Source organism: Zingiber officinale, chromosome 2B, assembly GCF_018446385.1.
Source record: "Zingiber officinale cultivar Zhangliang chromosome 2B, Zo_v1.1, whole genome shotgun sequence".
In the NCBI taxonomy this organism is placed as follows: Eukaryota; Viridiplantae; Streptophyta; class Magnoliopsida; order Zingiberales; family Zingiberaceae; genus Zingiber; species Zingiber officinale.
In genome coordinates this window covers 85,934,322-86,078,500 of record NC_055989.1, presented here as the reverse complement: position 1 = coordinate 86,078,500, position 144,179 = coordinate 85,934,322, and the positions used below count along the sequence as shown (strand labels likewise).

The window sequence follows — 144,179 nt, the reverse complement described above, 5'->3', positions numbered from 1 at the left end:
TCTCTTTTCCTTGGTGGTGGTGGTGGCCGGATTTTAGAGGAAGAGGAAGAAAGCTTTTGGGTGATGTTCATCTTAGAGGATCGTCGCTCTCACGACGTCCAAGGCGAGGCGAGGAATACGACAGAAGATCTCAAAGTTATTAGCACACAAAGAGAAGGTATAATTAGTCATTGTTTTCCGCATCATGCTAGTTATTTTTCTTTGTATGAATTCCAAACACAAGAGGCATTAGATCTAGTTTTTCGAATTTATTTTTCGAGTTTGTGTTTTCTTTATTTTTCAAATTTGTGATTCGATTGTTATTTTTGGTTAACCTAGAGTTATTTAAGGAAATTAAATATTAGCTTTCCTTAAAAGGCTTTGTCTAGGCGGTGGTGGTTTCTCCTATATCCAAGAAGGCCATGTGCCTCGCCATGCAGTCCTGGAAGCTAACTTTGGAAATTAATATTTAATGGAATTAATAACATAGGTGGATTTGGATCAATAGTGTTAAGTTCCGCTTGCGATCCAAATCTAAACCATCAAGAACAGATAAGTTCAATTTGGAATCAATGATGTTAAGTTCTGTCTGCGATTCCTAATTTAACTTCTAAAGAACACAATAGGTTATTTAAGGAAAGGTTCGACACTTGTACAAAATTTTTGTACAGTGGAACCGGTACGTTTTTCCAAGGACTAACCAACAATTAGCATCAGTGCTAGGGTTTGCTTCTGTGTGTTTTGGTTTTCAAATTAATTTGCACATGTCATACATAATTTAGGCAGGATAATAGTAGGATGTGCTAACTTTGTGGTTGCAGGCTCCAACTATTATGACATTTAGATATTGTGTGTGATTGGACCCTTGGACATGTCAAGGGCAATATTTTGTGTGCATGATTGTATGTATCAAATACAGCAGGAGCTGTATTATTTTTAGAATTTTATTTTTTTGTTCGATCTAGAATACATGTACATTTCTTTATGGAATATAGGATCAATATATGTAAAATTCTATATTTGTCGCAGATCGTATCTTTGCGAGGTGTGGTGCTATTGGAGGACCAGAGGCGCAGCGGAATAAGAAGCAAGATAGATGCGACAACTCAACCCGATGGTGGTGGCTAAAGATGGCAGCAGCTAGGGTTGGAGCATATACTAAAGACAGTGTTGGAAAAGGCCATAATAGTTGGAAAATTAATTTCCAAATTTATTACTTTTATTTACTGTGATGTTTATGTGCATGTGATGTATGCTAGCATAGGTTAAAATCCTCATTTTAAATAACTAAGTGGGAGAGGGATTTTAATAAATTCCACGGTCTCCATTACTGATTTGTAAGTGATGCAACAAGCTTACGTGTTGGCTCTGAGTGCCTCCCTCCACAACGGATGAGTTTGTTGCGGATCACTAGATCAAACTTCTTTTATGGATGGTTATAGGAAATTATTTAGGAGCGTGTGATCTTCTCCAACTGAAGGGGCACATATTTAATGGACTAAGTATCAAGTAATGATATACACTTAGACACATTCAATAGTATCCTCCCCAACAGAGTCACTGTTATTGTTTTGTGTAACCAAAGGAAAACCAACTATTAATTTTATTTGTCATAAAGTTAGGATGACAAGATAATAAAATTAATGGGTTACACCCTCCTCTTACAAATGTTGAATTTGTATACGTCCACACTAACGTGGCATGCAATATTCACTGTGTTTTGAGGTGTTGGTTAATTTAAAATAGTATTGTTTGAGGAATCAATATTATTCTAAATTTAGAGTCCTGACCAAAGTTTATTTTGTGATTCTTAGGATGACTTTTAACCCACTGTACATTATTCTGAAAGAGAATAGACTTACTGGTCCCAACTATATAGATTGGAAAAGGAACCTGGACATTGTTCTTACTGCTGAGAGCTATAAGTTTGTACTGACTGAGGCTTGCCCTGATGCACCTAACAGTGACTCTACCCCAGAGGAGATTAAGTATCATAAGAAATGGATAAAAGCATATGAGATGGTGCAGTGTTACATTTTGGCTTCAATGTCAAATGTATTGCAACATCAACATCAAGATTTACCAACAGCTTATGATATAATGAACAATCTCAAAGAACTCTTTGGGCACCAGAGTCGGACTGCTAGGCAAGAGGCAATGAGAAAGTTAATGACAGCCACCATGTCTGAGGGGACACCCGTAAGGGATCATATCCTCAAAATGATGGCTTATCTGAATGAAATACAAGTCCTTGGAGGAGAAATCGATGGGGAAACCCAGGTCGATATAATTCTCCAAACGCTACCCAAGTTTTACTTCGCCCAAACTATAACATGAACAAAAGAGAGTATAGTTGGCGGAACTTCTGACAGAGAAGGAATATTTTGTCACAGTTCTCAGATTCACTATGCTGAAAATGGTTCTACTTCTAAGTCGAAAGGCAAGAAGAAGAAGAAACAGGTCTTTTCAGCAAAGAAGGTGAATAAACCTCAGGGTACAGGACAAAAAGCTGGAATAAAGAAGTCGAAGGGCAAGTGCTTCATCTACAAGCAGTTAGGACATTGGAAGACGGACTGTCCTCGTAGGAATCAGAACAATAAAGGTATATCTCATGCTTTAGTAGTTGAAATATGTTTAGCGGTGTTATCTACCAACACTTGGTGTGTAGATACAGGAGCCACTGATCATGTCTGCAATTCTTTGCAGGGGTTCCAGGAAACCCGACGACTATTTGAAGGAGAGATAACCCTATACATGGGCAATGCTACTAAGGTGGCGGTTGTTGCAGTGGGAGACGTCTACTTATCTTTTGATAGGAATAGAAGTTTGATTTTAAGAAATTGTCTTTATGTACCCAGTTTTAGAAAGAATTTAATTTCAGTTTCTAAACTGTATTTGGATGGATATTCTGTTTCCTTTAGTAACAATGTCGTTATAAAGAGAAATAAGGTGATTATCTGTTCTGGTGCATTGGTTGACAATTTATATACTTTAAATCCAATTTCTTCCACAAAGCAAAATATGAAAATTAATAACACATCTTCTAACTCTAATAAGAGAAAAGAACCTTCAGAAATGAACCAAACATATCTTTGACATCTAAGGCTTGGTCATATTAACTTAAGTAGGATTCAAAGGCTTGTAGCTGATGAAATCTTGGGTTCATTAGAGTTGGAAAACTTTCCAACCTATGAATCTTTCTTGGAAGGTAAAGTGACCAAGAGAACTTTTAAGGCCAAGGGGTATAGTGTAACGACCACCCTTCTTACAACTACTACTCTCTAAGGATGACCGTTATTTAATTACTAACTCTACTTAACCGGTGTGATTAAAAATCACATGGAAACCCTTACCGAAAAATTCCGGCAGAGTCTTCCCTGTACCGGTGACCATATTTAACAGTACATGCAATATATACTCAGCCACAAGCGGCTGGAACACATATCAATCAACCAAAAGGAATAACATCACCACGCAGTTTAATGAAATCAAAAATGAATAGCAGAAACAAAATAAAAATATACAATTAACTAACAGCGGAAGACTAAATGACTCATCTAATACATTCTTAATAAATGACAATCTTAATAAATTCTTAAACTAAGTCCCAAGGCTTCCATAGTCCTAGCATCACACACCATCCGCGCCACCTTGTCGCCTTCCTTGCTAAATCTTTTCTTTTCCTTTATCTGCGGTAAGAGGAAGTGTAGTCTATAAGCAAAATTTGCTTAGTAAGCGCTATCTAACTCACAAAATCACGAATGTGCATGTATACGAAAAGAACTGGAAACTATATGCTCTAAAAAGAAATAAAGCATAAACATAACTGCTCATGTCAAACTAATAGCAAAGAAAGGCTAAGGAATCTACTCATGTAATTCTAATGGCCAATCATGCTACTCATCTAATAGGTAAACATGAAATCTACTCATCTACTAGATAAACATGGTAGAATAAAGAACTAAACTTACTGAATTCTAAACACTTTCTGAATCTTATTTCACTTGTTTAAAGACTTATTCTTTAATACTTTATACTTATGTAAAAACTTGCTTTACTTGTTCAGAAACTTATACTTATAATACTTCAAAATAATAATCAACTTCTTCTTGGGCCCAGGCGTAGTACCATCTTATGCGCGTTCCCTAATAGGTTGGGGTAGCGAGCCACCAATCCTAAAAGAGCATACCTCGGTCTACCAGGGCCAAGACCTCGGAATTGGACACCTGGATTTGTTTAACGACAAGCTCTTGGATGTCGGGTACTAGCCTCTTCTTAAAAGTAAAATATTTATAATCTTATTTACTTCTTCTTTAAATGCTTTGGCATTTTAATAGGCACCTTGTGTGCCAAAAATCCCTAAAGTCTCGACTTTGGGATCTACTTAAGGCCTCGGCCTTTTCTTTTCTTTTCTTTATCTCTTTTTACTCTTATCTTTTGGTACTTTAGTAGGGAACCACAACTAAAGCCGAAATAAATCTGTCCATGCTAAATGAGGTAGTAATGAAACAACAAGATCTACTAACTGGAACTTAAACTTGCTGAAATTGAAGTGTAACACAAAACTAGACTTGCTGAACTTAACATAAACTGTTCATGCTCGTAATTTGAGTTCACATGCTTCAATTAAGGAATTAACAAGGAGAAACCAACCTTAAACTGAACATGTGCATAGAATTAGCAAGGAAAAACTAACCTACAATGACAAATTCTGCATACATAACCAATACAAAAGAAACCAGAAACTGATTACTTTAAAGGAATGTCACTCATGCACATTTAATTACATAAGGAACTAGAACTCTAAATCTACTCATGCTCAAACCTATAGCCACGAAATAGAAAATGAAATCTGATCACGCATATTCAATAGCAAATGGGAAAGCCCAAACAGCATGCTAGAATAAACCAAAAAACTCTGCAATGCTAATCTACAATGCTAACCATTTAAAATCTGCTATGCTAGACAATCAAATATCTGCAATGCAAGCTCTAAAGCTAGGATAGGTTTAATGGGCTGTTCTTGTTCATCTTATAGCACAAAAGGAATGGGCTGTTCTTCACAATTTCATAAAGATAGGACTGCAATTCAAGTAATGCAGGGTTAACTTAACAAAGCATACTATTCTGCCGTGAGCTACAAAACAAACCTACCTTCCCAGCAAACCCCAAACAATCCGAATTGAATTCACAATAGTTAGCCTCAAGAACATACTTCTTACAGTATGCTTCGGAAGGACCTCATGAAGGAAACAAAATCCAAAACCTCATAGGAACACGAAACGAATCAAGATCATCACAGAATCCCTCAATCGAAAACAAGAACCTAACGGCACATTCACAAAACAAGAAAACTCTAATCAAAAGGCTCGAAGCTATCTTACCGCAGGTGAGTGAGCAACTTACCTATCCTTGGACTCAAACCGAGAAGAAAGGAAGGTTCTAGGGTTCGGGCAGCTCAAATTCCTGCTCTTCTTCGTGCTTACAGCTTCTCCTCGACGAGAAGTGGAGAAAACCCCTCGGAGAACTTTGGCCGGCCGCCGGAAAACAAAGCCTGGCTCAGCTGCGATTTCTCCCAAGCGGGAATCGCCCGCACAACGCCGTCGCGAGAGGAGAAGGAGAGAAAGGTTTCGGTCACGGGATAATTAATCCCTAACTTATCCCTCTTTTATAACCTAAAGTTTATGGCTTAAGACTATTTCGCTATTAATTTGTTCACGAAATAATCGTGGGACAGTTGGTTAGCCCGCTCCGCTTAAAGCTTCGGTTTGGCCGAAGTTGTGGGTTCGAAACTCGGCCGACTCCTATTTCCTCCTTCGTTTCTACTTATAACTTAAATAAATTTTTCATAAATTTAATTATGAAAACTTGTCTGGTATGTTGGTTAAGCGAATCTCTACTTAACCCGAGGTTCACAATTCGAATCTCGGCTTAATTTCTTATTCTTTTGCAACTTGTTCCTTTTGGTAAAAATACCAAACGAAATCTAAAAATTACATAAAAATACTCTATAAATTCCTAAAAATCTCTAGAATTTTTCTAAAATATTTCTAGATTTTAATAAGATCTTTTAGGACTCCAAATCATGAAATTTGGGGTGTTACAATTCTCCCTCCCTTATAAAAAGTTCGTCCTCGAACTTAGAATAATTCTAGACATTTCTATCTCATACTGTCCTCATGCTTCTAAGTAACTTCCTCATGCTTCTGGTTCTAAATGACTTCTACTAATGATACTCTTTTGTTCCTTAGTCTCGTAACTTCTCGGTCTTATATTATTCATATCGCATCGTACCCATTAGTGGTCCTTGGAAGGCTTGATATCTTCTCTATACTTTCTAAGCATACTTACGTATATGAATATAAGAGAAACAAAACTAAAATTGTCTCTATTCTTTCTAGGCATATGTATCAAAACATTAAAACATGAATTTTCTTCTTTCCTAAGCACATATAAGCAAATACTCTATACTACAAATAATAAAGAAAGCATAAAAGAAAATTAAATACTTTCTTACTTGAAGACGGCAAGGATGGTGCGGATGTGTGATGCTGGAGAATGGGAACTGCTCTGATACCAACTGTAACGACCACCCTTCTTACAACTACTACTCTCTAAGGATGACCGTTATTTAACTACTAACTCTACTTAACCGGTGTGATTAAAAATCACATGGAAACCCTTACCGAAAAATTCCGGCAGAGTCTTCCCTGTACCGGTGACCATATTTAACAGTACATGCAATATATACTCAGCCACAAGCGGCTGGAACACATATCAATCAACCAAAAGGAATAACATCACCACGCAGTTTAATGAAATCAAAAATGAATAGCAGAAACAAAATAAAAATATACAATTAACTAACAGCGGAAGACTAAATGACTCATCTAATACATTCTTAATAAATGGCAATCTTAATAAATTCTTAAACTAAGTCCCAAGGCTTCCATAGTCCTAGCATCACACACCATCCGCGCCACCTTGTCGCCTTCCTTGCTAAATCTTTTCTTTTCCTTTATCTGCAGTAAGAGGAAGTGTAGTCTATAAGCAAAATTTGCTTAGTAAGCGCTATCTAACTCACAAAATCACGAATGTGCATGTATACGAAAAGAACTGGAAACTATATGCTCTAAAAAGAAATAAAGCATAAACATAACTGCTCATGTCAAACTAATAGCAAAGAAAGGCTAAGGAATCTACTCATGTAATTCTAATGGCCAATCATGCTACTCATCTAATAGGTAAACATGAAATCTACTCATCTACTAGATAAATATGGTAGAATAAAGAACTAAACTTACTGAATTCTAAACACTTTCTGAATCTTATTTCACTTGTTTAAAGACTTATTCTTTAATACTTTATACTTATGTAAAAACTTGCTTTACTTGTTCAGAAACTTATACTTATAATACTTCAAAATAATAATCAACTTCTTCTTGGGCCCAGGCGTAGTACCATCTTATGCGCGTTCCCTAATAGGTTGGGGTAGCGAGCCACCAATCCTAAAAGAGCATACCTCGGTCTACCAGGGCCAAGACCTCGGAATTGGACACCTGGATTTGTTTAACGACAAGCTCTTGGATGTTGGGTACTAGCCTCTTCTTAAAAGTAAAATATTTATAATCTTATTTACTTCTTCTTTAAATGCTTTGGCATTTTAATAGGCACCTTGTGTGCCAAAAATCCCTAAAGTCTCGACTTTGGGATCTACTTAAGGCCTCGGCCTTTTCTTTTCTTTTCTTTATCTCTTTTTACTCTTATCTTTTGGTACTTTAGTAGGGAACCACAACTAAAGCCGAAATAAATCTGTCCATGCTAAATGAGGTAGTAATGAAACAACAAGATCTACTAACTGGAATTTAAACTTGCTGAAATTGAAGTGTAACACAAAACTAGACTTGCTGAACTTAACATAAACTGTTCATGCTCGTAATTTGAGTTCACATGCTTCAATTAAGGAATTAACAAGGAGAAACCAACCTTAAACTGAACATGTGCATAGAATTAGCAAGGAAAAACTAACCTACAATGACAAATTCTGCATACATAACCAATACAAAAGAAACCAGAAACTGATTACTTTAAAGGAATGTCACTCATGCACATTTAATTACATAAGGAACTAGAACTCTAAATCTACTCATGCTCAAACCTATAGCCACGAAATAGAAAATGAAATCTGATCATGCATATTCAATAGCAAATGGGAAAGCCCAAACAGCATGCTAGAATAAACCAAAAAACTCTGCAATGCTAATCTACAATGCTAACCATTTAAAATCTGCTATGCTAGACAATCAAATATCTGCAATGCAAGCTCTAAAGCTAGGATAGGTTTAATGGGCTGTTCTTGTTCATCTTATAGCACAAAAGGAATGGGCTGTTCTTCACAATTTCATAAAGATAGGACTGCAATTCAAGTAATGCAGGGTTAACTTAACAAAGCATACTATTCTGCCGTGAGCTACAAAACAAACCTACCTTCCCAGCAAACCCCAAACAATCCGAATTGAATTCACAATAGTTAGCCTCAAGAACATACTTCTTACAGTATGCTTCGGAAGGACCTCATGAAGGAAACAAAATCCAAAACCTCATAGGAACACGAAACGAATCAAGATCATCACAGAATCCCTCAATCGAAAACAAGAACCTCACGGCACATTCACAAAACAAGAAAACTCTAATCAAAAGGCTCGAAGCTATCTTACCGCAGGTGAGTGAGCAACTTACCTATCCTTGGACTCAAACCGAGAAGAAAGGAAGGTTCTAGGGTTCGGGCAGCTCAAATTCCTGCTCTTCTTCGTGCTTACAGCTTCTCCTCGACGAGAAGTGGAGAAAACCCCTCGGAGAACTTTGGCCGGCCGCCGGAAAACAAAGCCTGGCTCGGCTGCGATTTCGCCCAAGCAGGAATCGCCCGCACAGCGCCGTCGCGAGAGGAGAAGGAGAGAAAGGTTTCGGTCACGGGATAATTAATCCCTAACTTATCCCTCTTTTATAACCTAAAGTTTATGGCTTAAGACTATTTCGCTATTAATTTGTTCACGAAATAATCGTGGGACAGTTGGTTAGCCCGCTCCGCTTAAAGCTTCGGTTTGGCCGAAGTTGTGGGTTCGAAACTCGGCCGACTCCTATTTCCTCCTTCGGTTCTACTTATAACTTAAATAAATTTTTCATAAATTTAATTATGAAAACTTGTCTGGTCTGTTGGTTAAGCGAATCTCTACTTAACCCGAGGTTCACAATTCGAATCTCGGCTTAATTTCTTATTCTTTTGCAACTTGTTCCTTTTGGTAAAAATACCAAACGAAATCAAAAAATTACATAAAAATACTCTATAAATTCCTAAAAATCTCTAGAATTTTTCTAAAATATTTCTAGATTTTAATAAGATCTTTTAGGACTCCAAATCATGAAATTTGGGGTGTTACATATAGAGCCAAAGATGCATTAGAACTGGTTCATTCTAATTTATGTGGTCCTATGTCTATCCAGGCAAGAGGTGGTTTTGAATACTTCGTCTCCTTTATAGACGATTATTCAAGATACGGATACATTTACCTGATGCGCCGCAAGTATGAATGTTTTGACAAGTTTAAAGAATATAGGGCTGATGTGGAGAAACGTCTTGGTAAAAGTATTAAGACACTACGGTCTGACCGTGGTGGCGAATACCTCTTTGGAGAGTTTAGGAATTACTTATCAGAAGCTGGGATCTAATCTCAATTGTCTGCACTTGGTACTCCCCAACAGAATGGTGTGGCATAACAAAGGAATAGGACTTTTATGGAAATGGTTAGATCGATGATGAGTTATTCAGAATTACCAAATTCATTTTGGGGATATGCTCTGGAAACAACAGTGTACATTCTAAATATGGTACCTTTCTAAAACAGTTCTTTCTACTCCCATGGAATTATGGAATTGGCGTAAGCCTAGTCTGAATCATATCCGTATATGGGATAGTCAAACACATGTGCTGAAGAGAGATACTGACAAGTTGGAATCACGTACAGAAGTTTGTCTGTTTGTGGGATATCCTAAGGGAACGAAAGGCGGTTTGTTTTATAATCCTAAAAATCAGAATATCATTGTTAGCACCAATGCTCGATTTTTAGAAGAAGATTATGTAATGAACCATAAGCCCATGAGTGAAATTGTTCTAGAAGAAATAAGAGAGGACACGTCTACTTTAGTACTAACAGTACAAGATGAAGTACCACAAGAAACTGCAACACGTGCTACACATGATACACAACTAGAGACAGTGCCTCGTCGTACTGGGAAGGTTGTAAGGCAACCTGAGAGATTCATATTTTTGAGAGAGTCTTCGAACTTGATCCCGGGTAAACATGAACCTGATTCCCGAACATATGACGAAGCACTCCAAGATATAGATGCAGTATCTTGGCAAAAGGCAATGAATTCTGAAATAGAGTCTATGTATTCTAATAAGGTCTGGGAGCTTGTAGAACCATCTGATAGTGTAAAAGTCATTGGATGTAAGTGGATCTATAAAAGGAAAAGAGGGACAGACGGGAAGGTAGAAACCTTCAAAGCAAGGCTTGTTGCGAAAGTGGGAATCGATTATGAGGAGACTTTTTCGCCGGTAGCTATGCTAAAGTCTATCCGGATACTTTTATCCATTGCTGCTCATATGGATTATGAGATTTGACAAATGGATGTCAAGACAGCTTTCCTTAACGGAAGTCTTCAAGAAAACATCCATATGAAGCAACCAGAAGGGTTCATTGAAAAAGGCAAAGAGCATCTAGTGTGCAAGCTCAATCAGTCAATTTATGGACTGAAGCAAGCTTCGATATCTTGGAACATCCGGTTTTATGAAGTAATCCAGTTGTATGGATTTATTCAATGTCCGGATGAATCTTGTGTATACAAGAAGTATAACGGAAACGTGGTGGTATTTCTTGTACTATACGTAGATGATATTTTGCTAATTGACAACAATGTCAAGGTATTATCGGACGTAAGGGTATGGTTGTCCAAACAATTTGATATGAAGGACTTAGGAGAATGTGCACACATTCTTGGAATCAAAGTTATAAGGGATCGCAAGAAAAGAATGTTATGTCTATCTCAAGCTTCATATATAGATACAATCCTTGCTCGTTTTAGCATGCAGAACTCCAAGAAAGGTTTTTTACCTTTTAGGTATAGAGTAGTCTTATCTAAAGAGATGTCTCCAAAGACATCAAAGGAGATAGAGGACATGAAGGCAGTTCCTTATGCTTCAACTGTAGGAAGCCTTATGTATGCAATGCTGTGTACGAGACCTGATATCTGTTTTACTGTGGGCATGGTTAGCAGATATCAGAGTAACCATGGACAAGGACATTGGACTGCTGTAAAACATATATTGAAGTACCTGAGAAGGACTAGAGATTATATGCTAGTTTACCAAGCAGACGATTTGCTCCCTGTGGGTTACACAGATTCGGATTTCCAATCAAATAGGGACAACAGTAAGTCTACATCAGGCTATGTGTTTACTTTAGGAGGTGTAGCCATTGCATGGAGGAGTGTTAAGCAGAAATGCGTTTCAGACTCAACCATGGAAGCTGAGTATGTGACAGCCTCTGAGGCAGCCAAAGAAGTTGTATGGCTCATGAACTTTCTAATGGACTTGGATGTGATTCCTGGTTGCCCAAAATCATCACAATTTATTGTGATAATAGCGGTGCAGTTGCAAACTCGAAGGAACCATGAGCTCACAAGACGAGTAAACATATAGAGCGCAAGTACCACCTGATACGAGACATCGTCAAGCGAGGAGAAGTTGTCGTCGCCAAGATTACATCAGCAGATAACTTGGCAGATCCTTTTACTAAGGCCCTTCCGGCGAAAGCTTTTGATCGGCATGTGGAGGGGATGAGAATTAGATGTATGGCAGCAGATATGGCAGCTTAGTCTTTTAGTATAAGTGGGAGATTGTTAGAGTGTATACTAAAAGCCTAGCTTTTGTAAACATTTATTTTTGAAATAAAAGAATCACATTGGTCAAATGTCTATATTTATTTGTTGAATATAGTTGTTCAATTATTTTATAAAGTAGATAACATGGTGTGTGGTGTCACACACAGAAGATCATGTTATCAACTCTTTATAAATTATAAATAGTTGCTCACGACTAAGATGAAAAGGAACAAACCATTGGTATAGTCGTAGTGTAATTAGGTATTAGTTTATCTTGACTAATAAATTACACTAGTACACTCTAAGTGTATTGAGTAGGACCATTTTAGGTAAGTTCTTTTTATACTGACTTAATAAAAGAACTAGACCTTAGTTATTATGGAAGTGTGTACTCTTAATCCTAATATAATAACACGCATATATATTTAGTATCTATTTCTTTAACTTATCAAAGATTGAAATTTAGCTTGATAAATCAATAGGCCCGATAAGTTGGGAAATGATATTACTTATAGTGTGTGTTGTTGATTATAGAAGCAAACTGTGTCCTAGTAATCTAGGTTGAGAATGTCCCCAAGAGGAGCTCATAAGGATTGTCATGTTAAACCCTGCAGGTGGACTTAGTCCGACATGACAATGAAGTTGAGTGGTACTACTCTTGGAGCTAGATATTAATTAAGTGAGTTGTTAGTAACTTACTTAATTAGTGGACATTTATTATCTTAAACACAGGGAGACTAACACACTCATGATAAGAAGGAGCCCATAAATGTAATTTGGGATTGGTGCGGTAGTGCAACAATAACTCTCTAGTGGAATGAGTTATTGTTGATGAATTTGAGTTGTGTGTTCGGGGCGAACACGGGATACTCAAGCTCATCGGAAGGCCAAAACCAATTTCTCCTCTAGGTCCCTGTCGTAGCCTCATTAAAGCCTCAAGTCCATCCAAATATAAGCCCATCTTGGTGTCTAAGAAGGGGGCCGGTCTAATACTTGGTGACCAAGCAAGGGTCGGCAACATCCTCTTCTATGGGGGCCGACCCTATTGCTTGGTGATCAAGCAAGTAGGGGCCGGTCACATTAATTCAAACAAGGAGGGGTGTTTTAAATTTTTAAAATCTTCTCTTTGTAGAAAACTATAAGTTTTAAAAGTGAGTTTTTAATTTTTAAAACTTTCCTTATTTGAATTAGGCCACATGTTTTAATAGAGAGTTTTAAAAGTTTTAAAATTTTCCTTTTTTAACCATCCTCATGGTTTTAGAAAAAAGGAAGAGAAGTTTTAAAATTAAAATTTTCTATTCATGTTAAAAAAGGAAATTTTTTGAAGAGAAGTTTTAAATTTTAAAATATGATTTTAATTTTTAAAAACTTTCCGTTTTTAACATCTACTTTTAGGAAGAGAGCTTGTAAAATTTTATAAGAGGTTTTCTTCTTCTATAAAATTTTATAAAAAGTATTTTCTTCCTCTTTAAGGGGGCTGGCCACCCTTTCTTGGTGCCCAAGCAAGGTGGCCGGCCAAATAAAAATAAAATCATCATCCAGTGATTTGGTGATTGATTCAATCAAGAGGAAAGAAAAGAAAAAATAAAAGGAAAAAGAAAAAACTAGAGGAAGATTTTAATTTTTGTAAACATTCTTCCCTTATTTGCCTTGGGCAAGTAATATAAAAGAAGGGGTGAGGAGACCTCATGAGATATCAATTTTTATTCTCTTGGTGGAGTCTCTCTTAGTGGCTGACCCTCCCTCTCCCTTCTCCTTCTTCTTTTCCCTTTGCTCTCTTCTCCTTAGTGGTGGTGGTGGCCGGATTTTAGAGGAAGAGAAAGAAAGCTTTTGGGTGATGTTCATCTTGGAGGATCGTCGCCCACCGACGTCCAAGGCGAGGCGAGGAATACGGCAAAAGATCTCGAGGTTATTAGCATACAAAGAGAAGGTATAATTAGCAATTGTTTTCCGCATCATGCTAGTTATTTTTCTTTGTATGAATTTCAAACACAAGAGGCATTAGATCTAGTTTTTCGAATTTATTTTTCGAGTTTGTATTTTCTTTATTTTTTGAATTTGTAATTCGATTGTTCTTTTTGGTTAACCTAGAGTTATTTAAGGAAATTAAATATTAGATTTCCTTAAAAGGCTTTATCTAAGCGATGGTGGTTGCTCTCATATCCAAGAAGGTCATGTGCCTCGCCATGTAGTCCTATAAGCCAATTTTGGAAATTAATATTTAATGGAATTAATAACATATGTGGATTTGGATCAATAGTGTTAAGTTCCGCTTGCGATCCAAATCTAAACCATCAAGAACAGATAAGTTAAATTTAGAATCAATGATATTAAGTTCTGTCTGTGATTCCTAATTTAACTTCTAAAAAACACAATAGGTTATTTAAGGAAAAGTTCGACACTTGTACAAAATTTTTGTACAATAAAACTGATACATTTTTTCTAGGACTAACCAACAGCCTTCACCATCGAAGTTACCTCGCTGCCACTGTACTCCAACTCCACGGAGTGTTGTTATGCTCGCTACTAGCATGCCACTAAGAAAGAAAGTGTGGTGGTCTCTTCTGCCTCCGATCACCAACCACTTGTCGATGCTGCCATGCACCGTTGCCGTCGTGTGCCGATGTCGTCATGTGCCACCGCAGGGGAAGAAGCTGCTGAACAAGAAGAATCGGTAACGATGTAAAACTAATTAGATTTTTTATTTAATGCTTGATTAGCAGATTTAATTAATTGATTGATTAGTTAATTAATAATCGGATGATAATATATATTATTGGAATGGATTAGTTGATTGATTGATGAGATTTATGAAATGATTAGTGGATTGAGTGACTAAGAGTGATTAATTCAGGTTTAAGGTAATTAGGAGTATTGTTCATACTACAACTAATTACCATATTAACTATCAATTGAATAGATGATTAATGTATAGTTGATTACTGGATTAATCAAATTAAATGGAAATCATGTAATGGTTGACTAGATTAAATCATAGCTCAATTTGGGGGTAAACATTATTAGATTGATGAAGTAGTTTACCATTAGATTGATTAATGAATTTGGGATGGATTAATTAATTAAATTCGATAGACTAAGTTAAGCTTTAATTGAAAATTTAGCTGGATTAATACAAAGTTTAATTGATTTAGCATTCATAATTAATTTGGATAAATTAATTAGATGATCAAGAGTTAGGTAGTAATAGATTAATATAATCGATAGGTTAATTAAATGATTTATTGATTCTTTGATTAGGTTCGTGTCATATATTTGTAGGATTCGAGCTCGATGTGACTTTCGAACGTGAAGATAGTCAACACGATTTACATTTGAGATAGGTAGTTCCTGCTTTGACCTCTTTAACTCTTTGATCTTAGTGCATGATTATTTATTATCGTTTATTGATTAGACAACACTTACTACTTACCTTGACTCCACTCTATTTGCTTCTTGAGTAGATACTTTATTGTTTATCCTTGCATTTAGTCTATTTGATATCCATACAGTCCTGCTGCTATCTATGTCATTTATTGCTATTTATACTTATGTCGTTATGTTTGTGATATCATAGTATAGCTTGTAGAGCTTTACCTTTGGATGTGATTATTTCAGTTGATTTAGTTATTATTGTATGTATACAATTACCTCTAGACTACACACTAGACTAGATAGTGGTAGTATGTATTATTGCCTGCAGTTTGTAGCTAGATAGCTACATGTCCTATCTGTCCACTAGGCCAGGTAGTGGTAGCGTGTATTTTTGCCCATAGACAAGAACATTTATGTGCTTTGACTACCCACTGGACCAGTTTATGGTAGCGTGTATTGTCGCCAGTAGTCAGTAGCTGGGGAGCTAGAGAGCTACCTCTTCCTATCTGCCCATTGGACTAGATGGTGGCAGCGTATATTGTCGTCCGCAGATAGTGAATACCCTGACTGTCAACGAGACCCATTCATGGTAGCATGTTGCTGTATGTAGTCAGGACTTGTTATATATTTGTTATTTTGATTGATCTGAGTTCGATATCGATTATTGCCTATATTGTCACTAGCGGTATCGTCCGGTTTGGCGGACAAGTATACCCTCGGAGCGTGATAATTTTATTGGTATCAGAGCATGGTTCAATTTTGAATGTAGGGTTTTGTGTTTTTGAAATTTCTATCTTGTTGTGATTTACAGTTTTTTAAGTTTGGGACGCAAGGCAAACCAAAGGATATCACTGAGCTATAGGAAAATAAAGTATATCTCTAGTGATTATCTTACATTTTGTGTTTACTACTTTGTGTAGGTTATTGTTAGATAAGTGGAATATCATAGAAATTGAGGTATAATTAGTTAGACTCTCTCTAATTTAGTTGGATTGTATAACTGTTTCTATACCTATCTATTAGGTACTCACTAATTTGTTTTAGCATGATGACACTTAGTGAATTAGCTCTATTCGCAATCATGGTTGGAGTCAACTATAGAAGCGACCAGCTGACACGTTAGGGACCTGAATCTGATATAGAGAATGTTGAGTCTTCTGTGGCACCAACCAATACCGAGTTGGAAAATAGAGGTCGGACCCATCAACAACCTATTGGAGATCAAGTAGCACAGTCTCAAGTGAAGGGTGTTGGGGACCTTGTAGTTCAAGGCTTGGTGTGTCAACAAGTGAAGGTAAAACATCAGAGCGGCGTAACAGAAGCATAGTGAGCCCATAACTACAAGGAGAGTCAGAGACAAATAGACTTACTTCAGAATATTTTTATACCTGAGTAGAAAGAGAATATGGTACAATAGACTTGGGAGGGTTCATGATGTAATTTGGGTGATCGTGGATCAATTAACCAAGTTCGTCCATTTCCTACTAACCCGCTAGACTGATTCTTTGGATCACTTGGCAGAGTTTCCAATAAGCTCTGTGTACATAACTTCATTGTTGTGCGAAATTTTAGATCGATAGATGGAGCACACCATTGACAAACTAAAGGATCCACTATGAACATGCGTAAAGGACTTCAGAGGCAGCTTGAAGATCATTTACACCTAGTGAATAGTACCCACACAAGTTAATTATTAGACAACAATGTGGATATAACGGAAGCACAGTGGGCTCGTAACCCACAAAATAGTAATTATCTACTTTAGAAGTAGATCATCATATAGTTTATGTGAAAATCATACTCCCTAACATTTAGGACCTCCCATGATAATAGAGCGGACTAGTATAAGGGTATACTGATTAGTTGTGCTGATTGATGAGAATATCTTAGTGTTACAATTTAAGTAGTAAATTTGGGGAATAAATTTTTATTAGTTAGGGAAAATGTTAAATACCAAAAATATATACAAGGGTTAAAATGATTAAATTAAGATATAATTAAATTATTTAGGGAAAAATAATAATACATTAAATGATAAATAATGGAGAAGCAAGGTTATATGAATTAATAGAAATTTCTTAAATTTTCCTAGGTTTTAAATAAGTTATTTTAGATTTTGTAGGGATAAAGGAGTAATATATAAAGTTTATTTGAGAATACTATATTTAAAGTGAGAGTTGATTGAATTAATTTATTTAAGTTATTTTTTAAAACTAAGTTCAATTTCTGCCGCATGTCTCCCCTCTCCCACGCGCATCACAGCAATATGCCGTCGCACACTCAACGCTGACGTCACCTGCGCGTCGTCCAGTGAGGTCTCCTGCGCGCCGATTGTCGAGGTCGCCGGCTCACCGATGCTAGCGCCAATCCACTGCCCACGCGGGCACAACGACTATCTCCTCCTCCTTCCTTTTTTTCCCCACCGCACGATGTCATGCCGCAAAATTTGCGGCTGCAATCTCACCGTCGCCCGGGGGGAGAGCTGCCGTCCGTCGAAGTTGCCTCGCCGCCGTTGTGCTCCAACTCCACGGAGCGTTGCTTTGCTCGCTGCCAGCATGCCGCCAAACAAGAAAGCGTTGTGGTCTCTAATGCCACCACTGCTGCTTCCACCTCCGGTCACCAACCACTACGCTGATGTCGCTGTGCACCACCGCAGGGGAAGAAACAGCAGGAGAAGAAGAACCGGTAACGATGTAAGGCTAAATAGAGTTTTTTATTTAATGCTTGATTAGCAGATTTAATTAATCGATTGATTAGTTAATTGATAATGGGAGGATAATATATTATTAGGATGGATTAGTTGATTGATTGATGAGATTTATGAAATGATTAGTGGATTGAGTGATTAAGAGTGATTAATTCAGGTTTAAGGTAATTAGGAGTATTGTTCATACTACAACTAATTACCAAATTAACTATCAATTGAATAGATGATTAATGTATAGTTGATTACTAGATTAATCAAATTAAATGGAAATCATGTAATTGTTGACTAGATTAAATCATAGCTCAATTTGGAGGTAATGATATTAATTAGTTCAATTACATTATATTATTATATTGATGAAGTAGTTTACCGTTAGATTGATTAATGAATTTGGGATGGATTAATTAATTAAATTCGATAGACTAAGTTAAGCTTTAATTGAAAATTTAGCTGGATTAATACAAAGTTTAATTGATTTAGCATTCATAATTAATTTGGATAAATTAATTAGATGATCAAGAGTTGGGTAGTAATAGATTAATATAATCGATAGGTTAATTAAATGATTTATTGATTCTTAGATTAGATTCGTGTCATATACTTATAGGATTCGAGCTCTATGTGACTTTTAGACGTGAAGACTGTCAGCACGATCTACATTTGATGTGGGTAATTCCTACTTTGACCTCTTTAGTTTTTTTTTATCTTAGTGCATCATTATTTATTATCATTTATTAAATAGACAACAGTTACTATTTACCTTAACTCCACTCTATTTATTTCTTGAGTAGATACTTTATTACTTGTCCTTACATTTAGTCTATTTGATATCCATGCAGTCTCGTTGCTATCCATGCCATTTATTGCTATTTATACTTATGTCGTTATGTTTGTGATAGCATAGTATAGCTTGTAGAGCTTTATCTTTGGATGTGATTATTTCAGTTGATTTGATTATTATTGTATGTATACAATTACCTCTGGATTATCCACTAGACCAGATAGTGGTAGTGTGTATTATCGCCTACAATTCATAGCTAGATAGCTACACGTCCTATCTGCCCACTAGACCAGATAGTGGTATAGCATATATTTTCACCCATAGACAGCAACATTTATGTGCTCTGAGTGCCCACTGGACCAGTTTGTGGTAGAGTGCATTGTTGTCGCCAGCAATCAGTAATTGGGGAGATAGATAGTTACCTCTTCCTATCTGTCCACTGGACCAGATGGTAGTAACGTATATTGTCGCCCAAAGATAATGAATACTCTAACTGCCCATGAGACCCTTTCGTGGTAATATATTGTTGCATGTAGTTAGGACTTGTTATATGTTTGTTATTTTGCTTGATTTGAGTTCAATATTGATTATTTTCTATATTGTCACTAGGAGGTATCGTCCGATTTGACAGACACGTATACCCTCGGGGTGTGATAAATTCAATCAAACCAGATTGAATCTAATTGGGCTGGATCTTTCCAGCTTTGATCAAATGTGCTAGATTTGTTCTAATAGGCCAAGTTTGATCAAATTGGGTAGATTATCCGATGGACCAAAATTGATCAAATGAGCCTTGATTTGATCAATAAGTCTGAGTTAGACTTACATGGGCTTAGGTTAAATAATAACAACTAAACATCCCAATTAGATCAGTCCTAATGAGGACAGGGAACTTATGATCTAGTTTCTCAATTGACCAGTCTAGTGTGTTAGTCAACTAGAGCTCTTCAAATAAAGAAAATTTATTTGTCTTATTTGCTTATGGATTTTGTGTATTGGTTCTATGCATATATGTGAATTGAAATGAATTAGTTTTATTACTAGTTTGTCAATTTTGTATTAACATTATTATTTTCAATTCCAGATGTCGAGGATGATATACACAATGATCTATCATGACATGTGACAGAATGAGCCGAGGGAGGCAATTGAGGGGATAGAGTATGATCCAGTTTATTGGGTTAGCAGACATATTAGATGACTCGATCAATTGTTTTGGAAACTTGAACAGAAACAGTTTCCAATCTTACATAATTAGAGGATCTGGATTTTGGTCTGATCGCTACCGATATACCTCAATGAAGTAGCACACCATTTATGGGGGCTCTCCAAAGGGCATATCTCATATGCACAGTTGTGTGTGGAGCTACTTCACCATGTTGGATCAAGAGGATCCTAAAGAGTGTGAGCAAGATCCACAAGAGGATCCGAATGTAGATCTAATAAAGAATCCTAAAGCTAGTCTACATGAGATTGCCCTAATCAAGTCCAGGATGAACGGGATAGTATTGACCGCTGCACTAGTGTTTGTACAAGTGACAGTGTTGTTAGCTTATCTAGCTTATTAGAGTGTTGTTGTTGTTACTATCTCTATGTACAAATAGTATTAGCCCAATAAGTTTAATAAAATCATGTAGTAGAAATTGTTGTTATGTACGAACAGTACTATTTTATGAAATGTTATGTTATGTGTTAATAAATTAGAAAAGGAATGTTATGTGTTAACAGTCTTAAAAAAATGATTAGTTCATTTCATGATTTGTTCATTTGATGGGATGTGTATAATAGAATTGATCAATGTTCGTTAGATTGGATTATACAAATGATGAGTAGAAAAGTAGTTGTCACTTGATTTTGTAAACCAACTTAAATTAACATTGAGTCAATCATAAATTATATACATGTAAAATACACTGAATTACTAAGTAATGTATTTATTTATGTTAGATCATTGCTACTAATAACATTATAGTTGAACTCAATAAGGGAGAGAAACTATATAGGGATAACTATAAAATAAGACACTTCAAGATATAATATGTTCTAGAGGAACAAGAAGTTCTAGAGACTATAAATCAGTTTATGGATGAATCTGCTAATGGTTTTATAGCACAGCATAGACGTGATCTTGATGCCTATAAGGTAGGGAAGAAAAAAGATTTTACTACTAAGGGGAAATTGATTAGTTCAATAGTATATGACTTAGTATTTGAATATGAGGCATTACCGTCAGCTGTCTAAGTAGCCCTTAGAGAGAAGTATAGTGAAGTAAGTCTAAGCAAGCTTTGTTAGCTAACAATCAAGTTTGACAGCTATAAAAAGCGCTTGAATGTTACCATGACCTAGCATTTGAGGGAAATGATAAATATGATTTGGGATCTAAAAGATGCTAGTCATAAGTTGACTAATGAACAACAAGTTCAGACAATTATCCATTCCCTTCCTAATTCTTGGGAAACGATGAAATAGAATCTGACTCATAATAAAAGTATCAAGACTTTCATTAATGTCTCATGCCATGTTGAACTAGAGGTGGAGAGAATAGAATCTGCAAGGATATATGGTCAAGCTTTTATAGTTGAAGGTTCTAGATCCAAGAATAAGAAAAGATATAGTTCAAGAAAGGAAAAGGAAGGAAAAAGAAGTTGGTGCTGCTACTGGACAAAGCCCAACCAAGAAGAAAGGAAAAAAGTATGGAAACAAACCTAAAAGCAAGCTGACTTGCTATAACTGTGGTAAGAAGGATCACTTTTCTTGGGAGTGCACTGAACTTAAAAAGGTAAATCTGTGTTTGTCTTCTTTTCATGAGCATTATGTTGTTAGTTCAATGTTGTTTGCTAATTCTTATCTTTTGTGGATTATAGATTCAGGAATAATGAACCATATGACCCTTGATCGAACTACATATGTGGTGTACCAAATGGTACCAGCTGGTAACAAATGGATATATATGGAAAATAATACAAGGATTGAAGTCAAAGGAATTAACATTGGCAAACTCAACCTATATGGTGGACATATCTTGTTTCTACATCATTTCCTATGTACTCCTAAGATTCGACGGAATCTAGTTTTCATTAATAGTCTTCTTGATTTGAGTTCTTGTATAAAATTTTACAGACGTTGTGTGGAACAAATATTAACTCTGTGTTAATAGGACATGATTATGTATCAAATGGTTTCATGGTTCTTGATGTACAACCAGATGATAATTATGGAAATAATGGTTATTTTTTAAACATTGCTCTTACTATTGATGCTGATGTAAATGATGTTTGACATGCTAAATTAGGACATATAGGACAAGAATGAATAGAATAGCTAAAGAGAGTATGCTTGGCACTCATGCTAAAGTTAACTTATCTATATGTGAGCATTGCCGTACTAGAAAAGCAACTAGGAAACCATTTGATAGGGCTATTAGGGTTGAATTATCATTGTAATTAATTCATTCAAATATTTATGATCCAATAAATGTGAAGGCTAGGCATGGAAGTTCTTATTTTATTATATTTATTGATGATTTTACACGTTTTGGTTATGTGTATTTGATTTCTTACTAATCTGAAGTATTAAATTGATTTAATCATTATTTGAATAAAGTTGAGAATCAATTGGAACGTAAGGTTAAAACCTTGCGCACTAATCATACAGGTGAATATTTATCTGAACAGTTCAAGACAATATGTAATGTGAAAGATATTATTCGACAACTGACTATCCCTAGGACTCCACAACAAAATGGAGTTATTGAAAGAAGAAATCAAACTCTTTTAGATATGGTTAGGTTAATGATGGATCAAACTAATTTACCAATTTCCAATTAGGGAGATATATTATTAGCTGCAACTTATATACTTAACTGAGAACCTTCTAAATCTGTTCCATCTATTTCATATGAACATTAGATAGGCAAAAAACTAGATTTGAGTAATCTGAGACTTTGGAGTCAACTACTTATGTTCATGATAAGATTCGGAAAGATGGAAAATTAGCACCCAGAGATAAAAAAAAGTGTATCTTTATAAGGTATTATGATACTTCTAAGGGTTATATCTTCATTGGTGAGTAACAAGATGGAATCGTCTCTGAAATAGAATCAAGAGATGCTACTTTTTTTGAAACTGAGTTCCCAACAAGAGGTGAATTTGATAAGATGATTCATTTATTTATGATAGAGGAGAAGGATAATGTTCCTTTATCAAAAAAAATCATATATCACAAGAGATGTCTGAATCTAGTCAACCAAGTGGGAGTTATTTGCAATGAATGAGTCAGTTTCTCAACAATCTAACCTACAAAGAATTAGTCATCAGATTATTCCTTGGAGAAGGTTTGACATTGAGAATGAGGCATTGATGATTCCCCCAATTGACGATGAGGAACCTTGAACGGTTAAGGAAGCTTTGAGATGCTTAGTTAGAGATGAATGGAAAATTACAATGGATGAGAAAATAGTCTATGAGAAAGAATTAAGTTTAGGCTTTAGCTGATCTTACTCTAGGTCAAAGGGCTAATGGGAATAAGTAGATTCTCAAAATTAAGAGGAAAGCAGATGGATTGATTAATCGATACAAAGCTCGATTAGTTGCAAAAGGATATACTCAAATGGAGGATATTGATTTTGAACAGACATTCCCCCAGCTGTGAAGTTTGTGTCAATACGTATCATCCTAGCTATAATAGCATATTTTGACATGGAATTACATCAAAAGGATGTAAAAACAGCTTTCATTAATGATAATCTTGATGAGAAAATCAATATGACATAGTCAGAGGGTTATATTGCTGAAGGCCAAGAGAATAGTGTAATACCCCGGTTTTGAGATTCTGGTTAAGTATGACTTAAAAGGTTAGATGGTACAATCCATATCACCAAGGTACACCTTCCTTTTCGGAAGCCCAAACTTAAGAACTCCAAAGTTAAGCGTGCTTGCCTTGGAGAAATCTGAAGATGAGTGACCTCCTCGGAAGTTTTCCAGGGTGCATGCGAGTGAGGACAAAGCACGCTGAAAGGACCTCCAGTGGTCTGTGGAGTTAGTCGTCAACTCGATGGGCAATTCTAGTGGGGTTCCAGGTTCGATCCGGGTGGAGCCCGCCCGGGCTGGGGCATTACAGATGGTATCAAAGCAACCTTGCGATTGTGAGTGTGCCTATGGCAGGAGCACCTAGGGCACCACCTAGCGAGGGAGATTCTGGGATTTGTCTGTGGTGCGATTCGTGGTTACACAACGAGGATGTGTCTTTAAGTGGGGGTGATTGTAATACCCCGGTTCTGAGATTCTGGTTAAGTATGGCTTAAAAGGTTAGATGGTACTATCCATATCACCAAGGTACACCTTCCCTTTCGGAAGCTCAAACTTAAGAACTCCAAAGTTAAGCGTGCTTAGCTTGGAGAAATTTGAGGATGAGTGACCTCCTCAGAAGTTTTCCAGGGTGCGTGCGAGTGAGGATAAAGCACGCTGAAAGGACCTCCGGTGGTCTATGGAGCTAGTCATCAACTCGATGGGCAATTATAGTGGCGTTCCCGGTTCGGTCCGGGTGGGGCCCACCCGGACCGGGGCATTACAGATGGTATCAAAGCAACCTTGTGATCGTGAGTGCACCTGTGGCAGGAGCACCCAGGGCACCACCAAGCGAGGGAGATTCTGGGATTTGTCTGTGGTGTGATTTGTGGTTACACAACAAGGACGTTGTGTCTTTAAGTGGGGGTGATTGTAATACCCCGGTTCTGAGATTCTGGTTAAGTATGGCTTAAAAGGTTAGATGGTTCTATTCATATCACCAAGGTGCACTTTCCTTTTCGGAAGCCCAAACTTTAGAACTCCAAAGTTAAGCGTGCTTAGCTTGGAGAAATATGAGGATGGGTGACCTCCTCAGAAGTTTTCCAGGGTGCATGCGAGTGAGGACAAAGCACGCTGAAAGGACCTCCGGTGGTCTGTGGAGCTAGTCGTCAACCTGATGGGTAATTCTGGTGTCGTTCCCGGTTCGATCCGGGTGGGGCCCGCCCGGGCCGAGGCGTTACAAATAGAGTATGAAGACTTAAAAAGTTTATATATGGATTAAAGCAAGCATCAAGATAATTAAACATAAGATTTAATTAAGTCATTTTGTATTATGGTTTAGAAATGTTCAATAAGGATCATTGTGCTTACATAAGAAAGGAAAAAAAAAAAGAAAATTTATTATCATATCATTATATATTGATGATATGCTAATAGATGGAAGTGACATAACGTGTGTAATAGAAGTCAAATCATATCTTTTATCATAATTTGACATAATAAATATGGGAGAAGCTAAGTACATCATAGGAGTGATTATAAGAGATCGATCAAAAAGGCTTTTGGGATTATTTCAAGATGTTTATATCACTAAAATTCTATAATATTTCAATATATTAGATTGCAACATTGAATAAATACCTACAATGAAAGGTATTGTTCTGATCCCAAGACTCTTGAAGAAATAGCTGAAATAAAGAAAAAATCATATGTCAACATCCTTGATAGTTTAATGTACACTATATTATGTACTCGTCCTTATATAGGTTATGATGTTAGTTTAGTTAGCCATTTCTAGTCAAATATAGGATCAAGACACTTAAAAGTGGTGAAAAGGATATTCAGATATCTCAAAGGGACAGTAGATTATTGTATATATTTCCAAGAATCTAAGATAAGCCTGAAGGATTATATAGATGCAAATTGGGCAAGAGACCTTGATGACAAAAAATCCATATTTCGTTATGCCTTCTTGCTGAATGGTGGCATTATCTCATGGAATAGCAAGAAGCGAGCTTGTGTAACCTATCGACAATAGAAGTTGAGTATGTGGCTTATGCAGTGGTTATACAATAAATTGTCTAGTTAAGAAGGTTCCTAAAATATCTAAAAATTACTGAGGATAGTGGAAGTCTTATTATAGTGTACTGTAATAGTCAAGCTACTATAATTTTTTCTAAGGATCCTAAATATCACAGCAAGGTAAAGCACATAGAAATTAAGTATAATTTTCTAAGGGATATTATGGATAAGAAAAAGATATTATTAGTGCAATCATCTTCCAGGGTTTGATGTTTGACAATGTAGCTAAGTCTGGTCAGTTTGACCAATGGTTGATCCAAACAGGACTTGATGTTTGGAAGAGAGTAGTCTAGTCAGGATTAGATGAATAGTAAGGAAAAGTCCTAACTAGAAGTTAGACAAGGAAAAATCCTAACTGGAGGTTAGGCAGATGGTGGAAGTCCTAGTAAGTGAAGTCAGATAGTGAAAGTCCTAGCGAGTGAAGCTAAGCCCTAGTGAGTGAAGCTAGGTGATGTCCTAGTGAGTGAAGCTAGACAGTGGAAAACTCTAAGGGGAGGTAACCCTAGGTTATGAGAAGTCTTGTAGGAACTCCAAGCATGAAGCCTAGTAGGTCGAGTTGACTTACAGGAATATAGCTTGATCTTAAGAGATTGACTCTTAGGTGGTAGACTTAGAGGAGAGACCTCTAAGCAAAAGATAAGCATAGTAAGTCAAGTAGACTTACAGAATTAAGACTTAGGTTGTTTGTTTGTTGTTGTATGTGTTGGTGCAATATTCTCTAGGTCAAGGTTGACTTGGTTGACTGAGCTTGAATTGGTTCGAGCTTGAGTCTTGATGTTTGGGTTTCGATGTTTGACAATACATTGAGACAATACATGAAGATTGCAGGGGCAATTGTTTCATGTGGGGAGATTGTGAAGGAGAGTCAAGTAGGTCAAGGTTGACTGGATACTTGACTGGAAAATCCTAGTGAGTGAAGCTAGGTGAAAGTCCAGGTGAGTGAAGCCAGACAGATGGGAAGTCCTAGTGAGTAAAGCTAGGCAGAAAGGGAAGTCCTGGTGAGTGAAGCCAGGCAGTTGGGAAATCCTAGTGAGTGAAGCTAGGTGAAAGTCCTGCTGAGTGAAGCTAGGCAGAAGGAAAGTCTTGGTGAGTGAAGCCAGGCAGAAGGAAAGTCCTGGTGAGTGAAGCCAGGCGGAAGGAAAGTCCTAGTGAGTGAAGCTAGGTTAAAGTCCTGGTGAGTGAAGCTAGGCAGAAGAAAAATCCTGGTGAGTGAAGTCAGGTGAAAGACCTAGTGAGTGAAGCTAGGCTGAAGGGAAGTCCTGGTGAGTGAAGTTAGGCATGGAAAATCCAGGTGGGTCAAGGTTGATTGGACACCTGGTATCGGTAAGTCCTAGTGGGTCAAGGTTGACCGGACACTTGGCACGAGGAGAAAGTCCAAGTGTGTCAAAGGGATTGATTGGACACTTGGTGAGAGAGTCCTAGCAGGTCAAGGGTGGTCGGATTCTAGGCATGATGTACCAACGGTTATGGTTGACCGGATGTTGATTTAGGGGACTTTGAACTTGGTTTTGGGCAAAAACCATTAGTTGGATCGATCAGCCAATCGATTGGCTCATGCCCAATCGATCGGCTGATCGATTGGGTGAGTCCCCGCGACAAGCCTCCTCCCAATCAATGGGGTGATCGATTGGGAGAAGCTCACGATCACAAAGAACAGCTCTGGAAGATCGGTCGATCGATCCAGAGCCTCCAATCGATCAAGGTGATCGATTGGGAGGTGCGATTTCGCGCGATAAGCCCTGGATCGATCGGTCGATTGATCCAGGCATTTCCTAAGAGCATAGAGGCGCTCTGGATCAATCGGTCAATTGATCCAAAGCCTCCCCAATCGATTGGGAGCAATTCAATCGATTGAGATTCGACCGTTGGCATTGTTTTTAACCGTTGGCGAGCGTCTCTCTAGGTAGAACTTCCACGGCTTCGATCTTTCTCTAGAGCGATCTTCACAACTGCTCCACAGAGTTCTCACCGCCAGATCTTGAAGGTTCTTGGAGGCATTTCCAAGTCAAGAGGCGGATCTACAGAAAGAAGAAGAAGCTAGGGTTAAGGTTTCTTGAGTAAACCGTGTAAGCTTTCCCTTGTATTTGCTTCTTTTTGTATCTTGTTGTATTGAGAGTGTTGTAAGGCTTCTCCGCCTTCGGTAGTTACCGTAAAAGAGTATTTTTATAGTGGAGGGTGCGTGAGTATGTGGTTCCTTGGACTAGTCACCTCTTCTTGAGGTGGATACTAAGTAAATCCCTAGAGCTAGCGTTGTTATTTGTGTTTCTTGTATTTCCACTGCACATCATCCCAAGAATCGAGCAACGATGAGCACGACGATCGTGCCGAGCTATTCACCCCTCTCTAGCTACATTTCGGTCCCAACAAGTGGTATTAGAGCAAGGTTGCTCTTCTCTGGAATAATCGCCGGAAGGGGCAAAAAGCTAGAGGGTGAAGAAGTTGGAGCAATTCTACAAGTCGAAGACTTCATTCAAGAAGCTCAACTTCAAATGGAATTCCAAGATTAACTTGGATTCGATACAAGGGTGCCTCCATCGTTCACAATGATGAGCTTCGATCTTTGGAAATCAAGGATCGAAAATTTCTTGATGGTGGAGATAGAGCAATGGTTTGCTCTCATGGAAGGCTTCGAAGCTCCAATAAGTTCAAAGGGCAAAATTCTCAAGAGGAGCAAGTGGAGCCAAGAACAAATTCAAAGGAGCGAGGCAAATGATAAAGTGACCAAGCTTTTGGTTAATCTATTGCCTAGCCACATTTTGGAGCAAGTTGAAAAATTCAAGGATGCCAAGGAGCTTTGGAAAAAATTGGCAACGATTCATGAGATCCCCTCCACTGTACCAGATCAAGAAGAATCCAAAGAGGGTGACTCATTGGATCAAAATCAAGAGGACTCCGAAGTTGAGAGATGCTCAATTTCTGAAGAAGAAGTCCAAGAAGCTTCATCTTCAAAGGAATGCAATGAAAAGGACAAAGAGGGAGCATACTCCTTGTTCTGTGTATAAGATGAAGATGAAGAAGTTTCCACCTTTAGGATTGAGGGGGAGCGACCCTTATTGACATCGGATCAAGAAGAAGGAGAAGCTTCTACATCCGGGTCAAATGGAGAAGAAGACAATGCATCCTCCAAAAATCAAGAAACATCAAAAGGAGGAGCAAGTGTCATCCCTACATATGAAGGTATAAGTATTTCAATTAAAAATAAAAATCATATCATATGTTTTGAGTGTAGGGAACACGGACACTATAAAAGCAAGCGCCCTAACTTGGTAAAGAAGAAAGGCCAAGTGACACTAAAGGGCAAGGAGAAGCCTAAGGAGACCGCCCCCGCTACAAATAAGAGCAAGGAGCACATTGTGTGCTTCTCTTGCAATCAAAAGGGACACTATCGGAGTCAATGTCCTAAGGGGAAGAAAGCGGTCAAAGCTAAAGGAGGAAGCATGGATCAATGGGGAGCTTCAAAGGTAAAACGCAAGGTATCATTTATTGAGCCTACCTCTTTAAATTATTGTACAAAGCATGCTAGTTCTAATTTTTATCATTTTAATGCTATTTACCATAAAAATAGAAAGCATGATAGCATTAAAGAAAAACATGTAGCTCTTCATGCTAAAACTACCACACCTAGGTCTAGGAAGGTAGATAAAAATTTAGGCAAGAATTCTAAGGATTTTAGTTACAAGCCTAAAAATAAAAATGCTCAAGGATTAAATGAAAAACCAAAAACTAAGGGTTTAATGAGAGAAAATCAAGTCTTGAGGTCAAAACTTGATAAATTAGAAAAGACCCTAAAAAGGATGAAAAATATCCTAAAAGGGCAAAATGAGCAGAATCTAGGTTTGGGAAAACAAGGGTCATCCAAGGGTCATAGAGGTTTGGGATACAAATCTAAAACCAAAAAGAATGTGCCTTCTTACCATAGAGTTTCATATAGTTATAGAACTAACTCTAGGCCTAGTGGTCAAGTTAAAAAAATAAGGGAATTTATCCCTAGAAGTATTTTTACAACAACAAACGTGACTAAGACTTCTAAGAAGTCTAATAAAGTCACTAGGAAGGTCACAAGGGAAGAAATTCTTAGAGTTGATCTAGAAAAAGTGACCAAGGCTTCTAAGAAGCCAAACTTCATTAGGAAGGTATCTAGGGAAGTTATCCCTAGTGAATACTGCTGGGGTTGCAAGGTTGTAAACATAGTCCTATATTGAAAACACATGGGAAAGATCATGGGTTTATAAGAGAAAAGATATCTCCATTGGAATGAGGCCTTTTGGGGAGAGCCCAAGAGCAAAACCATGAGGGTTTAGGCCCAAAGTTGATAATATCATACTATTGTGGAGATATCTAAATTCTTTTCGATCATACAATAGAGCCCAAGAGCAAAGCCATGAGGATCTAGGCCCAAAGTGGACAATATCATGCTATTGTGGAGATATCTAAATTCTTTTCGATCCTACAATTGGTATCAGAGCCCGGACTGTCAGAAGGTTTAACCGCCGACTGTGCACAAGAGCTATGGTCTGATTGAGCCATGTGGGTACAATATTGACCTCGAACAAAGAAAGTGGGAGCTCCTATGTTCGGATCAAGAGGACCAGACACCAGGCAGGAAGTCCTAGTTGCGACTAGGCAAGGAAGTCCTAGTAGGTCGGGTGGACCGAGGGGCAGGAAGACCTGGTGGGTCGAGGATCGGACGTGGGAAGCCTATGGTCCTTTGTTTGAGGGGGGATTGTTGGGGTTGCAAGGTTGCAAACATAGTCCCATATTGGAAACACATGGGAAAGATCATGGGTTTATAAGAGAAAAGATATCTCCATTGGAATGAGGCCTTTTGGGGAGATCCCAAGAGAAAAACCATGAGGGCTTAGGCCCAAAGTGGACAATATCATACTATTGTGGAGATATCTAAATTATTTTCGATCCAACAAATACCTAGAGCATCCAAGGAGCACCAATAGGTTTTGGGTTCCTAGGAGTATTTTCTCTACTCCTTAGATGGGTTAGAAGTGTTAACTCCGATTAGAAGGGTAATTAACCCAACTTTGATGAAGTTGACACTCGGAGAGCATTTTCAAGGTTATTGTTAACCTTTGAAAATAAAAAGGATTATGATTTACTCTTGAAATGAGTAAAATGTGCCAGAATTTGAGAAAATTAATTTTAAATTAAATTAGCATAAGTGGGAGAATCGTAAAGAAATGTTAAGTTGGGATTTTGGCATTTTATTGGGAAGTTAAAGGCAAATCTAAGCCTTATTTTAATTTGTTACTCTTTAAAAGAGTAATTTGTGCCAAAATTTGAGGAATATGCTTAATTTAAATTGGCACAATGTAGGAAAAGCAAAGGAAATGTCAAAATTGGGTTTTGCCATTTTCTTGGGAAATATTGGGCAATCTAGGTTTAAGCTTTAAGTTAACTAAGGTTTAAGGATACTTAGATAGGTAATCTAGGTATATTTTATTTATGCTAAAACTTACCATGATTGTTTGCCCATCATATGTCATGACATCATATTTATTTTTTCACTCATGCCTTATTATGAAAAGCACAAAAATACCATGTCATGTCATACATACATCATGTAGTCATAGGAGATTTTCTTTTGAAAATTATTTATCTTTGATGCATGTCATAACATATCATGCATTATGTTTAATTCATTGAAATTGAGGACAAATTGCATTTATTAACAAGTAACATCCTTAGTGGATGTTCATAATTCAAAATGCCTAGATAGATATGCATGATCCCTAGATTAGGGTAAAAACCAAAGTTTATATCTCACTAAAGAACTATAAGGTGACTTGTATGTGGTTTCATGCACATTAGATACAAGTGAGATGTTAGTATGATGAACAAAATTCAAGGTGTTGATTTAATGCATTCTTTTGAGTTTTAGGTTCATCAAAACACATAGTTATGTGTTTTCCAATCATTGGGAAAGCTAATGTACAAGTCATGTGCATTGAGCCCAAAGAACATGGTTGGATATTGGTTTTGAAAATGATTTTAAATATATTTTGGAAAACCTTGATGAAGGCTATCTTTTGATAGTAATCATCATTGAATAGTTAAACACAAACTTGAAGAAAACACTAAAATTTTTACAAGTTTTCAAGTTTGTGCCAATTCTTGAAAATAGGAAGTATTTTCATATAAAACTATTTTTACTTCCATAGAAAACTATTTTTCCATGATAATATATACCCTGAATAATGTCTACAATGATTTTCATGATTTTTGGAATTTTGTATAATTTTCTAGGGGTTTCTGAAGTTGACTGAAATGAAATTTCAGCAACTTCAGACCTTCAATCAATCACCCAATCGATTGAGATCCTTCAGGTGATCGTTTGAGAGTGAGCTTCTCGCGAACAGAAGCTCACTGGATCGATCCACCGATCGATCCACACTAGGTGAATTGATCAGTGGATCGATTCAAGCAAGTTCAATCGATTGGGACCCAACTCCAATCGATTGGGCTGCTGATTTTAGCTGGGAAAGCTTATTTTCAGCATTCTAAATCATTTTTAGTCTATATAACCACTCCTTACCCCTCAAAACACACTTGTATACATTTAGGGAGAGTTTTCATGATGAAAACAAGGATGGATTGGTTAAGAAAGACTAAGTAGAGGTTTAGGTTGAGGTTTGGTTTCTATATTGAATTTATGAACCTCAAAACTTCTAAATTTGGGTTTCTTATATGTTTAGGGATTCCAAGTTATTGTTGGTGCAATGACAGAAGTTACGTGCATGTTTTTAGGGGGAGTTACTCTTTAAGGACATGAAAATCTATTTTTCATACACCTTGGAAGGTGGTTAACCTTCTTTCGTGAAAATGATCAAGGTTGGGCATTTGAATATAATGGAGAGTGGATATCTTCATTGTTCAAGTGGTAATGCTCAAGGGTGAGCATTAAGGAAAATGAAAGGTATGGGATTTCATTATCGTGTTGTGAGCAACGAGTGAAGTTGTACACAACGTTGGATAACTCTTCAGGGGGAGAGTTTTTGATGTGTACCAATAGGGGGAGAATGTAGACTTTAAGTTAGGCCTTCATTACCTAAGAGGGAGTTTGCCCTCTAGGAAAGGAGGAGAATGAAGGAAACCCTCATTCATACATTGGCATGAAGAAAGTTGAGGCTATGGGATTAGCCTAACTTAAAGGTATTGTCAATCATCAAAAAGGGGGAGATTGTTGGTGCAATATAGTCAGGCACGGAAAATCCAGGTGGGTCAAGGCTGATCAGACACCTGGTATCGGTAAGTCCTAGTGGATCAAGGTTGACCGGACACTTGGCACGAGGAGAAAGTCCAAGTGGGTCAAAGGGATTGACCGGACACTTGGTGAGAGAGTCCTAGCAGGTCAAGGGTGGCCGGATTCTAGGCATGATGTACCAACGGTCATGGTTGACCGGATGTTGGTTTAGGGGACTTTGAATTTGGTTTTGGGCAAAAACCATGAACTGGATCGATCAGTCGATCGATTGGCTCATGCCCAATCGATCGGCTGATCGATTGGGTGAGTCCCCGCGACAAGCCTCCTCCTAATCGATTGGCTGATCGATTGGGGGAAATTGACGTTCGCACAAAACGTCTCCCAATCGATCGATTGGGAGCCTCCAATCGATCGGGTGATCGATTGGGAGATGCGATTTCGCGCGATAAGCCCTGGATCGATAGGTCGATCGATCTAGGAATTTCCTAAGAGCACAGAGGCACTCTGGATCGATCGGTCGATCGATCCAAAGCCTCCCCAATCTATTGGGAGCAATCCAATCGATTGGGAGCAATCCAATCGATTGGGATTCGACCGTTGGCGTTGTTTTTAACCGTTGGCGAGCGTCTCTCTCGGTAGAACTTCCACGGCTTCGATCTTTCTCTAGAGCGATCTTCACAGCTACTCCACAGAGTTCTCACTGCCAGATCTTGAAGGTTCTTGGAGGCATTTCCAAGTCAAGAGGCGGATCTACAGCAAGAAGAAGAAGCTAGGGTTAGGGTTTCTTGAGTAAACCGTGTAAGCTTTCCCTTGTATTTGCTTCTCTTTGTATCTTGTTGTATTGAGAGTGTTGTAGGGTTTCTCCGCCTTCGGTAGTTACCATAAAGGAGTGTTTTTATAGTGGAGGGTGCGTGAGTGTATGGATCCTTGGACTAGTCACCTCTTCTTGAGGTGGATACCAAGTAAATCCCTAAAGTTAGCGTTGTTGTTTGTGTTTCTTGTATTTCCGCTGCACATCATCCTAAGAAGCGAGCAACGACGAGCACGACGATCGCGCTGAGCTATTCCCCCCCCCCCCCCCCCCCCTCTAGCTACATTTCGGTCCCAACAGTATACTTGTCTTGCAAGAACCTGGAGCTGGAAACAAGACTAGGGGAGCAAACATACGCAAATCGAAGGCAACATGGCTTGGACTGGTTGGTCCAGGCACCTGGAACTGGTCCAAGCACCTGGATAGTCCAAGCACCCGAGACTGCTCCAAGCGCCTGGACAGTTTAGGTGCCTGGACAACCTAGGCGCCTGGACAAAAATTTGATTGACAAGATAAATGTGTGGCGAATTCGGATCAGATAAGGCCAAGTCTAAGCATTCGAGGCTGGTCCAAGCGACCGAAAACATTTTATAAAAGGGACTTCAATCAGAGCTTTAAAATTATTGATTCTTCTACTACTCATACTATGTTTCTCAAAAGGAAAGCTACAACGTGAAGCTTTACGACCAGGGAAGCTCTAGGAAAGGTGCATTATGCTTAGGAATTCCAGATCTGTTCAGTAAAGTATTTGTTTGTATTTTTATTACAAGATGTATTTATTTTATTAATCTTTCATGCTTGTACTTGATTAACTATAAGGCGGGTTTCTTCGCCTCTGGAAAGATTTCGGAAAGGAGACCACTAGTGGACTCGCGCTTGAGTGCGTAGGCCTTGAATGTATTGACCCTGGGGGTTAGAAACCAAGTAAATCCCGCTTGCTTTATTGTTCTATTTATTATATTCCGCTACAAACTAACAACTCGGATAGAACAAACACATGAAGAAATGAAAAGAAAGCGATGAATCGAGATTCACCATCCCTTTCTCAACCATACCGATCCTACAATTGTTATTAAAGTAGGAGTCTCTAATCGGACTAACCGCCGAAGGAACACACAGACAAAGGATTGGGGGGAGCATGGTAAAATTAATTATGACTTTTAAATTTTATATAATATATTTTAAGTACAAGGAGAGAGGACATTTACTAAAAAAAATGAGTGTCATACTCATAAAATTCTGATGCAGTGACAATGGAAGAACCAATGTCAAGAGCTACACATCCAATGCTTCAAGTACTAGGAGTTCGGATATTACAAAAATCAATGGCTAGAGAAAAAGAAGAAAGTGAATGAATCCACAAAATCAAGATATATGAAAAAGGTTAGTAAAGTTATAATTTAGAAAAATATCCCTAGAACACATATTAAATTAGATAGTAACTTTTTTGATAAATTAGATAATTTAATAATAAATTAAAATTTTTGCATGATGAATTAGGTGAGAATAAATCTAAATCAAACTTAAATAATATTACAATTTTAAATATTAATTCTACAATTTTAATTATTAATATTGAAATTTCAAATATTAATTTTGAGAATTTATTAATAAATTTAAAAACTCAAATAATAATTCTAAAAATTTAATTATTAATTCTGAGAATTTCATTATTAAATCTGAAAAGATAGTTAATAATTTAAAAAATCAATTATTAATTCTGAGAATTTAATTAATAAATCTAAAAACTCAAATAATAATTTTAAAAATATAATTATTAATATTGAGAATTTAATTAATAAATCTGAAAACTCAAATAATAATTAATAAATCTAAAAAGGAAATAATAATTTTGAAAAATCAATTATTAGTTTTAATAATTTAATTAATAAATCTAAAGTTCAGTTTTATTTAATTCAGAAAAATCTAAAAAATCATATTTAATCAATTCAATAAATAAATTTAAAAACAAATATATTAAAAATTTAGAAATAAATAATAAGTTCATTAATTTAAACATTAAGATTAATTCAAACTTCAAACTTAAAAAAAACAAAAATATTTAATTAAGAAAATAATCAATTTAATCTAGAACTACAGAAAATTTTTTCATATATGTAAGTAACCAACGTAATCAAATAATCTCATAAGTGGTGATAGTCATGATATGACTCAGCTTCTGTAAAGAATCTGAAAATAATATTTTGCTCCTTATTCTTCCAAGAGATAAGAAAATTTTCAAAAAAAAAAATATAGAAGTCAATGGTTGACTTATGATCCATAAGGTTGCTCGTCCAATTAGCATTAGAGTATGCACAGAGCTTTAATGAGGAAGTAAAAGAGAATAAGAAACTCTGAAACTGAGTTCTCCGAAAATATCAAAGAATACAAAGAATAGCAGTCTAATGAACTATGGTAAATGTAGTAACAAATTGACTAGCTTCCAACAACTGAGCCGATCATTAACAAGATTGATGGCCATTGTAAAAGGAATGTTATAATGAGAATCGTTACTTAATAGAGGATATAAAAAGGAGATTTTAATCTAAGAACAAATTTAAGAATTTTAATAATCTCTTTGACTCTATCATCAACAACAATAATAACTAAATCTTATCCCATTATTTTTTGTTTTACTATATATATATATATATATATATATATATATATATAAAAGGCCGCACTGGGATAGATCGACTTCCTCTAATCGTGTGTTGACTTTGCGCAAGGAATTTATCCATCCGGCCAAGAAACAGCAAGGAGCACTCGGCAACAAGTGGTGACTTATAATTGAGTTGTTCATCCTAATCTTAATAGATCAAATCCTAATAGATTTGGATGACTTGATCTTGCTGGATTTACTTTTCCTTTTCTCAATCAAACAAGATTATCAAATCTGATTCGAAGCTAAAATGTTAATCTGATATATGGCTCAATGATGTTCTTATGATTTCATTCCCTTTATGATCCTGATCCATCTCTTTTTGAGAAATTAATTAATAGTTTCTTAATTAGCATTTTAGATGAGGACATAAAGTTCAGGGTAGGACACCTCAAAATGCTAAGTGATCATCTAGACTTTCTCATGGAGATCAGATTAGATGAAAAGAATAATAATAATTTCAATAAAAAAGTCTCAATAATAAAAAAGAAGAAAGGTTCATACTTTAGAGGAAAGAGGTGTCATATTCCCAAGTGAACCTCACCAAAGGATCGTTATGTTCCAAGTATCAATAACAACTTCCAAGAAAATTTGTTTGAAGACTTCAAAAATCCTTTAAAATTCTTAACAAAGGTGTTATTTTTAGAACAAAGATAAGATTGAAGAGAGCAGGAGGTTATATATTTGTGAGAATATAGTAGAGCAATTAGTTGTTCAAGAAAGGGACACAAAGATTTGAAATGTAAAGTTAAATCAATCAATAATTTCACTAACTTTATCATGAATGTATTTGAGTGCCATCTTCAAAAGCTGAGAAGTGGAAGATTGTTTAATATATATACATTAATTATTTTAAATAATAGGATGTTATTTATATGCAAATGAAATTCAGACACATTTAAATTTTAGATTTATCAAAAGTCGTTCTCATTTTAAACTTCCCCAATTATTATGGTGCTGTATTAAAAAAAAATATATTAATGTAATACTAAATTTTAAAAAATAATACCACTATAGTATTGTATTTTAGAAATCAATATGATTATAACTATAGTATTGTATTTTAGAAATCATTACAGTGTTGATTTTTAAAATACAGTACTATAGTAGTATTGATTTTATGATTTACAATACACTAAAATAGTGTTTATTTTCAAAATGTAATACCATAGAAGTATTGTTCTTTGAATATAGTAATTGTAGGTAGGAATAAAATAGAAAACAAGTGTGCCTTTCAAGAATCTAAAAAAAATTAAGTATACAAATTAAAAATTTCACACCTTTATGCTGACCGTTTATAATAAGATCTATGTGTATTAATTAATTCTCAATTATATATAATTTTTCGCACCCCTTATGCCGCACATCCGTGAGCACTTCAAAATTTTTCCATTTTGAAATTCCGTTTTACTTAATACTATAATCTAACCCCTAAATTATAAAATCAAAATCTAATTAGCATAACCAGCCGCTTAAAAACATAAAATAAAAAAAAAAAATGAATGGCACACAATTGCATAATAGATTTATATATGAGTTTTGATATGTTACACCCCTTACGATGTACACGTCGTGAGTAGCACCTCAAACTTTTTTTATTTTGATTTTTTTTTGTGTGCTTTATACAATAATTTAATACCTAAATTCTAAAGGTAAAATCTGATTGGCATAATCGAGAGTATAAAAAAAAACAAATAAATAAATAAATAATAAAAAATTGATGTTACGCTGGGTGCGCACAAGTACGCAGAGCACTGACATCCAAGTTAATAGATTTATCTTTGAGTTTTGATATGTTGCACCCATTACACCGCACGCCCCATGAGCACCTCAAATTTTTGTTTTATTTTAAATTTTTTTGCATTTAATACTATAACTCAACACCTAAATCCCAAAGGTAAAATCTGATTGGCATAACCGGAAACTTAAAAAAAATAAACAAAAATATTAATGTTACGTTGGGTGCACCGGCATGCACAGCAACGGTGCCCAGCATAACAAATTTATATATGAGTTTTGATATGTCGCATTCATTACACCGCACACCCCATGAGCACCTAAAAAATTTTTGTTTTGAAATTTTTTGCTTAATACTACTCGATCCCTAAATTCTAAAAGCAAAATATGATTGACATAACTGGGAGCTTAGAAAAATAAACAAAAAATATAAAATATAAAAACCCAACGTTGAGTTTTTATATGCTGCAATCCTTACGCCACACGCCCCTTAACAGATATATATAAATAGTTTCGATATGCCGCACCCTTACATTGCACACCTCATGAGCACATTGAAATATTTTTTTTTGTGCTTAATACTATAGCCTAACTCATAAACCCTAAAGGCAAAATTTGATTGGTATACTTGGGAGCTCAAAAAAATTTAAAAAAAAAATAAACAAAAAAAAACTAAAGATGTGCGCCTATATAGAACTGATATGATGCACAACTCCACGTCCACGCTTGTGTGTGACTTTCACAGTAGTAGTACCCCATCACATTTTTTTATTTTTCTAATGTAGTTGCTGAGTCGTCAGAATTAACCTCGTCAGAATTTAAAAAACACATCTTTCTAATTTTTCCTTTCCCCCTCAAAACTCCCCTTCGATTTCCTCGACTCTGCATTCCTCACCATCTTCAATGTTCAACTCCCTCACCGCCTTGCCTTGCCTACCTACAGTCGTTCATCTATAGTGTGTGCCTCCATGTATGTGCTCATATTCTTTTAAATCTCTATTGTTGCCTTGTCTTATTATTTAGGGTTTAGATTTGTGTCAGATCAGTTTTCATTCGAAGTGGTTTTTACTGTTGGCGCAGCAGGGCCGACAAGAGGGAGGTGAATTGTCTGCAAAATTAAAGATACCCTCCTCAAGACTTTCAACTCAAAATAAATAGCAATAATAATAAAGTAATAAAAAAAAAAGAATCAGAGAAGACCAGAAGTTGAGTTGGTTACAACCAAGATGGTTGTTAATCCAAGGCGATGAAAAGCGCACTAACAATCTCCTTCTCTGAAGGCGGAGAAGCCTTTTACACACTAAAAGCTCAGAACTATTGCTAGAAATGAATACAGAGTTGATTGCTTGAATGAATGAAAAGCTTCTGGACCAATGCTATATTTATAGCCTTGGTCGGGGTGCCCTGAGGGTTCCGGGCACCCTGGGGGGGATAAAATTTTATCCCCCAACGTTCAGATCGAGTTTTGACTCGATCTGGTCAAAATCCAACTCCGGGCACCCCGGGCTGTTCCGGGCGCTTGGAGGTCCGGGCGCTCGAGATTGATCCGGGCGCCCGGACATGAAAGTCAACTCAGGTTTGACTTTTGGTCCGGGCCTTCTACTCCGTTTCAGCTCGCCTTGGTCCGAGTCTTTTCCGCTCCGGCTCCGTTTGCTTAGGTGATCTCCGCTATCCGGAATAGGGTTCACCCGATCTCATCTTCCGGTCTTTTCCTCGAGCAGGCTTTCATCCCAGCTTCTCGTCCCTCGAACGCCGCGCACATTTTTCTCGTCCACCAGAGTACTCTTCCGCAGCTCTCTCGTCCTTCGGACGCACCGAGCCCGTCGGCTACCTTCCCGTGTCGTCCTTCTCGCTAGCTGCGTCTTCCGCTCGACTTCCTGCGCTCCTAAGTTCCTGTACACTTAGACACAGGGATCAAATAACAAGCAGGACCTAACCTAACTTGGTTGATCACATCAAAACAACCACAGAGTTCAACAATCTCCCCCTTTTTGATGTGCATCAACCCAAGTTCAAGTTAGGGTATAAAAACAAATAGTAATTTTAAAGAAATTAGTAACTAATAGTTTAAGCATAAAAATTGCAAAAAGAAATTTGCAATACCAAAAAAATTTTAATTTTGTTAATTTTCCTAACTCCCCCTTAACTTTATACCTACCTCTCCCCTTTTGATCACAGCAAAAAGAATGGGGTAAAAAGTATAAAGTAAGGGTTTTTTAAGTTTGAAAACTTTCAAGTAAAGACTAAAAAAATAGTTATTTGAAATTTTTCAGAGATGATTTTGAAAATATAGATGTGTTTGAGAAAATTTAAAAAAATATCTGAGTACAAAATCAGTTATTTTCAAAAAAAAATTCTAGGAATTTCCTTAAGATTTTGCAAAAATTCTAAGCTAATCCAAGATTTTTTAAAAAAAATCTAACTTTTAGAGGACTTTTTAACTTAGGCAAAAATAGTTTTAAAGATTTTCCAAAAAATTTTAAGTTAAAAAAGAATTTTAAAAGAATTTTCATAGGAGAATTTCTCCAAGTATAGATTTTAAAATTTTTTAACTTAAACAAGAATATTTTAAAAAATATTTTTGAAGAAAAAATGTTTGAAGAACTTTTACAAATATTATTTAATTCTAATTTTAATACTTTTCAAGAAAGTTAATTAAACATTTCATTTCTATATTTGGCTTCCAGGCAGTAGCGAGGCACTAGGCCTTCTTGGTTATTGGAGCAACAACCACTTTCTAGTCAAAGTCTCATAAGGAAATTCACTGTTTAATTTTCTCACTGAAAGCCTTTAACTTTTAAATTTAATCTAGCAATAATTTTGGAACCCAGTAAAGGTTCCTTCCTACTGGATTAATCAGAAACTTAGGGGGTATATAGTTTCTTGGAACTTTCCTAAGTTGTCTCTGATGTTTTCTAATATACCAATTTAATTTTTCAAAAGTTCTTAGTTTTGATTTTGGAAATTTATTTAAGCATGCATGATTATTTTTCAACTTCTCAATTTCAATTTTTAATCTTTCATTTTCTAATTTTAAATTAACATGCATTTCTAGTGAGCATGTTTTTGTTAAGTTTAATTTCAATTCATCATTTTGTTTTTCTAATTTTGATAGATCTTTCGTAAGCACTTTGATAAATTTAAAGGGCTGAGTAGGGGTGAGATCATGTACCTTACTTACCTCTCTTGGTGATGCTCCCCCTTCGTCGCAGCTTTCTTCTTCTTCTGAGGATCCTCCCCTTTATCTATGCTCATCTCTGAGTCAGAGTCATCTTCAAAGAGATGGTTGGCCATCAGTGCTTTTCCTGAGAAGGCTTCGACTTCTAATCGGAGGATGAAGAATCATCCCAAGTGGCCTTCAGACTTTTGCGTTTAGTGGATATCAGTCTCTGAGACTTGTCCTTTTTCTTTAATTTAGGGCAGTCATCCTTGATGTGCCCTTCCTCGTTGCAGTTGTAGCATCGAACCGTCTTTTTATAGCGTTGATGCTTTTTCGACTGTGATCTAAATTCGTTAGTTTTAATAAATTTATTTAATTTTCTTACCAGAAGAGCCGCTTCAGTTTCGTCAATCGATGCTTCAGAATTGGGATCGTCCTTTTCGGCTTATAGGGCAATATTGAGGTTTGTCTTCTCCGTTTGTTTAGGCTATGCGATTCGAGACTCATGAAGTTCAAATGTAGAGAATAAATTTTCTAAACTACTTACCTCAAGGTCCTTAGAGATGTAGTATGCATCTACTAAGGACGCCCACTATGGAGTTCTTGGGAAGGCGTTGAGCGCATACCGGATAGAGTCTCGGTTTGTTACCGGTTCTCCGAGGTTGGTCAGTTGAGTTATCAACTCCTTGATTCTTGCCTGGAGTTGCGCTACCTTCTCGCCGTTGTTCATCCGGAGGTTCGTCAACTGGGTCCGAAGGATGTCGCGCCTCGCTAGCTTTGCTTTTGAGGTACCTTCGTGGAGCTCCAGGAATTTATCCTAGAGGACTTTGGTGGAGTCGTAGCTTCCGATCCGACTTACCTCCTGGGGCGGCAGAACGTTGAGCAGGTGAAATTTCGCTTTTCCGTTGGCCACGAAATTGGCCTGCTCCTTCTTCGTCCAGTTGTATTCTTCTTTATCTTTTGGCGTTGTATATCCATATTTCATTATTAAAATGATATCAAATTCGGTCTTAAAAAATACCTCCATTTTTCGCTTCCAAGTAGCGAAATCTCCGTCGAACTTTGGGGGATGAATGTTCGCGTCGACCATCATCCTGATCTTTATGCTTCAGCCGGCGGTTAGTCCTTCTAAGACTGTCGGGGTCTGATACCACTTGTTGGCGCAGTGGGACCGGCAAGAGGGGGTGAATTGCTTGCAAAATTAAAGATACCCTCCTCAAGACTTTCAACTCAAAATAAATAGCAATAATAATAAAGTAATAAAGCAAAAAGAATTAGAGAAGACCAGAAGTTGACTTGGTTATAACCAAGATGGTTGTTAATCCAAGGCGATGAAAAGCGCACTAACAATCTCCTTCTCTGAAGGCGGAGAAGTCTTTTACACACTAAAAGCTCAGAACTATTACTAGAAATGAACATAGAGTTGATTGCTTGAATGAATGAAAAGCTTCTGGACCAAGGCTATATTTATAGCCTTGGTCAGGGCGCCCTGAGGGTTCCAGGCGCCCTAGGGGGATAAAATTTTATCCCCCAATGTTCAAATCGAGTTTTGACTCGATCTAGTCAAAATCCAACTCCGGGCGCCCCGGGCTGTTCCGGGAGCCCGGACATGAAAGTCAACTCAGGTTTGACTTTTGATCCGAGCCTTCTGCTCCATTTCAGCTCGCCTCGGTCTGGGTCTTTTCCACTCCTACTCCGTTTGCTTGGGTGATCTCCTCTATCTGGAATAGGGCTCACCCGATCCCATCTTCCGATCAGGCTTCCATCCTGGCGTTCGAGCATGTCCCTCGAACGTCGTGCACGTTCTTCTCGTCCACCGGAGTACTCTTCCGCAGCTCTCTCATCCTTCGGACGCACCGGGCCCGTCGGCTCCCTTCCCGTGCTGTCATTCTCGCTAGTTGCGTCTTTCGCTCGACTTCCTGCACTCCTAAGTTCCTGCACATTTAGACACAAGGATAAAATAACAAGCAGGACCTAACCTAACTTGGTTGGTCACATCAAAACAACCACGGGGTTCAACATTTACATCTTCCTCTTCCATCCAAATCTCGTTGTTATGGCTAGATACATCGTTGTAGTAGCTACGAAAACTACAGAACTATAGTTGCTACAACATTCTTGTTTAAGGTTTAGAACATTGTAGCAGCTATGATTTGGTAGCTACTACAATGTTCTTAATTTAGGATTTTCAACATTGTAGTAGCTACCAAATCATAGCTGCTACAACGTTCTTATTTTAGGCTAGAATTTTGTAGTAGCTACTAAATAGTAGCTATTGCAACAGTCTTGTTTTAGGATTTCCATGCTATAGTAGCTATCAAATCATAGCTGCTACAATGTTCTAGTCACATCACATTATAGCAGCTACCAAATCATAGCTACTACTACATGGTGTGACTAACATGTTTTGATCAAAATGAGCTGAATTATCATTTTATTGATAAAAACTAACATTGTAATGTATCATTTTACAGAATTAAATGGAGTCTAGTGCATCAACCTCCCACAGAAGCTCTACTTCTCGTTCATACCATAAGAAAATTCAATGGAAAAGCAATATCTTCTAGTTTAAGTCATTCATAAAAGCACTTGGAGTTGTTAAGTAGAAACTCATTTGTATGGGCGCTAGACATACCACATATTGCAAACATAAAAGACCTTGTACACAATATGTTTCACAATTGGGACTATGATGCTAAGTGTTTCATCTTTCAAAATCAAAAGATTAGATTCACAAAACAAAAGATGTTGCACTAATTCTAGGACTTCCAGATCATGGCAATGAAGTTCCTTTATATTTGGATGTTGGCTTCGCCCCACTCAACATTCAACATTTCGGATCGGGAGTGTTCAAAGAAGTAGAGAACAAGCTAATCAACATCAAGAAACTACCAGAACCATCTCCTGAATTTGATATTTTATTTTATCAACTTGTTATTTTATATTTTTTTATATGCGTGTTATTTACTACTACTAGCAATATATCTAGACTACTAGTAAAATCACTACTTAATTGTGTAGATGACTTTAAAAATATAGGTACATATAATTAGTGTAAAGTTGTATATGACTATATCACCCCAGAGATGGAGGTCATTAGTGTAATACTCTCACCGAAGCCCAAGCTATTGGGCCTTGAGGGAAATCAAACTCCAATGCTCAAAAGATTTGCACACTTACTTGCTATAAGTTGTTAAATTTTGTTGTAACTTCATTTATTCTAAATTTATAACCATACTTATTGTATTGCAAGTTTGTATATGCGAACATGTTAGAATTATATAGCCACACAAGAACTTTGTCATTCTAAGAATTGCCTGATGGAACTGGACAATCTAATGTGTATCTACAATAAAGATGATGATTGCCTAGCTACCTTCATCAAAAATAATAGCAACTTTGGTTCTATTAGATTTAGAGGAACATCTACAATCAACTTATTTCCTAGAAGATGTAGAAGAGTAAATTAATGATCAAATTGCACAACACATTGACATTATTGAAGTTTTTCCTAAGCAGAGGATGTTCGGGAGCATGCAACAGAGGATGTTCAGGCGCAAGCTATAAAGGATGTTCAGGAGCAAGTAGAATGCCAATGCTACAAAGTAAAAGATGATCAACTTAGTCATATGCAAACTTTGGTTGTTAAGTTGTATTGAATAAAAGAATGCAAAAATAATGGAACTATCAGCATTATTGGATAGGAATGCAGTAATGCTGAAATTAGCATTGGTGAAAAGGACGGAATTTTGGCTGTAAAAGATAGAATCATAACTGAACAAGAAAATAAAATTATAGAGCTCCAAAGCTATAAAGCAAGGTATCAGAAGAGGCAAGAACAACCCCTACCCCAAATAAAGAGGTCATAGAGCCTAATTCAGCAACACATACAAGAAGGAAGAGGTGTGCTAGAAAGAGTATTGGGTCACTACCAACTCTTAAATTTGCACAAGCCTCCAAGAGAAAGAAAACTGATAGAAAATAAATAACTAAGGGGAAAGAAAAAGATAAGAAGATTATTCAGGATGATGTTGTAGGAGCCCTTGTCCCATCCAACACAAGTGCCACTGTTTCATCAAATCAACAAACGGAGCTTACTCGGATTTAGAAGGTCAAAACCAAAATCTTGAAGGTAGGGTTGATTCTAGTTAATTTTTCTTGTTGTTAATGACATGTTTGTGTATGTATTTTTTCAACAAGCAAAGATAAATTTTAAGAAAAATAACAATGATGCGGTAGCAGATGCATTATTAAAGCTCATCCAATTAAAGTGAGTTGGTTGGTAGCATAGTTACATAAGTATGTAAAACAATGATGATTAATTTTGTTGAAGTTTCATATGGTGTATAGTAAAATAAGAATAATAACATTTTTTATCTTTTAGATGTTGTATTGACAATAATACATTTGAATGTTAAATTTCACTATCAACCCAGAGAAACATTTGAATGTAATTTTTCGTAGTTGCTACAAATGTAGAAGTTGTGAATATTATTCAATAATATTAATAATTTATAAATTGTTCTTATGTTTTTGTTTGTTTATGCAGGATTACGGCGCTTCTAGTAGGTCCAACTCTATTTTCTCATTAATTATGGAAGATTTAATGAAGTCTTTTATTGGACTTAGTACACCCATGACAATTGCATAAACATATATTTTACAATTATTACAAATGAAGTAAAAACCTCTAACACACCATACTGTTCATCCATATTTTGTAGGGTTCGATTTGTTGTAAGTATTTAACTACATAAACTAATATTATTTATTTTTCCTTGGATTTATTCCACGAAAAATGGATCTTCTCTACATATGCAATGATTGAGATGATAGATGTCAATGCATTGCAACAAACTATTTAAACCGATGAATATATAGATAATCATTGACATATAATGATCATGAAGTCAAAACCTCTAACACACCATACTGCCCATCCATATTTTGTAGGGTTCAGTTTGTTGTAAGTATTTAACTATCTAAACTAATATTATTTATTTTTTCTTGGATTTATTCCATGAAAAATGGATCTTCTTTACATATGCAATGATTGAGATGATGGATGTCGATGCATTGCAACAAACTATTTAAACCGATAAATATACAAATAATCATTGACATATAATGGTCATAGACATGGATGAAGGTCTATCTATACATTATAATGTAGGATCGATGAGTATGTGAGAGGGGGAGTGAATCACGTGTATTAAAATAAAACTCATTCTTTTATCAGCTTTATAAACAAAGTGCACAATGGAATTAAAACTTAATAAAAAAATAAAATGCAATCGATTACTTAGTTCAGAGCCTTCAGCGACTCCTACTCCAAGACCTAGGCTCTTTGGACCTATCAATGGGCAACCAACTAAAATCCTCTATCGATAAACTCCTAATAAAGTAATCGATACAAAGAATAATAATAGGATAGTGTAATACCCTACACTTCCTTTAAAATAGTAAAGTAAATGACTCGTAATTAAATGTTACCCAACATGATGATGTTAATTGAAGAGCTCGTGTGTTAGTGTTGGTATGCCGACAGCGGTTAGAAGTCGTCGAGCAGTAGAACAGTAGCAGTGCGAAGTCATGGCAACAAAATGGTCATAAGAGTTTGTGTATCAATTCTATCCAAGATGTTGGTCGAACAAGGCATTTAAAGAGTGTTGATGGTGCCTCTAACCCCGTATAATGCGCCTACAACCTCAAATTTGATCTCTAAATATTCTGCCTCTATCATGTCTAAAGACCTCAGTCTTTATCAGCGCGAGGGTGCCTCCAAGTTCTCTAAGGCACCTCCAATGCATTTCGAGGCGCCTCTAATGCACTCCAAGGCACCTTCGCGTAGCAAACTTTTATCCCTGAAGTTTATCTGTGTGTGAGGGCCTTCGCTGGGTTTAGGGCGCCTCCACACAGCTTTGAGGTGTTTCCTTGCACCTCTGAGGTGGTTCGGACATTGTTCATCCGAGGATTGTTTATACATTTTACCCCTATAAAATGTATTAGTTCAAAAATAAAGTATAACCTGTAAAATATAGTTAGCACAATATAAAATGGCATTATTAATTAGATCATATTTTACCAAAATTAGAATCTAGTCATGGTCTCAGGTTAAACTTCTAAAATAGCTCTAAGCTAGACGAGTGCCTATAGTCTCACTGGACTCATCCTTACTGGATCACCTCCTCTGATGACTTATCTTTACTTACCATTTGCAGTTACTTTACTTACCTCTTGACCCATCAAGTCTTTCTGCCAGTTGTCAGGTCTGCAAATCTAACAGGATTTCAACCAGTTGTTAGGTCTCGTAAATCTAGCTGGACTTCCTACCATATATCAGATCACACCTTGACCTATCTAGACTTTGTGCTAGTTATCATGTCTTCAAACCTAACTGGGCTTCAGCTTAATGTCAGGTCCTCTAGATTCATCAATTCCTGCACACTCAGTAAAAGTGTCAGATCATACAAAATCTAACTTTAACCATTTGTCATTTATCAAAACTAAAGCTCAATTATTAGCAGTGTTCAAAAAGGTGCTAGGCGGTAGGTGGTAGGAGGGTGGTTGCCCAGCGCCTTGGTGCTTATGCGCCGCCTAAGCGGTTTTTTTGGAAATCCCTTTCAAATAGATCGGTTGATCGATCCAGGGTTTTTTTTTGGAAATCCCTTCTGGATCAATCAGTTGATCGATCCGACAAGATTTTGCGATAAACAGATCCCTTCTGGATTGATCAGTTGATCGATTAAACACACCTAATTGATCAACTGATCAATCTAGCATTTTTCTGTTTGTCATAAAATCTAACCGGATCGATCAGCTGATCGATCCGACAGGGGTTTCCTTGAATCCTGACAGCAAAGTATCAGAATTGACACAAGTATACAAATTACAAACTATTATACAAACATAATTTGATCCCAATTGATAAATGGAAATAGAAATACCGAAATAGCAAAAGTATTACTAACTACAAAGTACAAATTGACAAGGTATACAAAATAAAATAGCAAAAATTTTCTCACAAGTCATGAAATAACTCATATAATCTCCTATATCCCTAATTCTTTTTCTAGTTCATCTCCATATTTCTCCAACACTTCCTCTGTATCAGATTCAAACTCAAAATCGATGACTTCTTCCTCTTCTTCATCCAATACAAATTCTTCTTCGTGAAGTTCTCTAACAGCTTCAATATTTGTCTCAACATCTTCATCTCCACCGTCAACAATCTATCCTTATGCCATAGTTGCTTCACTAGCAAGTAGAACATCTACTCCTTTTTCTTCTTGTCTTCTCTTTTTGTTTAGGATCTTGGCATTGAATTGAGCATAGACTAAATTATTCAACCTTCCTGTATCTAGTCTATTTCTTTTCTTTGTATGGATCTACATTAAAGAAAAAATATTAAGTCAATAAGAAATAAGTCAATAAATAATTACTAATTAAATACTTACTCCCTCAAAAGTACTCCAATTTCTCTCATAACTGGAAGAACTTGTAGTTAAAGAAAGGATTCTTTTAGCCATCTTTTGTAATTTAGGTACCCCATATCCAAAAAGATGTCACCATCCAACTAAATAAAAATAAATCAAACAATAACAATTAAAAATAAACAAAATCAAAAAACAACAAACAAGCAATAAAAATTATAAAATAAAGTAACTAAGTACTTAGTTCTTACCCGAATCATATTTCTCATCATTTTTTTAGCATCCAATTATAGCTAATGGTCTTCCAAAACCCCCCCCCCCCCCCCCCCCCTTTTATTGATATACTTCAGCAACTCCACATTTACTACCTCACTTTGGCTATGAATATCATTGAGAAAGAATGCTTCAACACAAGTGAATAATCCATCCGTGACCACTTCTTCACTTCCTATGCTCTAGTCATTGAAGGAGTAATAAGGATTTAAGAGGTAGGCTGCCAAATGTAGTGGACTATCAAGCCGATTATGACTTTTCTCATCAATAATATCAATAATCGGACGATAGTAAAGCTCTTAATTTTTGAATGCCACTTTAATCTCCTCTCTCGCTCTAAATATTTCTCTATATACAAAACCCATAGATTGCTTCTTATCCCCATCAACAAGAAGAAGCAACTTAACTAAAGGGGCAAACACCTTCAAGCAAAAACTTACTCCATTCCAAAAATAGGCACTCATAGTGGTATTATGTGTCACCTTGCCCTTTTCACTTTTTGAATGTTTGTATGCATTTCATTCTTCACTAGAAACCATAGATCTTAGTTCACTTTCTTCTCCATCAAGCTTTGTAAAGTTAGAAAAGTAGTTGCAAATCATGTTACTCCCGGCCTCACTATGTCCTTTTTTTTGGTAAACTTTCTCATCATTGACAATGTCTTGTGATGTGCATAAATAAAGATTATCAAGTTCTTTGCCTTCTTAATCACCCCTTTGAATTTAGGTTGGTTCCCAATTCCTTGAAGCATAAGATTCATGGTGTGAGTTGCACATGAAGTCCAAAATATATGTGGTCTCTTCTCCTTCAACAAATCTTTTGCCATCATATTATTTGAAGCATTGTCCATTACTACTTGAACTACACTTTGGGGCCCAACTTCTTCAATTCACTTGTCCACATATTCAAATATATAATTTCCAATGTGTGCTTCATCTGATGCTTTCCTAGAAGAAAGGAAAGTTGTGCCTTCTTTCAATTAACACACAAATTTATGATAATTTTTCTTTTCTGGTCAGTCCAAGCATCAGTCAAAATTGAGTAACCATTCAAAGCCCATTCTTCTTCTTACTTCTTTAATAGACTTTTAGTTCTATCTATCTCTTCCTTCAATAAGGGCTCCCTTAATAAGTATTGAGTTGGAGGGCAATAACCCGGGCTAAATTGACCAACCACTTTCACAAACCTCTTGAAGCTATCATTGTCAATGGCATGAAAAGGAATACCAGACTCGTACATGTTGGTTTCTATGCGGAATATCATACCGGTTCCCCTGTAAAAAAATTTTGTACAAGTCCTGAACCTTTACTAACAACCTATTGTGTTCTTTAGAAATTAAATTAGGAATCGCAAACAGAACTTAACATTATTGATTCCAAATTTAACTTATCTGTTCTTAGTGGTTTAGACTTGGATCATAAACGATGCTTAACATTATCGATCCAAATCCATCCATGTTATAAATTTAATTAAATATTAATTTCTAAAATTGTCTTACAGGACTGCATGGCGAGGTACTAGGCCTTCTTGGGTATGAGATCATCCACCACCACCTAGACAAAGCCTTTTAAAGAAATTTAATATTTAATTCCCTTATAGTAACCCTAGGTTTAACCAAAAGGAACAATCAAATCACAAATTCGATAAACAAAAAAAACACAAACTCGAATCACAAATTCGAAACCTAGAATCATATGCCTCTTGTGTTTGGTATTTCAAAAACTATACAAAGAAAACCAGTATGATGCGGAATAGAATTACTAGTTATACCTTTCTTTGTAAACAACAACATGTTGATCTTCTACCGTACTCTTCTTATCTCAGATGTTGTGTGGGCAACGATCTACCGAGATGAGAACCACCAAGACAACTTCCTTCTTGCAAGTTTCGGCCACCAACCTTCAAGCTCCAAGGGATGCAAGAGCAAAGCCTCCTTTCTCTCCTTCTCCAAGCAAAATCTGGCCACCACAAGAACTCCTAGAGATGATGTGATTCGGCCACAAGAAGAAGAGAGGAGAGGATGATTAGGGCCGGCCACACCAAGGAAGAAAAGAGAGAGGAATAATAGATGATATGTTGTGAGATGAGGCACCTCTACCCTCTCTTTTATATTCCTTGGTCTTGGCAAATAAGGAAAGTTTTATAAATAAAAACTTCATTATATTCCTTGTCAATGTTTAAGAAGGAAAATTTTATTAAAATCTCCTTATTAAACCTCTAATGGTCGGCCCCTTCAATTGCTCCAAATAAGGCAAGTTTTAAACACAAAATTAAAACTTTCTTTTTTGTTTTCGGAAATAAAAATTTCACTATTAATTTTCCCTTCATGGTTGGTTATAAAAGGAAATTTTATAAATTCAAATCTCTCTATTAAAACATGTGGATGATTTTTAAAAAGGAAAGTTATCTTTAAAATTAAAATCTTCCTCTCAATCTACAAATAAGGAAAGATATCAAATCTTTTCTTAATCTTTTGTAGAAACTATAATAGGAAAGATTTAATTTTAAAACTCTCTTTTAAATCATTAAGATGGTTACAAAAAAGGAAAATTTTATCAAAAATTAAAATCTTCCTTTTAACTACAAATAAGGAAAGATATCAAACATTTCACTTAATCTTTTGTAGAAAGCTATAAAAGGAAAGATTTAAATTTTAAACTCTCTTTTAAAACCATGGTATCCACATAAGAAAAGATTTTAAAAATAAAATCCTTTCATTTTAATATGGCCGGCCACACCAAGCTTGGGCTCCAAGCTATGGCCAGCCACCCTACTTGGCTCAAGCCTTTGGCTTGGCTGGCCCAAGCTTGGGTTCCAAGCTTGCTTAGCCGGCCACCTAAGGGTGGGTAGGAAGTGGGTATTTGGTGGATATAATTCTCTATATATAAGAGGTTACGATAGGGACCGAGAGGAGGATTGGTTTTGGTCTCCCGATGAAATTAAGCTTCCCGTGTTCGCCCCGAACACCCAACTTAATTTCATCAATAATAATTCATACCACTAAAGAATTATTATTAAACTACCGCACTAATCCCAAATTACATTTTGGGCTCCTTCTTATTATGAGTGTGTTAGTCTCCCTGTGTTTAAGATATAGAATGTCCACTAATTAAATGAGTTACTAACAACTCACTTAATTAATATCTAGCTCCAAGAGTAGTACCACTCAACTTCATTATCATGTCAAACTAAGTCCACCTACAGGGTTTACATGACAATCCTTATGAGCTCCTCTTGGGGGCATCATCAACCTAGATTACTATGACACAGTTTCCTTCTATAATCAACAACACACTATAAATAATATCATTTCCCAACTTATCGGACCTCTTGATTTATCGAACTAAATCTCATCCATTGATAAGTCAAAGAAATAAATGCTAGATATATGTGTTTGTTATTATATCAGGATTAAGAGCGCGCACTTCCATAATAATAAATGTCTTGTTCTTTTATTCAGTCAGTATAAAAAGAACTTACCTTAAATGGTCCAGCTCAATACACTCAGAGTGTACTAGTGTAATTTTATAATTAAGATAAATTAATATCAAATTACACTACGACTATTCCAATGGTTTGTTCTTTTCCATCTTAGTCGTGAGCTACTGTTTATAATTTATAAGGAATTGATAACATGATCTTCTGTGTATGACACCACACACCATGTTATCTATAATATAAATTAATTGAACAACTACACTTAGCATATAAATGTAGACATTTGACTAATGCGATTCTTTATTTCAAAATAAATTGTTTACAAAAAGCTAGGCTTTTAGTATACACTCTAACAGTACACCCATCGAGCTAAATATTAGTACACACTGTGTGCCCTTTACTTCCAAAGTGCATCAATAATATTTTGTTGTTGTTTTGTCTTCTTACTTCCGCTCAATGAAGATTCAGGATTAATAACGGATGTAAATCTATCCATAGGGCTAAGAGTAAGCTAGTTCCTTCTTGTCCCTAGAGCCCCTTCATCTTCCTCATATTTTTCAAGAACAACTTCTTCTTTGACCTCCATTTCATTGATATTCTTTTGTTTTTTTTGTTCTTGCTTCTTCAATTGCATTCTTACACTTCAATTTATCCTCATCCGAAGACTTCTTACACGGAACAACATTTCCCTTGATATGGGCAACATGTTGTTTGAGCGTCTAAATTCCACCGCTAGTAATTTTTTGACACAACTTGCATTTCAACTTATCCAAATTTTTAAGATCCACTATCTCCGCAAATTTCCATCCAATATCATTTGAATTCAAAGGAGTAACATTCGACGACATTGAATTAGATGCTTCAAAAGAGATAGCACCTGACATTTTACTACAAGTCAGCCATTTAAAAAAATGAAAAATCATTGATGAAGAAGAACATACAAGCAATGGTTATCAAATGACAAATATGAAATATCAAGCATTCAATGAAAAGTTAAAACCCCATAGATGACAATTCTCAATTCAAGCCAAGCAATAACATACAAGATATAAAATGTTAAATGTATGACTTGTAAACTCAAGTCCAAAGAATCAGTTAAACATCTAATGGTAAACTCAAGTGCAAAGAAAATTATAAATTATAGGATTATGAACCTAGCAACAATCGACATACAAGCTCGATGTTAAACTAATAAACTTAAACATCTAAATTCTAATGGCTAAGCTAAAATGTACTCCTAATTTCCTAAATCCTAATGAAGTAATGATCAATGAATCTTATTATAACTTACTAACCTGACAGAAGAAAATGTTGGAAATGAAGAAGAAGAAGAAGAAGAAGAAGGGGCAACAAGCTCTTCGTTGTTGGCACTTGGTAGTGGCAAACAGAAGCCTTTGATGAAGAAGAAGAAGAAGAAGGGGAGGGAGAAGAGCAAAAGGGTAGCACCGGCCGCCGACTGATGCCATGGAGGAAGAAGGGGAGGGAGAAAAGAGGAAGAGAAAGAGGAAGAGGAAGAGGGAAGAGGCTAGGGGTTATGTGTAGGAAGAAGGGGTGATGCGAAGAAGGGGATGGAGAAGACTAAAGAGGAAGAGGCTAGGTCCGCAGGTTGGATCGTTGGAGAAGGGGAGGAAGAATAAGGTTTAGGGTTTAGGCATTTACAACTAAAATTTAAAGTGAAAATTTAAAATCATGATTAAAAATTTAAAAGACCTCTTTTTATCGCCTTGAATCGATCAGCTGATTGATTTGGAAGGATTCTGTTAATCTGTTTGGAAATAGAACCCTCTCGAATCGATCACCTGATCGATTCAGCACTCCGAATCGATCAGGTGATCAATTCAGGCGGGGTTTCATGAAAAAATCAAATAGAATCCTCCCAAATTGATTACCTAATCGATTAGCTAATCGATTTAGATGGGTTTTCGCAACAAAACAATTCAGGTCCGATGAGTAGGGAAATAATACTGTTTATATGGTATGTTGTTGATTATAAAAGGAAACTGTGTCTTAATTATTTAGGTTGATGATGTCCCCTTGAGGAGCTCATAAGGATTATCATGTAAACCCTGCAGGTGGACTTAGTCCGGCATGATAATAAAGTTGAGTGGTACTACTCTTGGAGCTAGATGTTAAGAAAAAACACATGTCTGATTGAACATGCGAGTTGCTAGGAATAGTTTTGTACTTGTACAATTTTTGTACAAGAAAATTTAAACAGGACGAAATTCCAGCGCCTTCACTTTCGTCATAGCAGGATCATGATCAGTGATTATCATGTTTGGTGCAACTTTTGATATGTCTTCTGTAAACTTGTTAAGTAGACAAATAAAAGACTCAGTTTTCTCATCACTTATAAAGTTGTAACCAAAAATAATTGTTTGATCATGATGATTAACTCCTACAAATGGTGTAAAAATCAATCCATATTTATTAGTGTTATATGTCATATCTAATACAATTATATCACCAAATACATTGTATGCCATCCTTGATACATGATCCGTATAAAAACACCTACTAAATCTATTATCTAAATCAGTCTCATAATCAAAGAAAAAAGATGAATTCTACTCTTTCTCAGATGCAAATAACTCGATCAATATTTCTAGATCAATACCCTTTTGTTCATCCCTTAGCTCTTTCTCAAAGTTTATAATATCCTTTTTTGTGCAACCTACCCACTCAAGCTATCTATGTAAGTACCCCAAGTTAGTTTTGATGTGATCAACCAAGTAAAGTTAGGTCCTGTGTATATTTGATGTCTTGTATATAAGTGTGCAGGAACTTACGAACACAAGAAGTCGAACAAAAGATGCAGCGAGTGAGAACGATGGCATGGAAAAGGAGTCTACGGGTTCCATGCATCCGAGAGATGAGGAGCTATGCACGAGTACATCGGTGGAGCAAGAAGAGCACGCGCAAAGCGTCCAAGAGACGAGAAGCCAGAGAGGAAGCCTACTTGAGGAGAAGGTCGGAGTTCGGTTTAGGTGAGCTTAACTCCGAAAGACTAGAGCATCACCTAAGCGAGCGAAGTCAGAAAATGGTCAACTCGGAAGTTAACTATGGAAACATGAAGACCGAGGTGCCTCAGTTGATTGGAAGTGCCTCAGATGTCTAGAAGACCAGCTATCGCGGAAGTGACTTGAGATGCCTCAGTTGACTAGAGGCGCCTTGGATGAATAGTAGCCAAGGCACTTCAAATCAATTGGAGGCGCCTCCAATGACTAGAATGGTTGTGACGTTGATTAGAAGTGGGAATCTATATCATTAACAACCAAGGTGCCTCCAATGAACCGAGGCACCTCCGATGTCTCCAGATTAGATTTTTGAACGTTACGCTTCCAACTATTCAAGGCACCCCGAACTGTCACATCAGCAAAATGGTCACGTTGACCATTGAACTATAAATAGAATCCTGAAGCCAGTTGTAAAAAAATACACACATGTTCTTAAACTTCTATATTCACTTCTTGTACGCTCAACTACTGTAAAGGGCTACTCCGCCTCTAATCTTAATCGAAGGAGTTCTTTTTAGTGAAATTTCTATTGCTTTAGATTAACAACCACCGACCTTGAAACCAAGTAACTCTTCGTGTCCCCTTTATTTTTTATGTTATTTATTTTTTAAAAATTAATTGTATGTCCCTGCTAAGTTAGAAAGCAAGAGAAATTGCATTTTGATTTGCAGGTCATCTATTCATCCCCTCTAGCTGGTCCACTCGATCCAACACTCCAAATTCTTTATCTAATAATCACATTTGTTGATAAGTTGGCACATTGGTCTTCAAAAACTATTGAGGCAATGCTTTTTTTGCTACCGAAATATTACGATGTGAGCGTAGCAAATGCACTTTTGAATAAGTTAAGAGTGGTTGATTATGACTTTCCATGAAGTTAGTGACAACCCAATTAGGTCTAGTTTGTTTCTTGATAATTGAAATCTTTGACATACAACCAGTTCTAACTTTACCACATACTCTTTTCTTTTTTTTTTCATTGATCCCCTTTTGTATGTTTATTCCATTGATCATCTGTATGACTTTCTTTAAAGTATACAAATGTTTTCCAAACAACTTCATTTGTTATCTTATTTTTCTTGCTATTGTTCATCATTGCGCTAAATTCAACTTCTCATGCATATTGATTATAGAATGAAAATACATCTTCTACTGATGAGAATTACATCCCAATTTTTAGCTTTCGATAATATGGAACTTGGGGAATGTATAGCTCCTCACCGCCATATTTTTCCATTGATTGGGAATGCCAAATTCTTCAATTATCTGAAGTTCTCAACTAGGTCTCCTTGCAACACATAGACTCAAGCTTGTTAAAAAGAATAAAGGTTCTATCCTGTATTACCAATCTACTTTAAGCATTACATGACAATAGACAACTCAACAATAATATATCTCATGTATTGTACAACTAAAGTCACAATAATCATGGAAATGTGCAAGTTCGCATAAATTAAAGATATTGCTTAAGCATTTAAATTTAAAGAATTCAAAATCTGAACATTATAGTAGCTACAATGTTCTTGTTTGTGGTCCTACCACGTTGTAGCAGGTGCGATTTAAAACATTTAGCAACTACAACGTGACTATACCAAAACATTATGGCAGCTATGATTCCTAAAATAAGAATGTTGTAACAGATATGGTTCTGTAGCTATTACAACATGCTAGCTGCTACAACGTGTTAAACTCTAAACCCTAAGACGAGATATGAGCGTAGAATTAAAAGATAGATAGTAGAATATGAGCACGTACATGCAGATGAACAACAGTAGGTAGCTAGCCAAGGTGAGGGGAGGTAACATCGAGAGAGTTGATCGGCGAAGAAGGTAAAGGGCGGCACGAGGGAGCTCGAAGGAGCAGAGTTCAAAATATTTGAACTTTTTAGAAGAAAAGGTGAAATTAGAAAAATGTATTTGTTTTTAATTCTAGCGATTCAGCTACTACGGTAGAAAAAATAAGTGACGGGGCACTACTATAGTGAAAATTATGTACAATCATGGACATGGAGTTGCGCAACATCTAACTCTGTATATAAAAGCATTAGAATGGGGAATACGCAACAGAGCGCAATTTCTATAGTTTTCTTGATGTGCATATTTGAAATGGGTATCTTCCTAAAATAGTTTTCACTTAAAATTATTTGATAGATTAAATCAACTGTGAATTGTTACAATTTTAAATTATAAAATAAATTATGTAGAACATTAAAAGAGCTATATATCAATATTTATTTTTAAAAAATTATCAAAATAATATTTTATCTATCTTAATGCAATTTTCATCAAAGCTACGTATTTTAGAATAACTTTAATTAAAATTTTATTATATTAGAGTAATTTTAATCAATCAAAATTATTTTAAAATGATGAAATTAAATCAAAGTTGTTCTAAAATAGTGCAATTTTAATTGAAGTTGCATGCTAGAGTCCTTATAATATAATTTTTAGTCATTTTAAAACAATTTTAATTAGTTTTGATCCAAAATTAATCAAAGTTGTTCTAAAATAGTGCAATTTTAATTGAAGTTGAATGCTAAGTCCTTATAATATAATTTTTAGTCATTTTAAACAATTTTAATTAGTTTTGATCCAAACTAATTTACATTAGTGCAATTTTAATAAAATTATTTGGAAGAAAAAAAAAATCAAAAGACGTCTCTTTTATATTGAATCATCAAACGCATATCTTATGTTGTTTTTTTTTTTTTTCAAAAAGACACCCTATTTAAATAACACAAATACTATACACTACTCATACATATTTGTGATATACATATCTCCGCCTAACTCGTAATGTATGATAGGGATGATATTTCTGTTATATACATCTCTCGTCTAAATCTTAATGTAGGGTAGGGATGATAATTTCATCTGAACTTGACAGAAAATTTAATATGTGACCCGAATAGAGAAAGATATGGAAGGACTATCGATATTCGATATAAAGAATGATACCCTACACATTTTTATATGAACGACATCCGACATGAATTATCTAACGCAATTAAAATCTAAATTTTTTAATCTCTTTATTCTACATGCGACAACTCTCTTCTTTCTCCTTTGATTGCATGTAAGATGATGTTGATTTGTAAAAACTAGCACTGATGGTGCTTACAAACTAGCACTAAGGTGGTGCTGGTTTGTAATATAATATGATGTTAATTCTAATATGCTTTTATTGAATGATGATAGTTGGATGAAAAGAATAAAAATTATTAGTATATAAGATATCTAATCCTTCAATGGGTATAAGTATAAGGATGAATATTTGATCTTCGATATATATGGAGACGAAGGATATAAAATCCGATCTAAGCTTCATCCATTATCATCCCTAATTTAGGGTCACGTTGTAACAACTATGTAATCGTAACTACTACAACTACAATAATTGTAGCAACTACAGCTACAACTACAATAATTATACCAACTACAATTGTGTAGCTGCTACAACTACAACAATTATAATAGCTATGTAACTATAACTCTTATAATTATAATAGTTATAACAACTACACAATCATAATTATTACAACATGGAAAATAATTTTATTTAAGAGGGCTAAAGTTCTTTGAAATGTGAATCTTGAGTATGTTTTTTGATAAACAAATCTGGGTCCGAGTAAAAAAAAAACTAATATGGACATCTTTAAGTTCATTTATAATAGGCTAATCCACGTCTGCATCTAGAAACTAATTTAATGTGAGTTTTTTAATTATCAATTGAGTCTTTTTAAATTATCCCAAAAAAAATTTAATTTTTACCTAATTCTTTCAAACGATTATGACTTTATTAATAAGCTTTTTTTCATTAGAAATTAAGAGAGTTTGACGGAAGGATATTTACATATTAAAAACATCTGGTTAATAATCAATCAATCTAATTAATAAAAGATATGACGAAAATATATTTGAAAATCTTTCATCAACACCTTAATTCACGACTCTAAGCTGTAGGAGCCATAAAATCATAGCTATTATAATGCGACTTCAATTCAAAATTTAGACAAAATTTTAAACGGAAGATGAAGATATCAGAAGTAAATACTATACCGAAAGTATAATGTCGATGATTTGAAAAATGAAGAGTGCTCTTATTACTTTTGCCCAAATTATTTTAAAATGAATATAAAAAGAGAGATTTTAAATATTAAAATATAAATAAAAATATTATATTATTTTTATTTTTAAAATACTCTTTAATAATATGATAAATTAGACATTCTTTTGTAATAACGCTCAAGACACGTAGCAGTGTCCACTACCCAGCAGGCATCAAACTACTCCCCTCTCCGCCGACGAACGCGACGACGTTGACCGCGTCAGTCGCGCGAGGCGACAGACAGGTCGCGGCGTGGGACCCGCCCCTCCTTAGGCCGGGGCGCTGTTTTGATGGGTCGGTTCCGTTGATGTCTCTCCTCGAGCGTGCACGGCTTACTTCTGCATTTGTATGTCGCCTTCATCCTGGCGCGGGTGCAACAACGCGAGATGTGGTTCACGTGGGATCACATGGACCCGTCGGCGTTGATCCCCACGGCCATCGATGCCCATTCATTTCAACGATCCAGCACAGAAACAACGGCACGAAATGTGTGCTGCCTATGCATCCCATCGACGTGCATGCACGCCGTGGTGGGTTTCGCTTGCATGCACTCTGAACTGTTACGTGTCAGTTCGTCCTGCGCCTAGTTCCATGTCCTGCTCCAGAGCATGACACTGATCGGACACGGAGGTACTACTTGCATTTATAAGTTTGTCCAATCTAATATACATTAGTCATGTCTTCAATTGCTAGGGACAACTTGGCTGACTCCTCAAGCGTTAGCATCAGAATGCCTTGTCCATTGAACGACTGACAGATCAAATCAGGCAGAGGCGCAGACTCCGGTGAAGTGACTACATGAGCTCAGTAAATTTAATGAGTTTGAATGAACTTTATGAACATATAGATTATGTAAGCTAGTTAATTGGAACCACTGATAATGGTGCATTTGCATTCTTGTCAGATGATGAACATAAAAAAATATATCTGAATTTTAATAAATGCTTCGACAAATGTTGTTCTTGGGAATACCTTCAAAGGAGTTTAACTTATGGAATGTGTATCTATAGTGCCATGTTATCCTAAATCTTTAGCCATTTTCTAGATAAGATCCTTTGCCACATGCAATATAAGAGTATCATGCCATATTCTTGGGAGACCAAGGGAATAAAAATTGTTAGTCAATTTATATTAGATATTGCAAGAGCAAATCACTGGTTTGGGTCGTGCCTATGTTATAGTTTCATGTGCATAAGAATTTTTTATAATATTGTTTTGCCTTCATCAATGATATTAGCTTTTATATAAATAATAAATATATACAATTTTTTTAAAAAAAAATAGTGTTGATGATCTTATCTAAAGTCCCCTTTTTTTTCCCATTTCATAGGTCTCAAAGTGATTGCTCATCTAATAACAATGCACCTTATACCCATGAAAACCATCCATCATCCTTGATTTGACTAAGAAATAAAAAAGATAAAACAAATGCCATGATGTTGCATAGAATTTAAAGAAAAGGATACAATCCATATAAGTATTCCCAAACAGTAGAAACTAATATTGATTCAGCATAATATATTAAATCATTATTATATAAATTTAAGACTCTAAAACTCTAAAATAAATTGATGAACATGGTGATAATATACACTTGCACTATATAGTTTATGCACTTTAGTTTTCTTCAACAAAATTCCTAACAAATTTTAACAAATTCATATGCCCTTGTATAAATAAACGAGCTAATCAATCACAATTGGCATATCAAGAATTTTTAGCCAAGCAATTACTCCTTGTGTATTTGTGCAATATATGATTGATGAAAGACCTGAGGATCTTTCTTTCAGCCTAATTTTTAGCACTATATATATCTAAAATAATTATGTTTTTCTCCGAATATTACAAATGACAAAGTTCCTCAAAAAGTTTAATATGCCTCTAAGTTGCATCTTTCTCACTGCAGATTATTACGGATGAACATGCAAATGAAGAATAAAATATTTTATTCACTCAGTAGAGGTTCTTCAGCCAACAACACTCCCTGCTCATAAGTGCCATGATTGTACTAAGAATTTTGAAGGGAAATATATTGTGCAATAAAAGTCCTTTAGGAATCTATTCTAAGATATGATATCTTTCTAAGATATCTTCTTGACTAAAAATAATGGAGATGTTAAGCTGTGAGTTATAAGTTACTTAGGATCTGGATTTCGGTACTGTCAGTTTCATGTGCAAGTATCAAGAAACAATTAATATAAGGGCTTGCAATCTGGAGACAGGATTTATTCAGTCAAAGATAAGGAAGATCAGATCAAATATCAAATAGGATTCTCGTCTGAAAGAAAAATAAAAATAAAAAATAAAAATGTATTCCTGCAGAAATTACGCTAACCAGTTTTTATTGTGATTGACTGGGTCGGCAAAAAATTTATAGTCATGCTGTATCTTAATGCATAGGATGAGCAGGTGTGAAGAAGATGGTTGGAGTGAGTCAAAGTCTGAGCTGGTCTCAACAACCTGCAAAACGTATCCTGAGGCATGAAAAAAAATAAAAGAAAGCACTATCAGAATGTTAAAAAATAAAATGATTCTATGGTATATAATCATGGAGTTAGCTGATCACTTGATGGCACTATGATCTCACAATAAATTTTTAGGTACTAATTTCCTTTTGGTATAGGAGAATAGCCAATGAAATATACTTTGCAGCCAAAGGATGATACGGATCATTAATATAAACAGGCAGTGTCTGTGATATGACATCATCAAATAATGGATATTAATCTAATACAGAAATTCTTTCAAGAAATTTAATGTAAGAAAACTGATGCGCATGGAATGTGGACAACCTGCTGAACGGCATCAAACAAATCAGTGGAGTTACAGACAGAACTGGCCACTGAAAATATATAATAAGAAAACTATGAGCATACAACAGAAGGATCAAACTCCCTCAAGTGCCCAGCCAAAGCACAACCACGCCCTCTTGGAATCAACCCGTTTTTTTCTTGGTAGGAATCAATCTGCAAGGGCCATTACCAGGAATGGAAGATCAAAAGCACACAATTGATTACAAAGCTGTCCTCCCAACGAACAGATATATTCTCATCTTATCTCAGACGCGCACAATGTCATATTAGCGTCCTTCCTACCAAGAAACATACTCTTGTCCGACCCGAATGCAACACAGATGAAAACCAACCAGGAACATTTGGTTCTGTTTATACTCCAAATTTAGACAATTTCTGCACCTCTGCTGGCTCTAACGTGGACACCCACTGTTCCCATGTCCCATTCCCGAGCATCTGTTAGAACGTTTATCATTTGTAGAGTTAATTTGACGAGAAAATGTAAATAGACGGCATGCAGAAGCATGATCTTAGTACCTGTTTATACCCATTCAAAACTTGGCTAATCTCATTGTGTAAATCTTGACTTCGTATTTCCTGAGAGATGAGAATAAAAGTCAAAGAAATGAAACAAGTTTTGCTTTTGATATCATGCATTTTGGCATAAGGTCCTTACATGCCAACTTGCCACAGCTTTACACAAGTAACCAAGTGAGTTCACAATGCCGGAAGGGTTTGCTCTAACCTACAGATTCCAGAAATAATTTGTATATGAGCACCACTCAATAACTTAATGAAAAGATGGGATAAACAAAAAAGGAGGCGGTGGTACAATAGCACAAAGCCCTCGAAATGCATCCTCCTTTTCATAATCATCTCGTATCCTGTAAATAAAAGTTCATTGAGAAAATTGCATGAAGGTACCAAGATGCCAAAAAATGAATATGGATTAACCATAGGGTATCATCTTTATAAAGAATTATTGTAGTAAGAGTTTGAAGCAATCAGTTTGTCATTTCGAAAGTCTAAATTATTTGGTAATATCTGTTATAACCATGACCTGACATAGAAAATACAAATATATGTACAAAACATGCCAGTTCTTGAAAATATAATACATACTGGAAGATGATAAAAGCACGAGTCAGACTTCATTCAACTTCCTAAAAATGATGTCTGATTACAAAACTTTGTAACTAGCAAGCAAGTTGATACATGTATTACTTGTATCTTATTATGAATGATTTGAGAATTTCTTTGATGTTCTCCCATTTGTCTTTTGAACTCAATAAACACCATGCAAAAAGATACCATGAAGGAAATAGGCAAAAATGGCTATTGCTAATCACAATGTCTTCATGTTTCTTTATTCCATTTAAGCTCCATATAGCATAAAAACGTAAAGATTTGGTTATGAATGTGTTTCATTACAGAACATTGACAAGTTTGATTATTAGTTGTGACTGAAATTAAAAGTTTTATGGAAAGAATTCAATTGCTTGCAAGTATATTGATTGACCCACATATAGTTACTGTTTCTTGGAATCACAATGTATGAAGCAGTAAGTCTTATCCAAACTTGACTATGTCCATACCCATTCCAAGCTCGCATATGTCCATACCCATTCCAAGCTTACGTATGTCCATTGACCAACTCCTATAAGCATCAAGATTGCCTTAGTTCATCTTCTGCTGTGTAGCAGTGGTGTATCAGAACTTGTGTCAGCATACTGAGGACTATTGAAGTATATTTGACAATGGCATAGTAAAATCTATACACAGTCATGGGCATAGGCAAGCTTGACGAACTATTGTAAAATTTGTCTTATCCAAATTTATTCTTATTTTTGCGTCTTTCTTTTTTTTTATTGTTCATTTGTTTATTGCTTTCATAACTTTGTAAGTAATACATTTCTAACATCCTATAATAGAGAAACATTACTTCACTGGCAATTGATATTCGAACAATACTATGATCCTATCACCCCCACACATTTATATCAGTGCCCACAACTGTTAGGTTGGTCATACTAATCTTAGACCAATATCTTCATATCCTAATTGAAAGGAGCATACGAAAATCATACAATAAATTATATATTCCTCAATTCTCATTGCTTTTGACTAATGAACCAAGATATCAAAACTCCATTAAAAATGCTTATCCATACAACTTAACCCTTTCTTCAGTATTACTTTCAGAAGTCATATTTCATGTATTCACTCTTCTTTCCACTTCGACTTGATTTACAAAAGCTTGTAAATCTCATCAGTTAACATAATCATCATCAATCCATGCTTATCCTATCTATTAGGAGTCAGCTACATGAATCTTAGTCTCCATTAGACTCTATACAAACCTGAATCACTAGAAATATTTAAATTATTTTTTATTACATTGATTAGCATTTTCTTTGGCCCTTTTTACTCCTAACACCATTCACTCTATTAGATTCAACTCTACTAACTATAAATTATCTATAATTCATCTTTGCATATGTTCATACATTCACAATCTTCAATCTGTTTTGTCTCATTTTATCATTGTAGTTACTAGATACTCCTATTGGCTTTTTCTTACAAATTTGACTCCTTTTCTTGCAAATTTGGCCACAATAATTAACTAAGAGATCCATCAAGTCATTGTGAACTGTTAGAATAATTATAGGGGTATTTTTGTCTTTTGATGTATATCTTCTTTTCTATATAAAGGCCTAACTCGTGGTTCCCAAGACACGAGAATTTAGGTTTTGCTTTGAACATGGTATCAGAGCAAGGTTAAAACCCTAATTTCTTTCCTCCCTGCGCTGCCTCTTCCCCATCTGTTTCCGTGCTTCCGCCTACGGCCTCGACGACGGGTACCTAGCCCGCTGCGACCCCGAGGGCATATCCGACGCCCTCCTCCTCTTCTCCTCCCGCGGACGAGGCCGAGCTCCCCGGAATCGTACGCACCTTATCCCACTGCTCCGCTCGTAGCCCCGCCGCTGTTTCCTCCCGCGCTGTATCCGTCGCCAAATTCTCCGACAGCGCGGTCTACTTTGTGGGGTACAAGAAGTGCTTCGAGGACCCTTACCATCGTTCTCGGCTCACTCATCCCCTGCGCCCTCTTCTACTTCCTCCAGATCCACCTCCTGAGGCATCTTCCCAGGCGTCCACCTCTGTCGACGCTGCGCCTTCCTCCGTTGACGCCGCGTCCTCCTCCGCCCGACGCCGTTGACGCTGTGCCGCCCTTTGTCTTCTCTCCCCAGATCGATGAGAAAAAGGGAACGACGCCCGCTCTGCTCGCGCGATTTTGTTCATCGCCCACGAAAAACAAAGGTTTCCGCCGCTGCCCCTCCATCACGAGCAAATCGCCAGGGTTGTCGTCTCCTGGCGGGTCCCGCTCTACTGCACCAAGTCTTCGACGCTATTGTCCGGAATTTTTTTTTTTCCTTTGCCCTATCACCAGCAGCCCCTCTCTTCCAACATAAGCAAGCTCACTTCATATATTCCAGTTCTATTCATGGCTACATCTGGCGCCCCAAAGCTAGATACCTTAATCTTTACCAATCATATCACTGCACCTCTTTCTTCCGAGTAGTTGGATGGTAAAAATTATATCTCTTGGGCATCTCACATTGAGCTTTGGCTTGTTGGACAAGGTTATGAGACACATCTCACTCAAACTGAAGAAGATGTTCAAGTCGTCGATCGTCCTTGTGGAAGAAGGTTGACGCACAGTTGTGTTGTATTATTCGAGCCACCATCCATACATCTCTTAGGAATGTCTTCCGTACTCACAAAACCTGCAAAGCTGTTTGGGCACAGGCTCAACAACTCTTTACAAACACCTCTTGGCGACTCTATCAAGTTTGTGAAGATCTCATGATCATCCTCAGCGCCCATCAGATTAAGGATTCAATGTCAACTTATCTAGGTTCAGTCTCTAGCCTTCTTTGTGACTTCAATGAACCGCTCCCACCTGCGGCCAATCCGGTTGAAGAGTTTGAAAATCGGAAGAAATTTTTTTATGTCTCTGGCTTTATATAGTCTACCCACATATTATTCTCATGTCCGTGATCAGATCCTGGGCAGCCCCACAGAAGCTACCATGGATAATACTTAGGCGACTCTTCTCCATGTCCCAGCCAAAGTTTTGACAATGACTTCTTCTGTTCCTGTCGACTCGTCAGCTTTGGTCTCTCGACACAAAGGATCTCCACCTCGGTAGGGTGGCAAAGGACATCCTTGGTGTGATCATTGCCACAAACCGGGACACACGATTGATAAATGCTGGAGTCTACATGGTCGTCCTCCTCGTGCTGCTCAGATCGTTCAGAGTTTTGTTGTTTCTTCAGCTTCCACTTCACAGTTACCACATGATTCGACTCCAACAACTTCCTCTAATGACTTTCTGAAATGGTTTGAGGATCGTCATGCTTCTGGTTCCACTGCTACCATTGCACACGCTGGTACATCCTTTGCTGGCATATCTCGTTCTTCGGGTCCTTGAGTTCTTGATTCTGGGGCCACCGATCATATCACTGGTAATAAAACCCTATTTTCCTCTCTCACTACTTCTGGTACTTTACCAATGGTCACCATGACCAATAGCTCCCAAACTCAATCCCAGGGTATTGGCATTGTTCATCCTTCTTCATCTCTTTCCATTCATAATGTTCTTTATGTTCCCGGCGCTCCCTTTAATTTATTGTCAATAAGTCAACTTACTCGATCTCTTGATTGTGTCATTTCTTTTACTAACACATCTGTTTCCTTACAGGACCGGAGTACGGGGAGGATGATTGACTTCGGATGTGAATCCCATGGCCTATATCGGCTTCAACAATCCTCTTTTGTTGGTTCGGCGACAGCATCCCCACTACTTATTCATGCTCAGTTGGGACATCCAGGTCTTAATAAGTTGAAACAGTTACATCCTAGTCTTTCTCACTTAGAGTCTTTATCTTGTGAGTCGTGTCAATTAGATAAGCATGTTCGTAGTTCTTTTTCTCCTCGCATTGAGAGTCGGGCTATGTCTCCTTTTGCTTTGGTTCATTCTAATGTTTGGGGTCCGAGTTGTGTTTCTTCTACAATGGGGTCAAGGTATTTTGTTACTTTTATAGACGATTTTTCCCGTTGTACATGGTTATATCTGATGAAGGATCGTTCAGAATTGTTTTATATTTTTGAATCTTTTTTCCTTGAAATAAAAACTCAATTTGGTACTTCCCTTCGAACTTTGCAAAATGATAATGCACGCGAGTATTTGTCTACTCAGTTTCGTACCTTCTTGACATCTCATGGTGTGTTGCATCGCACGTCTTGCCCTCATACCCCTCAATAGAATGGGGTTGCAGAACGCAAGAATCGTCATCTCCTTGAGACCGCTCGGACTCTTCTTCTCCATTCTCATGTCCCTCATCAGTTTTGGGGTGATGTCGTACTTACTGCGTGTTATCTCATCAATCGCATGCCTTCATCCACTCTCCAGGGTAAAATACCTCATCAGGTACTTTATCCACATCAGTCACTTCATCCTCTACCACCTCGGGTCTTTAGTTCTATATGTTTTGCTCATGCTCTTGATCCCGGCATTGACAAACTCTCTCCCCGGTCTCATAAGTGTGTCTTCCTTGGGTACCCACAGTCTCAGAAAGGTACAAGTGTTATTCCCCTACTCTTCGTCGGTACTTCATCTCTGCTGATGTCACATTCTTTGAGTCAGTTTCCTTTTTTTGGTCCTTTCGCTTCACAGGCCGAGGTTTCTCCCTCTCCACCTGCACCAGTGACTATCTTTTGTCCTCCGGAGGCGCCTCTATCATCTCCAGCCTCGTCTCCTCCTTTGCAGGTTTATCAGCGTCGTCCTCATTCTGCTTTGCCGTCGACCAACACTGACACTGCTGTGGGCACATCTTTGGAGCCAAGTCCTTCGCCATTTCCTCCGGTCCCATCTCCTGATTCTGATGTTCCTATTGCACTTCGAAAGGGTATGCGTTCCACTCGTAATCCTTCTCCTCACTATGTTTCTTTAAGTTATCATCGTCTTTCCCCATCCTATTATTATTGTCTGTCTTCCTTGTCGTCTGTTTCTCTTCCAAAGACTGCAGGTGATGCCTTTGCCCATCCAGAATGGAAACAGGCTATGCTTGATGAAATGAGTGCCTTACAGAGCAGTGGGACTTGGGACCTCGTTCCTTTACCTCCTGGGAAGTCAGTGGTTGGTTGTCGATGGGTGTTTACGGTGAAAGTTGGTGTAGACAGCACAGTTGATCGGCTTAAGGCTCGTCTTGTCGCTAAAGGCTATACTCAGGTATTTGGATTGGATTATAGAGACACCTTTTCTCCTGTTGCCAAGATGTCTTCTGTGCGTCTTTTCCTGTCTATTGCTACGATTCACCATTAGCCCCTTCATTAGTTGGACATCAAAAATGCATTCTTACATGGTGACCTGCTCGAGGAAGTCTACATGGAGCAACCTCCGTGTTTTGTTGCTCAGGGGGAGTCTTCTGGTCTTGTATGTCGCTTGCGGAAATCTTTATATGGTCTCAAGCAGTCACCCAGAGCATGGTTCAGTAGATTTAGTACCGTAATTCAACAGTTTGGCATGACTCGAAGCGAGGCTGATCATTCTGTCTTTTATCGCCACTCATCTACTAGTTGCATCTATGTAGTGGTTTATGTTGATGATATTGTCATCACAGGTAATGATCATCTTGGGATTTCACAAGTAAAACAACATCTTTTCAAACATTTCCAGACAAAGGATCTCGGCAAACTCAAATATTTTCTAGGAATAGAAGTGGCGCAGTCTAAAGATGGGATCATTATATCCCAAAGGAAGTATGCAATGGATATTCTAGAAGAAACAGGAATGTTAAACTCAAAGACAGTCGACAATCTCATGGATCCTAATATCAAGCTCCTACCAAATCAGGGAGAGCCTCTTTCAGATCCTGAACGGTACAGGCGATTGGTTTGTCACTCATCCGGATATCTCATTTGCAGTGAGTGTAGTAAGTCAGTTTCTTAGCTCTCCATGCAAAGAACATTAGGATGCAGTGACTCGCATTGTTCGATATATCAAGGGTGCACCAGGAAAGGGTCTTCTATATGAAGACAAAAGACATACTCAAGTCGTGGGATATTCTGATGCAGATTGGGCAGGATCTCCCTCTGATAGAAGATCCACTTCTGGATTTTGTATATTTGTCGGAGGTAACCTTGTTTCTTGGAAAAACAAAAAACAGAATGTTGTGGCAAGATCCAGTGCAGAGGCAGAATATCGAGCTATAGCTATTGCTAGTCAAGAACTTATATGGTTAAAACAGTTGTTTCAGGAACTAAGGTTTGGAGAGGTTACACAAATGTCACTCATATGTGACAACCAGGCCGCTATGCATATTGCCTCAAATCTAATCTTCCATGAGAGAACAAAGCATATTGAAGTTGACTATCACTTTGTCAGAGAGAAAGTCATATCTAGATAAATATCTACTAGTTTTGTCAACTCAAATGATCAGCTAGCAGATATATTCACTAAGTCACTTAGAGGTCCCCGGATTGACTACATATGTAACAAGCTTGGTGTATATAATCTATATTCTCAAGCTTGAGGGGGAATGTTAGAATAATTATAGGGGTATTTTTGTCTTTTGATGTATATCTTCTTTTCTATATAAAGGTCTAACTCGTGATTCCCAAGACACGAGAATTTAGGTTTTGCTTTGAACATGAACCATGCTCATTTCAGCTATGTTCTTATATCAAGACTCTAGAGACAAGAAAGTTTGATGCAAAGACTAAACTTTGTTATGTAGTTTCCTTAACTTCTAGTTGGGGAATTAATCACATGCTGGAGAGCTTCCTAGGCTTTTAGACTGGTTCCTTTAATAGCTCCAAGACTGCTCATAATCAGGAGAATTTACATTTTTGAGTTAATTATAAGGTAAGATAGCAGTACAGCTTCACCAAAAAGAAAAATCTATGTTAACAAAGGTTTCTGCTCCACAGTGCATCAAAGGGCAAACAAACTTCTAATGTTATAGATGATATTTTGTATGATGGTAATTTGGGGGAAAAAATACAAGAGCCAATTTTCTCTCTATGAAGATTGCATAAGGTGCATGAGAACATCAAAAATGAAAGGACAAACTTTCTGTGTAGATTGCACAAAATAATAAGAGGAACACATTGTCTAACGAGTGTAGTTATAATATCCAAAAGAGGAATATCTTATAGATGATATTTTGTATGATGGTAATTTGGGGGAAAAATACAAGGGCCAATTTTCTCTCTATGAAGATTGCATAAGGTGCATGAGAAAATCGAAAATGAAAGGACCAACTTTCTGTGTAGATTGCACAAAGTAATAAGAGGAACACATTGTCTAACGAGTGTAGTTATAATATCCAAAAGAGGAATATCCGAGACAAATGATAGGTTAAAAGTATAAGATGACTTTTCAGTTGAAATAAAGCATGGACAGTCACTGTTCAATCCAAGAAATCTGGGAGAAATGCTCATGTAGATGATTAATTCAGATTGAGAATGAGATGAAAAAAAAAACATGAAAACCATCAGATGGTTATTTGATACAATGCATAGAAGTAATTTAATAGAAATGTAAGAGGATTTTACATGCATAAAGTGGTACACCATGACTGTATAAAATGCTCCGCATGTGGTGCCACCAGTTCTGGACAAATCCATGCAAGCCTCCCAATTGTGATGGCACTGTTTTCGAGCAATGATTTGTTCAACCCCTATAAGTAAGCAAAAGATTTAGAAGGAAAACAAGAAAAAATCAAGATAGACAACAACTCACCTTTCCATTTTGGAGAATATGGGCCAAAGATGATACTACTGTTAACACAATTGGAGCAATTTCTTGATGAACCTGAAATTTAGTAAGAGAATCAACTTAATGGAATAGGGCTAATGGAATAGGGCCCTGTAACTTTTATATACACTTAAAAGTAGATAGTTAAGTACACAATCTGCAGAAAATAACCAGATAACTGTTCATTCTTGGGCAATAAAATAATACCCTATTGTACGGACATTATGAGTCCTTGGTATTGCCATTTAGGCTTACCAGTGGCCTAGATGTTTCCATGAACTCGATGAATCTGATATTCATAGGAAATTTGGATTAGTTGTAATTGTCTTCATTGACGATATTGTGATATATTCCCAATCCGAGGTGGATCACAAACACCATCTTCGCATAGTTCTGGAGATGTTTCGACGAGAACATCTCTATGCAAGGTTCAATAGTGTGCATTTTGATTGTCTGCTTGGGATTTCTCCGGCAGGGCATATCAATGAATCCACAGAAGATAGTGGCTGTTACCAGTTGGGAGTAGCTGAAGTTTGTACAGGAGATTCGCAGCTTCCTTGGTCTGACTGGATATTACCGGAGATTTGTAGAGGGATTTCTCTAGCATTGTTATGTCGTTGACTGGACTGTCTAGGAAGGGTATAAAACTTACTTGAACATATACTTACGAGACCAGTTTCAAGAGTTGAAATGAAGATTAATAATTACACCCGTCTAAGTCTTACTTTCTAGTGTAGACGGATTTGCACTCTATACAAATGTATCGTACAGGGGATTAGGTGTAGTTTTGATGCAGCATGAATGAGTAGTATCATATGCTTCTCGACAGCTGTAAGATCATGAGAAGAATTATCCGACTCATGATTTGGAGTTAGTAGCTACCATTTTCACGTTGAAAATGTGAAAACATCATTTATACGGGATTTATTATTTTCGTCAAAGATTATGTGTTCCAGAGTCACATCCTGTCCAGGAGAAGTTATTGCAGGAAGCACACCGATATGAATTTGTGTTACATTTGGGTGGTACTCAAATGTATAGAGACTTGGACCGTTCCTATTGGTGGAACGACATGAAGAAAGACATCGCAGATTTTGTAGCTTGATGTCTAGTATGTCAACAAGTAGAGGCTAAACATCAGAGATCAACAAAATTATTTCAGAAGATACATATACTGGAATGGAAATTGAAGCATGTTACGATGGACTTTGTCGTGGTATTACCCATAATACGGAGAGGACATGATACGATTTGGGTAATCATTAATTGGTTGACTAAATTTGCTCACTTTCTACCGATCCATAGGACGGATTCTTTGGATCGATTCATAGGGTTATACTATAGAGAGATTACCATACCTCATGGTATATCTCTGAGTATTGTATCGGATGGAGATCCGCGATTCACATCACGATTCTAGCAGATGTTGCAGCAGACCATGAGTATAGAGCTCTATTTTAATATAACTGTCCACCCTCAGACAGATGGACAGTCTAAGCGCACAATAAGACATTTGAGGATCTGCTGATAGTGTGCATTATAGATTTTAGAGATGGTTGATTTACCCAATGATGGCTAGACAGCAATGTGGGAGTAGCGGAAGCATGGTGAATTCATAACCCACAAAGTCATCACCATCTACTTAGAAGTGGATCATCTTGTAGTTCTAAGAGGGAACCTTTAATCACTTAGAGATTTGTTCATGATACTAAGATGGAGTAGTATATGAGTATGTTGCTTAGTTGTTATCCTTATATGAGGATCCTTGAGTTTGAGCAGTAAATTTAGAGATCAAATTTTTATTGATGGGGAAAATGTAAGATACGGTAAATTAAATAATAACTGTTATTGTAGAAATAACCTTATAGAATTTTCTAAGAATTTTTAGATATTTTTTTGGATTTTAAAAAAAAATCGTATGATACGTTTTAAGGGGATGGATATCTTAGGCTAAGAGAAAACCTGTTTGGATTACCCATTTAAGTAGGGAGTTAACTGGAAAATAAACTTAGGTATTAATTGATTAACCTAAGTTATAAACCTAAGTTTCTCTCCTCACCCTCTCCGCACCCGATCCCTCTCCTCATCTTCCTCACCCGCACCCTAGATCCACGTCATCTCTCTCTCTTGCATGACACCCTCTTCGCATGAGGCAGGATCGACGTTCTCAGGGTTGCCACCGTCGCGAGGGTATCACCGTCGATTGTGTGGGAGCTGCAAGATTCCCTTATTTATCGATTTCCCCTCATCCTCTTCCCTCGATCCATCGCCGACGCATTGCCCTCTCCCGATCACTCATCACCGCCAACCATCGAGCCTTGGCGCCGCGGCTGCCTCGCACTCGATTGCCGGATCTCGCCACCACCTTAGATCCAATCGCCGACGCACCTCAACAGTTCTTCCTCTTTCGACGTCGGCCCCAATTCGTCCTTGGTCGATCACGATCCAACTGTTGTCGAAGGGGTTTCAAGCATCCAATAGCAGTGTTGTTCCTCCGTTGACGCCCCTGCTGTTTCTCTATCGATGTGAGCAAGCCAAGCGTCGTTCGAGCGCAACCCTTCATGGCGCTATTTCGCAGCCACCACCGGCTACCATCCTCTGCACGGCCACTAGTCGCCGGCACAAAATTGGGGTAAGGTAAGTTTAGTATCAGATTTTAGCGATTTGATTTCAATTTTTGAATTTGGGGTTGTGATTAGTTGTTTGCTGGCCTTTGTAGCTCCAACCAATACTATTCGCTGGTGATCCACAGCTCCGATCATTCTATTCCAGCAATGAACCCCTCCATCCATGAGCCACAAGCGATCACCTTGGACTTAGGTGAGCTTTGGGGGTAATCCATGGTTGTAAATCCTAATTTAATTAGGTTATGGTATGATGAAGGTTAATTGTTGGATTAAATCTAATCTAGTCAATAAGAAGGATTAATTAGGATTGATAATAGGGTTAACCCTAATTTGATCAATGGATTAGATAAATGGAAGTTGATCATTAATTAGAATTAATTAATGATCGTTTGAATAAGATTTTCCCCAATTGGTTTGGGATTTGGTTTAGTTAGCTGTTGCATATGTGAATAATTAAACCTAATCACAGTCTCGACGTGTGATTGTTTAGCTTGATCTACAATTAAGGCGGGTACTTCTTTCTTAGCCTCTTTAGTTCATTGAACTTAGTGCATGGATATTTTGATTGATGGATTAGGTTGCTGTACCTTAAATCTGTTCGTTTGTTATCCTGCTTGATACTTATCTACTTGACCTTAGAGATGATTTAATTATTTCATATACAGTCTTGGCTTTGGATATCTATACTCAGTTATGTATACACATATAGAATATGTACTATAGGGGATGTCTTGTTAACTGAGTTCACATGTTGACATGTAGAATATGTACTATAGGGGATGTCTTGTTGACTGAGTTAACATGTTGATTATGCATATGATGTTGAGTGTACACATGTGTGGTATGTGCTATGAAGTTATGTTGTCTGTGCATTTGCATGTGTGTGTACACGTGTCTGATGTGTACTATTGGAGGAATCATGTTGATTGTACGTATGTTGTGTGTGCACACGTGTCTAGTGTGTACTAATGGAGGTTTCATGTTGATTATACCTATAATGTAGAGTGCATACATGTCTGGTGTGTAGGGGTTGCTACTTATTATATTTGTTGATTAATAGACACCTATTGGATCTATTCGAACCTATAGACTTAGGTGATTGATAGATCATGTATTGGAGGTAATTATGTAGATTGAGATGTTGCATTGATGATGATCGTATCGGTATCATGATTATTTACATCATGTCCATCATTGCACTGCATGCTGACAACCATTGTCTCCCATACTTATGGTGTGAGAGAGTTGTCAGTCATTTTTAAGCTATCCATTCGACCACTGAAGGAGAGTGGTAGTGTGGAGTGGAGCTTGTCCTATCGTGTCACCCGACCACTCAAGGGTAGTAATATCCAGCGTTGTGAACAGTCAGAAACCCCGATGCTATGTAGTGAGATAACTACTTAGCAAACTGTCCACCTCGGTCACTCTATAGTGGTATCTGGAAGGTAGTACAGTTGTCATTGTCCCAACCTCTCGGCCACAGGGGTCGTGGTGTCTTGAGGGGTGGGCGAGAGTCACCATGTTGCATGCACGTGCATATTGCATATGATACACGGTGCATCTTTAAGAGATATATCTGCATTTGCCTATGATATTGCACATGTTTGACATATGATTGTTGCATATGGTTGTCATGCTTCATACATGTTCATTTATCATACATGTATATGTTCTCGATTATATTGCTCAGGGGTTATAAGCAAATCTATTGCTGATCCCTAGTGAGTTTACTGATCACTATACCATGCATGTTAGATCCAGATTGGGTATGTGCATTTATTAAGTTAGTTATGGTTTTGTGCATTGATTATGTCGTATATGATTATGTTCTTATTTCCCTACTGAGACTGTATGCTTTGATCTCCATGTTTTATATAGACCATACACTATCTTATCTATTACCCGTACTCACCATCCCATTTGTGTATTGTCTTTTTCCTCATGTAGCAGGTAGATGATTGTGAAGTCACTTGGAGTATCCTGTCTAACAATCCCATATCACATATGAGGACAGTCCTTACTTCGCTTTTACTTTCTTGCATACTTTCCTTTTGATTTTGACATTGTAATAATTAGATTTGGACTTGGTGTTTAGCCTTGTGACTACTTTACCATTTTTGGTATTTGTTGTGTTTAAGTCGTGCCGGCACGTAATGTATCATTTTGGATTGTGTGGCTTTCCTATGTGTTTCGCTGTGTTTTTGTTACGGCTGTGTGGGATTGTTTGATATTTTGTTTTCTATTCCAACCGTGTGAGCTGTGTATACAACTGCATAGTTGATTTAGCCGTGGAAGCTGCATATTTAACTGCGTGGTTGTGTTTTATTTCCAGCCGTGTGAACTGTAGATTATTATACTTGTACAGCAGGTGGCTATGTATTCAAGTTTCATTTGTCACTGTTATAGGAAGATGATGTCCATTTGTCGGATAGAACTCCTCTGGGACGTGACAGATATGGCCATGTAACTTTTATATATACTAAAAGTAGATAGTTAAGGACACAATCTGCAGAAAATAACCAGATAGTTGTTCATTCCTGGGCAATAAAATAATGCATATACGAAGCAAACTGCTATGAATAAACATTAAGGCGTTGTTATACCAAGTTTTACAATGGTGACATGCCACATGCTGATATGACTTAATAATTCCATAGGATAAGCAAAAGTATGTTCCACGGAACAAATTAAATAAAAATCTTGTGGAGTGCATTTTTCCATTTCAGCTAACCTGAACAGCTAATTCTCCAATGGCCCAACAAGCATTGTTTGCCACTGACACAGCTTCCTTAATTGCAGCAATATTCTGCCATAAGAATGCTCAGTAAGAAATCATTATCCTGCTTATTTCAGGTTTTAATGGAACACTTTCCTTATACCAGTTGCTCAGCTGCAACTCTTAGGAAATCTGCTAGACGAGGATACAGGTGTGTTGGGCAAACCTGACTTGCACAAAAGTTAAATAAAGGAGGAAGGGATAAGTGAGAAGAAATATTTTAATTTAAATAGCATTGCCATTAAGAACTCACTTTTGCAAGGTCACCTAAAAGTGCAAGGGCACTTTGCCGAATATCAGCAGCTTGATCCATACAACATTGCAAAAGCAGGTCTCTTAAATTGGATTTAGCAACCTACAGAACAGCCATGAACAGAACATGATATCTTGTCATATAAGTCAGCCATGACTAGATTATTTTTTCTCTTTTATTCTACTAGATTTTTTGATAATATAACACCATTATTCTTGTCACAAGCATGGATGATGGTGGAGGGTTAAAATTCATGAAGTCACCCCAAATAGTTGGCTCTCACGTTGTGTTATTGTTGTTTTTGTAGTATTTTTTATTCTTTTATAATATGTCACATTGTTTATTTGCTAACGGAGCAAAAGTTCAATTTGTGTCAACATTAGAAAAATAATCAATGTGTGCCTTTTTTGCCGAAAACAATAAATATCTATTTGCTAGTAGTTATCGCACATTAGAAATTATTTATATTAATTTCAGTTGAATTCAAGCTGCAAAGGTTGGAACCGCCAACCCAGCGGCCCCCTCAACCCGGCCCCACAAGTATGAGAGGGAGTAAATCACGGTGAATACGGGCCCAGCTATGACATGGTGGTCGAAGGTGTTTAATACGGACAGATATTGATGTTATCGCATTTGCTGCCGCAGACCCTCGACCTCTCGACTCATGCTGCAAGAATCCATGTCATAACCAGTTGATCCCGCCCGTGGGGGCAATTTCAGTTGAATTCAAGCACTCAGTTATGGTTGATTCTAATATTTAGAATGATAAAAAACTTCAATCAGGATAAGGCACTAAGCAACAAGACAAAAATAATATTTTTCTTTTTGCTGTTAAAGAATTACCAATGCAGATCATTTGAGGAAAAAGCTTATACCTAGAAAATAGCATTCATCTCGTCATTATTCTCAAGACCACCTAAGAATTTAAAGTTTTACACACAAGTACACCATTTGCCATAACAATACAAAGAAAAATATCCAAAACCATCTTACGAGTTTGGCAATTGGAGGTTATAATGATCTACTAGAAATCCTGTGAAACAAAGGGTTAACTAGAAACATGCATGTTAGACGAAGGATATGAATTGCAAACAGCAGAAGGTGTTAGATCATGAATTTCCTGATGCTACCATAGCCATCAACTATCAGTTGTAAAAGGTCATTCCTAGTCATGAATAGCTATTGCCATCTTGGGCAGTCATCCATCAATTCGCAAGTTGGTGCTTCAAAGGATTAGAACCAGTTCACTACAAAATTGGACTGGATAAGACTGATCCAGTTCAAATCTAGACTGGTTTGCACGCCTTAAATTGATTTCCTATGCTTCTCTTGAAGATTCAAAAACCACCACTTGTGATCCTTTGACCTAAGCTGAAGCTCAATGTAAGTAAGAAGACAAAGGGGCGAAGAAGCATAGGAAGTTGCAACACCTAGAGCCTCTGCAGATGTAACTGCTAAGGCCAATGAGGCTTCACCTGAGGGCAAGCCAACCACATATATATGTAATTTCATAGATAAAATAAGAATGCATGATGTAAGAGAAAGGAAAAAAGAACAAATCCATCGTTATCCATCTTTCATTTTGCAGTCAAGAACAGCAAAGAAAATGTTTGGCACTGGGATACACTGAGCCAATGTCCAGCTAGGGGCTGCTGGTGGCTCGCAGGCAGACAGCGAATTGGCGACCAACTTGAGGGCAGATTGCGAGCTCACTACCAACTGCGAGCTTGCAGGCAGCCAGTGAGCCTATGGCCAAGTAATTGGAAGGTTTGCAAGCAAGCCACAAACTCCCAAGTGGCTGACAAGCTTGCGCTGGCCGAGGGCTAACAGGTAGGTGGTGGCTGTTGATGGGCTCAAGAGGAGGGTGACAGACAGCAGAAAAAAAGGACATTTGGGCTCAGGCAAATTGATATTTTATGAGTTGAGAACCACAGAAGTGTCTTTTCAACCAATTTTTGGCATATTAAATTTAACCAAAAATCACAATAGGTAATTTTGTGTCTAGTAAAGAATCCATAACGTCTCAACTCCTATGCAATCTGTCCCTTCTTCAACAATTCACCCTCCGGAGTAAAGTGAGCATTAAAATTATTATCACACATCCAAATTGTTTCATTTATTGACAATACAAATTTAAGATACCTAAAGAACTTCACCCTGGTAAATTTTCAATACGAACTGAAAAATACAAAGAGCTAAGTATTTGATAGACAAACAAATACAATTATACTGCCAAATTACAGGTGTCAAAAAATCCTACATTAGTTAGTAGAAATCAAGATAAACCAAAATTGGTCAGATCAATCAAGCATTAAGTGTACATGAAAAATGAATTTGGGAAATTCTGATAAAGTGTGGAAAGTATTTAAATTTAAAATTAAAAAAAAAAAAGAGAGAGATTACGATAAAGAGAAATAAAATACCAGGCTTTCTACACCACCGCCTAGTCCTTCTGCAAGTCCTGATAACAAATCAAGAGAACAGACAATGAACTCTTTATCATATTGGACACCAGCTGTGGCATGGTCAACCTGCATTTGTAATATCAGATATATGCATCAATAAACTGAAATCAATTATTAAAAATTGACTGTTATAATGGAGAATGATCTGTGAATAATACTATTATGTTGAATACATCAACAACAGAATTTGCTATGTTTTAAAGGTTAATCTTAACAACACAAAAATAACAAAAGTCAGAAGTTAAATATATAAATTAAAGAACAGGTATTTCAAATATTCCTTTATGGTAAACGGAAGTTTTGACAACAATTTTTATAATTGATGATTCAGTCAGAACTTTATTAGTCGGAAATTGTCTCTTTTGGCAAAACATATCTCAGAATTTGCCTTTTTGTTTGTAGGATGGGGCTGAATTTACTTTTAGCAAAATTCCCCAAAGTTTAACTTGGTTTGCAAAACACCCTTATACTTGAAAAAATGCTATACTGAGGTAGAGCTGGTTTGATGGAAGGAGGGAAGTGACAATGAATAGGGTAAGTTGACTAGCATCTGAAAATTAAAGTCTACTGTTCTATTTTGTATGAGGGAATGAAATAAGTAGAGTTTTCCTTCTGACTATTTCTTTGGAGAAAAGAAAAATGGGAGAGAAATTTTATTTGTTAAAGACATAAAAAACACATATATCAAAGATAATTTTTAAAATTTTAATATCAAGTTTGAGATACATTCAGTGCAAATAGTAGTTTCTCCACCCAAATTAAACAATTTCCCCAATCTTTTCTTCCTCTATTTTAACCAAAGGAACTGAAGATTTGTCACCTAGTTTCCATCCATGTTTCCTTCCCTGGTAGGAAACATGCAGTATGCAGTAAGGGCATTCTTCCAAACTGAATGTCTGAAGGCAGGAGATACTTTGCAATAAAAAGAAATGGGGGTAATTCTAGAGGGCATTTACACGATAATGAACTCTATAGGTTGTTTTGCAAGAAGTGGAGGGGGAAATGGTTCCATAGAAGCAATGCAAGGTACCTTTGCTAACTGTTGGATCTGGATAAGTCCAACACATCTCTGAAATACAGGTTCAGCAAATTGAGAAAACCCTGGTCCCAAAGACTGAGAAAAATAACGGTATTTTGTCTTAGTAATGGAAAGATTTGAAATGGAAATTCAATCAAAATGAGCAATTAACCTCACAAAATCATAAGCACTAACTCCAACAGATCTAGCCAGAAAAAGTAATTATTTTGCCACCAGTAGGTGCATGACAGAAAAGCAACCTCAGTTCAGATGTCACTAGGGCGTGTTTTTTTGTAAGTTCTTCAACTAATCAGAGAAAGAACAATTAAGAAAACGTTACCAATTATATTGGGGATTTTGCAGCATTCTTAAATGGAAACAGTAAAGATGTTCCATAACACCCTATCCTTTTAGTCTTGTAAGATACTTCTGGATTCACAAGACACTAGCAAAGGTTGAATCTTTTGTTACAAAAAGTCGTGTACCATTCAATCAGCCATGTGTGTTTTATTAGCAATTCCGTTTCTTCCATATTTATTTGAGCTATACTACTTGTGAAGCATTAAAGAGACTTGGCTCCACCTGATCTCATAAGTTATGTGTTTGGTTTGCACATCAATAGTGAGCTTCAGAGAGTGATATCCCATGTTATCTATACCTATTGTCTGGAGTTTCACTAACTTTTACTCAGGCTCCAAAGAACACCTGTTTACCTATCTATGCAGGTAGGGTATGAAGGTTCCTGTGATTCATTAGTTATAACATTATCCTGTGCCATAGATTACCATTGGCAACAAATAAATTGACAGAAATGCCTATTTGATGTATGAGAAGTTGTAGCTAGATTAGCTAAATATTATTTCAGATAAAACACATTGCTAGGAGCCTAGGTTGGAATATTTTTCCATTTGTAAAAAAAAATAATAAAGGGCAGCCCGGAGCACGAAGCTCCCGCCATGCGGGATCCCGGAGAAGGATCCATTGTACCAGCCTTACCCTGCTTTTTGCAAGAGGGTGTTTCCAGGATTCGAACCCGTGACATTTTGGTCACATGGCAACAACTTTACCGTTGCAACAGCTTTTTGCAAGAAGCTGTAGCTAGAATATTTTTCCATTTGTAAATAAAATTTAAACATATAATTAGTAACACCAAAAACAAAGTTGATATATGTATTCAAGGATGGAAAGGAATTAGGAAATCAAGTAAAAACATTTGTGCCTAAAATTTATTACTTATTCAAATAGTGAAGTTGAACCAATATGTTTTAAGGTTAGCAACTAACATAGCATAATTACAGGTAGTTTCAAAGTGTCCACTTCTGCATTTCATATCAATTTTGTACACGAAGGTTTAAGCATGCTCCAATGATAGTTCACTGACAAGAAGAGAAAGCATCACTTTCATTGAACTTTACGAGACAAACAATAAATTCATTATCAATATAAAAATATTTGACTACTAGCATGGATAATTGATGTAAGTGAATGGACTCATCATCACCTACTAACTTTGACCCTAAAAACGTATAACCCTTTCCTCCCTACCCTCCCAAACCAGAACCAGAAAATCCTATATGCTTCTCTGCTTTCTGCATTGTTGACATTGAAGTTCATTACCACATATCAACAATAAAATATGCATTAAACTCGATGATTTGTCATGTACATATCAGCAAAAAACTTGCTTAAAGGTGACAGTATATTATAATTTAAAGATGTTCAACTTTGAGTAGGAAAAAATCCTTCACAATGCAACAACGTTAACAAGGAGAAAACCCCTATAATATAGTATGCCCAACAACCTAAAGCTGTTTATGGGAAATGCAGAGTGGTTAAATAGTACAAGGATTATTTGTCGAGATCTGTTTGTGTTATTGAAGAAAATTCTCTTTGGGTATGATTGTTTCATAGAGAACAGATCAATGGTTCCCAAAGCCCAAACTTGTTCTCAAATAAAAGTATTGCTGTCACAAGAATGAATCAACTGATCGACAATGTGAAAATTGAAGTCATGACTCCAAATGTTTGCAGAAATGTTATATTAAAAACAAAGTGTAAAACATACCTGTGCAATGGACGTGAAGCACTCTAGCAAAGGAAATAAATCTTTGTCAGAGTTTGTAAGTTGTTGCCATTTTGCAATCAACGGAGGCATCAATATTTCTAGATATTTTGGCTGTAGTCAGTGACATGTTGAGTTAGAATGTGGAGAAGGATCCATGAAGCCACCAACAGAAATAACAGAGTTCTAAATTCAATCAAAAATCTTAGGCAAATAAAACAAGAAAACACAAATTAGCTAGCAAAAAATGGAAAACCTGATTGAGCTCCGAACCCACGGCATCTGCTAGAGTACCGATGGCATCATATAGAATGTGCAAGTTTCGTCTCTGGATAAAGAATATAGATAAAGTTATGGACAGTGAAAAGGAAAACAAAGTTAAGAAAGCCAACTTTTAAATTAGATGTATTTCTGGTATGGAATGGATACCTTTATTCACGGAAAATATTAAGGGCATAAATATAATCATAAGCTATAAAAGAAACCTGATATTTCCCATAAGCACATAACAGATGCTGCAAAATTATTTCCAGGCGAGGGGTCAATTCCTCTCCTGCCTCCTGTCCACAGAAACACACAGTTAGCAACAAGAAAATAGGATGCCAATAAACTTGCTAACCTACAAGCTGAAGCATAAGTGCATAACCTCTTCTAGCGTTGCAAAAGCAGAGCATGCAGCCTCTTGCACACGCTTATTAGTGTCCAATATTCTTCGGAGCAGTCCCATAAGAATTTGGTCAAATTGTTCATAACCATCATTCTCACCGATGTTCTGTAATGGTAGTAAACATACTTAAGGTGTAAACATATTTCTTCCCTCTTGATAGAGGTAAGAATAAAGATCACTCCATATCAGTATATAAAATTAACCATTGAAATATAATAATCACAACAAAAAGATCATAAAAGCATTGAGTTACTGCAAGCAAGATCTATGTTGAATAGTATTGGAACAAGGATCAGTGCCCCACCAAGGGCATGCCATGATGGTTCACCCGGTTCAAGGGACAAACTCCTACCAACTTGCCATGTGAGATTTCACAAAACCAAACTCCTTGCTTGATACTTGAAAAAAAAGGTAGATCCGCTACCTTAGCGGCCCCCCTAGTGCCGGCCCCACGGATATGGAGGGAGGTTCATGCAGGTACACAGGCCATAGGCGCATGGCGGGATAAACCCCAGGTCGTCAGTTCCTGAGAAAGCATTGCCATCTGGTATGTCTACCATAGGCGCATGGCGGGATGTCTACCAGATGGCAATGCTCTCATTTCTTATTTTGTCCATCCTCGTATGTCCATACATCCATCTTAACATCCTCATCTCTACAACTCTCATCTTCTACTCATGTGCTCGAGTCATAGCCTAACATTCAGCTCCATATAACATAGCAGGTCTAACTGCGGTTTTATAGAACTTACCTTCAAGTTTAAAAGGTATTTTACGGTCACATAAAACACTCAACGCTCCCCTCCATTTTAACCATCCTACTTGTATTCTATGAAAGACATCTCTCTCAATCCCTCCATCGTTTTGCAAAAATGATCCTAAATATTTAAATTTCTCGGTTCCGGGCAACTCGTCCTCTCCTATCTTAATATTGTCTTATTACTTCTATTATTGCTAAACTTAAATTTCATATATTCTGTCTTTAATCTACTAAGCTTAAAACCTTTCCATTCTAATGTTTCCCACTAAGATTCTAGTTTAGCATTTACTCCTTCACGTGTTTCATCTACCAAAATAATATCATCTGCAAACAACATGCACCACGGTAAGTTCGTCCATAATTAGTATAAAAAGATAGGGACTTAGAGTTGATCCTTGATGTAACCCTACCTTTATTAGAAATGCTTCAGTTACTCCGCCTGAAGTCTTTAATCTGGTCGTTACATCCTCGTACATATCCTTAATTAGTTCAATATATGTTACGCTAACACCTCTCTTTTCTAAAATTCTCCATATAATTTCTCTTGGGACTCTATCATAAGTTTTTTCTAAGTGAATATCATGTGTAGGTCTTATTTTTGCTCCCGATATTTTTCAATTAATTGTCTAAGAAGATGTATAGCTTCTATTGTCGACCTTCCAGACATTAACCCAAATTGATTTTCGATCAATGTAGTCTCCTTCCTTAATCTTTTTCTATTACGTTTTCCCAAAGTTTCATAGTATGACTTATTAGTTTAATACCCCTATAGTTTGCACAATTTTGTACGTCTCCCTTGTTCTTATATAAAGGAACTAGAATATTTATCCTCCATTGATCAAACATTTTTTTCGTTTTCAATATCATGTTAAATAATTTTGTAAGTCATTCAATACCTTGTTTCCCTAAGCACTTCCATACCTCTATCGGAATATCATCTAGTCCAACGGCATCTCATTTAAAGTTTGTTCTACTTCTAAAGTTTGAATTCTATGATAAAAATTAAAATTTCTATGCTCATTTGACCTACTTAAATTACCTAAGTTAAGTTGCTCACCTATACCTTCATTAAAAAGTTGATGAAAATACCTCTTCCACCGCTCTTTTATTTCTCCATCGTTTACTAATACCCTATTATATTCATCTTTAATATATTTTATTAGGATAAGATCTCTTGTTTTCCTTTCTCTCACTTTAGCTATTCTATAAATGTCTCTTTTCCCTTCTTTTGTATCCAATTTTCGATATAATCGTTCAAACGTTTCATTCTTTGCTTCACTCACTACTTTCTAAGCTTGTTTCTTGGCTATTCTATATTTTTTTAAGTTTTCATCGTTCTTACAAATATATAATTACTTATAAGCTATTCGTTTTTCCTTCACTTTCTCTTGTACTTTCTCATTCCACTACCAAGATTCCTTACTTAATAGTGCATGTCCCTTTGACTCACCGAGTACACTCTTAACTACTATTTTCAATTTTGATACCATCTTATCTCATGTTGTATTAGAATCATCGTATATTTCACCTAATGCTTGCATTTCTACCTTCTCCTTAAATATATTTTGCTTCCCATCCTTTAACTTCCACCACTTAATTTTAGGAATCGTATATATTTTCTTTCTATTAATACTATATTTGAAGCGTATATCTAACACTACTAACCTATGTTAGGTAGTTAAGCTTTCTCCAGGGATGACTTTGTAATCTTTACAAATCTTTCTATCATTCTTCCTAACGATAAAAAAGTCAATTTGCAATTTATTATTCCCACTTTTGAATGTGACTAAATGTTCTTCTCTTTTCTTAAACAACGTATCAACTAATATAAGGTCATATGCTATCGCAAAATCTAATATAGTTTTCCCTTCATCAGTTCTCATTCCAAACTCATAACTCTCATGTACCCTCTCATATTCCTCATTTTTCACTCCGACATGTCCATTTAGATCACTTCCTATTAAAATCATTTCATTTGGTAAAATATTTTATAATATTTCATCTAAGTCATCGCAAAATCTTAATTTGGTAACTTCATCTAATCCTACTTGCGGTGCATATACGCTAATTATGTTCATAGTTTCTTTCGCCACTATTATCTTAAGGGCTATAATTTTATCCCTTTTTCTAACTACTCCTACAACTTTATCCTTTAACAAACTATCTACAATAATACCTACTCCATTTCTTGCTTTACTCTTTCCAGTGTACCATAAGTTAAAACCCGAGTTCTCTATCATCTTTGTCTTCTCACCTACCCATTTTCTCTTATACACACAAAATACTAATTCTTCTCCTAAACATCGTATCTACTACCTCCATTGATTTACCAGAGTTCCTATTGTTGGAACCCCAAGGTATTTTGATGTGATCAAACAAGTTAAGTTAGGTCCTGTTTGGTTTAACCCTTGTGTCTAAGTGTGCAGGAGCTTAAAAGCACAGAAAGTCGAGCGGAAGACGCGACTAGCGAGAAGGACGGCATGAGGAGAGAGCCGACGAGCTCGGTGCGTCCGAGGGACGAGGTGCCGCGGAAGAGTACACCGGTGGACGAGAAGAACGTACGCGACGTTCGAGGGACAAGAAACCGAGGAGGAAGGTTGCTCGAGGAAAAGGCCGAAAGTTGGGTTCGGGTGAGCCCTATTCCGGATGGCCGAGATCGCCCAAGATAGCAGAGCCGGAGCGGAAGACCTGGACCTAAGCGAGCTGAACCGGAGCAGAGGTCTCGGACGGAAAAAGTAAACCGAAGTTGACTTTGGGGGTCCGAGCGCCCGGGCTGAGTTTTTATCCGGATCGCGGTCAAACCGCGATTTTATCCCCCCAGGGTGCCCGAAACCCTTCCAGGCGTCCCGAACAGTGATATAAATATAGCACTGATTTTCACAGTTAAATCAATTCACTTGTAATCCAATTCTCTGTGCTATATTTTTCTGTCTGTGTTATTAACGCTGTAAGAGGCTACTCCGTCCGAAGGAGATCTTCAGATAGTGCGTTATATTCTCCTTGGATTAGCAATCTTCTGATTGTAAACCAAGTAACTCCTTTATGTCTGCTTTCTTTTAATTAGTCTCTTTGCTTTTTATTTACAAGTGTTCTTAATTTAGTTATAAGCCGAGAAAGGGTTGGTTTATTTTTTCAGGGAAATTCACCCCTCCCCTCTTGCCGACCTCTAAAGGGACCAACAAGTGGTATCAGAGCGAGGACGCTTCAAAAGGACTAACCGCAGACTGAAGCAAAGGAACCAATGGTCGGACCAAGCATCGTTCCACCAAAATTCGAGGGAGATTTCGCACACTGGAAACGTTGCATGGAGGTATTTCTGAAAACCGATTTCGAAATTCGTTTAATAATAAAATATGATTTTGTAGCTCCGACGAATCAAAATGGAGAAGAAAAAGAAGAAAGTCTTTGGACGAAGAAGGAGAAAAATGATTCTGTAGCGAATAACTGAGCGGAGTATCACTTGTTGAGCATGCTGTCGCCTTAAGAAGTCAACCGCATCTGAAGCTACTCATCGGCCAAAGAACTCTGGAAAAATTGAACTCCACGAAGGCACATCCAAAGCCAAGCTCGCAAGAAGAGATATATTTCGGAAGAAACTGACGAACATCCGTTTGTAAAAAGGTGAGAAAGTAGCTTATCTACACGCAAAGGTAAAAGAGTTAATTACTGGACTCGAGAACCTCGGTGAAACGATAACCAACCGGGATACCATACGCTACGTACTCAACGCCTTTCCCAGAACTCCGGAATAAATCTCGATAATCGACGCCTACTACATTTCAAAGGACCTAGAGGTAAGTATCATAGAGGAATTATTTTCTACTCTTGAATTACATAAAACCAAATGTGCAGGGGCAACAAAGGAATCAAGCCAAACTATGGCGCTAAACGCAATCAAGAAGGATGAACCCGAGTCAGACTCAGAAGAAGATCAAGAAGCGTATATGGTAAGGAATTTTAAAAAATTCTTTCGATCTAATAAATTTAAAGAAATGCAGAATAAGAAGAACCCGAGAAATATAAGAAGGGTTCGTTGCTACCAGTGTCAAAAGAAAAACACTTAAAAGAGGATTGCCCAGAACTCAAGAAAGATAAAGTCAAGATAGCCAAGAAGCACAAGAATCTAAAAGCTACTTGGGACGACACTTCATCATCTGAATCCGAAGTATAAGAATATGTCGGAACTAGCACTGATGGCGAGCTATGAAGAGCAAAGTACATCGGAACCCAGCATCGATGAAGGGGGAGCGACTTCAAATAAATGCAGCGAAACAGAAGGAGAGTCAGGCTTCAAGTCTGATATGGTAAGTGAGGTATGCCTCTTACCTCCTTATCAGCTTTATTTTGGAATTAAGTCTATGGCAAAATCCATGTTCAAGTTAAAAAGTAAAAATACCAAATTAAAAAATGAAATTTTAGAAATAAAAAGAATTTTGGCAAAATCTTGTCTAATAGAAGACTTTGAAAAAGTAAAACTTGAAAATGATAAATTAAAAGAAGAAATAGAAAACTTGAAAAATTCTGTTTGTTCAAATATTTCTTCTTTTAAAAATTATAGAGGATTAAACTGGTACTATAGGTTTCACAAAAGCCAAATCAGAAAAATATCAAAGGCTTATATTCCTAAAAAATACCTGATTAACCCTGTAGAAAGAAACCTCTATTGGGTTCCAAAAACCTGTTTAATTTAAATTTAAAATTAAACTTAGCATTTTTAGCAAGAAAATTAAACATTTAATTTCTTTATAAGGCTTTGTTTAGAAAGTGGCTGTTACTCCAATAACCAAGAAGACCTAGTGTCTCGCTACTGTCTAGAAGCCAAATATTGAAATGAAAAGTTTAATTGACAAACTGAAAAATCATTAATTTGAAATTCTTTAAAGGGTTACTCAATTTGTTTTAGACAATTCTCAAAAATATTTATGTTTGCAAAAACATAGAGAAATTTTCTCATTTTTTAATTATTTTTAACTCAGAATTTTTTTTTTACTTAGAAACTTTTTGCAACTCTTAGCACTTATTAAAATTTCTTCTAAAAGTTTCACTTAGAAAAATTCAATATTATTTCTGTTAAAATATGTTATTCCGTTGCACAAAATGTTATGTTTAACTTAGAAAATCAAATTTCTTTTTAATTAGAAATTTTCATACTTAGATTTTTTTTAACACTTTAAATTTTCTAATTTATTACAAATTCTTTTTAAAAAAAATGACCTTAGACTTGTTAAAGAACCCCATTTTTTTTATGTGATCAAAGGGGGAGAATAATGTTAAGTCTAGGGGGAGGTGTATTCAAATTTTTTTTCATTGAAAAATCTTACATTTATTTGCAAAATTATTTGTTTCTACATTATGTTTGTTTTACCCTAGCTTACCTTGGGTTGCTCACGTCAAAAAAGAGGAGATTGTTGAAACCCCAAGGTGTTTTGATGTCATCAAACAAGTTAAGTTAGGTTCTGTTTGGTTTAACCCTTGTGTCTAAGTGTGCAGGAGCTTAGGAGCACAGGAAGTCGAGCGGAAGACGCGGCTAGTGAGAAGGACGGCACAGGGAGAGAGCCGACGGGCTCGGTGCGTCCAAGGGACGAGGTGCCGCGGAAGAGTACACCGGTGGACAAGAAGAACGTACGCGACGTTTGAGGGATGAGAAACAAGAGAGGAAGGCTGCTCGAGGAGAAGGTCGGAAGTTGGGTTCGGGTGAGCCCTATTCCGGATGGCAGATATTACCCAAGCTAGCGGAGCCGGAGCGGAAGACCCGGACCGAGGCTAGCTGAACCGGAGCAGAGGTTCCCGACGGAAAAAGTCAACCGGAGTTGACTTTGGGGGTCCGGGTGCCCGGAACCATTCCGGGCGCTCGGACCGAGTTTTTATCCAGATCGCGGTCAAACCGTGATCCGTGCGAAAGGGATAAAATTTTATTTTCCTGGGAGCCCGGAACCTTTCCAAGCGCCCCGAACAGTGCTATAAATATAGCACTGATTTTCACAGTTAAATCAATTCACTTGTAATCAAATTCTCTTTGCTATACTTTTCTGTCTGTGTTGTTAACGCTGTAAGAGACTATTCCGCCCGAAGGAGATCTTCAAATAGTGCGTCATATTCTCCTTGGATTAACAATCTTCTGATTGCAAACCAAGTAACTCATTTATGTCTGCTTTCTTTTAATTAGTCTCTTTGCTTTTTATTTACAAGTGTTCTTTATTTAGTTATAAGCCGAGAAAATGTTGGTTTATTTTTTCAGGACAATTCACCCCTCCCCTCTTGCCGACCTCCAAAGGGACCAATACCTATGTTCCATGTTCCAAATCTTAGATTATTAGTTTTCCTATCATATTTGTTCTTATCCAACCTATGGTGTGAAAACTCTTGCCTATTTAACACTCCATCCAAGTTCTCATGGAGATGTAGCGGTCCTTGCTGAGACGTTACAGTCGAATCCTGTAACGCGAACTCTTACATATTTAGCACTACACCCGAGTTCTGGAGATGTAGCGGTCCTTACCGAAACGTTACAGTCGGACCCTGCAACGCATTCCTTCCGATGAACAACCTAGCATTAGCACAATAGTTTAATGGATCCATTCATTGAATATTTGTCATAGTTTTAACGCTGGCCGGCAAACTAACGCAACCCTCATCCTTTATCCAGGCTTGGGACCGGCCATGACCGATCGTCAATCATTGAATGGAATTCACAAGTATGAAACTAATTGGACGAATAGGGTGGCTGACACATTACATGATGGGTATTCCTCAAGGAAAAGTGAATTTAACAGTGGAGGATTTAGTAGCAAAAATTGGCGGTTCACAAAGGGTATGTATACTTGGAAAGTTTGTTGTTGAATTCTTTATTATAAGAACAGTTAAATCAATTCCATAAGATAAAATTGGAAATTTATCAAGTTCTGGATTTGAAATTTATCAGTTAATTGATTCCTCACCCAAACCCAATTCAATGTTATAAATAGGATATTGACTAAACAGAAAATGGAATGGACGCTTTTTATGCCATGACTATTTCTATAGTTAAAATCTTTTCCTAGAAATTTATATTAAGATTTTTAGATTTCCTTCTCTCTTGTACCTTAAGCGGGACCCCGCATAGCGAGAGCTTCGTACGCCGGGCTGCCTTTCTCTCTTATACCTTCTTATGGTTTAAGCTGCAGAAATTTTAAAATGCTTCAGAGTAAATTTACCTAAGCTTTAGAGCTATGACAATTTTTTCAAAAATATGTTATTTTCCATAATGAGCCCAAATAACTAAGTGTAAGATTGCCTAACAACAGCCATGACAAACACTTGAAAAACAAAGAAACTTCAATGATTTCTTTACAATGAGGGATTTGAGGGGATGGCAAGGATAGATTGTCCTTTGTTTCACCTTCTTCAAAAAGGAGAGGGAGAAATCTCATCGATAAGTCCATCCCCATACCTAGGGTGACAATTTTCCCCACAGTTCGGGGCCCCATGGGAAAGACCCGAAACGGAGGCGGGTTCAAGGTTGGGGATGGCAAAGCCCCTGCCCCACCCCATTATCATCCCTACCCATACCCACAATAGTGTTTAGTTTTCCTCTTTCTCAAATTAGAGTACACTGTCCTTCCCCTACATTTCTTTTCCTTCTACAGTTGCCAACAAAATTCCAAAGAATATAGCAGAAGGAATCAAGTGCAGCAAGGAAAATAAACAATGCAAAAAAAAAAATTTGAAATTGTAAAGGTTAACAGTAGCTGATAATGATTAAGCTAAAAAAATGAAGTATAACACAAATGAAAACTTTCAAGGAATGAAAAATTTTCAAGCCATAATACACAGCAGATTGAACATATACACTGTGATTAAGTAGATGCCAAACTAACAATATTGCCTTAAGATATATTAAAATGAAAATAATCAAAGGGAAAGATCAGGTAATTTGGCTCAGTTAATCAACCAAGCTGAGTATGCATGCCTGAATGATAAACTTGCTAAACCGAGAAAGAGTCCAACAAGAGATACTCCGAATAAGTGGAAATTTATCATCAAAAAGAGGAATGAGGAATTTGACAATCTGCAACAAAATAATAGTGTCAGTTAGTTAAAACATAGAAATGAGTTCATGAGGAATTACAATTGAGCTTCAAAAAAAAAATGAAAGCAGACGAACATTTTTATGTTAGAATAGCAATTAGCCATTGTTTATTCATGCAATAGAAATTGTGAAGAGGCACAGTTTTTGAGGCGATACATGCTCCTTACCCCTAAAATTACTTGGACAGAAATCATGAAGGGGTTGATCAAACTTCTACAGAATTGAATTTGCCCAAAAACTCATCCACCCAGTTTTAGGAGGAAGTGGAGGGAGAAAGCAAAGAGAAAACAAAATATCCAAAAATCCATTTGCATGATTGCTCTCAATGCATTGCTCTGCCAATGCCCTGGTGAGCACAATATGCAACATGGACATGAGCCTCACGTCTGATGGGTCTGAAGCTGGGGCAAGGGTGGTGGGCATGGCGGCAGAAGTTGGGCTCACCACATGAAGGCAGGCTTAGGTGGTGGGCATGGCGGCAGAAGTTGGGCTCACCACATGAAGGCAGGCTTAGGTGCAGTGTTTGAACTCCATCCTCTTTCTATCTCTCTCAACCATCACCCACCCTTTTCCTCCTCTCTTGACTGCATCTCTCCCTCCCTCCCTAGTCAGCTTTCCTCCTCTTCTATTCTACTGTAATAAGGCCACCTCCTCGCTCTCCCCTCCATTCCTCTTCATTCCTTCCTCTTTCTATCTCCCCTCTTCAAAGGGCTGAGGCATGTGGATTTCAAAATCTTTAACACTAGGTTCTTCTCTTGCTCTCTATCCTAGGATCATCATTTTATGATCATCTAATTCTCCAACCTTTTAGGTTTCCTTTGTCACCTTTTCATTTCTCGTAATAGCTACCAGCCTACCAACGAAACAAAATTCAATCTTCCCAACAATCAACATGAATCTTAGTAATTCCAGCCATCAAATTTCGAACAAGGTAAGATATATGCTCAGTTCATTTCTTTTAGGTGTCTAATGTCATTCAAAGTTGATCTCAACTAACCTAGAATAGCATGAGACATAGTAGTCCACCAATGACAGAATTACATAAGCTATGAGTATGATATTTAGTTTTGGTGACAAAGTTCAGCCTTTTATCTCAATAAGCAATTGTTTGTCATAAGCTAGCTAGCTAGCAAGAGAGATTAAATTTTCACAACAATAACCAATAACAGGTACCCAAGTGTTGCAAGACTCATACTAGGTTTTCGAAACTAAAATTTAGGTAATGGAATTCCAAAATACAGATATACAGATTTTTTTACAGTAAACTAAAACATACGTGCAGAACAATGCATGTATAAACAAAAATTAATTCTACACAACAGTGTGATGGTTAGAATATAACTAAGTACCGATTCACGTAACTAGTGAGAAAGATATACCTCAGGAAGATGAGGGTAGAGTCCATTAATGCATCCCTCAGCTATGGCACCAATAGCCAAAACAGCAGCCTCTCTCTCCTTCCAACTAGCGTCACTTGTGAGTGATAGCTTTTGCTGAAAAAGTTTAAAAAAAAAAACAGGCAGAATGATTAGAAATGGACAAGCTCTAATCAAATGACATTGATTTATCATATAATTAGAGACAGATCACTACATAATATATGTGATCCAATATATTAAAACATGTAAGCATATCTAGATGTACTATAAGGCAATGCAAAACTGAGGACATATTCCCATAAAGGTTTTCAAGAATCATGATCTAAAATAGCAATTCTTGTCCTTTTTGTATGGGTTTCAGTTCCAGATCTGAATGGTATTGCACCGGCACCAACCAATGGCTACATACGATATGGACAGACTCAGATCAACCGTGCAGGAAATGGAAGAAGAGAAAGAGGAAGGTGAAGCTGTTGCTTCTGAATCTTTCTCAGTTACTTTTACTCTAGAGGTAGGAGGGATCTAGGAACAGCTAATATTAAATTTCAAGGAACTAGGAACATGGTTTTAGAATAGCATAGAAAAGAGGCTGCTTCTGTGACTCACTCCCTTCATAATTGGAGTGGTAATAAAGGTGTTGAACCATCAGCAATAACTTCCCCTCTTTTCTTCAAATCTAAGCAAAGATAACTATTATCAGGAGCATGAAGAACTAGGCTTCTCATTTCCCTGCTCATGGAAATTTAATTGGAAGCACTGATTTATAGCATTATCCAGTATGAGTATTACTTATTTTGCTAGTTTGTCTTTTCTTCTGTTGATTTTGTATTTCTCTGACAAATTTCACTTCTCTTGTGGTTGCAAGTTGCAACAGTCATTAACTTTAGCCAATAGTTTACTATTTTTTTAAAAAAAATGATGCAACTGTTAGTATTCAAAGTATCTCATTACTAGCAAGTGAAACCCAATCAAACAATTTACTATGATAGTAATAGTATACGTAGGTGTTGAGATTACCTGTATCAAAGGCATTAAGGTTGGAAGAATCGCATCTCCAAAAACAATTGAAAGAATATCTAGTCCAGCCGCACTAGATTTTCTTAAATTCCAAACATTGACTGTGTCCTCATCCTGTAACAACAAGAAAACACAGAAATCTATGTTCAGGTGCCTAGAATATAAGCAATGACATCAATCACTATTCATTATACTCTTGCAATAGCTTGTTGGCATTATGAGTTATTGAGAAAAGCATATGAAAGAAACATAAAAGCGATAAGAACATACATCCTCTGTGATATCAGATCCATGAAAACGAGATGAATGAAAACGAGGCTTCAGATCCTGTTTATTGATACAAAAATCTATGTCATTCCAAAGAGAACAATAAAAAGTAATCAGCACATGATACTCAAAAATGGGCAAACATCTGTCTTGTAGCAAAATAGTCTTAAAGCAAGATGAATACCTGATCCCTATCTGGAAAAGATTCATCTTCCTGCAAACAAAAGAATCCAGTTGACCAAACCAAAAATAGCCATAAACAAAACATAGTTTGAACTAAAGCACACCTCAGCATCAAAAAGTGCCTCATCATCCTCAGCATATGCCATATTGGACAATAGAACCTAAAAAATTTATGTATTTACTTGCAACCATTTTTAAAGTAAGTAGAAAAGAACGTTAGCTTTATCTGCTGATCTGATTAAAGGCTTACTGGAATCAAGTGTGGTAAATAATCTCTTAAACCATCGGGTGGCAAGGTACCATCACAGTATGCAGACCTGAAACATTAGACAACAAACTGCATCAGCAAAAGTAAGACTTGGTCAAATTTCTTCTTCTTCATTATGCAGAACATATAACTTTGTTTGCTGACAAAGCAAAACTAACAATTTTGATATCCAAGCTCATGCTCAATATATCTGAGTAAAGAACAAGTACATTATCTTCAAATTCTAGTGTTAATGCTAGTCAATATAAGTCCAGTTTTTACATCAATTAGGCAACCAAAACTAAAAGATTAAGTGTGCACTACCATGTGCAGCATATATCATTCATTAGATAATTACATTTGAATCTTTATTAAATCAAAGCTAAGAAAAAAAGTATCAATACTTGAGAATTAAGCCAAATCAGATAAGTGTCAATGAAAAAAGGAACAACTCCTTATTTGAGAGTAATTTATAGTGTTGAAGCATGGCAGCAGTAGTACATGAAAATTTATTTAGGAATAGCCTTTTTCTAAGGCAACACCCATTTGTAATTGACAAATAAATTACATAGGCTACTATTTCATGTTTAATGTATCTTGTAAACCAAAATCTATATAGTTTACCTTTAAATTACAGAGAAGTGTTTATAATGTGTTTGAAATTGGAACCTTTATCCTTTTGTGGTATGATTTTTGAAAAGCATCAATTCGTATTAGAGCCTAGCAAAGAAATTATGCTAGATAATGATTATTATAAAATAATTAGTGATTTGGTAGCTACTATTTTGCATGCATAATCCTAATTGTCTAATAGTTGCTCCCCAACAACACTTAGTGTACAATTTATTATTGTATTATTGTGAGAAAAAATTATTCTAAAGCTTATTTAATTTAGTAACTTATGAAATTTTAAATCAATTTCCAAATTAGAGAGTATAAAATAATCTACGAGGAGTTATTTGAGCCTTTATTTTGCATATTACTTTGGTAGTGGAAAAGCCACAAACAAGGTATCCACCTCTAGATAAATCGTACCATTTTCACACTCATTCAAATGGGTGACCAGAAAGAAAGAAAATTAAATTTAAGCTTAACTCATCAAGGATAAAGATGAGACAAAAGATTCAATTACTCCTTGCTAATTGGAAAGGATGTCCAAAGAAGAAGAAACTATATGAAGAAACAAAAAATATGAGTAAACAAATTATATGAGCAATAAGCACAAACTATATGAAGAAACAAATTTATTTGTCCTAGAAAAAGCCAAATGTGTTGTGTTTCTACAAGTGCACTAGGCAAACTCAATTAACTTACCAGAATTCACAGGCCTGAAGAGCAACTTCATCATCAGGGTCTTTGTTGGCTTGCAAGATAAACTCAATTACATTTCTCAAATGGGGCTGTAAGATTCAAGACAAAGTGTAAGTTAGTTCTGATGACCCACAAAAATGGAATAACAACAATATCTCTAGTGGATTCAATAAACTTTGAGATTCTGAAGTAGGAATCAAGACAGTTTACTTAGCATTAAATCAGCAAACAGCACAACAAAACTAATAAACCAAGAAAGGAGAACAAACTCATGGCTTAATGTAAAATATTTTGTATAATTAGCATCCACATTTCAATATGTGCTACCATGCCATGGTGTGCCAGCAGAAATGCTAATCCTACTATTTTATAATTCCACAACATCTTCCCATTGTGATGTTTGTCCAAGATAGAATGGCAAAAGCACACAACCAATATAGGCAAACAATAGAAATATGAACAAATCCACCTGAAAACCAAATAATTTTTTTTTTACATACCTCTAGGAAGGATGGTCGAACTTCTATAAGTTGCACAAAGGCAGAACAAACCTGTGTATCAGAGAAAACAAATACAAATCGGTGAAAGATCAAAATGCTTAAGGTAAAAATACAAGCACAGAGAGGTGAAAGATCATAATGCTAAAGGTAACCAAACAAGTGATTTTATTTACAACATTCCATGTGATGACAGCATAATCTGATCTAAACAAATATGGGTCCGAATTTAAGTTGAAAAGCATGCACTGATGAGCAAATAAGATGTTGCTGCAAGAATGTTATCAATGTGATGCATCTTAAGCCCAATTGTTATGTACTGTTCTAACACCTTATCATCTATGACTGAGTTTTATAAATCTTAATGAGAAATAAGCTAAAGCGTTGCAAGAGTTGATAGATAGCACACCAATTTTCGGACATCTGCTGAAGGATCTCGAGCAAGATGAAATAGGCCTTGAAGGTACTGGTCCATGGACATAAACAAAGCCTGAATAAATGATTCAAACTAGGTTAGGGAAACTTCAACTAAGTCCCGCATTGCAGAACAAGAATGTCATTGTATTTCACTTACTGCAGGCATGGCTACGATAAATTGATTAATAGAACCCAATGATAGCTTCCTCAATATAGCATGTGGAGACTGAAAAAACTGTGCCAGAGACAAGAAATGAACAAATTTTTAATTGTTGTCCTAGTTATTGTTACTCATAGACACCTACAAACCACTTCAAGAGAGTAGCTAAAATTACCTGCAGCAATCTGGGCATAAAAATATTAATGGGACGCTCAGATAATCCAGGAGCATCTACATCAAGTTCTTCAGGAATGTCCTCGCATATCTGCCATGACAATGTAATAATAACTTTCAAAAATAAAGTCTACAACACGCTACAAGATAAAAATTGAAATTTGATAAAATCAACAGTTTGTTTGATCATCACAGTTTTTTTTCATTTTATCCTTAAATTTTCCAAGTTATTGATATCTCAATTCCAGCATGTTTTTTTGTTTGGCATAGATGAAGTTGCATAAGAAAATTTACCAAACAAGACCATTCAATTCAACAAAATAATCAAGAGAAAAAAAATAGAAGTTAGAGAATGATTGCTAGCTAAGAATGTTATATTAACACAGATGTACTTTTAAGCAACATCTCTATCAATATAGTGCTGTCAAAGGATATTAAACAGCCAAAGATTGGTTTGTCACTCAGAAGTGCTCTCAATAAAGCATGTCAAAGAATACACATTGCACAAAAGAAAAAGGATGAGAATAGTCAAAACTCAAAAGAAACATTTAGAAAGGTTCAGTTTCAATTCAATAAGAATAAGCAATTAAGGGTGGGAAAACTGTGGTTGTCCTCAATCATTGCATTTTCAACCAACTGCAAAAGTAACTTTATAAAGTTTAAAAAAAAAATCTGTCAAGTGCAATTATAAATTATCATAACTCCACAAAAGATAGATGATTGTTCCTGTCATGACAAATTGAATCTCTAATTAGATCCCTGGTCTACATTTCCTCAATCCAATAACTCAACCATGATTCTATCTGAATTGCACTGCTAAAGTTTTGGTGCATTAGATGCAGCTGGTTTTATTGATCTGGAACTTAAAAAAACTCTTGCTTGCTAGCATTGACAGAGATAGGTTAAGTAAATGATTATGCCAATGAGAACTTAAGCAACAGTAGCCTCTGGGGAAAAAGAGAAAGATATAGTTGAGTTATCTATTTCCCTTTTGCAATTGTACTATCTCAGTACATTATTTGTTATCTTGTAAAATTTTCTAGGGAAGTAATATTGAACTTCTTATGGAATATTTGTCAGCAAACTAGCTGTCCAGCTTCAGTGAGTTATTTTAGGGCAAGAACACTAGTCAAACTAAGAGATATGAATTTTCCAGTTATGATGGTTTACACAAGTGAGTCTTATGTGAACATTGATCCTAGACACAGTATTTAGTGATGGCAACTTTGGCTCTAACTTGATTTGGGAGATGAACGTAGCAAAAATGTCAAGTAAGAGTGGCAAACCGTTTGATTTTCATGGTCTAATGATGATCTGAGTTAAATATAAATTAAGTTACTTCAGAAAATTTTGATAACACAAGTATAGCAAACAACTGAGTTAGAGGATTGAGGCAAAGAATCCTACCTTGTAGATAGCATCCATGGCACCCTCCATATGAATAAAGTCATTACTAGCCAAACATTGAGCAAGAACTTGTAACAGTTCAGGCCAACCAGCAACTCTCTCTAACTGAACAAGAACGCTGATAACAGTACCAACTGTAGATCGAATTGTCCTATCTGATGCCCCTAAACAAGGCAACAATTCTGATTTTATATATTGCCGATAGGAAGAAGACAACGAGCTGAAAGTTGCCCTGAGATTGTTTTTCAACAGCAAACCAGCAGCTTGTCGTACTTCAAGTGATTTGCCCTGCTTTAATTCAAATATAGAATGCCAACCATTGTTACATGCATATTCCACAACAACAGAATATTAAGAGTATCGAGGATAAATTATAAACTGCAATGTCAAAACAGCAAACAAAGACTGAGAAATGGTGAAGGCAAATGCAAATACGAGTTAATGCTATGGAGCACATCACCAAGGAAAGAAGTGAGGAAATAATTAAGAAAAAAATAGAGAACAAGAAATCAGAAGACAATCATACAAAAGACTGACTGAATGTTGCAAGACAGAAAAGTTTCATGAACTTACATAATACTGAAGTAATATGGTTAATGCAACCATTGATAACTAAAACACATAAAATTGATCTGGAACTACCTAAATCTAAGCAATACATATGATGTAAAACATGCCAGCGTGGTTTTGGACTGCCCCACCTTTTTGATCCCTTCTCATTTTACTTTCAGAAAAGCTGACCTAATTCACTTTACCCGGAGGAACTAAAATAACTATATGAGCTCACCTAATCAAGAAGCAGATTCTGACTATATATTACCCAAGGTAACAATTATTCTTACATATGACAAGTCAAAATTCAACCCCACTTGGGATCCTCCACAAAAACCCTTCAATATATAAGGACTAAGATAACGCTATGTGCTCGCATAATCAAGGAGCAGCTTCTGACACAAAATTTACCAAGCTAACCAGTATTCTAGTATTGGATAAGTCAAAATTCAATCCCAATTTGGATCCTCCAGTAGGCGATAAAAGCAATGGAGGACAATAGAATAGTGTCCGTAACCCCAGACAAATCACGTTAGAATGATATGTTAAGAATCCATTCCTTCGTCTAACACACCTCTCCGCCAGAAAAACGCGCTAAAACCCTTCAAACAAAAACACTCAAACCGCTACGAAGGCAAATAATACGCAGAACAGCAAAAAAAAAAAAAACGAACGCGGGACGAAAGGAGGAGAGAAGACCTCGGCGTGGGCGAGGATAAAAACGAGATAGTTATTGAAATCAGGAAGCTGGTTGTAATGCTGGAGCTGTTGCAAAATCCTGGATTGATCGGAGTTGGGGGAGATGTGCTCCTCCAGGAGGGCGCAGATCTCGCGGAGCCCCTCCTCTCGCGGCTGCCACAACGCCGCCGCCGCCGCCATCGACCTGCTGCCTACTGCCCAACGATGCCTGGCCGATTTAGAATCGATCGAGTTTGTAATTGGGAGAAAATAGAACGATAGCCGCGACAAATAAATAAATAGAAGGAAAAAAGAAAAGGCAAAGAGCGACACTGATACGAATCGAAAACCCCAGCCGAGAATAGAAATGAAGAGCCAGGGGCCACATGATAAAACTTTGAAAACTTGAGGGGGCAAAATTATAAGACATCATTTTCATTTTCGCCCGTGATTATTGAAAAATTAGAATGATAATATTTCAGTAATAAAATAGAAATGTGGTTGGTAGTTTAACATAAATAAAATTAGGAGATTTTTTTTAATAAATTACCAATTCTTATTTCTTTTTTAATAGAAAGAAAGGGTTTCCGAGAATTTGTTGTTCTCCGCTCCCGTTACAGCCGAATCCATAAGCAGGAGGGATAGTCGTAGAGAGAAGATGCAAGACGGCGACGATTTAAGCATCGAGGAGCTCGCTTCCAATCTTTCTACTTACAAGGATCAGCTCCGCGAGGTCTGATTTATCTAATTCCTGCAATTTTTGTTTCTGGTAGGATATTTTTGTCTCCAGACACCGAAAAATGTTATTTTGATGTATGTGCCTCGGATTTCGGTGGATCCTGTTTGTTAGGTTTTATTATTTTGAAGAAGACTTTCTGCTTCATTTTCTAGGGTTTCTTGATGTATTTCTGTCCCAGATTTTTACGTACCAAGATTCTACTGATAGATTGGAGAGAAAAAGAACGTACTCACTGGAAAATCCTTGATTTGTAGACCTTTGTCATCTTTTGATGCACTCAAACGCAATCAGATTTGCATAATAAAGTGGTGAACGCAGTTGGAATGATAAAGGGTGTCTGGAGTTAATTTGTTGATCAATATATATAGTCACATTAGTGAAGGAGCCTAGTGTTTCAGGTTCCTGAAAGTGAGGGGAGTTGCAAAGTGTGAAGTACAAGTCTAGGTTCCGCTTTAGCAATCAAGCCTTTTGCAAGTGTTTATATAATTGCATTAGAATATACGGTAAAGCCTTACTGTTCATATTCCCCCAATTTTATGAGCGCTTCTATCTTTTATTTTATTTTAATCTAGTTCGAAATTTTTTTGGCAAATTTCTCTTGAGTTTGCAAGTTTTGCACTGTTGACTGATACAATGATATGAAAACCTTATTTTGGTACTTAAAACATTAATTATCTAGATGTGCTTATGCCACTACCCTAGTACTATGGAAGACCCAATGCATATTCTACAACCTGTCTTGCATCAATTCAGAATAGGGGCATGCATAATCTATATATTTAAGGAGCTTCATCTGCTTAACTGAGCAACACTAGTTGTTTCTGATGATTTTCACTTTTCAATGCATATAGTAATGCTACATAAGTTGATGAAATGAAATCAAATGTTCTATTTCCTGAAGCATATAGCTCTAAGAGAAGCACTTTGCTTTGTTTTATTGTCTGTTATAATTTGGAATCATGGAAATCAATTGAGGTCCTGCAATTGCTATGAATGCTGACATTAAATGTTTAATTGGTCTATTAACTTTTTAGGGGTTTTGTGATGAGGCAGTTTCTGCCTCTTTTTCTGTTAGTCTTCAAATTTATTAAATAGTTAGGGATTTACTTGGCTATTGCAGTGAGTTCACTTTAAATTGTTTCTTTCATTCTGCTTTAAAATATACATTTGCCTTTCTGGTTCACCGTGGATTATTATTCTTCTCTTTCTTCTTTTCCTTAAATGCTTAATTTTCTATGCTTACTTGGCCCCTTTCTCTTTCTTCTCTTCCTTAGATGCTTAATGTTCTACAATTACTTTTTGGCTCCTTTGTGTGCATGTGCTTGTTTGTCCTCTCGTTTACTTTATATTCTTCAAGCATATTTGTGATTCATGTTATTCGGTACTAATCACTACTTATTTCATTGTTTCAGATTAGAAAACTATCGTCTGATGATCCTGGAAACTCTGAATATGAAGATATGGAGAAGGAGCTTGAAGAGGTGAGCTCCACTGAAGCTTGATAATAAAATGAAGGCATCTTATCTGACTTTCATGATGGATGCCATGCTATTGACTGCTTATGATGCTATGTAGTCATTGTGATTCTTAATCCTATTATCATTATCATATAGCTAAATGAATATAGTAATTGTATTACAATTTTTGGCATCTTTTGCCATATGTTCTTTCTCAAGGTGCCATGAGATACTTCAAGGATGATAGCATGTTCTTGGTTGCATGATGTTCAAGGGTTTCGTCGAGAATTTTAGATTCTCTTAACACCTTGAAAGGTGAGAAGGGTTATTTGATTAACAATAGCTCTTGTTTGAAGAATCGGGAGCTATGGGCAATCATGACCTGAGAAGCAAAAGTTATATGTAAAAAATTGCCTTGATACATCATATTTTTATGTTGGTTCTTTGCAGGTTTTCTCTTTGATGACAGATGGCTTGTCTAGTACCTGCTTAAATCTCCTGATTTCGCATGATCATACTGCTATTCTAAGTTTGGAGTTTTAGTTCTTAATTTGTATTGTGCCACTGACAGATTCATGCTTTTTTTGGATGAAGATAAATTACTTTGGAAAATGCAGGTTATTGCTTTGACAGAGGAGCTTCTGACAACTGCAAAGCCAACAGATGCATGTCAGCATGACACTGATGCATCTTTCAGTGGCCATTTTGGTGGAACATCTCATTCCAAGGTAGCAAGTTCCTTCCTAATGGTTCCCTCCCTAACTACATCATATTGATTTGTTAGAGCCTAATCCTAAAGCTGGTTCATGCTAAATATAACTGAAAACATGATCATTGATCTTTTCCATCATTTTCTTACATGCAGACGTGAGTTTTTCCCCTTGTATATTTGTTTAAAACATTTTAATTGTGTGTTGCATTTGTGAACTTTTTGTTTATCTTGCTGTTTTATTCTTTTCTAAATGGGCTTCTTATTTCTAGGCATCATTTGAACATTCTCAACCACACGAAAGTTTTACTGTTGGTACCAAAGTTCAAGCAGTTTGGAGTGAAGATGGGGAATGGTATGTATGCTATGATATATGCAATTTGGTTATTATGTTTTTTTTTTTCAGTTGTTTCATTTTTTTCTCCTTTTTTTTGATTAGCTGAATTTTTAGGTACAATGCAATAATTGATGCTATTACTCCTAATGGATATTATGTCTCCTATGACGGGTGGGGAAACAAGGAGGAGGTATGTAAAATTCCAGATTTTCCTGAATCATCCATCCTCATCATTTGTGGATATTCTTTTGGGCAAGTCCATTATTGGTGGACAGCTAATAAGACAGGAATTTAGCACTTGATAGAAAAACCAATTTAGAGGATTAAGGAATTGATGACACTACATATTGCTAATCATCCCACATTGATTATATTTTGGCTACTAAGCATCTGCTATCTTTTTTCCTGCATATCTTTTGATGTATGTTCTTAAAGAATTTGTATATTTTTTTATCATTAAATCCTGTTAATCTTGTGTTTCTTTACCTTTGCCTTGGCATTGCATCTTTTCATTGTCACTTGGACACTTGCTGACTCAAATTTGTCTTTGGACCGCATTATATAAATATTAATGTTCTACAAGTAGATAATCATTCAGCACAGCAAAGAGATTCTGATGCTTTAAGGCAAATAGATAATTGTTATCTAGCACAAGCATTTGAGATTTTAGCGTATCTTATACAAACATTCATTTTCAACAAATCTATATGTGCATATTCAATTGTAGCAAATCTATTCGACGGAAACTTGACAACCATATTTTTTTAGTTAATTTTCATGTTATTCGCAAGGGAGCCTTGGCACAACGTTTAAGTTGTTGTCATGTGACCTAGTGGTCATGGGTTTGAGTTGTAATGCAAAATAAGACTTGATACAATAGATCCAATGTGGTCCGACGACTTTTCCCCGGGACTTGCATTGGTCAGAGTTTTCTCCTATGACGGGTGGGGAAACAAGGAGGAGGTATGTAAAATTCCAGATTTTCCTGAATCATCCATCCTCATCATTTGTGGATATTCTTTTGGGCAAGTCCATTATTGGTGGATAGCTAATAAGACAGGAATTTAGAACTTGATCGAAAAACCAATTTAGAGGATTAAGGAATAGATGACACTACATATTGCTAATCATCCCACATTGATTATATTTTGGCTACTAAGCATCTGCTATCTTTTTTCCTGCATATCTTTTGATGTATGTTCTTAAAGAATTTGTATATTTTTTATCATTAAATCCTGTTAATATTGTGTTTCTTTACCTTTGCCTTGGCATTGCATCTTTTCATTGTCACTTGGACACTTGCTGACTCAAATTTGTCTTTGGACCGCATTATATAAATATTAATGTTCTACAAGTAGATAATCATTCAGCACAGCAAAGAGATTCTGATGCTTTAAGGCAAATAGATAATTGTTATCTAGCACAAGCATTTGAGATTTTAGCGTATCTTATACAAACATTCATTTTCAACAAATCTATATGTGCATATTCAATTGTAGCAAATCTATTCGACGGAAACTTGACAACCATATTTTTTTAGTTAATTTTCATGTTATTCGCAAGGGAGCCTTGGCACAACGTTTAAGTCATTATCATGTGACCTAGTGGTCATGGGTTTGAGTTGTAATGCATAATAAGACTTGATACAATAGATCCAATGTGGTCCGACGACTCTTCCCCGGGACTTGCATTGGTCGGAGTTTTGTGCACCGGGCTATTTTTTTTTCAAATTATTTGTTTGATGGACATTCGATGTCAACTTTGATGTCATATTGTATACTCTTCATTTTTTTCTTCCATTTTGCCCTTTTCTTATCTTCTGCTGCAAATTGCAGATACAATAAATTTATATTTAACCGTGTAACATGACCAAAGGAACAATAAAGTTTGTGTGCGAGTCTTTGCAAATGTCTTGTGTAACTAAACATAACAGAGGAATGTGGAGTAACATAACTATCCTTTTCTAGTTATACTCTTTTTCTGTCTTATGATGTGACAATTTTGATTCATGATGATTGACTGATGCTACATTCAGGTGGATCCTGCTAATGTTAGGCCAGTAGAAGAGGGAGATGCTTTATTAGAAGCTGAGCGAGAAGCTGAAGCTACCAAACAAGCCATTAAAAGAAAAATTGCACAAGCTGCTATTACTGATTACCAAGCACGAACTTTACCTGCTAAACTCCGGATTGATCCCAATGATCCTGAAGATATTGTGAGTTACCTGCTCATTGTAATTTTATGGAAATTAGAACCGAGTAATTTAATAGGATTGATCCCGAAGATATTGTGAGTTACCTGCTCATTGTAATTTTATGGAAATTAGAACCGAGTAATTTAATATTTCCTACTTGGCCTTATACTCCTCTTCGACTCACTATTTTCTTCTCTTCGTTATTATGGTCTACTTTATCGGTATGTCTATGTTATATATATATTAACCTGAGATGATGTTTGTTTTCTCAAGCCAAATCTAGCAAAAAACTTGCTGTCGCCAAGCACAGTTTTGGTTTTCTTATTATTGACTCGACCTGTTTTGCTCTCTCTAATTGCGTGTGGTGCAGCAGTTTAGACATTTCTTGTAGAAGTAAATATAACTTACTGATGCGGTTCATGCCTTGTACCTCCTTGCAATGCATTCTGGTGTTCTTCCTTATAAATTGATGCATTCGAGTTTGTATTGGCAGAAAGCTGCGAAACGCAAGAAAATACATGCATTCAAGTCAAAGGTTCGAAGTGAACAGCTTGAAGTTGCACAAAATAAGCGGCAGAACTCATGGCAGCAATTCCAATCCACCAAAGGGAAGACCAAGAAGGTAAATGTGGAGATTATTTTCATTTATGGTTCCCACATCTCTATGCTTCAAGATTATATACATTTGCTTTCTGGTTTTCATCTCTGCTGTTGCAGATTGGATTCTTCTCGGGTCGGAAGCGAGAAAGTATATTCAAGTCCCCCGATGATCCTAGTGGTAAGGTTGGTGTTACTGGCAGTGGAAAGGGACTGACAGAGTTCCAAAAAAGAGAGAAACACTTGCATCTCAAAGGAGGCATGGTGGATGCAGAGGAATAGGCATCATAGTAATTATCCAAAAGGAGGGTTCAATTCGATTAGAAATCATTGACGGGACAGCTTTAACTTAGCTCGATGCTCATCTTCACTGTATTTCTCTGTTGCATTTCAAAAGTAAAATTACTAGAAATATAGGACAGCATAAGCGCTGTTTGGATATGAAAACATTCTATGGTTTCCATCCATTTTAGATTTGATCCTTGAGTGGACTGACATTTATATTCTTTGGTAGAAAGACTTGTTTAATTCCTCTAAAAACTAATGTTCTTGTAAATTTATTGTGTTTGTAAATATTAACAAATGATTTGGATGAATTAGAGGGTACAGATATTGTTAATTTGGTCTAAAATATACTCAAAATCTAAACTGTCAGGGCCACAATGCAAGCACACATCTGAATTAGTTTGAGTAGTAAATACAGCATTTTGCTAATCTGAATCCCTAACAACAAAAGATTACCTAACACGAACCCTAAATTTTAATCACAACTCCTAACAAACAAACTACCGAAACAGGCACACAAATAATCGAATTGCTTAAGTTGTCTGCTCCTTGCAGCATGAAATTGATGTCTTGGCCCTATTGATTAACCATCTAAGAGGCAGATACATTTGCTGCTTTAAGCTCTAGCCCTCTTGTTGGCACTGCAACTCGGGCATTTGTACTGTTTTATGTGCTCCGCTCGGGCAGGAGTGATCTTCACACATTTCCCATGGAACCACTTTTCGCATACGTCGCAACATATCCAGAACTCGTCGTGGGCATAATTGTCACCGCATGCACCACATAAGGTGTTCTCGTGCTCGTCTTCATCTTCCTCATCATCCGTGCTGCTGTCTTCGTCTTCCTTTGGAGGTGGTAGTATCTTTGCCACCTTGGGCTGGGACTCGCCCTGTTGAGATGATTTTGCTGTTGGAAATCTGCATATAAATTAGAAGCGACAGAGATTGACGAAAGAACTTACGATTTTAGAGCTCGCCTTTCTCTTGCTGGTGCTATTTGAGGTCTTTTCCTTGGACTGTTTCTTGGCAGTTCCAGTTACAACTTCATATATAGTAGGAAGATTATTGATCATATTAAAAAGTCGCCTCCTGTAGTAGTTGAATGTTAAATATGAAGGGGGGTTAACCTAAGGAAATAAAATAAATTCAAACTGTTCATCCAAATAATTTAATAGCAGCCATGTCTAACAAGAATAAGCAACAAAGAAATACCAGTAGAAAATCCTCTCAGTAGGATCTGCCAATATGCGACTCTTACAAGAAAAATGCTCACGGCCTTTATTAATATCATTGTAGCAAAAGGTGATTACGCTCATCCTAGATGTAAGGCCCTTACAGCTTGTCATCAGATTATGTGAAGGGAGGTAAAATCACAGGATAGGTTTATAACAGACCGCCAAGTGGCCAGGGGTGGGAGGAGTTTTTTCCCTATCATTAAGCCTCAGATAATGAAGAGAAATACAATAAATTAAGAACAGACACTATACCCAGGATTCAGCATCAATATGATTTGTGTATGGTCTAATTGTATCGCATTAAAAAACAGAACGTGCCATAAATAAGCAGGATTCAAAAGTCAAAACAAAGGAAAGATCAGATGAGGAACATTTGCATAATCAGTAAGATCATTCTTTGATTGTTGAATATCCAGCCAACATATTCCAAAAACCATGGACATAGTTCCACCACAATGTGAAAGAAAATGCATGTGTAAGAATACCTATGATGTTTGACCAACCAACCAACACTATGGAAGATTAGATTGATTGTTAAATATACAAAAAAAAAAAATGGAATGAAAGAAAAGATGTTCCTAGTTCTCTTATGGTTTGACATAGTTCAAGCCAGATTAACTTACCTGGATTCCTTGTCAAATCCAAAGCGGGCCCCAAAATAGAAGGCAACAGCAAGTGACCATGCGTCACTATGGACCGCAACAAGAGCAAGCCAGTCTTTCTCTTCCATGCCATCTCTTGCAAAGTTAATTCCCAAAGCTGGCTCAGGAAGTTCTGGAGGTACTTCTTCAGCAGGCAAGGTTACTTCCCAAGTCTCATTTGGAAGCCCGTAAAGGCATAGGTTCTCCTTCTCTGTAAATACAATCAGCTTGTTATAGTCATATTTGACACAATAAATTAGAGATGTTCAGAATGCAATCATAAATTGCAGAGATATCCTGAAACCAGATTCTAAGCTTCTATATATCCTGGTGAGAAGTAAAAAATTTCATATACCATATAGCATGACTTCTAATTGTAGCCTTGCAGGAAGCAAGACATGGTAGATAATAAACCAATCTGAATGAAATAAAAATGACATTTGTGTGTGATTATAATGGCTGAAAAAGGCTTGATTTCAGCTGAATTTTGAGGTATCTTCTAATCTCACTGTTGGAGCCTTCCAAATCCTAGGAGATCCTCAACTTCGCAACTGCAGTTTCACATATCAATTCACTAGGTATTTCATTGCCTGTCTAGCTATCCAAGCTGGTTGCATACAAAAGCCATTTGGCTCGCCTGTTATGTTAGTAATCACTAAATAATGATGTTCCCTATGGGACATCTTTGCATTTGGGCCTTCCTTCTTTATAAGTCTATTGATGCTTGATTCCAGACAATCCGAGATAACAATTTTGCAGTTTGCTATTGCTCTTGATCAGTCAACTCCACCTAGTCAGATAAGGCTTAGTTCTTGTTTTTTGTTGTGTTGCTATTGCTCTTGATCCTTGCACTGATTTTCAGTTCTTGAACCTGACAAGTCAATCACCATTCTTGTGATACCAGACTGTTCAATTTCCCAAAGTAACATGAACATTAGCCTTTTACTATATATAAAACTTAATTTGTGTCAACTGGATCACAAGTATGAAAATCACAATTTTTTGTGATATTAAGTCTTTAGGTTTATTATCTTATAATCAGGGTGTTATTAATGCTAAATTCTGTTTAATATAATAATCAATTTGTGCTTGGAGAAGAGACCTCATGCATTTAGCAAGTTAAATATTAGAAAACAAGCCTCCAGAATGCAATATAGTTACCAGGCCACGAGTGAAAAATCATACAATAAGCTTAGTGACTCAACAATAAAGATGAAATCCCTAGAAGTTTCACTTGGATTTGGGTCAAAGTTGAACCTTCATTCACACGGATAAATTGGCTAGATGATTGACTCTATTTCTTCTCATTTTTGTTCTCTTGGACATCTAGCCAGACCTTGGAGCTCTTGTAACTGTATAAAGTGTAGATTTAAAATAGAAAAATGTGAGATAACTTGAAAGAGCATTGAAAACTATTGTAGTGTGATGCATTGTGTTTGAGTGTCAGAGTTTGTCTTCCATGCAGAAAATTAGATGGCATGTCTTCATCTTCAATAAAAAAAATGATAAACCCAGCTAGCCCTGGGTCACCGGCTCGGCCCCACGGAATTCTCCCACACTCCACGAGGGTAAATCGGAAAGCGCTCGCAGCGGGCGGCCCAGAACCCCAGCATCCTTTGGTTGCGCGCCCCACCGGCCACCGGCCATGTCTTCATCTTCAATGAATAGATTCAGTCTAGTCTACGCTGAATAATGTAACTTCAACTTAATTTACTTTGTTTATGGTTGACTCTAGTAATTCTACATCTTTTGAACTTTCTGGTAATTCTGTGCACCTCAAGACTAATAATTTGACCTAACATCTTCTCAAACATCCCTCCAGCAAATAAAATCAAAAAGGTCTCAAGTGGCTGGTTTGACTATTAGCACCTATCATTACCTGAGAGTCCATATCTACCGAACTGAGTTAAGCAGACTCTGTTGTGTTTGATTTATTGTGAGAATCACAGTCATCATTGGAAATGGAAATATAATGAAATTAAAGAAGAATGATCAAGACACTAACATATTTGGCTCATCTACTATGAAAATGGAATTCATTTCCAAAATAAATTTGCATAATTTCATGTTTGGAAATCCAGCACAAGATATAACTATACAATTAATCTAATATTCTATTATATATATCAAAGCTAAAGTGCACAATTTTGAAATTGCATGTGTCTTAAAGCAATTTTTGTATATTTGTGATTTATAAGAATTATATTGTACTGAATTAATGACATGATATTACATAATTGAAAATCAGACATCACTGTTGTGCTTAATCATCTCAGTTTCTCTTTGTAAGTGTGTTCAGTGAAGCATGTATCTTATCATGTAGTCGTGTACTAATAATTTCTAGTTTGTTTTCATTCTTATCTGTTATGCATTTTTTCAGTTTTCACGTTTTTTTGTTTCTCAGGAAAAAAAAAACATGAATCTGACGAACCAGAAGACAAGCCCAAACGACAATCCTACTTGAAAACCTTCATAAAAGAATACTAATAAATCAGTTTTATTTTTATAATTCACTTATAACCACAGCTCAATCTTATCGTAAACACAATTAGACAGACTTGAGTAGTAGATGAACAAGCTCAAACAAATGGCGCTCAGCATCAGAAAACCAACAGAGGAAACGATAGAGCCCATAATCACACATAATATACTGCTCAAATAACTAGAGAAAACTCACGAGGTGGAAAGGACACTAGAATCAAGGATTAAACCCCTTGGAACTAACTGTACGGTAACCCTAACCATATCGAACTGCAATGGAAAAAAAAAGGGAGAACTTGTACCCGGGTCGCACTGCTTATAAAACTTCTCGACATCTGCATCACGAAAAACAGTAAAAGAAGAGTCAATTCGGGCGAAGGGAAAGAAAAACGTAAAAAGAGTAAAATAAAGCGGGTCCAAACTCAAAACGAAGACAGATGTCGCAACAAAATACCAGTAGTAAGCGCCTTAATCATCCCAGCTCTCCGACCCCTGAAGTCGCGGAACACCTCCTCAGCGGTGCGAGAGCTGTACGCTCCGCCGCCGGCCGAATCCATCGCCGGAAACAGGTACGAGCCAAGGAACCGCGGAATTCGAGAGGGATTTCCCGCTGGAAACGGAGAAGGGATTCAAAAGCGGCGGCGCCCCGACAGCGAAGAGGAGGAAGCGACCGGGATTTGAAGGCGGAGCTGCGCCACGTTTCTCCCTTGGGGTTTCATTCTCCGTTTGGTAGCTAACAAGGTGAACAAATTTAAAGAGACGAATCCCAGATCGGGTTTGACCTGATTGAACTCAGGTCAGATCCGAACACGACCAAGATACGGGTCCGACAGACACGGATGCGAATAGGTCAACGAATCTTTTCTTAAATTTTTATTAAAAAAAACCTAACGTGACGTCCCAATTAACCTTATTGATTATCTATGGGATGACCGATCCGGTCCTATCCTTTAATTCTGCTCCTCATTTAGAGGAAAATTTTTGTAAATACGTCGTAGTTAGGGATCGAACCGTAAGTACCTGGATGATAATCTGAATATCCTATCGTAGTACCATGCCCCAGGGACGCCTAAAGTGACGTAAGTACTTTCAGTTAAAGGATTAAAGTGATAATATAATTTGTTAATTTTAGAAAAAAAAAATTAGATTTCAACTAATTTATTAGTAGTAAATTTATTATACTCTTTCAAAAACAAATAAATATACGCCATTGTAGTGAACCGCGTGAGATCCATTTCAGATACTTTCAGAATTGTAAAATTATGTACTATCTCTTTTAAAAATTTACTATTCTTAGTTTACATTATCAAATTCCGATTGAGGCTTTCAAAAATATATTAATTTTAATTTAAAATGATTCAAAATTCTTAAATTCATCCGCCTGTTAAAAAATTCAAAAGTTAAGCTTAATATTTTTCAGATCATGGCGTAATGTGTTAGTACATAAATTCAAAAGTTAAAGTTTAATATTTTTTAAATTAACTATCATTATGATTATTCTAGATCTTATAATAAATTTGTTATAAATTTTTATCAAATATTTATAAATTTAAAAATTCAATGCTCTAAATTTACAATGCTCTGAATTTAAACTAACGAATTCAAATTTAGGTTGATTAACTAATGAAATAATTGCTTTCTAAAATGATAGTGAAAGTGAATGTTATTACATAATAAATAATATATAGAAAGAGATAATTTAACACGGATGAATGTAAATTTAAAGAACAAACAAGTAATTTGCTTAATCCAACCACAGGAAATGCAACTTTAATAGTGGGCAAACATTTGAAGAGCACGGCTATTTCGGTGTCATTGGCGCACAAAATACATGTTTAGCAAAAGTTTTCAGTCAAAACAAAATAGTCACTAGCCGAATTAACAAATCATCATGACCCATGGTCTCATTCGGTCATCACGGGTTTGTTCTCGCTCGCCTTTGGCCTCTGCTCCTTTGGCTTCTGCTCTTCAGATTTCCTATTAGGCAAAAGATATCGATTGTGTCAACTGATGTTATCTGAGGAAATCAAAACGCAAGAATGGAAAATTGTAGAATGTTGCGACACTTCCATCTGGACAAAACTATATGCAATAAACTGGTTAACAAATACTGAATATATATTCCACAATAAATGATTTTCTATCACGAAAATGCTTAGAGGGTTAAGCATGAGACTTGAAATGAAATTCGGGATGATATTTAGGTTACAGGTTCATCCAGAGTATTTGTCAGCCTTATACAACAGGCATAAAGCAGTTGAGAAACAGGAGAAAACAAGGACTGCATTCATTAGAGATCCAGATTGTCATATGCTAAGTTAACTTAAATTATGTTGTTTTGCTGTGGAAATTATATTTTATGATATAGGGATTTTGGTCCTACAATAGGATATGGTAATCAATATAAAGACCCATTTGGTTATTATGTTAAACTGAGACTTAATGAGATCATAGGGTACAAGAGTTGACCCCCGATGGCTATCACAATTTCAGAAAATAATAGAGGCGCAATAGTAAACACATCATTAAGGCCCGCCTGCTTGAGAGTTGAGTGTTAACTCATGTATCTTGTGTTGCCATTAAACTGAAAATAATGATCATCTAGTAAAAATGATTTCAGATAATAAGCCACCTTAAAAACAAATAAATGATACTATCTATATCTCAAACCATAATAATAGTAAAAATTAATTATTTTGTTTTTCTATATAATTCTTTGAAAAGCTAAATATCATAATTATCAATCCATATTTGTCCCACCTATAACACAAACTAAATGAATTATATCCCCCAATAAACCACATGAAAGAGTTTACATATCAATTAAATCATTATAAATAAACTGACAAATGCTGATTTTGGTTTCTCTATCAATTACACATTTCACTTTAATAGATTGAACTGCTTCAAGTGTAAAATCCATTAATCACCTTTAAACATGTTCATATCATCTCGACTTATTTTCTTGTATTTTAAAGCTCCAGCCAATTGCACTTAGAAATCAGTAATTTTTTTATTCATCCTCTCTAACATCTACCCCATCCATTTTAGAACTTTCACTATTGTTGCATTAATTTTTTGTATCTGTTACCAACTAAGATCTCAGAACATAGATCCATAAAGTATGACAGATCGTAGCATAATCTTACAAAAAAAATCTTTCAGCCTAAAGTAGCACTTTGTGGTTTAAAATGATTGGAATAAGACCATTTTTCAATCAATTACCCCTTTCAACTTTTGTTTCCATTTGATTCTCGGAGGAACAATTCTCAGTATGGATAAAATTGATCCCTCTAGTCCACCTACTCTACTTTTGGCCACACGAAAGAATAGAAAATTTTCTTCTTCCATTAACCTAACTCTTTCCTCTACCCTTCTCCTCTTCTTACTTCTTCTTACTTCTCGACAGTCTGAGAAAAAGCATAAGTATGAACACACCGTATCTTAAGAGAAATTTAACGATAGACCGCCAGGTTACGAGCCTTCCAATCTTACATAACTGAGCCCACGAACCACACAGAAAAATGTCAACATGGCTCGTTACCAACAACCAAACATATGTTTACCGAAGCAGCAAAAAGATCTTCAGACTAAACAAAGAGTTTCAAAGTATATTTCATCGCTCATGGCCATTACCAGCATGAAACCCAAGCCGATGTAATGAAGAAACGGAACTCCGAAGCAACGAAACCGCAAGGTAAAGAAGAGGGATAACAAAGATAAGCAACGGTACCTCTTATCGGCGGAAGTTCCGCCCTTCTGGCTAAGGAAGGAACGGAAGAGGGTGGAGTTGACGTCGTAAATCATGTCGGCGGCTACGATTAGGGTTCCTTTCCTGACTCTGATTCGAGAAGAAACAAACCGAGGCAGACCTGATAAATAGCCGGAAGTGGGTGACGGTGTGCATGTTCGAAATGGGTCATTCGACTAGCTTCAGTTGGGCCCTCGTTAGAGCCTAAACTTTTATTTAATATATCTTTTAATAATTTAGAATTGTAATAATATATGACTATGTACTAATGTATGAACATGGTGATCCATTGGACAAGGTCTCTGATTGACATAATTGATAATTGTATAAATATTCATTGTAATAGATTTGAGGATCAATTTTTAACGGATGTAAAATATTTGATGACTAACTTTCCTTATATAAAAGAATGCTATGTTATGATAAAATATCTTCGTAATTTATCTATCTGTGTATTTTACCTTGGGACTGATAATACTAACCTTAAGATGAACAATATCATCTATTATTTTAATGATGATCCATGGGATAAAAATTGAAGCAATATGCATTGAATTAGTAACCATAATATTCTTTTAAAAAAAATTAAAGAGAGAGAAGGGCGGTAAATGAAATATATTTTATGATGTTCAAATTTATTTAATAAAGTAGTTGAGTCAAGCAGAGTCTAAAGTTGTTGAAATGATCATTAAAACTTGACTCAATTTTTTTTAGCTTGAGTTTGATTAAATTTGACTTGAGCTCCATTTGTTTAAATATTAATTATCGAACTCTCAATTCAAGATTGTTTAATTATTCGAAATTTTTACATTTTAAACTTATTTGCTAGTTATTGAAATTGATAATATAAATTTGTTTGTTCATTTTGAAAATTTCTTTGTTTATTTTAGCAAGTTGATAAATATTTTATTGATGAACATGATTCAAAAATATTGTTCACAAACATTAATAAATTGAACACATATATTCAAACTTATTCATTTTAATTTAATGAATTGTTTAAATTTTTTCATTTAATTAATCTTATATGTATTAAATAAATTTAAATAACTATTACCAAGTCAAACACCTAATTTGTTCATAAAAATTTAATTCATTACCAAATCAAAACACCTAACTTGTTCATGAAAATTCAATTCATTTACCGTCCTAAGAGAGAGCGCGCCCAAAGAGAGAGAGAGAATGACATATCAATATACCTTAATATTTGTAGGTGTAAAACCATTAATTTGGCCAACAAAACAGCAACAAGATCACTCCAAGCCTGTTTAAGCAATCTCTATATGCAAGATACAGCAACAAGTGAGATGGTAAAAGAAGGAACCAATGCCAACAAAACAAGAATGGCTTATTTGATTTCATTGCTCTGTACACTGATTACAACATGCCGGCAATATCACATAATCAAAGGCCTCATAGATTTCGAAAAGAGAAAAAATATATACAGAGATACACTTTACACATCTTTCAACTAAAAGGTTACATAAAATGATTCCTTGGGAAAGGAAGAAGAAAGAATGTGGGTTTATGTAGAATTGGAATGAAACAATGCATAGTCTCAATCGTCTGGCCGCTGGATTTCACCCATCAGGATGCGATTGCTATGAACTTTGAAACCCAGAAGCGATGGATCGATCTGCCTGCCTTTCTTTCCCTTCCTTTTGACATTTTTACCGACTGAGCCAGCTTCTGTGTTCTCAAGCTCAGAAATGGACATTTTGGTGCTCTTCAACATGTCACTAAATGAAGGTTCACCGATATCTGCATCGCTGCTAGAAGTTTGGTGAAATATTGTGTCATGCTTGTTAGAGATTAATAACTCAGAAGACAGGGATGCAGAATTATGGTTGGCGACTGGCTTTACCCCTGTACACACATGGTACATTTGTTCTCAGAAAATGATAAAGATATTCATCAATAAAATAAACTAAATTTGAAAGAACCAAATAAACTAAGAAGTTACCCTCAGAAAATCCAACACGGGTAGGATGGTTTGCGTTTGCGGATTGAAAAAAAGTTGAGCCTAACAGTGTGGTATTTGAAGTAGACTGAGGATTACATGTTCGTTCTATGAATTGGTCAACACCATTGTTTATGGAATCACCAGAAATTCTGAAAAAAACAAAAATAGGTTATATATACACAAACAAGTAAAATTTCAGAATAAGACTAAACTACTCAGCCTGCCAGTGCTGTAATTAAATACAACATATTTGCACCATTTTCAAGGACAATTCGGTAACAGTAGATCATGGACTTCGAACAGAATCAAGAGGGCGGACAAATTACATCGTCAAACATGATTTCTTAAATAATCAAGCTGACGAGACAAGCTTACAAAACAAACAAATTTGTGAGGCAAATAGGGTATCCAAGAGCAGTCTGTACAATTTAAAATCTTGGCTCCCACTCATCACATTGCAAAGCCCAAATGGCTTCCAAGGCATACCAAAGAACAAGATGGCTTCAAATATCCTCTTCCCTAAAGAAGTCAGCAATTTTTTGCACTCAGGCAAGAGTAGACAAAACAAACCTCAAAAATCGCTATTGATTGGATTGCATGACAATCTAAATTTTTTGTTATTCTTCTTTTAATACAGCAATTAATTAAAGCAACAAACTATCCTAACTGAGAATATAATAAAAAGCACCACGAATTGCATTAACCTAATTGCAAATACAAGTTTTGAAAAAAAATTATAATACAAAATACCAAAAGGGGTAATACAAAATACTCATATCTTAAGAGCAATTAGCTGTAGCTCCAGTAGTTTACAAAATATAAGATACTAGATTGAGATGCAACCAATAGATTTCATAGCGTGAGAGCAGTTGAATCAAAAACGTGAAAGGTCTAACCCAAAGAAAACTTTTAGTCCTGGAAAAAAAAGTGATTTAGTAGATCTGAATCAAAGTTCTAAAATTCGCTAAGTGCCAGACCCAACGCCTAGCACCTAGCGCCTAGGCCGCTTAGACGGGAACTAGGTGCCCCTAGACGAATTCCACAGTATCAACATAAATTACATAATAAATCACATACTCAACACAATAACATCAAATCTAAAATGAGTTCAAAATTACACAACCAACTATCACATATTTATTCTACTTCTTCATAATTTTCAACAACTTGTTCTTTATTGGACACAAACTCAATATCATCATTATGATCCTCTTCTTCTTCGGATGCAAATCATCTTCATAAAATTCTCTCACTCTAGAGCTTCTTCGAGGTTGTATATTTTCATCTGTTTCACTTACTTCATCAATCATTTGTCATGTGAGCCCAGAACTTAGTTCAACTTCATCATCTTCTCCACCATCCACAATATAACCTTGTGCATTTGAAGCATCTTTTGCAAGAAGAACATCGACATTCCTTTCTTTTTCTCTTTTTTGTTTGTTCAACAATCTAGTATTAAATTGGACAAATACTAAATTGTTCAATCGATTGACATTCAACCTATTTCTCTTCTTTGTATGAATCTTGAAAAAAAGCAAATATTATAGTAACATGAAATTAATATTTTACTTTAATTAAAGACTTAAAATTTAAAGCTTACTCCTTCGAATACACTCCAATTTCTTTCACACCAGATGAACTTGTAGTTAATGAAAATATCCTCAATGCTACTCTTAGCAAGTTGGGTGTATGAGCACCGTATGTACTCCACCATGCACATGGATCAAATGTATCATAATTTTTTTCACATGTTTTTGCTGCCAATATTTTTCCAAATAACCTAGACTTGTCTCTGTATTTTGCAAAATCCTTGTTAACAATTGTATCTGGTAGATCTAACTCATTGACATGGGAAATTTCCATGCATTCAAAAATTCCCTGTTGCGACCTCATAAAGAGCAATAGAACTATCTTTATAGTAAAAATAGGGATTCAACAAAAATACAGTGGTATGCAATGATATATCAAGTCTATCCTTCATTTTTGACTCAATAATCACTATGATAGGCTAATAATCAAGGTTTTAAAATTCGCTAGGCGCTAGTCGGGCGCCAAACCAATGCCTAGCGCTTGGGCCGCCTAGGCGGGGACTAGGCGCCGCTAGGCGAATTCCACGGTATCAATATAAATTATATAATAAATCAAATTCTATAACTAACACAATAACATCAAATTTAAAATGAGTTCAAAATTACACAAATAATAAAATATCACAAATTTATTCTACTTTTCTATAATTTTCAACAACTTGTTCTTCATGGACATAAACTCAACATCATCATTGTGATCCTCCTCTTCTTTTTTGAATGCAAAATCACCCTTGTGAAGTTCTCTCACTCTAGTTCTCTCACTTATGAGTTTGATGCTAGTCACTAAAGCAAGTCAACAAATCGATTTTCTTGTTGGATCAAATTTTAGGGCTTATAGCCCAACACACAAAAAAAGGTTACATTTCAATTTTTTTAAATTATGCTTTAAATTTAAAAGTCCAAACTAAAAAAATCATTAAACATGCACTATTTCCGCGGCGCCTAGTCAATTCGATCGATTAGTCAGCGCCTAGTGTTGTCTAATCCCGCCTAGACACCAAGGCCGCCTAGGCTGGCCTACTAGTATGTTTTCAGTGTAGCTGGCTGGAGCCTAGCGCCTATTCAACGCCTAAGCGGCCGCCTAGACCGATTTTTAGAACACTGCTAATAATTTGATTCCACGTTTAGGACTACCTTGATATCTTCTTTAGCTTGAAGAAGCTCCCAAATATAGAAACTCCATGGATGGCTTTCTATCTCCATCTACCAATCGAAGACTCTTACTGAAGGAGCAAATATTTTCAAACAAAGTGTCAAATCATTCCAAAAACTCATGCTCGTCATAATAGAGTAAATCAATTTCCCTTTGTTTGTTTTTGACCATTGAAATTTCTCCCACGTATCACTTGTAAATATGGCTCTTAAACTAAATTTTTTTTCAATCAAACTTTGCAATGTGAGGAAATTTGATGCAAACCTGGTAACTCCTGGCCGGACTATCTCTCTTCTTCGTGAAACTTCTCATCAATGACAATCTTATGGTGAGCATTAATGAAAATGGTAAAAGATTTGACTTGCTCAATAACCTTTTTATATCGTGAAAACTTGTCAATACTTTCAAGCATGAGATTAATGAGTTGCACATGAACTCCAAAAAAACCCATATCACTTTTCACTTATCAATTTAGCTATACCCATATTGTTGGTGGCATTATCGATTACAATCTCCAACTTGTTCAACACTTGTCAACATACTCAAAAATAAGTTCAGTTGTATGTGTCTCGTCTGAAGACTCCTTAAACTCTAAAAATGTAGTACCCTGCTTGCAATTAACACACAAATTTAAGATGTTTCCTTTTTTTCGATCACTCCATGCATCAGTCATGATCGAGCACTCATTCTTTGCCCATTCTTCATGTTTCTTTCTTTTAATTTCGACTTACAACAATGTCTCCCTAAGTTGATATTGAGTTGGAGACTTGAATCCTGGTACAAATTGACCCACCTCCATTAATTGCTTGAAACTATCATTATTAACAACATTGAATGGGATTCCATTTTCATAAACTCATCTCCCAACATATTGTTGAACTTATTGAGTTCTCTAAAAAGCCTCATTTCTATTTTTTTGGCGAAACACTTTACTTCCACTAGAACCTACATTTTCTGGAGGAATTACCATACATATATATCCATGGGGCCAAGTGGAAGAGGTTTTTTAATTCCATCTATCTCTTCAATTTCAGGACCTTCTTCTTCGTCTAGAGAAATAATAACCTCTGCTCTACAACTTTGTTCTTCCATTATTTTGTTCTTGTTTCTATTCTTCCCTACTAAAATAGCCTATTTGCACTAAAAATTATTTGCACTTATTTTTATCTTCTTGAGATGCCTTTCGACAACCAGATACATTTCCAGATATATTTTCAATGTGCTCCTTGATCCTATACACTCCTCCGACATCATTTTTTCACACAACTTGCATTTAATTTTGTCAAAGTTCTTAAAATCAATCAACATCTCATACTCTTATCAAATGTCATTTGACTTTCTCCTAAGAATTCCAGATTCGGTTTGAGTGACGAATGTCGTCGAAGATGGATTGCTTGCCATTGTAATTAATAACCTGAAAAGTGATCTAAGAATAAATTTAGGATATGAATCAGTAAAAAAAAAGTAAAAAACATTAATATAAATTAGTAAAAAAATATTCTAAATGTGATTTATATAAATTAATAAAATTTATTAGATTTTTTAAAATTTAAATATAAAATTATGAATATAAATATGATTTATATGAATTAATAAGATTTATTAAAAAAATTTATTTAAATCCAAGGCTGCCGGAAGCTTCTGGTGGCACTGGACACTTCGTCATAGGCTTCCGGTGACACCAAAAGCGTTAGGGACACGTCTAGCACCAGTGACGTCAGACCCGTCCCACGACACTTCTGGCGCCTCCAGAAGCCTACGACGAAGCCTCCAGCGAAATGTCCAGCAACGTCGGAGGCATCTCGCGACGCCAGAAGCGTCGAGGAAAAAATAAAAAAATGCATAAAATAAATTATTGAAAAACTTACAGATCGTTGAGCAGATGCTTCCGGAGGAGGAGAGAAGCAGTCAAACCGGCGTGAGTAGATGAATCAGATAGGATTTATTTAGTGCTTTAAATGAAAAAAAAAACCGAAATTTCTGCCACACCCAAGGCCGCCTAAGTTCCCAGCACCTTTCCAGTGCAGTTGACGGTCGTCGAGCATCTAGGCGGTCGCCTAAGGCGCGTTTTAGAACACTGATCTGGATATTACTTGATCCGGCGGTAAAAATCCGGAACCCCATAAGAAGGAGTCAACGCTGAGAGGAGGTCAAAGGGTCCAGTGGCTCGCCGGAAAAGGGCGAGCCGACCGGACTCAGAAGAAAGGGAAATTTGATAGTAAAAGGCACCCTGAAAGGGACCAAGGTTCCGACGCTCAAATAAAGCAATACGTAATGACCAAGCGGAAGGAGGTGCCGTCCGGACGGCGCAAAGAATCAAGGCCGTCCGGACGACGTTCATCGTCCGCCCGGCGGGCCGAACACCCCAGTCAGACGGTGGGTAAAAGACGGGGACATCTTCTGACAGCCGTCAAGTCGTATGGCTATGCCATACTTCTAATCTGACAACGGGTGGTCCTGCCGTCCCATCAAAGAACATGCTCGGACTGTGGCAGCATGGTGTCAGGTAAGCTCTCTGACAAGTGCATACCGTGGTATGGGTTGCTGACACGTACGCACCTCGGTGGGCGTGCATCAGTTCCTTCTCCGTCCTATATAAAGAAGCTATTACTTCGCCAAAGGTACGCGTAATACAAATTTTGGCAACCACTTTCTCCACCATTTACGACTTGGCCGGAGGGTCGTCACGGAACCCTTCCTGCCAGACTTTCGCGCGAGATCGCCGAGCTTCGTTCGACCATCCGGAGATTCACCCCATCGACTAGAGCGTGCCGCGCCCAGCGCCCTTTGGTTCGCGATTCGGACAGATCAATTGGCGCCGTCGTGGGAACGCTTCGCGTCCGATCGGAGACAATGGACGAGGCCGACGACAACACGCGGTGACGCTTAGGAAGAACTCGGCGCTTTGGTCGAGATAAGGGCCGCCAAACACGGAGACAAAAAGCACGCCGAGCTGGCGGAGCAACAAGCAACATCTGCGTCGGTGGCGAGCGGAAGCACCTCCACCACCGTCGCATTCCATCGAGCCTTATTTCGCACCCCCCGTACCACCGAAGAGATAGAGGATCTTCCTCGGATGAAATGCCAAGGCGGGATAGCGGGAAGGGGAAGAGCGGACTCCTCCCGAGCGGATCAATCGCCAATTTTCGGAGGCTATCCACGAGACCCTCTGCCCAAGCACTACGCGCCTCCGACGATCGGCGAATACAATGGAACAACAGACCCGGATCATCATCTGGGTAAGTTCGATAATACAGCCACGCTCCATCAGTACACAGATGGAGTAAAGTGTAGAGTCTTCCTTACCACCCTCTCGGGATCGGCCCAACGGTGGTTCCGGAGGTTGCCGGACGGATCCGTCACCAGCTTCAAGGACTTCCGAACGGCCTTCCTCCACCACTTCGCCAGTAGCCGACGTTATCAAAAGACAAGTGTCAGCCTGTTCGCCATCAAGCAAGAGCCGAGAGAATCGCTTCGAGCTTACATTCAGCGATTCAACCAAGTGGCGATGGATATCCCCACGGCCACATCGGAGACAATGATGAATGCCTTCACGCAAGGCCTTGTAGATGGGGACTTCTTCCGGTCGCTCATCCGAAAGCCGCCCCGAGATTATGATCGCATGCTACATCGGGCCAACGAATATATAAATGTAGAAGGAGCGCAAGCCGCTCGGAAAAAGGAAGCTCCAGCCGAGCGGGCACCTGTTCATACCGAGCGGAAACAGCACGCCGCTCAACAGCCACCCAGAGGACCGAGGGCCGAAACAATTCGATCCCCTCACGCCAGATCGCACGTACAAGAAGTGGCTGCCGCTCGGCCCATGCCAAAGAAGAGGTGGACCCCTATGTTCTGCTCCTTCCACCAGTCGGATACGCACAACACGAGGGACTGTCGAAGTTTTCCCTTCGTGGCTAATCCCGTTCCCAGGAAAGCCGACGGCGGTCTCCCCACCGACAGAGACAAAGGACCCATGACCGACCGGACGCGCCGAGAGGCGACATCACCAGACGCCCGATCGGCACCGATCCCCAAGACAGGAAAATCGCCGGGCATCCAGAGAACGGTCCCGACCGTCCACTCGGGAGGAGGAAAATAGGAGCAATACTTCCCGGGGCGAGATCAACGTTATTGCTGGTGGGTCGACCGGAGGAGACTCCAACCGAGCCCGAAAGGCGGGCGTCCGGCAGCTGCAGATCCACGCGGTCGGCTGCAGCCAAGAGCGGGCAAATGGACCGGAAATCACTTTCGGACCCGGGGACTTAGAAGGAGTAGAAGTGCCCCACGACGACGCGCTGCTCATTAAAGCGGTAATAGCAAATTACACCATTCACCGCATATTTGTTGACACAGGGAGCTCGGTCAACATCATATTTAAGAAGGCGTTCGATCAGCTGCAAATTGATCGAGCCGAGCTGCTGCCCATGACGACCCCGCTCTACGGGTTTACGGGCAACGAAGTACAGCCGGTCGGACAGATCCGGCTGGCCACCTCTCTGGGAGACGAGCCGCTCAGGAGGACCAGGACAATAAACTTCGTGGTGGTCGACTCTCCATCATCCTACAACGTCATTTTGGGACGACCGGCGCTCGGCGAGTTCCGAGCGGTTGTCTCAACTTTCCACCAGAAGATAAAGTTCCCCGTGGAGGACAAAGTAGGAGAAGTGCGTGGGGATCAGCTAGCAGCTCGGCGGTGCTATATAGAGATGATCCGAGCGGAAGCCTGTTCCGCTCGGAAAGCGCCCCGAATCGAGGTACACGCCATAACCGAGAAACCTCCTGCTTTAATTTATGATGAAAAGGAGGAAGTTCAGATCCATCCGACCCGATCGGAGGCCACGACTTTTATCGCCTCTGATCTGGAGGAAGAACAGAAGGAGAAGCTGATCCAATGCCTCCAACGAAATCATGACGTCTTCGTCTGGTCGACACATGAGTTGCCCGGAATTTCGCCGAGCCTAGCGCAACACGAGTTGCATGTACGATCGGACGCTCGGCCAGTGAAGCAGAGAAAAAGGGACTTCAGCGCCGAACAGAATGCCATCATCCGGGCGGAAGTGGGAAAACTTCTGAAGGCCGGCCACATACGCGAGGTGCAGTTCCCAAGCTGGCTGGCCAACGTAGTATTGGTCCCCAAGCCGGGCGGCAAGTGGAGAGTCTGCATCGACTTGATTGTACCTCAGGGAGTGAGATGATCTACATGCTAGATGTTTATCAGGGATGCCATCAACCCCCCTCTTGTCCGAGAGAACCAAGAGAAAGTTAGTTTCATCACCACGGATGATACTTTTTGTTATATAATTATGTCATTCGAACTAAAAATGCAGGAGTAACATATCAATGGATGATAGATAAGATCTTTTGGAAGAAAAGTTGGAAGAATGTCGAGGTCTACATAGATGACATTCTCATCAAGTTCATTCAAGTGGTGGATCTTATTGTGAACGTGGAAGAAATTGCGGAACTTTACGGTAGTACGGGTTGAAGCCAAACCCCTTGAAGTGCGTATTAGGGCTAAGGGGGGGGGGATTTTCGGGATATCTGGTTATCGAGCAAGAAATTGAAGTCAACTCAAAGAAGGTGCAGGCACTCCGAGATATGCCGGCTCGACGAAACCTCAAGGAGGCCCAGAAGCTGGTGGATCGAATCACGGCACTCTCAAGATTCATATCCCGATCGACTAACCGATCTCTCTCATTCTTCAAAGTAATCCTAGCGTTACAAAGTTCAGATGGGATTAAGAGTGCGGATCGAGCATTTGAAGAGTTGAAAACATATCTAAATTCCTCTGCGCTCGCGTCGGCCAAGCCGACGGCAGTGAGTCATCAGAGTACGATCTGCCGTCACTAGGACCGCCGTAGGCTCAGCACTTGTGAGGGCGAGCGGCGAAGAGCAGCCGGTGTATTTTCTAAGTCATATTTTAAAAGATGCTGAATTTCGTTACACCGGGCTCGAGAAGTTGGCCTTTGCTTTGGTTCTAGTCGCTCCGCGCCTTCGACCGTATTTCTTGGCTCACACCATCATTGTCCGGACGAACAGTCCACTCGGAAGAGTACTATAGAATCCAAGCATCCGACGGCTTATCAGTGGACTACGAATTAAGTGAATTTGATCCAATATCAGCCCGCCTCTATTAAAGCCCAATCCTTGGCTGATTTTGTGATCAAGTGCAGGGCCGGAAGCTATGTGGAGAATATATGTGGATGGATCCTCCACTCGGCTCGGAAGGATCGAATATTACTACTCTCACCTCAGGAAGAAAATGCACCTATCCGTCCGGTTAGATTACAAAGCTACTAACAACGGCGGTAGTGAGGCCCTCATGGCGGATTGCGGCAAGACGGCATGTGGGAGCCGGTCGGTAACACTTCACCGGATTCACGGTTGGCGCTCAAGAACTTTCGGCAAGACCTTTGAAATCAACTGTGTTCAGCAAACTCTACCGAGGCCTTTGAAAACTCAAAGCTACTTTCCGAGAGGTGTTTATTCAGAAAATTCCCCGGAGAACCAAGCGGCCGATGAGTTAGCCAAACTCGCGAGCTCAATAACGCCGGCCGCCATTCAGCAACCAATTGAAAAACGCTGCTGGTGGCGCATGTCGACCGGATGCAAGGCCTCGCGTTTCCAAATGACTGGAGGACACCTATTATAGAATTCCTCCGTTCGGGCACCACACCATCCGATGAATATGTAGCCCGGCTCCTCAGAAGAAGAGCCGGTCGGTTTACACTAATCGGAGATCAGCTTTACAAGAAAGCTTTCTCGCGCCCTTTGCTGAAATGTGTAAGCTCGGAGGACTCAGCTTACATTCTCCAGGAAGTACATCAAGGATCATGTGGGGGTCATCCAGGCGGACGCTCGTTGGCCAAGAAAATCCTCTTGGCCGGATACTTTTGGCCAACTTTACAAACAGATGCCGCTCGGACAGTATCTACATGCCTTTCATGCCAGAAGTATCACAACTTCTCCCACCGACCGGCAGAGGAGATGAAGGCATCAACCATCTCATGTCCATTCGATCAATGGGGAATGGATATTGTGGGTCCATTTCCGATGGCGACCGGGCAGAGGAAATTTTTACTAGTGGCGGTAGACTATTTCTCCAAGTGGGTGGAGGCCGAGCCGCTGGCAAAGATCACTGAACAAATGGTTAAAAAATTCATTTGTCAGTTCGGCATCCCTCGCCGACTAGTGTCCGACAACGGGCGGCAGTTCACAGGGAAGATGTTAGAGGATTGGTGCAAAAGCTACGGCATTGAGCAACATTTCACGTCCGTGGCCTATCCTCAGAGCAACGGTCAAGCTGAAGTCGCCAACCGGGAAATTCTTCGTATTCTCGACCATTTGGGAGGGAGTTGGCCGGATGAAGTGCCGAGCGTCTTGTGGGCCATCCGAACGACGCCAAAAGAAGGTACAGGAGTCACACCGTTCCATTTGGTATATGGCGGTGAGGCTGTCATCCCGGTTGAAGTCGGCGTTGAGTCAGCCCGAATCCAGAGCTACGATGATGACAACGCCGAACGAAGAAACATGGAGCTGGACTTGGTAGAAGAAGAGAGGGCAAAGGCGTCCGTTCGGCTGATGGCTTACCGTCAGCTGATGAAGCAAAACTACAACCGGCGCGTCATTCCCAGATCGTTCCAGGTCGGCGATCTTGTCTGGAAGAAAGTCAAGCCGGTCGGCGACGTCGGCAAACTTGAAGCGCCGTGGGCAGGTCCCTTCAAAATCATCGAGAAGCTAAGCTCGGGTGCGTATTATTTGGAAGATGAGGAAGGTCGCCAGCTAGATAGGCCGTGGAGCGCGAACCACCTCCAGCCTTACCGGGCAGGGTGAAAGGTGTGCCTATGTAAATCATCTTGTGTACTTTTTTCGACTAAATACTTGAAATGCAGAGATGAAAAGTCAAAAAAGCGAATATAAGGCATTATCATCGTAACCCGAAGACCCCAGGCCGTTCGGCCGGGCTGCGTATAGAATATAAGCTGCATTCGAAATCAAAGACCCCGAGCTGTTCGGCCGGGCTGCATACTAGTGTGGCAGGAAGGAAACCAAAACCCTGCGCTGTTCAGGATGATAGAGGAGGTTATTGCCTGGAGCGAAGGCCTGAGCCGCTCGGCCAAGTATATTTTAGCCGAGACTACCTCGGGGAGGATTATATACAAGCTAAGCGCTCGATGTTAAGGCTCGAGCCGGTCGGCCGGGTATATTGCTTTCCAAGCCAAGCGCTAGACGACGAAGGCCGAGTCGTTCGGCCGGGTGTGTAGTCTCACTTGAGAACCGACGAGCCCCGTCGTTAAAAATCGAGAGCCGCGCCGACCGGCTATAAATATCCGCGCCGACGAGCCCCGTCGTTAAAAATCCGCGCCGACGAGCCCCGTCGTTAAAAATCGAGAGCCGCGCCGACCGGCTATAAATATCCGCGCCGACGAGCCCCGTCGTTAAAAATCGAGAGCCGCGCCGACCGGCTATAAATATCCGCGCCGACGAGCCCCGTCGTTAAAAATCGAGAGCCGCGCCGACCGGCTATAAATATCCGCGCCGACGAGCCCCGTCGTTAAAAATCGAGAGCCGCGCCGACCGGCTATAAATATCCGCGCCGACGAGCCCCGTCGTTAAAAATCGACGAGCCGGCGTCTATAAACAATCCGAGCGGACGAACCGACGAGCCCCGTCGCTAAAAATCGAGAGCCGCTCCGACGATAAATATCGAGGGACGAGCCGGTGTCTATAAACGTCCAAGCGGGAGGCCTTGCGAAAATCCAGCAAAAACCCCTCTGAGTCATTACATAGATAAGCGGAGCCGAACGGCGGGAATTCAAAAAAGTCATTACATAGATAAGCGGGGCCGAACGGCGGGAATTCAAAAAAGTCATTACATAGATAAGCGGGGCCGAACGGCGGGAATTCAAAAAAGTCATTACATAGATAAGCGGGGCCGAACGGCGGGAATTCAAAAAAAAGTCATTACATAGATAAGCGGGGCCGAACGGCTGGAATTCAAAAAAGTTTACAGAAACGCGCCTCACACATCAAAATCAAAAAGAGCGTCGGGGATGGCGTCCATCACGCTCGCCAGATCCTCGGGGGGGATGGTCAGCTCGGCAGACAAGTGACCTTTGGTCTTCAGATAGCCCACCGCCGCCTTGATTGCCTCCTCGAACGTGAGGGATATCTTATCGGTAAACTTCTCTCCGAAGTCTTCCGAGCGGAGGAACGCCTTCCTCACTTCATCCGAGCGGGCCGACTCCCCCTCTTGATATTCCTTGAGCGCAGCATGGGCAGCGTCGCTAGCAGCTTGGAGATCCTTCAAGTCTCCATCGAATCTTTGGAGGTCAGCCGAGCGGCTCTCTTTTTCGGTGGCCAGCAGAGCATCCAGGTCCTTGATGCGTTGCTCCAGCCCCCGGATCTCCACCTTCATGTGGTCCATGTCGTTGATGGCCTGTAGCTTCCGAGTGGTCGCCGTCTGGATCTCCTTGTCTCGCTGCTTAATCATTGTTTCAAGCCGAACGACCTTGCTCGCCAGATCAGTGGCTCGTTTCCGTTCGGCTTCTAGCGATTTCTTGGCCTTCTCCAGAGCGGCCATCGACTGCCTGGCGTCCCCCGCTGTTTTTTGTTTCTTCAGTTCCTCCTCCAGCTCGGCCAACCGATCGCTAATGGCGATCTGCTCCACCCAGTTCTACTAGCAAACACGAACAGGGTAAAAACTTCAAATAAGAGAGAGAAGGGGGGAAGGGCTATACCCCGGTGGCTGATTGAAGGTTGCTGTCGCCAAGCTGCCCAGGAGTCAACTTAGCTATCCGACTCCGAGCATCTATCCAAGCTTGTGCGAGAGGGCCCGTCAGGGTGATCATCTGCTCAGGAAACACCGGCCGATCGGCGGCAGCCATGTACGCCTCTGAGGGAAGGCGCAGAACGGTTTTTAGTAAATTCTGGCCGCTCGGCCCGCTCTGAGATGGCCCGCCAGCAGAAGAGGTGGGTAGCTCGCCTAAACGCCTGAGACGTCGTCGAGTCCTCGAAGGGCTGGACGGCGGCACTTCCAAACTGGCCCTCGGAGAATCCTGAGGGGTCGGGGTACTCTCGAGGGAAACTGTGCCGGACAGCACCGGCGCATCTGCACCCCGCTCAGGTTGTGGCTCATCAAGTGTAGAGGCAGGTGCGGATTCCGGTCGCCGGCGTTTCCGAGTACGCAGCGGCACATCATCGGCCGAACGGCCCTCCACTTCAGCTTCACTCGCAGGTTCCTGGGACCGTTGGCGTCCCCTCACCTTCTTCGTCGGCCGGATCAGCCGGAGCAAGGCCCCGTTCGGCGGCCTCCTTGCTCGTCACCGCCTCAATCCGAGCGGCCTTCAGTTTGACCTTCTCGGTGGCTCTGGCCCGCCACATGACCTCAGCTGCAGAAGCAGAGAATAAATCAGTTAGAACAAAATAAAGGGGAAGATAGGGAAGCTTACTCATGCTACAAGGCAGATCGGCTGGTGTAGAAGACAAGCCGAATATATGCATTACTCCTGGGAGAAGCATCTTGTCAATGTGATAGCGCTGACCGACTAGCTGTTCGGCTGCATGGAGATAGTTTGCGTCACCTCTAAACTTGCCGAGCTCCGGTTGCGCAGGCATAGTCGTCTGCCACCTGGTGCGGAAAGTGGGCCGCTCGGGAAAGCATATATAGAAAAAATGCTCCTTCCAGTGTTTGTTGGAGCTCGGCATATTATCGAAAAGGATGAAGTCTATCCTAGATTGGAAAACAAAGGTGCCCCACTCGGCTTGCTTGGGATAGTAGAAGTAGTGGAAGATTTTTGGGGTTAAGGGAATGCCGTTCAGTTTGAACAAAACTACCACTCCGCTCAGCAACCTAATAGAATTGGGAACTACTTGGCCGAGCGGAATGTGGAAATAGTTGCAAACTTCTAAGAAAAACTTATGAGGAGGAAAACGTAGTCCGGCCAGGAATTGATCCCGGAAGAAGACAACAGTGCCGGGCGGAGGATCGTTTGGCCGATCGGAAGGCGTGGCTAACACTATTTCGTGGTCGATCGGTAGGTCATATGCTCGAGTGAGGCGCATGGCGTCTTCCTCGTCGAACCGACTTTCCATGTTCAAGTACCAAAGACCCGGAGCACCGCCGGTCGGCTGCGAGGTACTGGTCATGATCGAAAGGCCAGAACGCGGGATAGAAGAGGATGGTTCAAGCAATGGAAGAAAATCGGTTGAAAAGGATGATTAACAGAAAGAAGAATGCGTCTGAAGCGAGAAAAAGGCTCTTACAAGCGAGGAAGATGACCGGAAGAAGCCGTGTGATCGTCGGAAAGTCTGAGAACAAGGTCGCCGGCGAGAGGGGGAATGACAGGAGAAGAAGATGAAATGCGGCGGAAACGAAGTCAAGGATCTTATATCGCCGCCGAAACGATCTCCACCGTCCGATCCAGTCGTCGATATCGAGGTTGTCATCGGATCGTCTGCTTCAAACGGGCGTCCCATCGGAAGTGACGAACCGCCATACTCGACAAATGCACGGCCGCCACGCCACGTTACTAGCCGCGTTTAATGAGCTCCCTTACCTGCAGAGCACGTGATGGGTAGTGTGGGAGAACAACGGACATCGATTCCCAAAGTACACGGCATGGACAAAGTATCGCCGGACAGATGATATCGCCGCACGGATGAGCCTCTTTATGGCCGAGCGGCCTAAGGCAATGATCATTGTTCGACTGATCGGCGTCCATCGATCGGACTTGCCTCCTTCGACTAGACTCGAGAGGAAGGCAAGTGATCCGCGGTAAAATCCGGAACCCATAAGAAGGAGTCAACGCCGAGGAGGTCAAAGGGTCCAGTGGCTCGCCGGAAAAGGGCGAGCCGACCGGACTCAGAAGAAAGGGAAATTTGATAGTAAAAGGCACCCTGGCAGGGACCAGGGTTCCGACGCTCAAATAAAGCAATACGTAATGACCAAGCGGAAGGAGGTGCCGCCCGGACGGCGCAAAGAATCAAGGCCGTCCGGACGACGTTCATCGTCCGCCCGGCGGGCCGAACACCCCAGTCAGACGGTGGGTAAAAGACGGGGACATCTTCTGACAGTCGTCAAGTCGTATGGCTATGCCATACTTCTAATCTGACAACGGGTGGTCCTGCCGTCCCATCAAAGAACATGCTCGGACTGTGGCAGCATGGTGTCAGGTAAGCTCTCTGACAAGTGCATACCGTGGTATGGGTTGCTGACACGTACGCACCTCGGTGGGCGTGCATCAGTTCCTTCTCCGTCCTATATAAAGAAGCTATTACTTCGCCAAAGGTACGCGTAATACAAATTTTGGCAACCACTTTCTCCACCATTTACCTGACTTGAGCGTCGGAGGGTCGTCGCCGGGAACCCCTTCCCGGCTAGACTTTCGTGCAGGATCGCCGGAGCTTCGTTCGACCATCCGGAGATTCACCCCATCGACTAGGAGCGTGCCGCGTGCCCAGCGTCCTTTGGTTCAGCGATTCGGACAGGATCATTACTTATAAAATATTTTTGCATAAGTTCAAAGGACATATAAGATCCATGTAGCCTAACAAAGATGATGGTGATAATAATGACGACGACTAATAAATTAAACTCACACAAACCTAAAGGCCAGAATCTTAAAATACACATATTTTATGCAAAAATGACAATTTAGTCAAAAATTTATAATCATAAAGAAAAGCCCAATGCCTCACTTTATTCAGAACTAAGTTATAAGCCCGATTGAACGGACCATGAGTATGAAAGGAAAATCTCAAACATGAACCTTGATAGAGTTTTTGAGAAGTTACCATCCGTATTTAGGACTCCTATCGCTAGCCCATCCTGATTATTCTTTAAACTCAGTATGGATGGATAAAAAACTCAAAACATCAAATACTTCAAGTCAAGTTATGAGACAAGCACAGAATAAAGTAAAAGTGACAAACGTATGAAAATTAAGATAATATAGCATACTATAGGACAGCCACGACATCATGTTTTTGTGAACAAACCTGTTCATGAAAAAGATCAACTTGCTCACTGCCACATAGGTCAATTATGTGAACAACATTAACCAAGAAATTCCAGTCTTGCTCTACAAAAAATTTACTGTGAAGAAGATCTGGTCTTGATAATTCCAGAAAATTGCATTATACTAGATCACATAGTTTTGCAATACAAAAAGGAATTAAATTGGCCTATTCTTGAGGAGAAAAAGAAGAGTCAATGAAATGAGGATTAAGAAAATGAACAATTCCAAGTTGCAAACATGAAGGAAACAAGCATGGTTAAGCTTGAATGAAAGCATCCTACCCGAGAGAGGTAAATTTTTATGTAAAGTATAGTCCATATATTTTATCATGCACAACCACAATCTTAATAAGGTAACTGTAGTTAAATGATCTATACCATACCAAAATTTCTCAATAAAAATAAACAGCGACCACCTAAATGGTGAAATCCAAAAGGCCAAAACAATTGGAACCCCTTCAAACAGAAAAATGTTCCAGCTCATTAATCATCTGCAATTAAACCAGGCATCAACTGACATAAGTTTCTTACATATCATTGGTTATCATCTCGTCCCCACTCTGAAGGATATCAAGCCCCATTTGATAATTGTAGAAGTTTAAACCTCCACCTGCCAAATGCACCAAGAATTAGCCACATGAATCGCTAAGACAGCCAAACAGTGAATCCAAAAAGGAAATTGTCAGAATCAAATTACCAATTTTTCCATAGGAATCATGTCTACAAATTTTGCCAATGTTAACCACTTCACTGTCAAATCCTTGCATAATTCCACTTACTCTTTCCAGTGCTGATCTATTGTTTGCAGTGCTTTTCTGAACTTTCATCCTCTCCTTCTCCTTTTTCACATTGGAGAAATCTAGTGTTTGTAAGGAAACACCACTCATAGAATCCATGAATTTTTCATTTTCAATCAAGTTCATATCAGAGAGGAAAATTTTCTGTTCAAGTGATGTAACAGAGCTAGATCTCAGAGTTGATCTCATATTCCTATTGAAGTTATTAGCACTAATTTCCAAATTTTTGTTTACCAGTTGTTCATTTGGTTGCTTCCCATCCAGATAAAGGGAGCAATCCAAGAAAGAACCACCAAGTCCTAATCTATCAGTATTAAGATTAAAATAATTCTCTGAAGCAGGTCCATGGTAGAGCCTAGATGGATCCCTTCCCTTGAAGGATGATCTAGGAGCAGCATCTGCCAGTGATATTGGTTCATGAGATTGAAGCATTCCATGATGAAGCAAGTCTCTCATTCCATATTCCAAGCTTCTGTCAATACCTACATGTGATTCCCACATGGGTGAGTCTGCGGTGGGGAGACCCATGTTGATATTCCTGTGTTTTTCAGTTTCTATTTGCAGCTGCTTCAGGTGAGATTCCAATAAGTCAGCAGAGCACGGCCTACTTGGCTCATACCAATGCCTCTCTGTTGCATCCATGTGAGATCCAGTGAAATTTTTAAAGATCTGGCTTTGATGAGAATGATCAGTTGAAGGATTCAACTGATCACTAACCCCTTGAATTTTCGTTAAGGCATTCCTGAGTTCCAAGTTTGACCAAGGAATACCTGCATGTGTATGCATGGACATATCAGAAGAATGTGGCTCATGCTCATAGAACCTTCTTTTAGTTGACAGAAAGTCTTGCTGTAGATGACTGGGCAACACCAGTGAAGCAGGTCCCTGTGGTATTTGCCTAGTGTCTAATTGGCTAAGCCTAGCAGCATGGTTCTGGTGTGAACTATCTACAGTCTGAATGAACTGACCAGCTTCATCAACTGCCCAAATTCCACCTTCATGTCTCTCTTCTTCCATGACTGGCAGCTTCCTTAGATCATCGGTGAGACCTCGTCCCAGAAACTGCTGTACCTGCCTCGGCCTTGCATGAGACAGAACCTCCAACAAATCATTGTGATTCTCATGTTGGAAATTCTGTCCTAGATTTTCTAGGATAAGTTGCATTAGAGAAGGATCATAATGCACTAACTCTGACTGGTCGTGATTTTGTTGTTGTAGCTCATTCAAGAAATGCTGCCTAAAATGAGCTTGATCAATCATATTCTTTCTGTGAGGATCACTATTTGATTCCCTGAAACCAGGTTCAAGTAATTGATGATGCAATAAATGTTCAAGATGCATCTGCTGTGGTGGTGGTTGTGGCTGTCGTTCATGATGTTGAAGATGATCCTGTAACAATAGCATCTGATTCTCATGCATTTGCTGCTGGCTCTGGTGCAGTTGTTGTTTCTGCAACTGATCAAGTTGTAGCCGCTCAAACTGAAACTTCAGCATGCGCTCTAGATCCCCCATAGGTTGTTGGTTAACAGAATGGTGATGATGCATAGTTTCATACAATTGTTCACGTCCAAGCAAGCCAACATTATGATTGGACAGTAAGCATTGCTGCTGAAGCTGCTCCTCCTGCAATTGCTTCGAGAGCAGATGCTGTTCTAAGCCAAAATGGTTTTCATTGGCATCTAATTGTAATAGGTTATTTGCATCAAGAACATCATGAATTATATTTGAACTGTAGCTCCTGTACTGGTTCTTCCCTGAGTCACTGGGAAAGTCACTGAAGGAATTGAAATTTTCTTGATTGTGAATAAATGGGGAAGTATTTCTTGCAAAATCATGGTGGCCAGTGAAATGCTCTGCAGAACCAGGAATAGTTGATGAAAGGGGCAATTTCTTATCAGTTTGTTCTAATTCAGACCACAATAATCCAAGAGGATTTAACTCACTATCTCTTGGAATGTTGTGACGCACTGAACTAGTATTTCCAATTCCTGTCACCCTGTACTGGTGATCTGTGGTTAACCTTGATGAAGAGATGTTATTAGTGAGCTTCTCTGATTCTTCTTCAATGTTACTCGTGTGCACACTCTTATACAATACTGCAGATGCAAAGTAAGCATAAAGAACTACAAGATTTGGAAAAACAAAAGCACATAAAGAAAAATAAATTGCTCCAAAAAAGCATACCTTCTGCATCCTGTCCAGGAAAATCATGAAAGAGGTAAGCTTCACCACCAACTGTACCTATTGTTATGTCTGAGCTAGGAAACAATACCTTGTCTTTGTTAAGATATCTGGAGGTTTCAACTTCAGTAACATCAGGTTTTACAGGACACAGAGAATCCCGTGATTGCACTTGTTGCTCATCTGCAGCCAAATACCCAATAGCATGGGCAGCAGAAACAGACTCATCCACGCTTCCCTTTGTATTGTATAAATATTCAGATCCTTCACCAAGATATGCAGTAGAGTTACCACCAAGCCCTACCTTTAAGTGAGGCATAACATCACCAAGTGGAAGAAAAGGCAGGCCTTCAGGAGCGCCCAGTAAACGCACTGGTAAATCAGTTCCAAAGAAGCCTTGTTCAAACCATGAGATGATGTCTAGACCTAGAAATGGCCCTTGAATATCTCCTTGAGGATCTAAGTAAAACAAATTCAACTCCTCAGGAAGATGGACACCTGCTGAAAGCTTTTGCTTGGCGTTATTGTTATATGCATTGTACAAACTATATGGAGCATCAGATATCACAGAACTGCTATCAGAATTAGCAATGGAATCCTCCTCTTCTGTCTTCATATTCTTCAAATTGTCTGACTTTCTTGATTGTTTATCAATGTTTAATATTTCAATCTCATTTGAACTGCCAATTGTAACAGAATTATCATGACGAACATCATGCTCTGCAACCTTTGGGGTCAGACTATCAGTAACCAAATTGATTAGAGGGATGATAGTATCCTCAATCCTTCTGTGGTTAGAATCCAGCTCTGAAATGAGAATAAACAATTTCCAATTATGGACAATTGTCAAGTGATGCTTCAAAGAAGTTGGCAAAACATATGTACATAACCTTTAAGATGCTTAGAAGATTCATTTACACCATATTTCTTTTCAATCAGGATCTTGCCTTTATCTAAATTAAAAAGCAAAACAATCACACTTTGCCATAAATGTATCAAGTATAGCATGTTACTCACCTAGATCATTCTCACTGCCAGTAGCTCCTTTCTCACTTGAACTCACTTCACTGCTTGTGACTTTCCCATTCCAGATATCTTTCAGTAGAACCTTTAAGACGCATTTCAACAAAAATAGTTCATTACAGAAATTATCTCCAGTGAAATAAAACAAAATGTTTAACCAGAAATTTAGATAATATTCACTCGAATGATTGGCAATAAAGAATCTTATATATATATATATATATATATATATATATATATATATATATATATATATATATATATATATATATATATATATATTGTAGCAAAAGGTGATTACACTCACCTCAAATGCCCCTCACAGCCCGTTCCCAGGTTATGTGAAGGGAGGTAAATAACGGGGTCAGCTTATAGCCGACCACCAAGTTGGCTAGGGGGTGGGAGGGATTTTTTTTCCAGAGAGCATGTGCCCGCCAAGAATTAATCCCTTACCCTATTGTAGCAAGTTTGTCACTCTCAAATCAACTTGGCATCCCGTGGGGACTCCTGTTACATATATATATATGATGTGTGTCAAAGTTGCTAATGAGTGTGAGTTGATCTACTAAATTTTCAAATTTTAACAAGCAAATTATTGTTATGATACAATATACAAAGATGAGATAAATTGGAGTGCTACTGTAAACAGCCTTCGAATAATTTCTTCTATAATGAAAAAATACAACATAATGGTCTCTAATTTCTGATACCATTAAGGAAATATGATGCAAAACTGGAGATGTGGAAACCATAACTTACGTCTTCCTCCTTGTAGGGTGTGGCAAAGGCCAAAGGAGCTATAAAACTTGATTCTGTTATAGGAGGAGCATCCTCAAAACCCTCAGGGGTAGCATCAATGATCGATACTATCTGCTTTCTATAAATATCAAGAAGTCTTCCCCTGGGATACTGGAAAAAAGACTTATTTGCTGAAAGTGCACCAACAGGGCCAGCCACCACAGACCTGTTAAGCTGCAATCCTGCAACAGAATTTGATCTCCCCCTACCACGAGCAAATCCCAAATTTGAACCATCTATACGGCCATTTCCCAAACCAAATCCAGGAGCAGCACGGAGCATTGTAGAACCACTGGATTGAATTTCCTGGAGATGACGTGGCCGCCATTTATCACGGGAATCAGACCCAGATAATGGACGGAGGAAAGAAGTAAATGATTGTTTTTCAATATAAAAATCTTTCTCAATATCCATCTTTTTCTCTGTCCAGGTTTCCTTCTCTTTGTCCTCAGGACCCCACCTCGATGACCATTTTCTATCACGTCGATTCTCATTCCCTGAGCTGCATTTAGGAACTTCAAGCAACCTATCGGATGAAGGCAAAATCTTAGACTCAGCAACTTCTCTTATAGGAGTATTGTCTGGACGACGATCACTCTGGAGATTCTCAGCTTCACAATCCCCTTCCTTTTTACGTTCTCTCCTACCAAGCAACAAACTTTCCCTCTCCTCTTCATGCCAACGGCGACAACTTTCAACATCAACAGCATTCCTTCTCCATTCTTTAATATCCTGTGATCCATCCAGATGCCACGCATCCTTCTGAATCGAGTCAGTCAAGGTTCCAGAAGATACAGGAATACACAGCCAACTATCCTGCATCATCAGTAGTTATGGAGATCAATATGCTTTCAAAATTAAAACAAGTATGATAATACAAAAAATAATAATAATAATTACATGCGCTGATATTTCTAGCAATAAGCATTTTTTGGAATGCATGAGTCACATCCAACTGAAAAGTGTTGACAGTGATAATGGTAAACACTTGTAAAGTATCCTGTGTCTTGAATTGAATCAATCAGATTCTATGTGTTTCCTCCAGTAAGTATCAATTAAATTCATGTAGTCTAAAAGGCGTGTGCACGCGCGCACACACGCGCGCGCGTGCACACACAGTGATAATATGCTGCTCACCACGCTAGACGCGACGCTGTGCACACTGAGACACACTGCCCATATGGGCAATGTTGACCGGTATATATATATATATATATATATTAGAAGTATTTATCAACCCACACAAAAGGGTATGAGCAAAGAGTTTTGGACAAACAAAATGCAGATAGCAAGGCTAAGCATAATGCACAATGTCATCCTGCAATTTACTGATAGTAGGATAGAATCACTCCACGATGCAAATTGTGGCATATTTTATAGCATATACTAATTTAATCGTTTCATGGCTAAAAATGACAAAATAATTCGTATCACTAACCACTGTATAGAAATAGCTATTTTCACTATATAGCAGATAACATGCAGTTAGGAAAGAGCATGTATAAATAGTTACTATAATGAAGATAAGAATGCTAAGATGGATGTCATCAAAGAAGGGGGAAATCGATATATATATATATATATATAAATAGAGAGAGAGAGAGAGCATTTATGTGTACCTCCAAAAAATGACCAAATGGAGAAATTTAGACAATAAGGAAATATTTGAAAACAACTAAAATATTCTATAATTATCCAAATTTCATTTATTAGAGTTAAAGAAAACTATTAACATGGTTAGAGGTGATTTAGAAAGATCTGTATACTAGAGATATAGCATTGATAGGGTCCAATAGCAAAATAAGATATATGTAACCAACCCCAGAATAGTTTGGGCTCATGTTTTGTTATTGTATATCATACGTGGTAATGGTAATGATAACCCCTAATTTGGCAATAAAACAATAACAAGGGCAAGCCATGAAAACCAACTAGATGTGGTTTGCAGAATTAGACAAAAATAAAAGGAAAGACCAAACATCCATCAAATAGATTCTACTAGCACAGGAAGAAAAGAAAACACTGACAAGGAAAGGTAAACAAGCCTCAATACAAATATCATGATTGCCTCACATTTGAGAAAAAAGTGAAAACTTCGTAACTCAATTCTAAGACATAAACATCTAGATCGCAGATATGGAAGACATTTAACTAAGAAAACCACATAAAACAAAAAAAATGATACGTCAATATCAGATTGAGAAAATATTTTGATTAAGGTGAACTATAAACAACTGCAAGTTAAGCAAACACTGAATCAAACGAAGTGTCACCAACAGGACACAAATTATCCAAGCCAAACCTTAGTATGTTACAATATATTAGATATATGGGAAAAAAACATGAAACCCACGCTAGACATTAGTAATCACGCTTCAATATAACCATTCAAAAGAAAATGTAAACAAAGTAACAAGACAACAAGGTATCTCATTGACATTTAACTGATCATATCTTGTTGATATTTCACAAAATTCAAATTAAATGAAATATTCAAATTCATCCAAAACGAGAACAAAACAAGGAAGAAAAAGATCAATAAAACAGTTCAGAGCATCCACCTTGCTGTCGCTAGGTTTAGTAGATGACCACGGGGAAGAGAGAGGAATACTATCATCACAAGTCATTTGATCTGTGCTAAAGAGAAACCATTAGCAAACGAACAAAAGAATTGCAGACTGAGAAATTCAAAAACCCAATTATCAGAAGAGTGGCAAACAGAAATGTAACAGTAAGCATGAATGAATACCATATTTTGTCAATCAGGTGATTGTTATTCAAGGAACCACTTCAAAACAAAGAACACTTATTAGTTCTACTAAATGGGTAAGCAAAATGGGCAAGCAGCTTGCCAGATTAGAATGCCAAAATAGTACATTACTTGTTTGATATATATATATAGATATGTGCAATGTTAAATAGGTGTCAGTCTATTTTGTTGTCACATAATATTTTTGGCTTCTTTTGAAAAACCCATCCAAGGTAGCCAAATGTATCATGTAATACAAAATTTAAAGCCTTATGGTTTTCTCTCTAAACCATTCATGCACTAGGTATTAAATGTTATGTTTAAATTTAATAATAGATTAGTACAGTAACTTTTTTTATGAAATATATTTAATAATTAATTGATTATTAATAATAATTTCCAGCAAAACTCGTCAATAATTAATTAAAAATAATTTTTAATTAGTTTTAAAGGTTTTTTACTTTCTTGAAACCAAGAAAGTGAGAAATCGATTTGACATATTCTTCATATGCAATTTATCAATTTGTATGTGCATTAATTAATAAATAGGTAGGAAACCTATAAAACAAAGCAACTAAGGGCATCTCCAATGCAAGGTTTTTGTGAGGCTTGTTAAATCAAAAAGGATGAACAAAAAAGCTCTAACTATTGCTGGTGTGAGGTTTGACATTTTTAGTTTAAGAGTCAAACCTGCTTTTCTCTCAAAATTAGTAATGTAGGTGAGACCACTCAAAATAAAGATGTGTGATTTGATAATGTAGGATCCATAAAAAAAGTAAAGCGAGGTTTTTTTTTATAGTGGAGAGAATAATAAGTTTTATACTTTTGACATGGCAATGATATGGCATATCGGGATCATAAAAAAGTTCATTCAGAGCTTTGACCATTGGAAATGCCCTAAGACAAGCCCAAGAGAGCTTTAACACGTCAGTACCAAATTACATTTACCGAATATAATTTTTTAGCAGTGAGTGTAAAAATGCTTAATTAGACTTCATTTTTGCTAAGGCAAACTCTTCAATGCTGATACAGAAACTGTTATCTTACAAAAGGGAAGCACGGTCGTTTCCTTCCAATAGAATAAAACATATCACATTTTTCACAAAAATAAATAATAATAATAATAATACAAAATATACCATAATAATCAGCACAAAAAAACTACCAAATGATTTTTTTAATATTTTGACATAAAAAGTATAGCAGCAAGGACATGTAGAGGTAAGACTGTACGGAACAGCACCTTTTCCTACATCGAGGGCATCCAAAGGGTTCTTGCCACCGTCATTTGCACCAACGATAACATCTAGCAAGCAAATAAGCTCAATTAAGTAAAGAAAAAAAAAGTCCCTTCCATCTTGAACACAAACCGGGGCATAATCAAGGTGATCAACAAAGATGAAAACAGTATATACATACAAAAATAATAATACCTCAAAGTCACAAATCGTATTTGCTGCTAAAAGGAGATTAAACTATCTAAAATTGTACAGGTTCATGTACTCTAGCATACGTTAAGATCCAAACAAATTACCAAATAAGAAAAGGAACTAAATTTTTTGCATTAATTATGTATCTAATCAAAATAAAAATGTATATATATATATATAAACTGCGACCAAAACACGACGGCGACCAGATCAAGCAAGCATGAACGAAATTCTGAGGCAGCTTATCCACAGCGGCAGCAATTCAAATCGACCCATTCGGACCAGAAAAAAGGATCGAGAAGAAGCATCTAAGGACCACCTTTCCCGGCCCAAGCCTCGCCCGCTGACTTCGAGGGGAAGAGATCCTCAGGAAGATAGATGCCGCCACTCGACATCCGCACCCAACGGATCAGGGATCGAGGCTGCGAACACCAAATTAGGGTTTCAGATGGCTACGGCGCAGGAGAGAGTGAAGGACCCAAACAGAGGCGATCCAGGAAGAGGGAGAGCGTCGAGAGCAAAGATTGGATTAAGGAAAAGTAGATTGAGATCGGTAGGGCTTCGATGGAGTGTGTAGTAGACTGCAGAGTGGATGATTCCAACTAGCAACAGCCAGCAGAGAGGAAGCGAGCTCCATAAAGACAGATTGAGACGGACCGGAAAAAAAAATGATAATCCAGATTGAGACGGACCGAAGAAAAGAGCAAGCGTGGAGAGAGAGAGAGAGAGAGCACTTTATATCATTTAGGATTTTCACGGCAGACTTCGGGCAGGGAAGCAAAAATAAAATAATTATGTTATCCTGATTTTTATTTTATTGTATTTTTATTCTATTTTATTATTTCTTCTACTTATTTTTTTAATAATTCATTAAATCACCGATCTAGGGCATTTAGTTTCCAAATTACATATTACTACGTGTCTAAACCCCGTCTATGATACAATGGAGGCCGTTAAATTATCATCTAGATATCTAAAATTTAATCCTCCTCTATAATATATTTATAAGATTTTTTTTTTAAACAAGACATGCAATCACTGAATGCTAGACTTCTAAATTATCTACCACGAGCGCTTCCCGATTTACCCTATCGATCGGCGGAAAACTTCCTTGAGACTAGATTGATCGCTCCAAATTCAATGTTACCTGATTTATCATTTATTTTTTACCCTTGGGCACTTAAATAGCTGGTCAAGGTGACTACAAAATTACACTACAAAAAAATCAGATTTATCGACGGAATATACCAATGAAATATTATTCCGTCGGTATATTTTCGATATTACCGATGGAATTCAACTTCCGTCGATAATTTTATTCATTTTGAAAAAAAAATTACCGACGGAATTAAACTTCCGCTAGTTATCTTTTTTGGAGGATTCTCGACGGAATCTAATTTTCGTCAGGAATCCTCGACAGAATTTAGAATTCCATCGAGAATCCCCGACATAATTTAGAATTTCGTCGGGAATCCCAGGCGGATATAATTCCCGTTAGGGATTCCCGATGGAAATTAAATTCCATTAGGAATCCCGAAAATAAGATTAGGGCACTGGCCCTTCTCCTCCTCATGCGCTCGTTTTCTGGTCTCCGGTGATCTCAATGCATTCTCTCCTCTCCGATGATCTTCGGGTAAGTTCTCCATTCTTGAGTCCTTTTCTCCCCTTCCCGATCTCCGTTGATCGCTAACAAGCTGTTGGCGGCTTTGTTAACTGCCAGCATGCTGCAGGTGGCTTTTCCGGCCGCTAGTCGCATGCTGCTGGCTTTATCGGGCACCAACATATGGTCAGCGGCTGTGCTAGCCGTTTAGTCGTGCCGGCTATTGGTAGCCAACCAAGTGGTGGCTAACTGCTGGTAGCTTGGTTGACTGTCAACTCGCAGTCGACTGCTTGGCCGACCGCCAGTCAGCAGTGTGGCTAGCCGCAAGCTCAACAGGCCACTAAATCTAGCTTGACCTGTTGCAAGCTCACGGTTGCAAGCTTGATTCGCCGCATACTATTTTGTTATGTTTGTTTATGATTAATTTTCACTATTTTTTTAGTATACTGCATTTGATGCTCTTCTCTGGCTAGATTACTCCTCTTTATGTATAATTTAAGAACCAGTAAATATGTATATTATTTTACATGGTTGAATTTAGATATAGGTTAAATTAATATTTTGATACATAATATAATATAGTCATTTGGTGATTTTAATATTGTATATTTATATTTATGTTAATTTTAGAGCTCATTATCTTTTAATTTGAGCCTAAAAGATAGCATTGTTTGGTATTTATCTGATCTAAAATCTAGATTTTTTGTGATTTAGGTTGATAGATACAGCAAGTTTAATATATGGAAAAATAATCTAAGTTTCTTTTGGTTCGCTAAGTTGAATATTCAATAGAAAGTGAACATTATGTCTGATCTAACATATTAGGTTGTTAAATAAAAATTACCCACACTATATTATATTTGATTGCTTTATTTAAGCTTAAATCAAATTGTATAAGTTAAATAGTGTTTTAAATTATATTCTCATTAGGTATCAATGTATATGAAAAAAAAAATAGTAGATCTGCTGCCTTAGCAGCCCCCTAGTGAACAATGTATATGAACAAAACTTAGATGTACAATTGATTAGATAATGGATTTATTAGAGATGATTTTATTGCTGAAGTTGAACAATTTATTAACTTTGTTAAGAGTCATCTAGAATGTATAAATTGTGTCGAGTTACAGTATCCGTGTAATCATTCCAAATGTAGAAATAGAGCATTCCGTAATAAAGATATCGTGAAAGTACATATATGCAGAAATAGTTTTATGTCAAGTTACTACAACTGGTACTATCACGGAGAACCTTATTTGGCAGAACATATTGAGCTTTTTGTTGGTTCGTCATTTGACACAACTATTACTGCGCCTATGATATTATAATGCAATCAAAGGCTCATGATGCAATGAATACA

At 37.7% G+C, this 144,179-nt stretch overlaps 5 protein-coding genes across 12 annotated transcripts; 1 reads left to right on the top strand and 4 right to left on the bottom strand.

The window, feature by feature from the left end:
• Window positions 1-62,192: 62,192 nt before the first annotated feature.
• Window positions 62,193-100,436, bottom strand: LOC122046175 (transportin-1-like). Of its 3 annotated transcripts, none has more exons than XM_042606736.1 (29): window positions 100,118-100,436; window positions 98,867-99,157; window positions 97,461-97,550; window positions 97,283-97,360; window positions 97,118-97,198; window positions 96,712-96,762; window positions 96,215-96,300; window positions 94,904-94,970; window positions 94,758-94,814; window positions 94,655-94,684; window positions 94,474-94,530; window positions 94,204-94,317; window positions 93,187-93,300; window positions 91,688-91,786; window positions 82,960-83,085; window positions 82,799-82,873; window positions 82,570-82,641; window positions 82,317-82,427; window positions 80,264-80,347; window positions 79,192-79,299; window positions 76,769-76,870; window positions 76,619-76,681; window positions 76,471-76,545; window positions 71,098-71,169; window positions 70,911-71,035; window positions 63,124-63,175; window positions 62,968-63,036; window positions 62,829-62,888; window positions 62,193-62,747 (listed from the first exon to the last, which is right to left on the bottom strand). In XM_042606736.1, exons 1-29 carry the CDS (start codon window positions 100,295-100,297, stop codon window positions 62,664-62,666), a joined length of 2,673 nt encoding a protein of 890 aa, XP_042462670.1. In that variant the 5' UTR covers window positions 100,298-100,436; the 3' UTR covers window positions 62,193-62,663. The 3 variants fall into 3 exon arrangements, with proteins under 3 accessions (XP_042462670.1, XP_042462671.1, XP_042462672.1); XM_042606737.1 differs by having other exon boundaries at window positions 98,867-99,154; window positions 100,118-100,435; XM_042606738.1 differs by lacking the exon at window positions 80,264-80,347.
• Window positions 100,437-100,671: 235 nt separating this feature from the next.
• On the top strand, window positions 100,672-106,748 carry LOC122046173 (survival of motor neuron-related-splicing factor 30-like). 4 transcript variants are annotated; one of them, XM_042606733.1, is made up of 9 exons: window positions 100,756-100,829; window positions 102,248-102,316; window positions 102,512-102,607; window positions 102,743-103,020; window positions 103,274-103,356; window positions 103,453-103,528; window positions 105,374-105,627; window positions 106,026-106,154; window positions 106,250-106,748. In XM_042606733.1, exons 4-9 carry the CDS (start codon window positions 102,868-102,870, stop codon window positions 106,344-106,346), a joined length of 792 nt encoding a protein of 263 aa, XP_042462667.1. In that variant the 5' UTR covers window positions 100,756-100,829; window positions 102,248-102,316; window positions 102,512-102,607; window positions 102,743-102,867; the 3' UTR covers window positions 106,347-106,748. The 4 variants fall into 4 exon arrangements, with proteins under 4 accessions (XP_042462666.1, XP_042462665.1, XP_042462668.1 ...); XM_042606732.1 differs by lacking the exon at window positions 102,512-102,607 and having other exon boundaries at window positions 100,672-100,829; window positions 102,910-103,020; window positions 105,374-105,553; XM_042606731.1 differs by lacking the exon at window positions 102,512-102,607 and having other exon boundaries at window positions 100,672-100,829; window positions 102,910-103,020.
• LOC122046174 (PHD finger protein ALFIN-LIKE 8-like) lies at window positions 106,742-111,497 on the bottom strand. Its single transcript, XM_042606735.1, has 5 exons — window positions 111,225-111,497; window positions 111,073-111,105; window positions 108,272-108,500; window positions 107,376-107,502; window positions 106,742-107,303 (listed from the first exon to the last, which is right to left on the bottom strand). Exons 1-5 carry the CDS (start codon window positions 111,325-111,327, stop codon window positions 107,031-107,033), a joined length of 765 nt encoding a protein of 254 aa, XP_042462669.1. The 5' UTR covers window positions 111,328-111,497; the 3' UTR covers window positions 106,742-107,030.
• A 1,012-nt stretch (window positions 111,498-112,509) lies between these two features.
• Window positions 112,510-114,660, bottom strand: LOC122046171 (wound-induced basic protein-like). Its single transcript, XM_042606729.1, has 2 exons — window positions 114,504-114,660; window positions 112,510-112,747 (listed from the first exon to the last, which is right to left on the bottom strand). Exons 1-2 carry the CDS (start codon window positions 114,575-114,577, stop codon window positions 112,675-112,677), a joined length of 147 nt encoding a protein of 48 aa, XP_042462663.1. The 5' UTR covers window positions 114,578-114,660; the 3' UTR covers window positions 112,510-112,674.
• Window positions 114,661-115,848: 1,188 nt separating this feature from the next.
• LOC122046170 lies at window positions 115,849-141,937 on the bottom strand. Of its 3 annotated transcripts, none has more exons than XM_042606726.1 (11): window positions 141,542-141,937; window positions 141,036-141,098; window positions 139,605-139,675; window positions 137,005-137,859; window positions 136,240-136,330; window positions 136,113-136,175; window positions 135,226-136,029; window positions 132,942-135,137; window positions 132,776-132,854; window positions 116,485-116,633; window positions 115,849-116,387 (listed from the first exon to the last, which is right to left on the bottom strand). In XM_042606726.1, exons 1-11 carry the CDS (start codon window positions 141,615-141,617, stop codon window positions 116,080-116,082), a joined length of 4,755 nt encoding a protein of 1,584 aa, XP_042462660.1. In that variant the 5' UTR covers window positions 141,618-141,937; the 3' UTR covers window positions 115,849-116,079. The 3 variants fall into 3 exon arrangements, with proteins under 3 accessions (XP_042462660.1, XP_042462662.1, XP_042462661.1); XM_042606728.1 differs by having other exon boundaries at window positions 137,005-137,854; window positions 141,542-141,620; XM_042606727.1 differs by lacking the exon at window positions 136,113-136,175.
• Between the last annotated feature and the right edge of the window lie 2,242 nt (window positions 141,938-144,179).

What these genes read in the sequence shown, in the direction of transcription:
- LOC122046171 (XM_042606729.1), bottom strand. Translation starts at nt 114,577, where the DNA reads ATGATTTACGACGTCAACTCCACCCTCTTCCGTTCCTTCCTTAGCCAG. An exon ending in GGAACTTCCGCCGATAAGAG is followed by an intron (nt 112,748 to 114,503) that starts GTACCGTTGCTT and finishes TTTGCCTAATAG; the next exon opens with GAAATCTGAAGAGCAGAAGC.
- LOC122046175 (XM_042606736.1), bottom strand. Translation starts at nt 100,297, where the DNA reads ATGGCGGCGGCGGCGGCGTTGTGGCAGCCGCGAGAGGAGGGGCTCCGC. An exon ending in TTATCGTAGCCATGCCTGCA is followed by an intron (nt 97,199 to 97,282) that starts GTAAGTGAAATA and finishes TCATTTATTCAG; the next exon opens with GCTTTGTTTATGTCCATGGA. An exon ending in GAGTTGCAGCTGAGCAACTG is followed by an intron (nt 76,546 to 76,618) that starts GTATAAGGAAAG and finishes TTCTTATGGCAG; the next exon opens with AATATTGCTGCAATTAAGGA.
- LOC122046174 (XM_042606735.1), bottom strand. Translation starts at nt 111,327, where the DNA reads ATGGATTCGGCCGGCGGCGGAGCGTACAGCTCTCGCACCGCTGAGGAG. An exon ending in TTATAAGCAGTGCGACCCGG is followed by an intron (nt 108,501 to 111,072) that starts GTACAAGTTCTC and finishes TTGTATTTACAG; the next exon opens with AGAAGGAGAACCTATGCCTT. An exon ending in GGATTTGACAAGGAATCCAG is followed by an intron (nt 107,503 to 108,271) that starts GTAAGTTAATCT and finishes CAACTACTACAG; the next exon opens with GAGGCGACTTTTTAATATGA.
- LOC122046170 (XM_042606726.1), bottom strand. Translation starts at nt 141,617, where the DNA reads ATGTCGAGTGGCGGCATCTATCTTCCTGAGGATCTCTTCCCCTCGAAG. An exon ending in CGAGGCTTGGGCCGGGAAAG is followed by an intron (nt 141,099 to 141,541) that starts GTGGTCCTTAGA and finishes TTTGCTTGCTAG; the next exon opens with ATGTTATCGTTGGTGCAAAT. An exon ending in CACCCTACAAGGAGGAAGAC is followed by an intron (nt 136,331 to 137,004) that starts GTAAGTTATGGT and finishes TGCGTCTTAAAG; the next exon opens with GTTCTACTGAAAGATATCTG.
- LOC122046173 (XM_042606731.1), top strand. Translation starts at nt 100,755, where the DNA reads ATGCAAGACGGCGACGATTTAAGCATCGAGGAGCTCGCTTCCAATCTT. An exon ending in TGGAGTGAAGATGGGGAATG is followed by an intron (nt 103,357 to 103,452) that starts GTATGTATGCTA and finishes CTGAATTTTTAG; the next exon opens with GTACAATGCAATAATTGATG. An exon ending in GGTGGGGAAACAAGGAGGAG is followed by an intron (nt 103,529 to 105,373) that starts GTATGTAAAATT and finishes TGCTACATTCAG; the next exon opens with GTGGATCCTGCTAATGTTAG.